General features: G+C 57.4%; 6 protein-coding genes across 12 annotated transcripts in view; 5 read left to right on the top strand and 1 right to left on the bottom strand.

The window, feature by feature from the left end:
• The window catches only part of SLC39A14 (solute carrier family 39 member 14), an 8,583-nt gene extending 991 nt beyond the window's left edge, over positions 1-7,592 (top strand). The window contains exons 1-10 of one of the 5 annotated variants that reach the window (XM_050325805.1): positions 1-262; positions 2,001-2,061; positions 2,249-2,518; positions 2,611-2,797; positions 3,428-3,597; positions 5,579-5,701; positions 5,787-5,972; positions 6,092-6,299; positions 6,950-7,134; positions 7,375-7,592. The exon at positions 1-262 is cut by the window's left edge and continues 334 nt beyond it. In XM_050325805.1, the coding sequence (XP_050181762.1) occupies positions 2,264-2,518; positions 2,611-2,797; positions 3,428-3,597; positions 5,579-5,701; positions 5,787-5,972; positions 6,092-6,299; positions 6,950-7,134; positions 7,375-7,521 (1,461 nt within the window). In that variant the 5' untranslated portion in view covers positions 1-262; positions 2,001-2,061; positions 2,249-2,263 and the 3' untranslated portion in view covers positions 7,522-7,592. Of the gene's footprint in view, positions 2,062-2,248; positions 2,519-2,610; positions 2,798-3,427; positions 3,598-4,905; positions 5,076-5,578; positions 5,702-5,786; positions 5,973-6,091; positions 6,304-6,949; positions 7,135-7,374 lie in introns of all 5 variants that reach the window. The other 4 variants (XM_050325804.1, XM_050325803.1, XM_050325802.1 and 1 more) reach the window with 4 other exon arrangements.
• Positions 7,593-11,667: 4,075 nt separating this feature from the next.
• Positions 11,668-40,344, top strand: PPP3CC (protein phosphatase 3 catalytic subunit gamma). Of its 3 annotated transcripts, none has more exons than XM_050325714.1 (14): positions 11,668-11,770; positions 25,900-26,097; positions 26,319-26,443; positions 29,256-29,367; positions 30,526-30,671; positions 30,836-30,975; positions 31,455-31,532; positions 31,614-31,708; positions 32,861-32,986; positions 33,953-34,030; positions 35,687-35,768; positions 35,894-35,991; positions 38,422-38,451; positions 39,906-40,344. In XM_050325714.1, the coding sequence occupies exons 1-14, from the start codon at positions 11,719-11,721 to the stop codon at positions 40,079-40,081; spliced, it is 1,536 nt and encodes a 511-aa protein (XP_050181671.1). In that variant the 5' UTR covers positions 11,668-11,718; the 3' UTR covers positions 40,082-40,344. The 3 variants fall into 3 exon arrangements, with proteins under 3 accessions (XP_050181671.1, XP_050181672.1, XP_050181673.1); XM_050325715.1 differs by lacking the exon at positions 38,422-38,451 and adding an exon at positions 34,754-34,780; XM_050325716.1 differs by lacking the exon at positions 38,422-38,451.
• Positions 40,345-44,490: 4,146 nt separating this feature from the next.
• SORBS3 (sorbin and SH3 domain containing 3) lies at positions 44,491-52,321 on the top strand. The gene is given in 21 exon segments (XM_050325712.1): positions 44,491-44,927; positions 45,805-45,914; positions 46,971-47,120; positions 47,226-47,313; positions 47,414-47,637; positions 47,711-47,774; positions 47,856-47,970; positions 48,046-48,130; positions 48,210-48,245; positions 48,352-48,438; positions 49,044-49,099; positions 50,118-50,242; positions 50,331-50,410; positions 50,498-50,544; positions 50,675-50,789; positions 50,875-51,000; positions 51,086-51,338; positions 51,341-51,489; positions 51,576-51,655; positions 51,741-51,847; positions 51,938-52,321. Coding segments are annotated over 21 exon segments (2,478 nt in total). The 5' UTR covers positions 44,491-44,608; the 3' UTR covers positions 52,000-52,321.
• A 215-nt stretch (positions 52,322-52,536) lies between these two features.
• Positions 52,537-58,740, top strand: PDLIM2 (PDZ and LIM domain 2). Its single transcript, XM_050325758.1, has 10 exons — positions 52,537-52,589; positions 54,031-54,137; positions 54,565-54,716; positions 55,093-55,162; positions 55,235-55,326; positions 55,422-55,467; positions 57,260-57,399; positions 57,696-57,838; positions 57,929-58,034; positions 58,304-58,740. The coding sequence occupies exons 2-10, from the start codon at positions 54,045-54,047 to the stop codon at positions 58,500-58,502; spliced, it is 1,041 nt and encodes a 346-aa protein (XP_050181715.1). The 5' UTR covers positions 52,537-52,589; positions 54,031-54,044; the 3' UTR covers positions 58,503-58,740.
• Positions 58,741-60,016: 1,276 nt separating this feature from the next.
• Positions 60,017-63,301, top strand: CUNH8orf58 (chromosome unknown C8orf58 homolog). The gene is made up of 5 exons (XM_050325845.1): positions 60,017-60,065; positions 61,929-62,575; positions 62,667-62,754; positions 62,863-62,960; positions 63,042-63,301. Exons 1-5 carry the CDS (start codon positions 60,017-60,019, stop codon positions 63,123-63,125), a joined length of 966 nt encoding a protein of 321 aa, XP_050181802.1. The 3' UTR covers positions 63,126-63,301.
• A 2,763-nt stretch (positions 63,302-66,064) lies between these two features.
• BIN3 (bridging integrator 3) lies at positions 66,065-102,732 on the bottom strand. Its single transcript, XM_050325850.1, has 9 exons — positions 102,663-102,732; positions 93,388-93,436; positions 86,990-87,030; positions 86,310-86,371; positions 82,463-82,599; positions 81,843-81,883; positions 73,511-73,652; positions 71,497-71,631; positions 66,065-66,820 (listed from the first exon to the last, which is right to left on the bottom strand). Exons 1-9 carry the CDS (start codon positions 102,668-102,670, stop codon positions 66,674-66,676), a joined length of 762 nt encoding a protein of 253 aa, XP_050181807.1. The 5' UTR covers positions 102,671-102,732; the 3' UTR covers positions 66,065-66,673.
• Positions 102,733-103,200: the final 468 nt, after the last annotated feature.

Genomic DNA, 103,200 nt, shown 5'->3' with positions numbered 1-103,200 from the left:
GTTCTTATTCCCGGCGTCACCTTCCCGCTGTTGGATCGATGATCGCTGGGAAGTGAAGCCCGGGGAGATGGGAAAGGACCGGCGTGGCCTCGGGAGCTCTTGTGCTGCCGTGGCATCGCTCCCGGGCACATCCCTCGCCGGGCATCCGTCCCTTCCCGTGGCAGCGGTTTGTCCCCGTGCCCCATCCCGCAGGGAGATAAAGTAGGTCAGGCGCTGGCTCCGGGCTCCGGGAGCGGATCCCGGCGGGAGGACGCCCTTGGAGGTAGCGGGCAGGAGGTTGGGGAAGCTCGGCGGGTGGGGTGCCGAGGGGCCGCGCTCCGGGGTGTTCGCTGCACGCCCCCTTGGATGCCCCGGGATGCGGGGATGGATGGATGGATGGATGGATGTGTCTGGCACCCTCCCGCCTTGCCCTGCGCTGCCCGTGGCTTTCGGGGGGTCGGAGCCCCTCGGGATGTCCCTCTTTGGGCCCCTCCGCAGGGGCGGCTCCTCCACCTCGTTTTTGCCCTAAAACGGAGCGAGCCCGTGCGGCTCCGGCCACTGCCCGGCGCTTCCTGCCTTTCCTTTGGCAGCTGGTGGGAGAGAAGTTGAGGTCCGGGTTTCCACCCTGGGTGTATCCGGCTCAGCCCGGCTTCGGGAGAAACCCCCGGGAGCGATTTTGGCACCCGGCGAGGGCTGCGTGCCTTGGCACGGGCCGGGACAAGGGGTGTGCGGCCCGGCGGGATGGCTCCGGGCGGGATCAGGGATATGGGGAGCGCTCGGCTGGCACGGGCAGGGAAGGGCATCCTGTGTCCCCCGTCCCGGGACGTGCGGCCACTGGGACAGACCTTTGGCACCGTGGGCTGTGTGCCAGCGCCTGTGGAGGTCACCGGCCACCAGGATGTCCCGTGTAGCCCAGGAGGACCTACCTGGATGGGTGGGTTGGGACAGGGAGGAAGAAGCAGAGGAAGGGTCTGGGTTCCCTTAGGAACTCCCCGCTCTGCACCAGCACCCCTCTGGATGAGCTCCCTTCCCACATTTTGGGAGGAGAAGGGTTAAGCCAAAACATCCAAGCTAAGCTGTGGCAGGAGGAGGCTAAAACCTCTCCACAACAAAGCTCACAAGGTGGTGGTAAGCTGGTAAAACCTGTGGGAATGTGGGAGCCTTCAGAGGGGGAACGGGGTCCTGGATGGGGAGCAGGGTCCTGGGTGGGGAGCGGGGTCCTCCCGTGCCCCTTTCCCTCGCAATCCTGGCCCCAGGTTATTTTTGGAACAATTGCTTGGCCGGGCTTCAAAAATGTCCTGGGCTCGTTTTTGGAGGAGACTGGAGCCTGCAAGCTGTCAGCACGGGCTGTGGGGTGTCCCAGGGAGATCCGGGAGCCCCCAGCAAGGGGAACCAGGAGGCAGCAGGTGCCTGGAGCCCTGCACTGGGATCAGGGTGGCTGTTGCGTTTACAGAGGCAGAGGACTGTTGTTCTCTCCTTGTCCTTGTGAATCCCGAGTTTGCCGCCCACCTCTCAGTGTAGTTTTCCCAGGAAGGCAGCCCAGGCCTTTCTCCAGCCTCTCGGGTGCCTCCCACAGTGGACGTGCAGGTCGTGCCTGGCTTCTCTTCCCCCCCACACCTCAATCTCCCTGAGCCCCTTCCTTTGCACCCCGGGTTTGTGCCACCCCACTTTTATTGATCCCCGGCGGGTATGAAAGGAGCAGAGAGGGCAAGGATTGACTCTGGGCAAACACTATAAAGGCACCTGCAGTTGGAGCCGGGGAAGGAGCCGGTTCATGGTAATTATCCGGGTTAAAATATAACCCCGTGAAAATTCCACCTCTGTCCTCTGGGCTCCCTCGTCCTCCAAGTGCCACCGTCCAGGTCCTGGAGGGATTTGTGTCCCATTCCTGGTGACACACTGGGGGGGACCCACGCGTGGCTGGGAGCTGGAGCGTGACTCCTCACCCCACGGAGAGCTGGATTTGAGGCTGGCAGAGGCACAAGCCCTGCCTGCTTCCCACCTCCCGCTGCTCTTCCCAGGGTCCCGAGGCGCTGCGGAGCTGGAGAACCCCCGGGAGCCGTGTCCTAGCAGCCCCCCACGGTGAGCAGGGGGTGACTCTGAGAAGTGGGTGGTCTTGTGTACAAGTCCTCCCCTCAGGATCTGGGTGCTCCCAGCACTGCGTCCCCTTTTCCCCGAGGAAGAAATCTGCCGTGTCCCGGCGGAGGAGCGGCGGTCGGAGCGCTGGGAGTGCCGAAGCCAACAGCAGTGTGTGTGTTTTCCCTCCCAGCATCCCAGAGGCACCATGATCCCCGGCATGGGCCCCCGGAGCTGCTGCCTGCTCCTGCTGCTCTGCCTCCTTCCCTGCCCGCGGGTCTGGGCGAGCAGGGACAGCCCGGGAGTCTCTGCAGCCTCCTTCCTGCAGGATCTGCTCCAGCGCTATGGAAAGAGCCAGACCTTGAGCCTGAAGCAGCTCAAGACCCTGTTGAACCGCCTGGATGTGGGAGTGGGACGTGCCAACGTCTCCCAGTCACCCCAGCAGCGCCTGAACCTCTCCCGGGTAAGGCCCCAAAACCTCTCTGCGTGCCCCAAAACCTCCCCGAGGAGCGGCGGGAATCTCAAGGCACGTTCCTGTTCCCTTCCCTTCCCCAGTGCTTCAGCTCCGTGGAGCTTTTTGCCATCCACAACCTGAGCGAGGACTCTGCCGTGGGGCACAGGGAGTTCAAGGAGTTCTGCCCCACCATCCTGCAGCAGCTGGAGTCGAGGGCGTGCGCCTCCGAAAACCTGGAAAATGAGGAAAATGAGCAGACAGAGGAGGGCAGACCCAGCTCTGCTGAAGGTAAGAGGGGAGCTGGAGGGGCACAGGCACTGCCCAGGCCTGGGCATGGAGCTCAGGAGCAATGAGGCACCCCAGGAGCTCCAGCACAGGTGGTTCCCGCTCCTGGGAATTCCTTGCCTACAGCAGGCGGGAATCCCCACGGGTTTTCCTTGCTGTGGATTGTGCCGTGGTGTGGTTTTGCCGGGATAACCTCTGTGCCTCCGGGATAGCTGGATGAGGAGGGGACCTTACCACGAGTCCCTGTGGGTGGGAGGGGGTGGCCTGGCACTTGGAGGGACCCGCTGGCCTCCAGCCACCGGTGGATGCTCAACCAGCTCCCGCGTATCCCGCTCCTGACGATGCCCAAGGTCTTGGATCAGCTGCCCTGAGCACAGCCCTGGCTTCTCCCACACTGGGGCTGGCTCGGGAAAACCTTTATCCAGTAACCCAATGGCTTCATTCCCACTTTCCCTGCACCAAAAAAAACCCCCCAACGGTTTTGTCGCAGCCGAAACATCCGGAGCACGGGGAGAGAGACCCTCCGGTGCCACGTGGCCCGGGAACAGACCCGGAGCCAGCCCTTTCCCACCTGCCCGGCTCTGAGAGCCTCGGTAATGTCTGGCCCCTCTGGTTTCTTCTCGTTCTCCGCAGTGTGGGGCTTTGGTTTTCTCAGTGTGTCCATGATTAACGTGGCCTCCCTGCTCGGAGTCCTCATCGTGCCGTGCTCCGCCAAGGCCTTTTTCCGCCGGGTCCTCACGTTTTTCATCGCGCTGTCCATCGGCACGCTGCTCTCTAACGCGCTCCTCCAGCTCATCCCAGAGGTGCGGTAGAACGTCCCTGCCCTCTCCTCTGGCTCGGGGGGGAACAGTTTCCCCCCGGGTGCCCTCTCTGCCTCCAAACCCCGCCGAATCCGACTGGTCCCCGAGGCTCAGGGCTTGTCTAGGGGCTCCGCAGGGCTTTTCTCGCCCCCTCTGAGCACCAGGAAACCCTCTGGAGTGGACAGGGAGGCTGTGTCCGCCGGCCCTGCTGGCTCTGAGGAGTGGGAATGGGCTGGGAGAAGCTCTTTGCTCCTGGAGTGGCCGGGAGTAGCTGCTGCTACATCTACTACATCCCTTGGAGGGATGTGCTCAGCCGTGCTGGAGGCAGCACTAGAGGAAGAGTACTGCGAAACACAGGAAATATCCATATAAAAGGAGGAAATATCCATATAAAAGCATGGAGAACAGCACCGGCTTCCTCTGGAATCAACCAAATTTTACAAGTCCTTTATTGCCTTTATTTTATTTTGCCTCCCCTCTCCCTGATTTCCCAGCCCGATGCTCCCACAAGGGTTCAGGCTTCCCCGAGGTTTCCTGGTGCTCTGATGGGACCAACAAGAAATACTGCAAATTAATTGTGTTGTAATTGCCCAGTTCTGGAGTTGAATAAATCCACAGGGATTTGGACACCTTTGGAACACTGTCCAAGTGGCTCCTAGGAGCACAAGTGGCTCCTGGATAGACTTATGAGCTGGATCCAAGCTCCTGCACATCCAGCCTTAAAATTCCACTGGGTTTTTTCCCCCTGGCATTGCCAGGGCAACAGTCACCTCGCCTGTCTTGGCAGTGGGATGTTTTTTCCAAGGCTCCCTTTTCAACTCCAGAACCGCAACTTTTATTCGCTGGACATAAAAAGCAAGCGCCTCTAATTCCTGATTTTTCCAGGAATTGGAATGCCGTGCGTACGCTCCAACCCCGCCAGCGCTTGGAGCCTCCCGGCGTGGCTCGGGATGGGGATGGAGCGTACGGGGCGCTCAGGAAAGCCAGGCGCTCCGCGGCTCGGGAATGGCTCGTGGAGCGGAGCCGGGGGCTGGCCGGGACACGGCCCGGCTGCCAGAACCCGGCTGCGAGAGCTGCTCGCTCCAAGAATCCAACCCTTCCCAAAGAGCCATTCCTGAGGCTGCCCAGCGCCGGGGCCGAGCCAAGCCAAGATGAACAACAATCACTAATGAATGTCCTCTTCTCTCCCCTCCCTCCCTCCTCTCTCTGTCCTGTCGGTGTGGATTCCTTCCCTCCCCGTGCCCGCGCTGATCTCCTCCCTCGCCTTTCCCGTTTTCCCCCCCCGGGGTGGGTTTGGCTCTCACGCCTCAGTCTGGGGTTACGGTTTCCTCTGCGTGTCCGTCATCTCCCTGTGCTCGCTGGTGGGAGCCAGCGTGGTGCCCTTCATGAAGAAGACCTTTTACAAGCGGCTGCTCCTCTACTTCATAGCTCTGGCGATTGGAACTCTCTACTCCAACGCCCTCTTCCAGCTCATTCCCGAGGTAGGGAGAGGACTGGGTGGGTCTGTGCTTTTCTGTCTCTCTCTGGCTCTGTCTCGGGGGCTGTTTCTCTCTCTCTGGCTGGAGAAGGGGAAGGCGGCGTCGGAGGGGAGCCCAGAGCGAGGTACGGAGGCTGGAAGCCCCTTGGAGCTGGAGTTTGGGAGGGAATCACTCCAGGCGGAGCCCAGTCTGCTTCAAGCAGAGAATCACTGTTCTATTGCCTTTTCTGGCCCTGAAGGCAGGTCCTGTGTGCAGTGTGGAGCCTGATTTTGGCATCCCTGCCCCAGGGCAGGTGCTGGATCCAATGCCTTGGGGCACAGCCAGCTTGGAGGAGGGAATGAGGGAGATTAAAGTTGCACAAAGGCATTTTTTGAGCTTGTTCCCAAAGCAGCTGCTTCTTAGAGAGGTCAGAAAGTTGTGCCACCCTCCCACCGGGGCGAAAGGCAGATGAAGGACCCTGACAGGGACTGTTCCTCATCCTCTCCCATGACCCCTCCTGCCTGCAGGCGTTTGGATTCAACCCTCAGGAAGATAATTATGTTTCCAAATCCGCCGTGGTGTTCGGGGGCTTCTACCTCTTCTTCTTCACGGAGAAGGTCCTGAAGATGCTCCTGAAGCAGAAGGACCAGGTGAGGCTGAGCAGGGGCTGGTGGGGCAGTGGGGGCAGCAGGAGTGTTGGGGTGTCTGCCACCCCTGAATCCCCTGATCCCGCAGCACCACCACGGGCACAGCCACTACGGCCCCGAGGCTCTGCCCTCCAAGAAGGACCAGGAGGAGGGGGTCACGGAGAAGCTGCAGAACGGGGACCTGGACCACATGATCCCGCACCTCACCAGCGAGCTGGAGTGCAAGCCCCCCTCTGGGGATGAGAAGGCTGTGGTGGGCTCCCTCTCTGTCCAGGTGAGAGCCCTGTGTGGATTTAACGGGCGTGGGGGTGGTTTTCCTGGCTGGAGGAGGGATCAGCAGCCCCCCCCCGGAGCGTTGGGGTGCTGAGCCCCCACATTGGGGTGCTGTGGCAGGACCTGCAGGCCTCCCAGAGCGTGTGCTACTGGCTGAAGGAGGTGAGGTATTCCGACATCGGGACGCTGGCCTGGATGATCACCCTCAGCGACGGCCTCCACAACTTCATCGACGGGCTGGCCATCGGCGCCTCCTTCACCGTCTCCGTCTTCCAAGGGATCAGCACCTCCGTGGCCATCCTGTGCGAGGAGTTCCCACACGAGCTGGGTGTGTGAGTCCCTCGCATCTGCCCCCCGCTGCTCTCCCAGCCCCGCTCTCCCTGGAGTCCGGCCCTTTTCCCTGGAGAGAAAGGCAGATTTCGGGGTGGGATAAACGGTGAGGGGAAGGCGAGGCTGTAAACGGCACTGAGTAATCGCTGCTCTAAAAATAACGAGGTAATATGATGTCTGAGATTTAAATTTAGATGGAGACATCTGAAGGCAGAAGAAAAAAAAAAAAAAAAACCCAACCCAAAACCCTCGACACCTCGTTGGTTTGGGAGGCGGGGGAGGCAGGTTTGGGTGGGGAGGTCCGAATTTAGGGGCAGTGGTGTGGTTAGTGGAGGGGGGAGGTGGTTTTGGGTGTGAATAGCTGAATTTAGGGACAGTGGTGTGGTTAGTGGACGGGAGAGGCAGGTTTGGGTGTGAAGGGCTGAATTTAGGGGCAGTGGGGGAGCCCACGCTTGAGCTGGCACAGGATGTGATTTTTGGGGGTGTCCTGTGCGGGGGGAGGAGTTGGACTCAACGATCCTTTGTGTGTCCCTGCCAGCTGAGGATGCTCCACGATTTATAACCCAAAGTTCAAACCAGTGCCTCAGTGCTGTCCCAATGCTGCCAAGAGCCCTTCCCTTCTCACCCTCCTGTCCTTTTCTCCCGCAGGGGACTTTGTCATCCTGCTGAATGCTGGCATGACCATCCGTCAGGCTCTCTTCTTCAACTTCATCTCCGCCTGCTGCTGCTACGTGGGCCTGGCCTTCGGCATCGTGGCCGGCAGCCACTTCTCCGCCAACTGGATCTTTGCTCTGGCTGGAGGGATGTTCCTGTACATAGCTCTGGCTGACATGGTAAATCCTGAGCCTGGGAGCATGCTTGGGATCTTCCAGGGCTTTTTTTCCTAGGAAAAGCTCAGCCTGGAGGGTGGCAGGGCGGGGGGTTTTGCTCCGTCCCCTCGGCACACGCTTTGCTGTCTCCGCTTTGCTTTGCCTGGCTGAGTGAAATCAGTGGAATGGTGGGTGCTTTCTCCTGGGAAGAACAGGGCCTTTCGTGTCGCTGAGCCTTTGCCCACGCCTGTTTTTCCCTCCCAGTTCCCCGAGATGAACGAGGTGAGCCGGGAGGACGAGCAGAACGGCAGCGCCCTCATCACCTTCGCCATCCAGAACGCAGGGCTGCTCACCGGCTTCACCATCATGGTGCTGCTCACCATGTACTCTGGCCAGATCCAGATTGGGTAGGACCAGCCCGAGCTGCAGCCCTGATCCATTTTTTTCCAATTTTTTTTTTTTCTGGGGGGGGAGGGAAGGGGGTTTTTCTTTGGGTTTTTTTTCTTTCCTTTTCCTGCTGCAAGCAAATGACGGTACCTGTGCGGGCACTGACGTCACACTACAGAGGAGACATCGCTTTCAAAGCTGTTCCACAGACTTTATTTGGGTTCAAGACTGAGGGGAGGCTGAATCCCCCTTTCCCATAGGACTGACCTGACCGGAGGATCGTTTTTCCCATGTCATATCCCTTGTCTCCTCGCCTCTCCCAGGAAGGATGGAGTGGGGAGGCAGGAGCTGCTTCAGCCGTGCTCAGAGCATTCCCATGGGATGTCACGTGGTCCTGACCCTTTTGGGGTGGGGACAGATGGGGACAGACCCTTCTTGGAGCGTTCCCATGGGATGTGACGCTGTCCTGACCCCTTTGGGGGGTGTATGATGGGGATAGACCCTTCTTGGAGCGTTCCCCATGAGCCATCCCTCGGAGCTGTGCTCTCCAGGCACTGCTGAGGATGAGGAGGCTCGTGATGTGACCACCACCCGACTGGGTTTGCTCCGTTCCTGCCCTGGGAAGAGCGGGGTGAAGAGGGTTGGGATTTTAAAGCACATTTTGGGTGTCCACGCTCGGAGCAGAGGACACCAGGCCAGGTTGGAGTGACACGTGGGCTGCTGGGGGAAGCCCGGCAGGATGTCCTGACCCACCCTGTGCTGCTGGAAAGAGGGGCAAATCCCAACTCCTCCTGGTGAGAAGGGGATGAGAGCAGAGCCCTGCCTGGCCGTGGGCTCTCAGCACAGGGGTCTCTCCTCAGGCTGTGTCCAAGCCCATGGGGACACCCGGGAACAGCCACCGGTTTTTAAACACTGCTGAGGTTCAGGGTGGGGCGGGGAGGGGGGTGTTTTTAAAACAAAATACCAGACTGTGAACCTCTTTAGGTTGTGCTTTTCCAGCCTTAGGGAGTAGCCAGAGAAGGGTGTTCCAGGCACTTCCCAGCTCTGCCCCCCCGGGCTGGCTTTCCCCAGATTCACTACGTGAATTACTAATTATCATATTGATAATGTTGCCCACCCCACCCGTGTTGCTTGAGGTCCCCTCGCACCCCCTTTCCTCCCCCAAACCTCGTCCTGTACCTGGTGTGAGCTTGTGGCTGTGTGGATAAGCAGGAGTGGATTCAGGGAGCTTCCCTTGGACTGGGATGGAGGAGCAGTGCAGGAGCTTTGGGAGTTGTTTGTGCTGAGGGTGGCTTGTCAGGGAGTGTCTTCCCTCCCTCCCTGCCTGTGCAAGGGGTGTGTGTGACCATCCTGCCACCTCGGTGTGGTCCTGGAGCCGAGGATCCCACACCTTCCCTCCCCACCCTGCGGAAAGCAAAGCCAAGGGTGCACCAGGGATTTTTCCTCAGCCTCTGGCACAGGCTCAGCACCTCCAGCAGCGTTGTACCCTGGGTGGATGGCTGTAATCCCTGAATTCCCTTCATTCCCAGCTGGATGATGTTCTTCCTAAGCTCCTAACTGTTGTCACTGAGTCTCTGGACTCTGGCATTTCCAATATCCTTATGGATTGTCACCTCTGCTCTCACTGGCTTTCCTAGGCTGGCCTTAGTCCCCTCAGCTCCCCAAGGCTGTTGGCTCCTGCACCCCAAAACCTAAATACCAACTTGTCAAGGAGCAGGGAGCCTTTTTTGGGAGCTCCCTCCACCCAGAGGTACCACACGGTGATTCCTTCAAGGAGAGGTGGGCTCTGCTTCACCTCTTGTGCTGTCTTGTTTTGGGGATTGTCACCTTAAGTCACTTTTCCCTGCGGGACAGAGCAGCCCGGCCTGCCCTGGCTCAGTCACCTGTGCAGCACCTCACACTCACTCCCTGTGCTGCTAATCCAGGAGGAAAGTGCCATTGGAAACTCCTTTTCCCTGCTTGAGGGAGCTGCAGCCGCAGCCGAGCGACTCGATGTGGAAAATCTTGAGTCCTTGGACCGGCACACGCGCCCTCTCCTCTCTCCCAGGGAAGCATTTGGAAAACACCAGGTGGCTGGAGGGTTTCTGTGGGGCACCGATGGAAAAGCGGGGGAGGAAAGGGGGGAATCGGGGTGTTTGTCCCCTGTGGGCTGTCCTGGGAGGTCCCTGAGAGCTGGGAAGTGGCAGGAGCGATGCTGGGATTCCTGGGAGCTGGTGCAGCCCCTCGGCACAAGGTGGGAATCATGAATCCGTCGTCTTCTCGTTTCCAGTTTAACCCTGGTTTTTTTTTTTTGAGAAATCTTCAACCCAAAAATTTGGGGTGTGGGAGTGAAAACCCCCTCCCCCTGAGAAATAAGGCTCCCCCTCCATTCCCATTCCCAGCTAGACAGGCTGGAACCTGCCAGCAGGGAAGGGATGGGGCAGGGAGGAGGATGAGGAGGGAAAACCCACCCAAATCGAGGCTCGTTAGGGATTTTGATCCGTGTTTCCCTTCCCGTGTCCAGTGGGAAGCTCCAGTTCCATCTCAGTATTTCGATAACTCAGGTGTTGTAGGAGAGAGCGCGTTGAAACAAAGAGCGTAACTTATGTCACGTGAATTGTACAGATATTTGTAAAATTCCATAAATAAAATATATTCTGTAATGATGGAGGGTCCCAAGCAGTGAAACCTCCCTGTGGGCAGAGCTGGAAGGGGGGGGGGGTGGTGGTGAAGGGGTGGGAGCGCTGCTGGCTCAGGGTTTTTCCAAGGGGAAGGGTTTGAGCCAGGCTGGGTGATGCAATCCCGGTTTTCCAGCTGGATTTCCATGGCTCGTGCAGTGCAGTGCAGCTGACAGAAGATGGCACTGACAACCCCCGGCCTGGCCGCGTGGCACGGCCTTTACGACTCCAAAAACCCCTTTTTTAATGATATTTTTTTTCTTTATTTATTTTAAGTGTATTTCCCAGCAGTGGTTTGGAGGAGGAGGAGGTGGTGTGGGATGCTGGATTCCTCTCCAGCTCACATGAAGGAGATGGATTTCCAAGCAGTGGTCATGTCCTTGCTTCCCCACCCTCCATTAGGGGAAAAAAAAAAAAATTAAAAAGCAGCAAACTTTGCTTTTCCCCTTCCCTTTTTTCACCTTTTTATACACAATCCCCCCCGAGCTGCCATGGGGGTCGTCAGGGAGTGTGTGGGGCTTTGGATGGGCTCTTTTTTTGCTGCAAAATCCTCACGTTTTGGTGAACGCCTGAAACTTCAGCTGCCTCAGCGAGGCCTGCTGGCTGGGATCTGGAATCCTGGGAGGGTTTGGGTCAGAAAGGATTGGAAAGATCATCCGGTTCCAGCCTCTGCCACAGGCAGGGACACCTTCCACTAGCCCAGGTTGCTCCAAGCCTCTTCCAACCTGGCCTTGGACACTCCCAGGGATGGGGCATCCTCTGGGAAATCCATTCCAGGGTCTCAGCACCCTCACAGGGAGGAATTCCTTCCATATATCCCATCTAACCGTGCCCTCCTTCAGTCCACAGAGAACTCGGTTGGTGACTGGAGTCCCAGCACTGCTGCCCGTGGAGGGGCACTAGATAACTTTAGGGACAATTTTAGTAGGTAATTTTTTTTTTTTTAATTTACTAGACGATTTAAAATAAAAATTTTTTTCTAGGTAATTTTACAAGAATTTTTTTTTTTAATTACTAGACGATTTTAAAAATTTTCTTTTTTTTACCAGAAAATTTTACGCATAACTTTACTAGATTTTTTTTAATTTTTTTTTTTTACACTAGATAAATTTTTTACTAGACCGTTTCACAGCCCCTCTTTTCACCCAAAAAGCGGTGCATGGTCCCGGCACTCCCAACCCCGACGGCGTGAGGGCGATGGGGGGGGAGAAGCCGCCATGTCGCCCCCCCTCCCTTTCCGTTGCTTGGCAACCACCCCCTTCCCCTCCAAGATGGCGGGCGGGGCGGGGCGGGCGCGGCGCCTGCGCTGGGCGGGCTGTGAGGGGACGGCGAGGAGGAGGAGGAGGAGGAGGAAGAGGGGGGCAGAGGGCGGAGGGCGGTGTGGTGGTGGTGGTGGCGGCGGCGGCGGCGGCGGCGGCGGCGGGCGGGATCGCAGCGCCGCGGAGCCGCCGCCGGGAGCACCCCCCGCGGCCCCCCGTGCGAGGGGAGCGGTGAGGGGGCACGGCGGTGGGGAGGAGGAGGAGGAGGAGGAGGAAGAGGAGGAGGGAGCGGTGCCACCGCCACCATGTCCGGGCGCGGCCACAACAAGCTGCCGACCACCGAGCGCATCGTCAAGGGTGAGGGGAGGAAGGGAGGGGAATGGAAGGGGGGGCGGCCAGGGCGCCCTCTGCCTGGGCGGGGGGTGTGGGGGAGATCTGGATCGTGGGGGGTCTTCAGGTTGGAAACCCCCTAGAAAAAAAAAAAATCGGGGGAGTGTGGTTTGGAGGGAAGGGAGGACGTCCCCAAGCTGGGGGAGCCCGGAAAAGGTGGGGGGGGAATGAGTGATTGGGGAGGGGGTGTCTGGTTTGGAAGGAGAAGGGGGTCACCAGGTTGGGGGAGAACCCCCTTTTCCCCCTCGTTCAAGCTGGGGGAGCCTGGATTTGGGGTGGTGGGCTGGTTTTAAAGGGGGTATCCCCAGGTTGGATGGGGAGTAAGCGTGGTTTTGGGGGGAGATCCTCCAGTTGGGGAGACCCCCCCAGATTAGGAGAGACACCCTCCTGGTTGGGGGAGCCTGGAGAAATGGGAGAAGGTATCTGTGGTTTGGGGCGGGGGGGTTGCTGGTTTGGGAGGGTGCCCCCAGGTTGGGGGAGCTTGGAGAGAGATGTGGGGAGAGGGGGGGGAGTGTGATTTGGGGAGCCCCCCGAGGTTGGGGGAGCCCGGACAATGAGAGGGGGATATACCTGGTTTGGAAGGGGGGGGGTGGGGTCCCAGGTTGGGGGAGCCCTGCGAAAAAAGGGAATCCTGGAATGGTGGGGAAGGGGTGCTCTGGTGGGTCACCCCCCTTCCGTGTGAGTCCTGAGTGGGGGGAACCTGGGGTAGGGGGGACCTGGAAAAGGTGGGGGGGATACCTGGTTTGGGGGAGACCCTGAGGCTGGGGGAGCCCAGAGAGGGGGGCAATGCTTGGAGCAGCGAGGGGGGGTCGTTCTGGTGGGTCACCCCCCTTGAGGGAGAGCCCTGAGTGTGGGGGTCAGGCTGGGGGGGACACACACGGAGGAGCCTGGGGTGTCTCTGGTTTTAGGGGGGCATCTCTGTTCTATGGGGGGCACTTGTACTGGGGGGAGGCATTTTTTGCCCCCCTTGGTCCAGGAGGATGCGACCCCCCCTCCTTCCATTCTCGGCTGCAGTGCGAGGAAGGGGGGGGTCCTGTGGACCCCCAGCCCTGTGCACACAGGTGACAAGGAGGGAAGGTGACATCAGGGGACATCCCTGTCTTAAGGGGAGGGGGGATCCCCATCCCAGGGAGGGTGGACTCCATCTCTCGCACCCACGAGGTCCGAGCCCCCCAGACTGGGGTGCTGAGCCCCCCTGCTCGGGGTGGGATGGGGGGGTGGAGAGCCCACCCTGTGCTCATCCCTCTTTCCTCCCCCAAATCCCCGCTCCCTGCTCGGATGCCCCGCGGGCGGTGCCAGCTGGCCCACTCTCCGGCCCCGTTATAGTAGGTACTATTTTGGAAAGAGCAGAAGACACCGAAGCAGTTAACGAGGAGAGAAATACGTTATGGGAGAAACTCCTGGATCGGGAGGAGGAGGAGGAGGAGGCTGGGGGGGGGATGCACATTTCGCTGCCCTAATTGATCCGGTGCCATCCATGTCCCCGGGAACATCCACTGGGTGCCTCAACTTTTGCCGAGAGGCTCCAAGTTACACAATCACCCCGTTATTAAACCCTCCCCCCCACTCCCTCCATGGCTCCAGTCATTCCAGGCTGCTGGAAGCAGCAGATTTCCCAGGAAGGGTTGTAATCCGCAGCCATGGAGGTGTCCCCACCACGCTGCCATCCCTGCCTCCCTTCCCCTCTGGATGTGCCCAGGCGATTTCTTTCCATATTTTTTTTTTTTTTTTTTCCTTTTTAGCCTGTCATGTGGCCGATCACATGTTTAATGTTAATAACCTCAAACCCAGGGAAAGGGGATCCGGGTGGCAGCCGGAGCGTGGAGGCCCCTCAGGCTCTGTGTAGCGGTGGGGGGGTGAAAAGGAAGCTCACAGGGGGTTTGGTTTTGTTGGATTTTTTTTTTTTTATTTTATTTTTCAGTGGGAATAATACCAGAGCACTCCTGGATTTTTTTGGGGGATCCAAGGTTGGGAAGGGGGGGTGTTCCCGTGGCCGTGGTGGTTTGTAGGTCTCCCGAGAGCGGCCGGTGCTGCCCGTAAATCTCCTGCTAAATCCCAGGCAGCTGCCTGTGTTTAGGTTGGCCTTGTTCGGGAAAGGTAATGTCAATGCAGCCATTATGATTCAGCTGAGTCGGCCGTATCCATGCGCTCTCCCTGCCTGCCAGGGCTTCCAGATCCCGGGAATCCCTGGCAGGGATCCTGCCTGCTTGGCAACACCCACCCCTCACCCCCCCCTCCCCTCCACTATCCATATGATCCCGCTAATTGTGGTCATTAATCCATATCCAAGCGGGGTGGAGGCTCATGGCCTGCTCGCTCTGTGCTCCAACACTCCAAAATCCACGTGAACTTCACATATTCCCCCCCACCCCCAGGGATAATTTCCCAACCAGGGAGGAATATCGGAATATCTCCTTCCGAGGGGCCAGGATTTATTGTTTGAAGGTGGTGACATTGTTCGTGGTTATTAATAATTAAAAAGGCTGAAGATAAAAGCTCGTTTTGTTCCGTGGAAAATGCCTGCAATTAAGTAGGATGTGGAATTTTAACTATGTTTAACCTATATATTTACATCTCCAGAGCCCTGCAGAAGCGTTAACTGTAATTAAGTTTTTCGGCAGGGGAAATGCAGCATTTCCAGTTTTAGGCTTAAACTTGTGCTGGGGAGAACTTCCTTATTAAAATCTCGAATTTTGGGGTAGGTCAGGAATTGCCTCTTTTAAAACAGGGAATTTTGGGATGTGCCAAGAGTTGCTTTTTTATTAAAAATCTGGAATTTTGGGGCAAGAACTGCTCTTTAGTAGCCCAGGAAACTGGTGGCTGATGGTAACGGAGACCATTAATGTCCAAACTTGGTGTTCTCTGGAGAGCACTTGGGGTGGTTCTGCTGGAAATCTGAGGGGATTAGGGGGTCTGGTTGTCTGTATTAGCCCAAAGTTAGGCCTGAATTAACTGCTGGATCCCCAGAATTAACTGGTGGATCCCACATCCTCTGAAATCCACATTATTCAGGCAGGGGGAATGATGCTTGGAGCTACTGATGCTGGAGCTCAGGACTGCAGGATGGGTGTTTTCCCTCTCTGTGCCCCTCCCAAACAAACCTGCAGGGATTTTGTTGCAGTTTTTGTTGCGTTTTGCTCGATTTTTGTGCATTTGGAGGGTTCCCCCTCCAGCAGATCGCACCTGCAAGGTGTGACATCCTCTGGGAAGCAGAGCTGTGTCCAGGAGGATCCTTCCCCCTGACCGTGCTGGAAGGTGACCCAACTCTCTCTCTGTGCAGTTGCATCCATGACAAATCCTTTAAAAACCCAGGATGCTGGGATTTAGACACCAGGCTGATCCAGGGCAAATAATCTCCTGGAATGTTTCTGATATTTGTGTTGTCGTTTCGTGTCTCGGGAGCACACGGTGCCGTTGGGAAGTGGGGAGCTGGGAGCAGCCGGGATCCAGTGCCCTGGTTTTGGCAGCTGTTGTGCGTGTTGGAAGTCAGACACATCCCTAATTCCCATCCTGTTCCATGGTGCCTGTGCTGTGACTTCTGAAGGGGTTCCTGCTTTTCTGAGATGGGGTGAAACTAAGGAATTGTGGTGTAAAGCTGGGACTGGTGCTGGAGCCAAAGGTGTCCTGGAAACAAGTGGATTTTCCAAGTCTGTGCTTGGCTGCCATTTCTTAAGGACTTTCAGACACCTTTCTACAGGTCTAGATGTTTGGGTTTTTTTTCCCACCTGGAAAACATTTAAAGTGTGTATGGGAATCTAAGAGGTGATGAGATGGTCTCTGATGATATATCAGTGTTTGGTTTGTGGTGGGAACCTCCTGGATGTGTTTCCATAGGGAGAGGGACTTTGGACAAGGGCCCGGAGTGACAGGCCAAGGGGGAATGGCTTCCCACTGTCAGAGGACAGGGTTAGATGGGATATTGGGAAGAAATTCCTCCCTGTGAGAGTGGTGAGGGGCGGGATGGAATTCCCAGAGAAGCTATGGCTGCCTCATCCCTGGAAGTGTCCAAGGCCAGGTTGGAACAACCTGGGCTAGTGGAAGGTGTCCCTGCCCATGGCACGGGGTGGCACTGGATCATTTAAGGTCCTTTCCCACCCAAACCATTCCATGATCCATGATTCCATGCTGTCCATGATCTATTCCCTCCCTAGCCAAGGTTTCTGGGAGCGTCAGTGCGCTGGGATCACACACATCCCATGGAAACCTCCTGCCACCTGCCCCTTTCTGGGTAAAATCACACCCCACGAGCTGCTCTCCTCTCTCCACGTTCCTTTGGAGCGTGGCAGAGGTGCTACTGGAGGCAGGGAGTCCAATCCCATAGGATTTGTTCCTTGAGGCTCTGGGGAGCCAAACCCCAGCGTGGAATCAATCGCTGCTGTCTCTGGGGAGTTCCCCCCCTCACGCTGCTGCCAAACCTGGAGGGTTCAGAGGCTCTTCTGCTGCCTGAAGATGCTTTTGGTCGATGAAAAATGTGCAACTTTCTTGTTTTTAATACAAACTACAACTCTGGGAACCCGGTTGGGTGGTTGGGCGTTGGATTTTCTCCAGGTTGGGAAGCGTAGGGATTTTTTACAACGTCAAAAGTAGCTTTTTAATTGCGTGCCGAGCGAGGGAAGGGTTAGAAGAAATCTCTTAATATAAAGGAAATTGTGGGGTTTGGAAAGGAAAAATGTAATACCATCACTGCTGTTGCTGGTTGTGCTCTGTAAGGCTCTAGTTGGCTTGGCTTGTTTAGTGTTGATGTTTTCTAACTGTTAAGGAATATTTGGAGGGGGGAAAGGAGCTGTGGAAGTGGCTAAAAATGGAGTAAAGGCCAAGGTGCACATGCCCAGACCTTGGGATGCCACAGGAAAGGTGTGAATGCCACCAGGGTCAAGATGCTGGGGGGAGATCCCTAAAAAGCAAGTTGTGTCATAATGCAGTAACTTGGCTGGACAGGGCTCAAGGAGGTCCTGGGAGAGACAGCCCTTAAAGCAGGAACCCCGTAGGATCCCACCAAATTACTTGGGAATCTGGTTTTGGGAGGCGGTTCTTGAAATGCCCCCAAAATGCTAAATAATTCTGATGTTATTATATGAATGGGAAAGATGCTTTGTTACCTGTGCATGGGATGAGCTGGGGAAAAAGGGGCTGTGCCAAGCCTGGCTGTTGCAGATTTGGGGCTGATTTTGCTGGATCATGTGGTGTTTCATCCAAGAAATGAATCCAAATGGAAATGTTCTGCAGAGGTCTTGGGATGACACAAACTGTTCCCCTCCAGTGTTTTCCTGGAGCCCTTGGCTGCCCCAAACAGAGCCAGAGTTGCCTCTTTTTGGGCTGAAGCTTCCAGGTTCTCTGCATCCTGTACAGGGATGCTCTGCTGTGCTAATAAATGTGCTAATTAACGTGCTAATTAACGGAAATGCCAAACCCAACACCAGCCTCAGGCACAAAACCCTGTTAGAAAACGGCAATAAGGTGCCAGGGCACGTGGATTGGGCTGGGATTTTATCCATTTCCTCTGGGAATAACACCAGCTGCTTCAGGTGGGTGCTGGAGAAGAGGGAAGGTCGTGTTCCTCTGGATTCCCCTCCGTTGGATGTTGTTTTTCAGGATATCAGGCTGGGAAAGGTTAATCCCATTTTCCCTGTTCGAGGCCGTGTCGGCGGCTTGATGGGGCCTCGTAGCAAAAGAACGAGCCTGGATTAATTAGGTACCCTGCCAGGGTGGTGTTTTTTATTTAATTAAAGGTGTCAGGGTGGAGGGGAAGGGTTTGGGGGCTGCTTTGGCTGCACAGGCAGGAGAAGGCAGGAGAAGGGAGGCTGTTCCTTAGGAAGTAGGGCAGGGTGCTGGCTTAAAATAGCTCCCAACGCCGGGCTTGTGCTGAAGGAGCTATTTAGGTAAATCCCGGGGTCTCGCTGGGGGCAGAGCCGCCTGCTAATCTAAAGATACTCCTTGGAGACCTATATTTGTCCGGGATCCTTCCCTGGCTGGTTTTCCAGGTGTTCCCTTGCGTGGTCCCGCTGCGGATGGGGTGGGGATGGCGGGTGTGTTTACGTGGTAATGGCTGGGATTGGGATGGAATTAGACATCATTAAGCAGCAGGAGTGAGGGAACGGGCTACGTAAAGGCATCAGCCTTATCCTATAATGCAGGACTTGGCTCCCAGTGCCTCCTGGAGGCCGGGATTGCCGTGCCAAAGGGAACACGTTCCGGTGACACTGGAGAGCCATGCTGGGATCGTCACAGAATTCCAGGTTTGGGTTGGCAGGGACCTTAAAATCATCTCCTTCCACTAAACCGGGTTGTTCCAAGCCCCATCCAACCTGGCCTTGGACGCTCCCAGGGATGGGGAATCCATGAATATACTGGGAAAACCCTTCAAGGCAAGGCAGGGAGGGATGGGGAGCATCTGTGGGATGGGTTGGACCAGAACTGAGGTGGAGGATGGATGGGTGCTCTAAAGCCACAGGAAAAAGGAATTTCAGTGCAGATTTGAAAGATTTTCCCGGAGGAGTATCCAGCTGTGCTCTGACTCCTCCAGCCTCCAAACCAAAACCATTCTGGGATTCCGGGATCTCCAACTGCTGAGCCTTAACAGGGTCTCGCTGTTCCCATGAGGAGCAGAGCTGGATGTGAGCGTGTGGAGCACCGGGAACTCCTCCAGCTGTGCCTCCCTGAGAGGGCTTGGGAGTGGGTTTGTCTCTCCAAAATTCCACTGTGTGAGCTTCAAGCAATTTCCCTGCTCCGAGCTGGGGGCGTCTGGTGAGAGTTTCCCAGGATCTCCCCTGTGTAAGACAAGCGGTTCAGGGTGGATTTCAGGAAAACAGGGAGGGCTGGTGTCAACCTAGATTGCTGCAGGAAACGTTCCCTTTTATCAGCTGCTGAGTGTAGCAAATGTGGTAAAATGGCTTCTCAGACAGAATGTTATCCCAAAGGTGATGTCTTGAATGAGGATCACAAAGGTTTCCCGAAGGAAGACTCTGGGATTTTGCTGGTTCAGCAGTAATGGGGCGGGGTGCTCCTGTCATCCTGCTCCATCCCTGGCACGTGCAGGTGTGGGAGAAGCTGCTCTGAGAGCAGTGCTTGAAGGGATTTATCCCTTTGTTTTTTTGGCTACTTTTTGGTTTGCAAGAGAATTGCTCTGGTTGATCTCCAGGGTGGCCACTGGGAAGGTTTTAATTCCTTTGCTTTTCCCTTTGGACTGCTGGCACCTCAGCGTTGGCCTGAGGTGATGTGTAAGGTCAGAGCTGGGAATAGGACCCTTGCAGGGAATGTTTCATCCAGTGTGGATCCAGCTCAGGGTGAAGCATTGAGGCCTGACATGGGAATAGAAAAGAAACCACCATCCTTCTTGTGTCATTTTGCACCCAAATTCCTGTTTCTCCACACTGGGACCATATTTACTTCTCCAGGGGCTCTGCCTCTTCCACCACAGCGGGAACGTTGCTGGGGGTTGCTTCGTTCCCGTTTCCCACGTGGATCAGCCCCTTCCCTACAGCATCACGCGGGGCGAGATCCCGGGAGGACACGATGTGCCTGAAACGGGATCCAGAAGTCCCCCGGGGATCCAGCACGAGGGGCAGGTTCACATTCCTGGGCAGGTGGGGGATCTGCCTTTTCCACGAGGCCCCCCGCTGTGCCTCTCCGTTAGGGATCTATTAGTGGCCGTGCTGGAACCTTGGGAAACAGGTGGTGCCTTTCCCTGCCCGCTGACATCCAGGAATCCCCTCCCGGCTCCTGTGGGCAGCTCGCTGTTTTTTAAAGGAGCTGCAGCTGTTTGCTGTAAACCTGCCCCCTTTTCCTGCTCCTTTTTTCCCCCCCTCAAGCTTTTCCTCAAGTCCTCAGTGACTCCTTGGAGTCCCTGGGAGTGACGAGAGGAAGATGCCGGCTTTGCTGTGGGTCCATGGATGACTATTTTCTGGGAATACATTTATTTTTAACTGATGGGAAGTCTGTAGAGCTTGATTGTCTCAGAGAGAGTTTTTCCAGGCTGGAATTGAGCGGTTTGGGGCCCTCCTTGACTGCCACTGGTGAGTTGGCCCTGGGGTGTGTCTGCAGCCCATGTCCCTGTGGGAGCACTGGGCTCTGCACAGATCGTCTCAATGACAATCCCAGGCAAATCCGCATCAGTGCCGGTCATTAGGAGGCAAATCTGAGCTGGAAACTTGCTGGACCTCGTAAGGAAGAGTGGCTTTAACACCTGCATTGCTCCTGGAAGGCTCAGTGCCCATCGAGAGCGTTTTGGAGGTGCTCTCTGATCCACAGGGAGCTTTGGCAGGAGCAGGACCAGCGGCGGGCCTGGATCCGGGTGGGTTTGGATTCCTCCCGGGGCAGGATCCATGGTGTGAGGAGCTGCTTTCCGTGGGCAAGGCTTCGTGGGCAGCTCCCTGGCTGGAGCTGGTGCCTGGTGTGCACTCACAGGCTTAAGTCGCCTCTGTTCTAATTAAATACTCCCGGTTTTAATCTCTCCTGGGCTCCTCCGGGAGCAGGGAGAGGGAGCAGAGTTCCAGCTCCACCTCGTGGGACCGTCACCGCCGGCCCTGGGCTTGCCAGCCCTGCCAAAGCTTGGCCACAGCTCTGCTGGTGAATCCTCTTTGGCAACGGCACCTCGTGTTTTCCTGGCCTGACAACGCTGTTCACTGTCCAAGTTGCCAGTTTAAGGATAATCACCTTCTATCCCGAAGTTTTTAGGGATCTGTGGAGCTGTAAAGTGCCAGAATTTATATCTCTTCCCTGTGAGGGTGGGGAGGCACTGGAATGGTTTTCCCAGAGAAGCTGTGGCTGCCCCATCTCTGGAAATGTCCAAGGCCAGGCTGGAGGAACCTGGGCTAGTGGAAGGTGTGGAAGAGGATGATTTTAAGGTCCCTTCCAAGCCAAACCGTTGTGTGATTCCATGATTCTGTGATACCTCCATCCAGGTTCATGGCTGGGCTTTGATTTCCGTGGTTTTTAAGCCTCTGGGCGTTGCACTCCGTGTTTCTGGGGGAGCCGTGAGCGTGGCCCGCTGGCACGCGCCGCGTTTGGATTTGCATTTCCATGCCCAGCGCTGTCAACTTGCTTTTTTTAGCCACAAATGCACCTGGCTCCTGCTCAGCCCGGGGCGTGCCAGGCTCTCCCGACGTGCCCTCAAACTCCTGGAACGACCAGGAGGAAGTTGTTGAGGTACAGACAGATTTGCTGCCCGGGAATGGGATGGCTGTGACTCTCCTCTTAGGAAAAAGAAAAAAAAAAATCATTCAGTTGATAGAATTCCAGCTACAATACAGATATTTTTAGGGTTATTGTGAGGAGATATTCTGGTTGGGCTACAAAGGGGAGTGTGGCTGCAGGTGAGGAGCAGAGCGAGCTCTGAACCAGTTGGACGCTGGGAGGTTGGATTCAGCTCCAGCAGCCGAGCTCTGACTAATTTTGGATAAAACTGGGACGTTGTGAACTGCATCTGTTGGAAGGAACTGCCATTCCATAGGAAGTCAGATAATCCCAAATCTTGTGGTCATCCTGCAGCACTTCCAGGGCTGAGAAATTGAACTCTGGTGGTTGTTTTCCCTCTATCTGTGAGTCTTTGGAGCTCCTGAAACTGGGGGGTTCCTTACTCAGAGCAGGAAAGGAAAATTGCTGCCCTTGGAAGGTTGGAATGTGAGGATTTGTGGGAAGACAGGCAGAAATGGCAATAATAATATAATAATAATTATAATAATAATTTCTGGCTTTTATATGAAAAAGGTGTTTGCTTGACTTGGTGGTTTCTCTGAGGTTTTAATGTTATTTTTACGTGAAGAAGGGAGGTGTTACTGATTTCCTCAGGTGAAGTGTTATTTTCTAGGAGGTGAAATGTCACTTCACTTTTTTCCCCACAGAACTTCTGTAGCTGGAAGGGGCAGTTGTGTGACAGGGCAGGCCCAGCCCTGAAAAATGACACAGATTATTTGTCAGGGCTCGGTCCAGGCTTGGAAAAATTCAGGATATCAGGCACACCACCTGGTTTTGCAGGTTCTCACATAAACTTGCCCTGAGGGAGAAACTTGTGGAAAGCAGGGTGGGGATTATTAAAGCAAAGACATTTTGTGTGAAATGATCAGAAATTTGTATTGTTTATCATTTCAAGGAAAATAAAGATCATTCCATGGAAAGGGTTGTGTTAAACATTGGAACTGCCCAGGGAGGTTTGGAGTCCCCACCCCTGGAGGTGCCCAGAGAAGGACAGCATGTGGCACTCAGTGCTCTGGGCTGGGGGACAAGGTGGGGATGGGGCACAGGGTGGACTGGATGATCCTGGAGGACTTTTCCAACCTGGGTGATTCCATAATTCTGTGATTTGAACATCAGGTTTGAAGGTGAGAAGCTGCCGAGGCCCAGCCTGTCCTTGCTTTTGCTCTGGATCCCGGATAGAGCAGCAGGAATCAGCGTGGCTGGATCCACCACCTGCCTGCAAGGCTTTATTTCCCCGTTAATGATTCCCAAAGCTCTGCACGATCCCCAAAAACCCGACTTTCTCCGAGCACAAACGGCGTTGCTGTGGCCTTTTCCTTGCTGAACTCCGCATCATTTCCCCCCGAGAGCCGGCTCGGTGTGAGCCCCGGCCTCGGCTTTGAGTGGATGAATGTAGGTTAGGTGTGAATGGGAATGAAATACCGGATAAAAATAACGTTGGGCTCTTTGGAAATTGGGAAAGAGGGGAAAAAAAACCCCAAAAGCCTGCCCTGCTGCTCGTGCTCTGCCCAGCTCAGCACAGGAGGAGGCAGCTTTTCCTCCCTTTCACAGGGGTTTGGATGACTTTTCCCAGCCCTGTCTGGCTTCCTTGGTGTCCATATCCCTGTTTTTGCCCCAAATGTGCTGTTTTCCCTCTCCAGAGTGCCTCTGGAACAGTAACAAGAAGGAACCAGGGAAAGGGTTTTGCATCCAGTGCCCTTGGGGTGACACCTGGATCTCCAGGGAAATCTCTCTGGAGTTTGCTACTGAGCATGTTTAATCCTGATTTTTTTGGGGGGGAGGCTCGAGGGGACACCTCCTGCTCCTCCCAGAGCCGGGGAGCAGCGTTTGGCCGTGACTGCCTCTCCAGGCAAAGAGCACTTGCTCCTTTTTCAGTAATGAATCCATCCCGTCCTCGCAGGGACTCCGGGATATATAAACAATCGGTGGTGGATCACTCTGTTTTCTCTTCCGTGGCACTGCCTCTGTCTGGAGATGGGGATCGGGCAGCCCTGATGGGAGTTGGATTTTTAAGCACATTTTAAGTACATTTTAAATACATTTTAAGGGCAGATGTAGGAAAAAAAGTGGAAAGCAGAATATTTTCCCTGCAGGAATATCATCGTCATTCACTGAGGGGCGAGCGATGCTCCGGGTTGGTACAGTCAGTGGTACAAAAGCAGCTGGTTTTTTTTTCCTCCCCCAAATTCTCCCATCCTTAACTGTCCACGTGCTTTCAGAACACTTCAAATCCCCACCTGCTCCTGGCCTGGCATTTCAAATCTGCCTTAATTTGGCAGCAAATGGAGTCTCTCGCACTGGAGTCTAACAAAGATCTCCCCGTCCTCTTAATTTTCCTGAAGTCCCTCGGGCACAGTTGACCTTTTAATTCATTGCACACCTCAGACTTCACTTGCACTTGTGCCTTTTTGTTTGTGGTTCTGTCAGGAGGCCAGGAATTGCCTTTTCCTGGGATGCCCTTGCAGAATTCCACGTCCCAGACCTACAGATCTCACTGTTTAAACAGGACTGGGTGCAACACAGTGTACAAAGGGAAGGTGGCACAGAGGTCACAGGGTTTAGTTCTGGGAATGCTGTGAGTGTTTTATCCGTCATTTCTGTTAATTATGAGGATGAGCTGACTCTGAACGTGCTGAGTCTGCTTGGGCACTCCATGAACGACCATGGCATTGCAGGGACAGGACAAGGGGGAATGGGTTCAAGCTGAGAGGGGAAGTTTAGATGGATATTGGGAAGGAATTCTTCCCTGTGAGGGTGGTGAGGGGTTGGGATGGAATTCCCAGACAAGCTGTGGCTGCCCCTGGATCCCTGGGAGTGTCCAAGGCCAGGTTGGAGCAACCTGGGCTAGTGGGAGATGTCCCTGCCGTGGCACTGGGTGGGCTTTAAGGTCCCTCCAACCCAGACCATTCCTTGATTCCATGACTTCTTTGTGAGATCAGGAGTTATTCCCCACTTTTCAGAACTGGGCAACCGGCTCAGGGAATGAGGAAGGATTTTTATAGCAGGAAGCCTAAAAAGCAGGACAGCAGGTGATGGGGAGTAATCCCTGTGGGATCCCAGAGCTTGGCTGGGATCATTTTGGTCCTGCCGTGACCAGGGGATGCTGGAAGGGCTGAGCAGTTACTGGTTATACTGGTTCTGGGGAGGAAGTGGACTCCCAGGATCTGAGCAGATCCCTGGGATAAGATGCCAATCACCCTATGGGTCGGGGCAGCTTCCAGCAGCCCGGCCACACTTAGGGGTGTTGCACAGGATTTCATTCCCGCTTTTTCCTCTTCCCCAAATATCCAGGCCTCCTTCCTGGAAGGAGGAGCTGTGCATGTGCATCCCAGGGCTGGTGCTGTTCCTCTGGCATCTCCAGAGCAGGATTGTCTCCCTGCAGCTTGGCTGGCAGACAGGCAGAGCAGAGGAGAAGCTGGTTCCTTCTTCTGCCCAGCTCCTTGTGGGAGTGCAGCCGTGCAAAGCCAAGGAGGGAACTTACATAAAAGTTCTTGGCTGCTCCGGTTGGCGCAGCCTCAGATTTTATCTTGCATAACTTTGCTCGCTGGGGCCACCAGGAAAAGGCAAAGCTGTGGTTCCAAAGCTTCCCGTGGCTCTCTGGGTGGTGGGATGGGCAGCACTGCTGCTGGAGTCACGTCCCATCCCCTCTGAGCTCTCTGACCCCGCTTCTGGGGGCTTTTTATTCTTAGGGTGGCTTCTGAGGTGGGGGCCGTGTTTGAGGGCCTGGGGTGATGGGGAGTATGGAGGGGAATGGTTCCTGTTTCTCCATTCACTTCCTCATTTGACCTCCATGTGCTCTCTCCCTCCCTTTGGAGATGCCAGGACAACCACACTGTTTGTACAACTACTTACAAATTATTTTCCAGCATCTGATGGCAGCGAGTCCCAAACCCTCCCTCACCCCAAACCCTGGACCCACATTTCCATGCAGCCTCTTTTACCCCTTCCACCTGATCCTATTTGTGCAGCTTCCCTACCCTCTCCTGCCATCCTTACACTGATCCAGAGGATGGAAATAGGTGAAATCCTGCAAAATCCACATCCAGAGGGGCCGTTTCTTCCTTTTGGAGCAGAGGCTGAGCAAAACCCCTCGTCCAGCCTGTGTTGGTTCAGGGAGGTCTTGCTTAACCCTCTTTAATTGGCAGCTCCCTGGGGAAGGCTCTGTGTGTGCTCTGGAGCGTTCCAGGCACGTGGGACACAGGAGCACAACTTCCAAAGGGACGGATGAAAGCGGGACCACCTTATTGCAGGCACCGGCTCCCCTTTCATTAGATCAGCTCTTGTTCTCCTCGCTCCTGCAGCTCCTGTGATTGGAAAATTGATGTTCAGCTCTGAAGAATCCCTTGTGCAGCCTCATCCTCCTTTTCCCTCGGGGTTTTCAGGGTAAATTGCTGCTGCATTTGCATTTAAAAGGGTGGCACCGCTGTTCCTCTCTGTGTTATTTGTCTAGCTCTGTCCTGTTAAATTCAACACGCTTTGGCATACCATGGAATTACTGAGGTTGGAAAAGACCTGTAAAAGCAACTCCTGCTTTTTTGGGGGGTCATATTGGTCCTCCTGCCTGAATTGGTGGTTCCTGGTTATCCTGTTTTTGCTGATATTTGCGTGAAACCTGTTTTAGTGCAACATTATGATTGTCCCCTTGGAATTAGGACGTGGCTCTGGAGCGGGTGCAGGCAGCATTTAGTCTGGGTTGTTAGCCAAGCTGAGGGGTGAATTCATAGCTCTGGCAGCTCAGCTCTTCTTCTTTCAGGATTTGGGGAGCATAATTTCGGTGGAAATGCAGTGTCTGCTCCGGGCTGGGAAGCAAAGCCTTCCTGCCGCAGACACTACCATTCCTCTCTCCCGAAAAAAAAAAAGACGTGTTGCTGACTTCCTTGCCTTCTCTTCCCTTCCCTTTCCAGCTGTCCCATTCCCCCCCACGCAGCGGCTCACTCTGAAGGAGGTGTTTGAGGATGGGAAGCCGAGGCTCGACGTCCTCAAGAGCCACTTGGTGAAGGAAGGGCGGCTGGAGGAGGACGCGGCGCTCAAGATCATCAACGACGGCGCCGCCATCCTGAGGCACGAGAAGACCATGATCGAGGTGGAGGCCCCTATCACAGGTCAGAGAGCCGAATAAGGGCCTCCTGGGATAACACCAGCAGGGCTGACACTGGTTTTTAACTGTGTTCCTTCCACCCAGAGGGGTTTTTTTAACTCTCAGAAGAGAGGGTTGTGCTGGCGGAGGTCGAGGCCGCCCCGCTTGGCTCCTTGTTGCTGTCGTGACCTTTCTTTTCTTGGTGTGTAATTCCGTCCCTCTTTTGTGCTGTTCTTTCTCCCCCAGTGTGTGGTGACATCCACGGGCAGTTTTTTGACCTGATGAAGCTGTTTGAAGTGGGAGGATCACCCAATAACACCCGCTACCTCTTCCTGGGAGACTACGTGGACAGAGGCTACTTCAGTATAGAGGTGACAAAGAAATTTGAGCTTGCTGCTAAAGGAACCAAAAGCGTTGAGCCTCAGTTAAAATACAGCTCAGGATCAGTTAAATACAGCTTGGAATCAGATAAATTCAGCTCAGAATTAGTTAAATACAACTCAGAATCAGCTCAAACAGCAAAATCAAACCTCCTGTGCTGGATTTACCCTCCAGTCGAGCTCTGCATGGGGGGGAAAATCCCGTTGGTGACTCCCAGTGTGATTTAGGGCAGGAAAGTGATGTCCCAGTGTGGGGACTGAGCACTGGATCCTCCCCCAGTGGCAGTGGTGGGGTTAATGGCTGAACTCTGCAGTCTGGAGTGGAGTTTTAATGTCACTTGGAGCTGTCACTCAGGGAAACAAGAGGGAGAGCTGATTGTGTGTTGCAGGGAACGGGATCCCACCAGGCAAGTGGGAAGCAAATGCTGAAAAACTCGCAGGATTCAGCTGAGCAGGGAGAAGATAAGTGTCACACGACTGAGCCTCTGCTTCCCCCTGAAAGAATCAGCCTTGGATTGGGGTCAGGACAAAGGGGGAATTGCTGGGGTTGTGTTGGGAGCTTTGCAGCCCTGGGAGTTGTTGGTGTGAAGGACAAAGGAATCAATGTGTCCCTATGGAGACCTGGGATGGGACAGGATGGGGACAGCTATTAGCAAATACCACAAATCCCAAGGGGCTGCAGCCCTCTGGATTCACAGAGGCGGTGGAGAAGGGGTGGAAATGGGAGTGTTTATCCCAGTTGGAAGCAATGCAACGAAAGGGCTTTTGGGGAAACAGGGGCGTGAAAGCAGGGCTGGAATTAGCAGAGGAGGTGGCTTCTCTTGGAAGAGGGAAGGTTGCAGGAATAGCTGAGCCGTTGGGTCTGCAGAGGAGTCGTTCCCAGTTAAATCCTGGGGAGGAACTCTGCTGGATGAGTGCAAGTGGCTCTTTGAAGGCTTCTGCAGAGGATTTAGGGAGAGCACTGTGCTGGAGCAGCCCCTGGCTCCCTTCCAAGCCTCGGGAGTTCTGACAGGCAGCCAAGGTGTGACGAGGAGCCCTTTCCGGGGAAGCGGGTCCGGATGCTGGGAAGGTGGGGTTGGGCTGCTGGGATTTGTGGTGGTGCTGGCAGGAGGAGCCCCACAGCCCCCCAGGGAGGAAAGGAAAGGACATCCAACTGCTCCTTTCAATGGCTCAGCTTGTGCCGGTTGGGATTGCACTGGGAGTGTATTTACCTGGAAAAGAGATTATATTCCAGCCCAGGATTCTTCAGACATGGTGATCCATCCCTTTTCACTTCAAAACCCTTCCAAATGTTCTTTTAAAATCCCTCTCCTGCAAGTTGCCAGCCTTCCATACATCCCAAATCCTCCCTTGTATCTCTGCTTTGCTTGGGTGCCAGGGCTGGTTCTTTCTCCAGTCGTTAGCAAGTCACTGGGTTCATTTATAGCAACTTCCAACTTCTCCTGCCAGCCCTGAGAAGTGACATTTAGCTTGCAAACACGGGAGGTTAAAGCTTTAAATCCCAGAATAATTATAAATGGGTTTGTTGGGAGCATTCCTCCTGGTAACAGATGCAATAAAACATGATTCTGCTACCGGTGTTGGCCCTGTTCGCTTGCAGAACTCAGAATTAATCAAGTTTTTAATGTGGGGTTGAATTCCAAGTGAGACACAGATGGTGCTTTACAGCTCCTTGGGTTTGGGGATCAGCTGGAGTGACTCATGCAGAGCTTACCTTGCAGGTTCAGTGCTTAAACACCATCGTGGCTAAGCTGTGTGTACTGGGAACCGACTGGAAACCGGTTTATTTGGGGTCTGGAGGTTGTTTCCAGCTGGTTCCTGGGGATCTGTGCCCCAGATCAGCAAGATCTGAGAGTGTCAAACTGCTCATAGACTTTGTGCTTGCCACCCCCAGGCATGTGCAGGTTCTGTACCATCTCAGCCTCCAGGGTAAGCTCTTATTAGAGGCTTTAATCCAGATCTTGGGGCTGCTGTCATTCTGGATTGTCCTTCCAGCGCTCCAGATCGTTGGATAACATTCCCTGTGTGCGATGCCAGCTGATTTCCCCCTCAGCCTGACAGTGCAGACAGAGCACACACAGGGAGGGTGAGCACTCCTGCTTTCCAGCCCCTTCCCTTAGGCTTTCTGGGAAGCTGCCCTGGAACATTCCTGGTCCAAACACCCCGTTTCAGTCTGACTTACAGGTGGTGCTGCTCAGCTGGGGCGTTGTGGAGAGCCCTTTTCAAAAGGCAGAAAGCTTTGCTAAGCTTGTTTTTTGGCTCAAATTTCCTGTTTTGAACTCGAGCTTCACGTGACTGTGGCGTAAGCAGAGAAACGAGGCGTGGAGTTGGGGCGGGGGAGGGAAAGTCAGTGGGGGGGGGATAAAGTTGAATTTTTCGACTGTTTAATGGACAAATGGCTGCCTGCTCCACTGCATCCCGGCGGAACATCTGGAGCAAACAGCTGGTTTAGCTTTGCTGCTCTTACAAGTGGGGCTTTGGAAAGGGGGAAAAAAAAAAACCAACAAACCTGCCCCCACCCAGCCCCCAGCTGGTTTGGGTGGACTAAAATCTCGTTTGTCATTTCTTGGAGTCGGCCCTAGTACAGAGAGAAATCCGGGTGGCTTTTCCCCCACTGCTGCATTTGGCCAAGATAAGATCCACTGCCCGGTATGGAGATGGGTTCCTCTCCAGGTTCCACTTTGGGTGTCTTCCCAGAAACGCTTCGGGAAGCCTCGGGCTGATTAGTCCCCTTGGAAAATGGTTTTTCTGACTTTTTTTTTTTTTTTTATTTCTGACCTCCTCCTCCTTCCCTGTCTTGCAGTGCGTGCTGTATTTATGGAGTTTAAAGATAAACCACCCCAAAACCTTGTTCCTCCTTCGAGGGAACCACGAGTGCAGGCACCTCACAGAATATTTCACCTTCAAGCAGGAATGTAAGTACCAGCAGTGTGAGGAGGATTTAAATACTTTTAAAAATATGTTTTCAAATATATTTATTTAAAAAAAAAAAAAAGATGTTGGAAAGGTGTGGGCCTTAATTTTTGTGCCTCTGAACACAAAAATTAATATCAGAGCTGTATATATAGTGACAAGATTAATCAGATTACTATCAGACTAATAATCAGATTAATATCAGATTAACACCAGATCAAATTAATGTCCAGAGCTGTCAAAACCTGTTGCCTGTTTTCCTGCTTGCACAGCTCTTCTCTTTCAGCCCCTGCTCTAAAACAATACCCCAAAAAACCCCAAATGTAGAAGTCTTACAGGGCAACAAGTGTGTGTCAATGTGGCCTTTTGGTTGCAAAGAAGGGAGCGTGGCTGGAAGAAAGGGGAACACATCTCCCCTGATGAGCCACTCACATCCTCCCCTCCCTGACTGCCAGGCCCAGCAGCATATAATCACTGCCAGAAGTCTTTCAGCTCCGGATTGTGCAGCTGGGATCGGTGGTTCCAGTTGGGAAAGAGGGAAGGGTTTGTTCCTCCCTGTTTGCACTTTGGGAGAATCGTTTACCTTTAGGATTGTTTTAGTTACCCCTTGGGCTCTGGGTGCTGTGGGATGGGGGAAGGCTCAGGGGGGATGAGGTGATAACTAGCGGCTGTTTGCTCAGGAATGAGCTGGAAAACACCTCTCAGCTCCCTGCTGGATCCCGGAGCCATCAGGCAGGGCAGGGGAGCTCCTGCAGCTGAGCTCGGTTCCAGCTAGGCCACAGGATTCCCTTTCCTTTCCCCTTCCTTTATCATGCTTAAAAACCCTGTTGGTGTCTGTGAAATAAGGATATTTCTGATGCTGGAGGAGCCAAACTGCTTGGGAAAGGCCGTGGCATCTCTGTTTTAATGTGTGGAAAAAAAATCATCTTCCCCAAAAATCACCTTCCCCTCTGCCTGGATGAGGCATCACTGGAGGTTGTCATCACTTGTACTCAAACAAACGTTTACTAAGCTGGCATTTTCACTAATCCACAGGTGCAAAGTTGGAGTTGTGGGCCACAAATGCAGAGTTTCCATCTCCCCTTAGGAGCTGGGCTCCTGGAATTCATTTCTCAGCACATCTGAGCTGATCACAGCTTGATGTGATTCCTGTTTCCCAGGTCGAATCAAGTACTCGGAGCGAGTGTACGATGCGTGCATGGATACCTTTGACTGTCTTCCTCTTGCTGCCCTCCTAAACCAGCAATTCCTGTGTGTCCACGGAGGACTGTCTCCAGAAATCACGTGTCTAGATGACATTAGGAAAGTAAGTCATCTCCGTGGGGCCTTCCCATCGCCTCCAGTTCCAGCCTGGGGTGGGATTAATGGCTTGAGTCCTGCACGGCATTCCAAAGGAATGGAGGGGGGTGTGTGTGTGTGTCCTGCCACAGCTCCCACCAGCAGCCTCCTGATGTTGTGTCCGTTTTCCAGTTAGACAGGTTTAAGGAGCCTCCAGCCTTTGGTCCAATGTGTGACCTGCTCTGGTCCGATCCCTCTGAGGATTATGGCAACGAGAAAACGCTGGAGCATTTTGCCCACAACACTGTGCGGGGCTGCTCCTATTTCTACAGGTAGGAAGGGGCTTTGGAGGGCACTTTGTCTGCCCTAAATCAGGCCACCCTGTGGTGGTGCTTTGCAGCATACCTGAAATACTCCTCTCTTGGCTCCGATGCACAAATTATTGTTTGGTTTTATCCTTCTGTAATGTTGAGCTCTCTTTGGGTAACTTACTTCATGAAATTGTGGTCTGAGGCAGCAGAGATGCTCCTTTGGCTGGCAGGCTGCCCCATGAGTGGCTTTCAGTACCAGGATCTCTGGGAAATTATCTTCTCCTGCCTAAAAAGCAGCATTTGTGCTGACGGACCACTTGTAGGGAGGGTTTGACACCAGGGGTCTGTTTAACAGAACCCTTTGCAAGTAATTTTGGAGTGATCTACTGGCATTTTTGGGGGTGCTGGACAGAAACCAGGTGGTCCCTGAAACCAAGACCACACATTCTCTGTGCTCTCCTTTGCCTCCTGCTGAGTTACCCTTGCTTTTTGTTTTCCAGTTATCCTGCAGTGTGTGAATTTTTGCAGAACAATAGTTTGTTATCCGTAATCCGAGCTCACGAAGCCCAGGATGCTGGGTGAGTGCTGCAGCCCTGGGAGGAGTGGGCAGGTTTGGGCTTTTCCTTGGCGAGGTTTTAACCACCTGCCCTGTTTTCCAGGTACCGAATGTACAGGAAGAGCCAGACAACGGGCTTTCCCTCGCTAATCACAATCTTCTCTGCACCAAATTACTTAGATGTCTATAACAACAAGGGTAAGGGGCTCTTGGGGGGTGTCAGGGAATCCCTCTCCCACTCTGCCCTCTCAAATCTCAGGTTGGAAAAACCCTCCAAGGCCATGGAGTCCAACCTGTGACTGATCTCCACCAGCCCAGAGCACTGAGTGCCATGGCCAGGCCTTCCTTGGGCACCTCCAGGGATGGGGACTCCACCACCTGGACAACCCCTTCCAATGCCTGACAGCCCTTTCCATGAAGAAATTCCTCCTGATGTCCAACCTGACCCTCCCCTGGCACAGCCTGAGGCCATTCCCTCTCCTCCTCTCCCTTGTTCCCTGGGAGCAGAGCCCGACCTCCCCCTGGCTCCCCCCTCCTGTCAAAGAGTTTTAGTGAGAAATTAAGTCCCCCTTGAGCCTCCTTTTCTCCAGGCTGAGCCCCTCCAGCCCCTTCCCCAGCTCCCTTCCCTTCCCTGGACACGCTCCAGCCCCTCAATGTCCTTCCTGAATGGAGGGGCCCAGAACTGGACACAGCCCTCGGGGGGCCTCCCCAGTGCCCAGCAGGGAGGGACAATCCCCGCCCTGCCGCTGCCACCACAGTGGTTTTGATATAAAAATACACTATTTTTGATACAAAACCCCTCTGCTCCGGTTGCATTCTTGGGCATGAAATGAAAGAGAGCTTTGTGTGCTGAACTGAAGTGGTTGGTTCCCTGACTTAATGTGTTACTGTGGTAATTAGCTGTCGAGTCATAGAGCCTGGAATAAAGCTCTCATTCCCAGCCACGGGACAACGGAGCCCTTTTGTGGGATGCTGCCATCCAAGAGAAGCTGATAGTGTAGGCAAGCTTTCCACTTCCACCCTGCCTCTTAAATCATGAGGGGATTTTCCTCAGCTCTGGGGTTTTTTTACCCTCCTTTTGGATCTTGGCTCTGTGTTTTGCATCTTTTTTATTCAGAAATTCTTCCCTGTGAGGGTGGTGAGGCCCTGGCACAGGTTGCCCAGAGAAGCTGTGGCTGCCCCATCCCTGGGAGTGTCCAAGGCCAGGTTGGAGCAACCTGGACTAGTGGAAGCTGTCCCTGCCCAGTGCAACAAGATGAATTTTAAGGTCCCTTCCAACCCAAACCATTCCAACTCCTGAATTCCCGGTGCCCACGGACACGTGTTCTCTTGTCATTTTTTCTCCCCCAGCTGCTGTACTGAAATATGAAAACAACGTCATGAACATCAGGCAGTTCAACTGTTCCCCTCACCCCTACTGGCTTCCAAACTTCATGGACGTCTTCACATGGTCTTTGCCTTTCGTAGGGGAAAAGGGTAAGAGAGATTTGGATTTCTGTTCCGAGTTCCCAGTGACTGGTCACAGTTCCCTGAACCTTAGAAATGTGTCCCATGTGTGATGGGAGAGTTTTGCAGCTCATTGATAGCAGGTAGCACTGGAAAACAGTTCAAATTCAAGGAAATCTTCGTATTCCTGGTTTAAATTCTTGGAAAAACCGTTGTTTATGCTTGTTTTAAAGACCTTTTAGGTTGCTTCCCTCTTGCTCTTTCTGCATTGTTGACGGGGCTGATCTTGGGTTGTATAGCCCCACCTCGGAATCTGGAGACATTTCTCTTCCTCTGGGTTTGCAACAGAGAAATTAAAAACTCCTGTTGGCTCGTGGCCCACCAAAAAGGAAACATTCACTTCAATCAGAGGCTTATTTTGTTCTGAAGGGGGGCGAGGCAGCTTAAAATATGCCCAAGACTCTGCCTCAGCTTTCCAGCAAGAGGATTTTTTTTGACATCTCCCGATGACTTTAAATTCCACCCCGGTGTTGTGTGTTTGGAGTGTGGCTTCAAGCTCTGAACTGCCAACTGCCAAAGGGGTTTTGTTTTTTTTTTTTGGACTTTGAGGCACCAAAGGTCTAATTTCTGCCCCTCTCGACCCTTCAAATACAGCATTCCCAGAGCCAGGTGGAGGTCGGGATGGGGAGGGGGGACCTTGGGCGAGCTCAGGCTGTTCTGCAGGAATGTTGGCACCTCAGTCCCCGCGTCTGGTTCATCTGTGCTGTGCTTGGACTGCATCCACCTCCTTGGCAGAAGACGGAGCGTGTGTCGTCTGCTCTGGTACCGCTGCGAGGTACCAGCAGCTGCGGCTAAAAGTGTCTTTTAGGCTCCCACTTCCAGGGGAATAAATGACCTTGAAAACCATTCCCTGGCGCAGCTCGTCCTCCAGGATCCCTCCGTGCTCCAGGGTGTGCCCCAGGCCTCTCTGACCCCCCCTGTCTGTGCCTCTTGCAGTCACCGAGATGCTCGTTAACATCCTCAACATCTGCTCCGACGACGAGCTGATTTCGGACGGGGATGAGACGTTGGAAGGTAAAATATCACTGTGGGGACCTGCTGACAGCGGGGAGGGAAGGTGGGGAAGGTGTTTGATGCCTGAGCAGCACTTGATTTATAGCTGGATGCCCAGCTCTCCAGTTCCTTTTTGGCCAAACCTTGTGCAGTTCTGGGTAGGAAACGTTTATTTTATTTTTTTTTTTTCTCGTTTGCTCTTCAGTCACAGAGAAATTAAATGACATTCACTGCGACAGACACTTCTTGCCAGCTACTCTGGGAATGGTTTCCTGCTCCTTACACAGGCTGCTGGTTATTTTTTTTTCCCCCAGTTCAAAATTTTCTGCACCAAAATATCCACCCAGTCTTCTCATCTGTTGCAGTGAGCTCCTGTGTAAAGCGGCTTCTCACGTCACCCCTCCCCAAAAACAGAATGCCGTTTTTGGCCTGGATTTTAAGCTGTGCATGAAAGGGACGGATCAGTGGCTGAGCTGACGTGCAGTTTGGAATTTGGGGGGCCTCAGGATGTCGTGGGGGGGGCAGTGAGAAGTGGGGGGCCCTGAGCTGCTTCGATCCCAGCTGGAGACTCTTAACCCGCTTCTCCCATTGCATTTCGTTTTTGCTTTTTTTGGTTTGTTTGGTGTTTTTTTTTTTTTTTTTTTGGTTTTTTGTTTTTTCTTTCCTCCTTCCCATGAAAATTAAATTTGTTTCTTCTATCTCTGTCTTCATCTACTTGTTTCTTGGTGTCTCCTCTCCCTGAAGATCACTACATTTCAAGCTATCCGAAAGGTACCCAGCTAGAATTTGCTACGAGCTTAATTTTCACTGCCTGTGCCACCAGATCCTTGAAGTGGATTTCCAGAGCTGACTAGTCGGGCAGGCTCTTCATCCCCTTTCAGTTTTAACATAAGCTCCATGTGTTTTTTAACCCTTCTGCGTTCCTCCAGGAGCCTGAGGAACGGGGTCACGTTTCTACCTGATTCTGAATGCAGCCACGTAGTGCATGGCTGAGCCATGGTGCATGTTAGACCTGGGTTTGGCTTTCCTGTCCTCATGTGTACTGGGCCATGTGAGGAATCTCAGCTGAGAGGAGATGGATTTGTGTCCCCCCCCCCACCCTGTTTTACCTGGATTTTTTGGTTTGGTTTCAGTTCCCTCCATGCTTTTTCTCTCCCGTCGGGCCCGTGGAGCGGGAGGGGAGTTCACCTCTCCCCCCTTTGTGTTTGTGTGGGGTCCGAGTGGAGCTGCCAGGCCCTGGCCAGCCCTTCCCTGTGCTCCTTGGATGCCAAAGCTGATGCTTGCGTGGCACAGCAGTGCCCATCAGCCGTCAGACCCCTCCGTGCTCTGCCTTGCAAAACTGTGTCTACATGGCTGAGTCATTTGTGTTACATCCTGTGTAGTGTGAGCCAACCTGGTGAGCTTCCAACAGAGACCTCCCCAGATCCGTGTCCCTCGGTGGTTCTACTCTCTCTAGAGCTCTCGAGTCCGTGTGCCATCTCGCTGGTGTTGCCCTTCTCACTGCCATCCTGATGCCATCCTGATGCCATCCTCCAGCACCGTTCTCTCTCTGGTGTAGCTGTGACTCTGTAAACCATGATTTCTTTTCCTGGAGTCAGGCAGGTGCTTCATACTGGCATTCCCTGGGATAGCAGGAAGCCTCCAACGTGCTGCTCTGTGCTCTTTTCTCTCCCTTAGGCGGGACAACAGTCCGTAAGGAGATCATCAGGAATAAGATCAGAGCCATTGGGAAGATGGCACGTGTGTTCTCAGTTCTTCGGTAAGGATGGGTTTAATCTGGGGGCTGGGTGACAGGGGAACGTCAGTCAGTCAGGAACCTCACAAAACGCCCGGTATGAGCATTGCACTGACCTCTCTGAGCTGTTGTGTCGCTGTTCCCTGCAGGGAGGAGAGTGAGAGCGTGCTGACCCTCAAAGGCCTGACCCCCACAGGTACCCTGCCCCTGGGAGTGCTCTCGGGGGGCAGGCAGACCCTCCAGACCGGTGAGTGTCCCTGATCCCCCCACCCTGCTCTGCTCCACCTGCCCCAAACCCCCCTGCCCAGCCCCCACAGGCAGCCTGGAGGGTGCCAGGGGACCCCAGGGATGGCTCAGGCCCACGGGGAGGAAGGATCCCGAGCCAGGAAGGAGCAGAGGTGTAGGTGGGGATGTGGAGAGATGCCAAGACAGTCCCTGTGTACCCTGGAGGAAGGGACGCCACAGCACCCTGCCCAAAGCATGTGCATTGCTTAACTGTATGTTTTGCAAGGACTTTTTTATCCTTTATTTCCCTCCTGATGCTGCATGGTGCACATCCTCTGCCTCACCTCGCTGCTGCTGCTGCTGTGTGACAGCCTCTGTGTGAATGTGACAGTGACACACCTTGTTTGTTCTTCGTTAACTCCCCCCACCTCCCCCAAAACCGCCCCTGGGAAATTAGGAATCCCAAACACAGGAAGGCTTAGCCAAAGGAATGAGATTCTTCCAGGCCTGGATGTTTTATATTAAGACTCCTCTCGGGTTTTGATCTGGTTTGGGAGGTTTCTTTCCGCTTTGCTGCCTTCCCTCAGCAGCTCCTTGTTGGTGGAGGGCTGGGAGCAGGATCCAATCCGTGGGCTTCCCACTCACAGGGCAGGGAGGGACGTTGGCTGATGGTCAGGGAATGAGCTGTCCCAGTAACGTGTCCCCAGAGGGAATCCTGTAATCTAGTGTTTTAATCCTTTCCTGCCATCCTTTGAACGCTGGCATGTCCCCAGCTTCCCTCTTCCCATGGGCACCGGGGATTTCCTGCAGCTCACACAGGGACGAGGCCAGGGCTGCCTGGATTAAATAGTGCACGAGTAGGAAACGTGTAAATACTGCTGCCTGCTCACAGGGAGGGTGCAGCATCACTCCCAAACTCATGCATTTCTCTGCCCACAGAGGAGGATGGATTTTTTTTTCCCCTTTTTCTTTTTTTTTTTTATAGAAACCATCGTGGTCCTGTCGCCCCAGTTCTGGGAACAGAGCCTGAGTGGGAAGGTGGCTGTTGCAGCAGCTTTGTCTCTGTAATCTTACAGCACAGGGTGATGCTGTGATGTTCTCCAGCCCCTTCCCCTCTCGGGGGGTTCTCTGAGGGGTACCACGGACCTTCCCCCTCCCCCCAAAATAGGCATCTCCCCAGGACAGAACAAACAAGCTGGGCCTTTGCTCTGCCTTACCCGCCCTGCCCACTGCCTCTTCCTACGGCTGCAGGCTCCCCCTGCTTCCCTCAGCACCTCCCTGCTTCTCCTGCCCTTCTCACCCCCAGTTCCCTCCTACCCCCTTCTCCCACCCCTTTTTCCCCGTCCTGCCCTCTCTCCCACCCCTCCCCATTCTGCACATCCCTTCGCACTCCCAGCAGCCTCCTGGTGAACTTATGGGAGCTCCATCCACCCATGAGGAGAAAAGGGGGCTGCCCCCTTTAGGGATGCCTCTGCACCCCAAAAAAGGAGAAACAGGGCTGCAGGTAGCAGTGGGGGGAGGCCCTTCCCTCCCAAGCCTCCCCCCAGCTTTCCACAGCACAGCTTAGCAAAATCAACGGAATGAAGTCACCAAATCCGGGGCAAAGCTGTTCAGCCACAGCTCCATCCTTCCCCCGTGGCCTCCCAAGGACCGTGTGGTCTTTGTAGTGGGGCCAAAGTGGTGTTTTGAGGCTGAAAACCAGAGAATCTGTTCTAGGGAAGGGCCTTCTCCTCCCAGATGTTGAGTCAGGGCCTGCCAGAACTTGGCCCGTTGCTGCAGCAGATTTAGGAGAGGGGACCTTGCTCAGCTCGGTGGTGCCTCGTTGCTTGGTAACACTTCCAGGAGGTGGAGCTGAAGCCAAACTGGGTTTGAAGCATCGGCCTTATTTTTTCCTATAACTCAAGGCATTGGGAGTGGAGCAGCCCAGTAACTGCTGCTAGTCCTTCCCTGGAAAACAGGCTGTCCCTCTGCTCCCAAACATCCTCACATCCCCCAGGATCGCTTCCCTCACACAGCCGTGGAGGCAGGGTGTGAATTCCACATAATTTACCTCCTGGAAGCAGCCAGAGCCCCTACCTGGGAGCAGGGGGGTGAGATCCATGGCTTAGCCCAAGGTTATCCCTCATTCTTTCCGTGCTCCCTGGGGCACGCAGCAGGAAACCCCCTCTCTCTGCTTCTCTCTTCTTCCATCGGATCAGCCTGTGTGGGGAGGAAGGGAGACTCCCCCTGCACCCCAAGGGAGTCCCCTTCCACCCTCCTCTCCACCTGCTGTCACCTCTCTCCTCCCTGTCGCCCGTGGTTTGGCAGCACCGGGGCTGGGGGAGCGTGGGCTCTGCGTCGCAGCCATGATGTCGGATCACTCACTGTCACTCTGTTTTGTTTTTTTTTTATTTTCTTTTTTTTTTTTTTCCCTGTCTTCATTTTTGCATGCCACTGTTCTTCTGTATTGCAGCCACAGTAGAAGCGGTAGAGGCACGGGAAGGTATGGCTAGAACCCGGCGAGAGACCCCAAACCATCTCCGTGTGTGCGTGCGCTGACCCTAAAGAGCTTTATCAGCCCTACAGAAGCTTTTTACTCTTGCATCACCAGAAGTGGGGGAAGGACGAGGCCCTACTGGGGAGCAAAAAAACCAAAACAAACCCTCAGTGGTTTGGTTCGAGGCTGTTTGAGCCTCAGTGAGGGTGTTGCTCAGTGAAACCCCTTTCTTTGGAGGGTCGCCAGGGCGGTTTTGTGCTCTGGTGGTTGGGGTCCTGCAATCTGATCTCCTGGGGGACTCCAGGCTGCCAGCATGGCCAAAATCCTTAGGAAACAGAGGATTTTGTGGTGCTGATGTAACCCCTGCCTTCTGTGCTGAGGTGGAGAGCAGGTTTCTCCCTGTGGAGTGTAGAAATGGCAGATCCCCGAGGATTTTTTCCTTGATTCTGAATGGGGGCCACACAGCTCTGTGGAGACTTTGCTTACCAAGGGAAGTTGTTTGTAATGCAGCCAAGTCCTTGGAAAAGATTTGGCACAGCCCCCTTTTTCCTTAAATTACGTGTAACACAAAGAAGTTTCACATTTGGTCCAGATCATCACGGACGTGCTCGGCCTCGCAGTGATGGAACAGGGACGTGAAAGCCCTCAGGGGGGGATCCATCCCTCCCAAAACTGCCCGTGTGTCTCCTGGTCATGCAAGAGCTCTGCCTTTGTGATCCAAGGATTAGCTGTTCCCTCTCCTGGTGTTGCAGTGTGTGGTTTGTGTTGGAGTTCAGAGCCTTGTGGTGGTGTCTTTGTTCTGTCGGTTTGGTTTGGCTTTTTTTTTATTTTTAGTGTCATTATTTTTTAGTGTCGTGTTGTTCAGCTTGGAACTTTTCCTGAGATTTCACTCTTTGGGGACAGCGAGCACTTGTCTGGTTCTTCAGGTTCCTGCTGCTGGATTAAAAAAGGGCAGGTGGGATGTTGGGAAGGAATTCTTCCCCGTGAGGGTGGGGAGGGGCTGGGATGGAATTCCCAGAGGAGCTGTGGCTGCCCCATCCCTGGGAGCGTCCAAGGCCAGGTTGGAGCAACCTGGGCTAGTGGAAGGTGCCCCTGCCTGTGGAACTGGATGATTTTAAGGTCCCTCCTGACCCAAACCACTCCATAATTCCATGGAAAAGAGAAGCTCTGAGGGAGCGGAGCGAGTCGTTGCAGTTGAATCCCAAACTTCACTGCTGTGATTCCCGCCCGCACCACCAGCAAATTCCAAACCCACCAAATCCCAAAACCACCACCCCCAACCCCCCAAAAACATCCCCGTGGATCCCAAATCCAGCCAGGCGCTGCATCCAGACGGGCGCTCTCTGTCCCGCTGACTGTCCCGTTCGTGTCTGCCGTGTTGCTCAGAGGGCTCCTCGCCGCGAATCCCCCCGGGCCGGCACTAACACCCCCCTCCCCTTCCTGCTCCCTTGTTCCCGCAGCCATCCGCGGGTTCTCCCCGCAGCACAAGATCCGCAGCTTCGAGGAGGCGCGGGGGCTGGACCGGATCAACGAGCGGATGCCGCCGCGCAAGGATTCGCTGCACTCGGACGGGCCCGTGAACTTGGTAACCTCGAACTCTGCGGACAAGAACGGCACGGGGAAGAAGTCCCAGTAACGCTGCGAGCGCCCGAACCTGCACCGCTAAAGGATCCAAAACTTAATGAATTTTATTTATTTATTATCGGGGGTGGGCTGGGGGCGAGGGGGGGTTGAAACCAACGTCACCCGGAGGCACGTCCATAAGTCCAGTTCGCATCCGTTCTGTAAAGGAAGGGCGACCATTTTTGTAATTATTATTTTTTTTTTTTTTTTAATTTATGTTCAATATATATAAAAGGAGTCCATCTTTTTTTTTTTTTTTTTTTTAAATTTAGAAACCAATCCAACTGCTAGTGCATCCCGGGAATGTTGTGCTGTCCGGCTGCCCTCCCCGAGAGGCCAAACCTCTGTGGAGGGGCGAGGGATTAAAAGAAACGAAAAAAAAATCAGTCAAACCAGGCAACTTGGGTCGTTGGCTTTGGGACGATTCGGAGCTGGCCTGAGCTTTGCAAAGCAGGTCCTTCCCTTCAGGACAGGGTTGGGTTGGTTTTTCCTTTTCACACCTGTTTTCTTCTCAGATTTTCCTGTTGTTTTCAAGTCCTTGCCTACCTGCAGCTGCTGCTTTAGCAACCGGTTCCCTGGAAGGCACGTTGTTGATCCATCCTTATTCCAAGGTGACAGCCAGGATTAGCTCTGAAGGACTCCAGGGTGTTAAAACCAATCATGGCACCTTTTCCTTCAGGAATTCAGCTTTATTCCGGTGGAATCCCAAACAAAAATTAGGGGAGGGCAGGTGGGGGAAGCGCTGCCCCTTGTTGCGGCTTGTTCCAACTCGGAGCAGCCACTTTGCTGCCCGTGCAGCAGAATTCCCTTGGGAATCGCTCTGATTCAGAGCAGAGGAATTATCTCTGCTGTCTGGTGATCTGTGGGAAAGCTGCCAGGCCTGAATTTTAAAGGAAAAGGGGGTGATTTATAACCTGGGGAATAGCAGACCCCCTGTTGTCCCACTATCACATGCTGCTGAGCCCATGGCACATTGCCTGTTCCCGGCTCTGGAATGGGTCCCTGTGGTCAGTTTGGGGTGGGGCACCCTCAGTGTCACCTCCCTGTCCCCCCAGGGTGTGTTTTGGGGGGGTCTTCCACTCACTGTGGTTGACTTGGGGCATCACCCACTGTTAGCCAGTGGCTATTCCTCTGACTCCAAAGGAGCCATGGGCACCTCAGCCTTTTCCCAGCAGCTGGAAAAGAATTTGGGATAAGGGATTTTGTGAGATTCTCGTCAGCCGTGTCTGTTGCCCGGAGCCAAGGAAGCAAACCCCTGGCCAGCTTTCCCTTCTTTCCCACCTTTTCCCATGCTCGAGCCTCTCCCAAGGGACCTTTGCCAACACTTTCTCTGGATCTTGCTGTCTCCCCTTTGTGATTCCAACGCCAGAGGAAAACAGCAACTTTGCAGGAAGCTTTCAGGCTGTCTTAGGATCACGCCTCCCTTAATTCCACAGCGGCTCCTTAGGATTCTGTGAGCGAACCACTGGGTTTCCACAAGTCACATGCCTCCACTTTTCCCTCTTTTTCCCCCCGCCCTGTTTTTTTTTACGCCCACCGCTTTGCAAAAAGTGCGAGAGAGGTGTTTGGAGCGAGCTTCCCTCCCCCCCCCCAACCCCGTCCGAGGCCTGGGGCCAAATTGCCTTTGTCTGTGAGTATTCTTTGTTCTTTAAGGGCCTCCTTTGATCGCCGTGAGCCCCGTGTGTGGTATCCGAGAGCACGGACCGTGCCCGGTGCTGCCCGTGCATGTTCGGGCGTGTTGTGCTGACCCAGGCTGGGATCTCACCCAAGCAGCAGGTTTTAGTCGGGAGATTTTTGGGATGGGAGCCGCGGGACCGCGGGCCTGGCACCTCCTCCCTGCACAGGGAAGGGGAAACCAGCAGGGCCCGATGGCGGAGGGGGGGTTTGCTTTGCTGGCAGTTTGTCCCCCAACCCTCTTCTCCTGCTCTGGCATCACCAGTTCCCCCTCCCCAAAATCCCTGTGGACCCTGTGCTTTGTGGATTGGGGGATCCAGAGCCACCCCTCCATCCCTGGGGCTTGTGGGGCTGCAGCTTCCCAGTGTCCTGGCCCCGCAGAAGGTGGCCAAGGGCTGGATGTTCCCCTCCCTGTCCCAGGAGCCGTGTGGCAGCTGGCACAATGTGAATGCCACACTTCCAGGTCCCGTCTTCCCTTTAAACCAGTTCCTGAGGGGGTGAGGAGCAGCGATGGGGCTCTGGGTGCTAATTACCCCCTCAGTTGATGACCCCTGTCCGTGCTGGCATCCCGATGGGAACGCAGAGCTTTCCTTGCCCCTGCACCGAGATCCTCCCTCCCCTCTTTTGGGGAAGAGCGTGATGACAACCTCGGAGCAGAATTCCCTGCCCTGAATCCCCCATCATGGCAAACCAAAAAACAACCCCCTAAATTCCCCTTTTCCTCCTCCCTTTCCAACCCTTAGCCTAGCCCTTCAGAGCTGTGCACGTCCCAAGACCCCTCATTTCAGAGCTCCCACCTGTCCCTTCCCCTCCCCGGCTGCCACCTGGAGCTTGGACAACCGGGATTCTGGGAAGCCCACCGGCCTTGGGGGAGCCCCCAATCCAGGGAAGCCCCCACGTCCCCACAGCCTGGGTTTTTTTGCATGTTCTAGCAAGGTGCATGTCCAAGGAGGGGAGTCGGCAACGGGGCGGGTGGTGGGTTGAGTTCAGGCTTAATTTTACTTTTGGGATTGGGAGAACCTCTCTGGCTGCCTCGGGCACAGATTCCCACCTGGCCAGGTGAGCTGGGCTGGGATGCAGATCCCACCAACCTCGGCCAGGGAGGACCTGAAGCCCCACAGGGGGTGCAGTGATGGTGATTTTGGGGTTCTCGCTGCTGAAGGATCATGCGCCCGTTGCCTGGAGACTGCCTCCTTTTTAATTTCTATTTTTATTTCTTGCTTTTATTTTATTTTATTTTTTTTTTAGTTCTGTTTAAAGGAGAAAAAAAATGGTGAAAATGTTATTTATTGGCAGAAATTATTTAATATAATTTTTTTTTTTTTGTGAAACAAGGAATGAATTTGTTAGAACTGTCTCGATGTAAATCGGAGTCATCTTTAAGGAGGAAAAAAAAAAGAAAAAAAAAGATAAAAATTGACACAGTCACTGGGCTCCACTGTGGGTTTTTTTTGGGGGGGGGGGGGGTTTCTCCTGGGGGGTGCTGAGCACCCCGTGGGTGCTTCCAGGAGGAAGCATTTGGGGGCTTTTCCAGCCTCTGCGGGGTTGGGGCAGTGCCCAGACGGCGTCTCCCAGCCTCTGGCACGTCGGCATACGCGGAGTGGCGGCTCCAGGGTGGGTTTGGAGAGCTCTCAGCTCCAGCTCCTCGTCCTTCCCTGGGTAAATAACCCTCCTGCCACTGCCAGGAGGAAGAGGAGGGCATGTGCCAGCTCTTGTTTCACACCAGGCTCCTTCCTCCTCGCTTTGGGGAGGTGCTCCCTCCACACCCAGGGATTTCAGGGAGCAGCCCTGGGCTCTGGGATCCATCCGGATGGGTCAGGGCTCCCACACCGGGCTGGCCCCTGCCTGGGCATCCCCATCGTGTGCCCAGGGCAGGAGGTGGCTCCTGGGGCCATCCCAGCTCCCTCCCTGGCTGGGAAGCTGATGTGGCTCCCGGCTGTGGCTGCCACACGTGGGATCCATCCCTCTCCCACGATAATCAGGACCAGCTGTGGAGGACTCCAGTGCATCACACCAACCACCACAGCTCGTTTTCCCGGCGGGAATTCAGCCTCGAGCCCGGCTCGCCACGTGCTCCCAATTCCCCACCTGTTCTCCTGACGGCATTCCCGCTCCCCAGCCTCCGGATGCATCCAGGGCGTGACCGGGAGAGGATGCTCCGGCTCTCCCACCCTTTTCCTGGGTGTTCCCACCGAACCTGGGGGGCCCACCGGCACCCTGCCCCACACCCGGCATCGCCCCCAGACCGCGGGCTCGGCACCGGGGGGGGCTCCGGCCGCCGCCCAGCCCATCCCTGAGCACGGGGAGCATCCCCGGGAGCATCCCCCGGGCCGGCCGAGCGCTCCCGGCTGGCATCGCCGCGCTGAGCAAACAGGAAACACTCGCCCTTTGTTAATCCCGGCCCGGGCCGCGCGTTAAATATTTATCTGCGAGCGGAGGCTGGTGCTGGAGCCGCGGGGAGGGAGGGACCGAGGCAGCGCCGGCGCTGGAGGCTCCTCGCCGGGCACGGGGACGAGGAGGTGAGCCGGGGCTCGGACGGGGGTGGTGGGCACCCCAGGGTGGGCTGCGGCGGCCGGGGGGCCGCTCCCATCGCCAGCGGGTGCTGTGACCTCCGGAGATGTCACTTGATGGGGCTGGAGGGGACCTGGAGGTGACGTGGGGGGGGATGGTGACCCCCTCGGCAGCAGCGATGGGCTCTGGGATCCCCTCGCGGGGTTTAACCCTCCCCGTGGGTGCCCCTGGCTTCGCCCCAGCCCTGCTGCCCTCCCTGCCCTTGTCACCCCGAGTTTTTCCAGCGGGATCAGCCCCTGTCCCCAACCTGCGTCCTCCCCGCGGTGTCCCCAGCTGGCACCAGGGAGCTGCCCCGATGCCATGGCATTGCGGTGGGAGCTGTGCCCCCCAGGGCTGTGGCGGTGGGGAGGACATTCACCCCTGTCCCGTGTCCCCTGTGTCCCTGCTGTCCCCCGTGTCCCCTGGGAGCAGCATCGCAGCCAGGCAAGGCTCCTGCCATCGTCCCCCTCACTCCCAGCGGCAGGGGACGGGTGGTTTGGTGGGGACCGAGGGGTGGCAGCGAAGCCACCATCCCCCCGGGAGCTCACGTGGGACCTCACGGGACAGAGGAAGGGCCGGGGCGGCCCCATTTCGGGGGTGTCAGCAGTTCTGGGGGAGCAGGAAGTGGCCAGAGGGTGAGTGGTGGGTGCGGGCGCCGCCGGAGGGGGTGAGTGGGGTGTGGGACACCCACAGAGCAGGGCACGGGGGTGTTACACGGGGCTCCCCAGATTCCTCAGGGGTGGAGGAACACCCGTGGGAAAAGCGGAGGCAGTGGGCATGGGGGTTCTGTTCCCACCATATCCCCCATCCCGGGGACTGGGGGAAGCCACAGGAGCACAGACCCCACTCCTCACCTCTGTCCTGACCTCCAGCCAGCACTTCCCTCCCCGTCCTCTCCCAAAACTCCCCCCCAGATCTCAGAGGGTGACTGGGGATACAGGGCACCCACAGAGCAGGGCATGGGAGTGCTACATGGGGGTCCCCAGTGCCCAGAGCCATCTGGAGGGGATGGTCACCCAGGGGGTGACAATGGGGATGGGGGCTCTGCTCTCACTGGGGGGCTTTGAGGGGGGGCCACGGGAGCACATAAATCTCAGTCCTGACCTCCACCCAGCACCTCCCTCCCCGTCCTCTCCCAGAAATCCCCCCCAGTTCCCGTCTCCCTCTCGGCGGGGGGCTGGCGGCGCCGGGCTCGCCCCCGTTTCGTAAGCGGGGGGCCGGGTGTTCGGGAACGCGTGCGCGGGGCGTGGGATGAGTTCAGCCTCCTGGCTCCGTTCCCTGGATCCCATCCCTGGAAATGTCACTGGAAACTCTGAATGGGCCGGCCCCGCTCGGGGGGGACGGAGCAGCGAACCCCAGGGGGGGCCGGGGCACACGGGGACCCAGCGCCGGGGAGGACGGTGGCTCCTGACCCACCCGGGGGATGCTCTCGGGGGGATTTCTCCCTGCCAGCCCCTCGCGATGCGCTGAGCAACCCCTCCCCTCCTCACCCCACTCCTTCTCCCGGCAAAGTCCGTGCCGTGGATTTCTCTTCCCTGCCGCTCGCAGCTCCGTCCCGCTCGCCCCAGGGCTCCCCAAAACCCCGGCGCTCCCCGGGGGTCCCCGCCGGCACCACCCAGGAGGTAAGAGCTGGCAGGGGGGGCCGGCGAGGAGGGGGTGCCCGGAGGGGACCCCCGGGGACAGGTTTTGGGGCAGGATGGGGACGAGCCCCGTGTGGGTGCTGCGCTGGGAACGGGGTGGAGGTTGTTGGGGTGCCCTGGGGGGGGGTGGAAGTCTGCACCCCACTTTCTGTCCCCTGGGGCACATCATTCCCAGCACCTCAGTTTCCCCCCCTCCCGGGGTGGGTGATTAACATGAATTATACCCTTGGGGCTGCGAGGACACCGGCGGTGTGGGGAGCAAGGACCTGAGGGGTCCCCAGCCCGATTTGGGGGTCCCACACGCACAGGGCACCGTGATGGGTTGGCACCCCTCCCCTCGGCAGCCCCCCAGGCTGTTTGAGGGGGGTCTGGCCGTGATGGGCACCTGTGAGCGCTGGGGGATGACTCACATGGGGACGAGGCAGGACACAGGTGTCCCCTTCCCGTCCCGTCCCGGGGCTGCGCTCGCCCCTGGAGCCATCCCGGTGCCGGGAGCCGCTCCGGGGGTCCCGGCCCCCCCAGCCGGCCCCCACACCGTGGTGAGTCACGGCGCTGCCCTCCCGGCGGGCGGTGCCGGGGCCCGGCCGCGCGTTCCCGACGCCTCGTCCCTCTCGGTCCCCTCTCCCTCCCTGTTTGCGCTGCAGGGCGGGGGAAATATTTCTGCCCTGTCGTGTTTGCCGGCCCTGGCAGCTCTCCCGGGCGGGCGACGCTGCTGCCGCCACGTGCCCGGGCGGGAGGGCACCGCGCCGGGATGCCAAGGTGATGGGAACACGGCACAGCCATCGCCCCGACCCGCTCCGGGCGTGTTCTCCACGAAGAGAAAGCGGGGCCGGATCCATCCCTGCAGAGCCGGGGTGGGGACAGGGGTGGAGGGCGGGTTGGGGGGGTCTGGATCCGCATGGAGAACACGTTGGGAAGCCCTGCCAGGGCTGGTTCCAACCGGGAACTGCTGCTTCCCACGGCACTGTGAAACTCCCAGAGCTGGGGACGGTGCCACCGCTGTTGTCACCCTACTGAGCAAAAACACTTTCCCCACAGGACACAGGCAGCCCTGGGGCACCACCCCAGCACCCCCTGGCCATGGCAGGTCGGCTCCCGCCCTCGGACCCCGACCAGGCTCTGGGTGTCCAGGACGTCCCCTCCTTCCACCCGCCCCTGCAGATGCCCCCCCAGCACACGCTGACACGGGTGAGTGGGGCTGGGGGTTGCTGCATGCGGGGCATTTTGGGGGGGCTGCACCCCCTCCTTCCCTCCCTTCAACCCCCCCCACCCCAGCCCCTCCTTGTGCCGCAGGTGCCCATCATCCGCCACCGCGGCTCCAACACCCTCAACTTCCACTTCCACGACCCGGAGCCCACGAGCTCAGAACCCAAGAGCTCAGGTAGGGCCCTGAGCGCTCCTGGGGACACCCCCAAGGCCTCCCACACCCGAGGGATGCCCCTGAGTGATGTCCCCCTGAGCAATGCCCACCTTGTCCCCAGTGAATGAGTGGTACCAGACCTGGCCAGCCAAGGAGGCGAAAGCCCCCAACACCCCAGCGCCTGCCGGCCCCACACCCATCCCCAGGGCTACCCCCACCCGCCCGTGCCCCCCGGGCTGGTCGGCCACCTGGACCAAGGACAGCAAGCGGCGGGAGCGGCGCTGGGTGAAGTACGACGGCATCGGGCCCGTGGACGAGACGGGCATGCCCATCGCCTCCCGCTCAGTGAGTTGGGGTGCAGGGCTGGGCTACCACCCCCTGCCCTGTCCCCTCACCAACCCACAACGTGTCCCCGCAGAGCGTTGACAGCCCCCGGGACTGGTACCGCAGCATGTTCCGGCAGATCCACCGCAAGCTGCCAGGTGAGCCCGGGTGGGCAGGCGCGGCATGGCCTGGCATGGCCTGGCATGGCCTGGCACCCTGCTCACCTCCTGCGTCCCCAGAGCCCGACTGGGACACCCACCCCTGCCCCGCCACGGCGCCCCCGTCGCCCCCCAAACCGCGCAGGAGGGGCTCGGCACCGGCTGAGCCCCCCGGGATGCCCAATGGGATGGGCTGGTGAGTGTGGCACAGGGAGGGGGGTACCTGCAGGGTGGGGGGCTGCGAGGGCTGAGCCCCTCCACCTCCCCTCAGGACACGCTGGGGTGACCCCGGTGCCATCGCGGAGCCCGGCAGCATCTTCGACTACGAGCCGGGGAAATTCTCGCCGCTGGAGCAGGTAGGGAGGTCCTGGCAGGGAGGGATTTTGGTGGGCACCATGGTGGGCACTCACCTAACTGGCCCCTTGCCCTTTCCAGCCCCCGGCAGCGGCACGGCAGGCTCAGTCCATCGAGGTAAGGTGGTGGTGGCGGGCAGGGGGCTGGGGGTGGCCACAGGGATATCCTGGTGACCATGGGCAGTGCCAGCCTGGACCGCCACAGCCCCACCCTGCCCACGCAGGTGCTGCTGGAGCAGGAGCTGGAGCAGCTCAGCGAGGAGCTGGACAAGGACATGAGGAACATGGAGACACGCCGGACCCCCTGCCAGGTACCTCCTGTCAGCTGCTCCTTGTTCCCCCCCTGCAGGGCTGATGGGGGGTGTGTGCATCCAGCTGTGGGCACATCCAGCTGTGGGCACATCCAGCTGTGGGCACATCCAACTGTGGGCACAGCCCCTGTGCAAGGCTGGAGCATGCACGTGGTGGGACGCAGGGCTGGGTGTGCACATCTGGACGCCTGCATGGTTGGGCGAGTGCACAGCCGCATTCCTGCACATCTGGATGCATGCACGGGGTGTGTATGGCTGGATCCGTGCACATCTGGATGCACGCGTGGCTGGGCCCACCCCTGCACGACTGCATGAGTGCACAGCTGGGTGTGGGTATGGCTGGGTGCCTGCACCTCTGGATGAAGGCACGCACATCTGGATGCATGCACGACTCGGTGCCCTCTGTGCCCGGCTCCGTGCACATCTGGGCCCACGGGCTGCTCCTTGGCGGCCCTGAACCGCGGCCGTGGGGCTCTAGGACCCAGCCCGTCCGTCTGTCCGGCGGTTATTGGCGCAGCCGGGCTGGACTCCTTCGCTTCCCGCCGAGACTCGGCCTCCTGGATGATTAATTTTTCTCTCCCACCCCCTCCCGCTCCTCCCGGCAGAGCCCGGCGGCTGCTCCCACCGCTCGCTCCCCTGCTCCGGCCTCCCCGGCTGCTCGGTGAGTTCCGCGGCTGCTCCCGCGCCCCGGACCCCCAAATCCCACTGCCCGCACCCCGCTGGAGGTGGGGGGCAGGACCCCGCTCCGGGGGTGGCAAGCGGGCTGTCCCTCCAGCGTCGCGGCGGGGCGGGAGCTTCCAGACATCCCCCCCTTGGGATTCCTGTGGATTCCCCACAGACCCCCCGTGGCAGCGCGGGCCCCCTCGTCCCCCCCACACCCCGGCACGGGTGGGGGCCCCGGCGCCGGGCCGGCTGCCCGGTGGGTGGGACGGGGCCGGAGCGGGGCTGACCCTTTCCCCCGTCCCCGGGACGCCGTGTCCCGGCGCTTGGCTCCGTCCCAGGGGAGGTGACAGCGGCTGGGTTCCCACCGCCGTGTCCCCACGGGCACAGGGAGGGGACAGCCGTGCCATCAGGTGCCGTGGCACCCTCGGGTGGGGTCGGTACCCTGAGATGTGCCGGGGCATCCCGGGGGCGTCCCCACGGACATGTCTCTGCCCTGGCAGCAGGAGGAAAACAAACAAACAGCAGCTCCGCTTCTTGTAGGACCTGCTGTAACCCCCAGGGGCGCACAGGGGGGATGCCTGCCTGCTCGCCAACCCCTCCTCTGGCCTGGGGGGGCATCTGGGACTCTTTAAGTGCCCCCCGCAGCGGGTTATCCATTAGCCAGGCCGCCCTCCCCGGCACTCGCCTGCTCCGCGCTTCCTGCTCGGCACCAGCAGGGACGTGCCGCTGGCTCTGCCGGAAAACTTTGGACCTGTCCCGCTTGGCTGCCTCTGGGATGGGATCCTGGAGGGATGCACCCAGGACAGCCCAGTGTCCTGGTCCTGGGAGACCCCAGAGTCCTGGTACTGGGGTACCCAGGGGTTCTGGTCCGTGGAGCTCAGGGATCCTGGGGTACCCTGGCACCCTGGTCCATGCAACCCAGGGGTCCTGCCCCCGCCAAGGCCAGCAGGGTTGGGGCAGGGAGGGTTCTTGGCAGCAGGGATGGATGTGAGCCCTGAGCCACTGTGACCCCACAGGAGCCCCCTGTCACCCCCCCGGCTGCAGAGCCCCCCCGTCACCCAGCGCTCCCCTGCCAGCCCCCGCATGGAGCGGGGTGTCCTGGGGCTGGCCAGCAACCCGAGCCGTGCAGCCCCTGGCAGAGGTGAGCCCCTCTGAGCCCCCCCAGACCCTCCCTGAGCTGTGGGGCACCCCATGCCCCCACCATCTGGTGACATCCCTGCTCTTTGCAGACACCCTCAGGCCAGGGACCCTCCCCAGCCTGCCTGACATGGGAGATCCCACTGAGACCGTCAGGAGGGAGGAGAAGAAGGTGAGGCTGGGATAGGCCCATCCCCTGTGGGGTTTGGGATGGCTGGGATGGGGGCATGTCCCTTTAACTGCTCCTCTCCGTCCCTAGATGAAAGCTGCTCGCCTCAAGTTCAACTTCCAAGCTGAGTCTCCCAAGTAAGCTCCAGTGATGCTGGGGGTCACACCTGGGGTCCCCCCCAAACCACAGGACATGGGGTGGCCCTGCCAGCTGGGCTGGGGATGGGGTCAGTGCCCCCCAGACAGGTGTGAGCACTGTCCCCTGCAGGGAGCTGACGCTGCAGAAGGGGGACATCGTCTACATCCACAAGGAGGTGGACAGGAACTGGCTGGAGGGCGAGCACCACGGCCGTGTGGGCATCTTCCCCTCCAACTACGTGGAGGTGAGCCGAGGGTGGGGGGAAGAGGGGGCAGCAGCGGGGCTGGGGGCGCCTGGCACTGCCCCCCTCACCCCTGTGTCCCACCCAGATCCTGCCCCCCACGGAGGTGCCCAAGCCCATCAAGGCGCCCACCATCCAGGTGCTGGAGCACGGCGAGGCGCTGGCGCTCTACAACTTCCGAGGGGAGCTGCATGTGGAGCTCTCCTTCCGCAAGGTGCCCGCTGTGCCTCCCCCCGTGCTGCTCCTGGGCCGTTTCTGAGCCATCCCACGCTGACCCAACCCTCTCCTCCCCGCGGCAGGGCGAGCGGATCTGCCTGGTGCGGCGGGTGGATGAGAACTGGTACGAGGGGCGGATCTCGGGCACCAGCCGCCAGGGCATCTTCCCCACCACCTACGTCCAGGTGCTGAAGGAGCCGCGGGTCAAGGCCACCGCCGAGGACATCCCTGCCTCACCCAGCCCCACCATGTCCCCATCCCTGCAGCGCTCGCCCGCTCCCCGCGCCCCCCAGAACCCCACCGGCTCCCCCTGGGCGGCAGAGCGGCGTCCTGGGGTCCCGGGGGGCACCTCGGCGTCGCTTTCCCCCCCTCCCCAAAGCTGCCCCACGCTGGCACCCCCAGCCCCTCGCTGGCCTCTGCCAGCCCCCCCCAGCCTGCGGCCGCCCACCCCCAGAATCCCCGGCGTCCAGCCTGGGCCCCCGAGCAGGTGAGTGCTCCCCTGCCCTGGCATCGTGCCCCCCGCCCTGGGTGATGCCCCGAACGCTGCACCCCACCCTCTCTCTCCCTCCACAGCGTGCCACCCCGGGGGCACCCACCGGCGCCCGCCCCGAGCCCGCCCCATCCTACAACGGCTCCGAAATCCGGTGGACCCCGTAAGTAGGGGCAGGAGCGTCCCCCTCCGTGCCGTGTCCCCACCCCGTGTCTGGGGGTGGGCTCTGGCCACGCTGTGTCTCGCAGGTACCGGGCGCTCTACCAGTACCGGCCCCAGAACGCCGACGAGCTGGAGCTGCTGGAGGGGGACCGCGTGGACGTCATGCAGCAGTGCGACGACGGCTGGTTCGTGGGTGCGTGCCCACCGGGATGGGGGGCCGGGACGGGGACAAGGCGCCGCCGCGACCCCTCACCGCCTCCCCGTGCCTTTTTTTCCCCCGCAGGCGTGTCCAGGAGGACGCAGAAATTCGGCACTTTCCCCGGGAATTACGTGGCGCCGGTGTGACCCGCGGGGACGCGCGGGGTGGGGCTGCCCCGCCTCGGCCGCGCCGTGTCCCCTCCACGGGGGATGAAGTGCCTCCAGCTCCCTCCCGCCCCTATGGGGCTGCCTCTAACAGGGACAAATCCCCCCCCGGCGCGGGGGGTCTCCCCCACCCCAGTGCCTTAACACGCCCCCTCCTCACCGCTGCCCGGTGCCCGCCGCCCCGGGGGTCGCCCCGGGGGTCCGCCGGTGCCGGGCCTGACCATGACGGCCGCGACCCGGGCTGTGGGTCCGCGTCCGGGAGTCGCCTTTGCTTCTTGTCCGTCATTAAAGCTCAGCTCAGCCCGAGTCCGGGGTTGCCGGGGATTCGGGGGGGGAGGCGGCGGGGCGGAGGGTCCCGCAGGACGCCGCGTGGGGCCGCGGGGATCCCCCCACGCCCACGGGCGGTGCCGGGGCGGGACCAGCCGCCGCCGTGCTCCCCGTCGGGGTGGGGGGGCCGTGCCCGCAGCCCGCCCCGGCCCGGCCCGGCCCGGCTCCTCCCGGAGGAGGCGGTGCCGTCCCGGGGCCGCGCTTGGCTCCGCAGCCCCGCGGGGCCGCCCGGCTCGGCCGCCCCGGTGAGTGCGGGGGGTACCGGCGGTGTGGGGGGGGCACGGGGGTTTTGGGGGGCACCGCGGGGTGCGGGGGAACCGGGGAGCGCCGGCGGCCGCTTTCGGGGGTGCCCCTCCGGCGGGGGTCCCGGGGGTGCTGCTCCGGCGGGCAGGGGAGGGGGGGTTGCGGGCAGCCTGTCCCCCCACATCCCCAGGTGTCCGCGTGCCCCAAATCCCCATGTCCTCACGTCCCAGTGTCCCCATAGCCCAAATCCCCACGTCCCTGTGTCCCCATGTCCCCAAAGCCCCACGTCCCCGCGCCTCCTCTGGCATCGCCCGTCCCCGGCGCTCGCCCCGCGGGTGCCAGGCGGCACCGCCAGGCGCCGGGGGCACAAAGACATCGCTGTGCGGCGGGGACAGCGCCGGGAGGGAGCGGGGACACAGGTGGGGTGCGGGGGACCGAGAGGGGAGCAGGGGATGGAGAAGGGGCGCAGGACACGAAGGAGGGGTGCAGGGGCTGGAGAAGAGGTACAGGACCCCTTTGGGGGTCTGGGGTTGGTGCCCAACAGGGTGTGGGGGTCCCCAGGCCGGCAGCCCTCACTGCCCAGGGATGCTGAGCGTGGCCGGGCATGGGGAGGGGGTTTAGGGTTTGGGGTTTCCTCCCGGCACTGGAAGCCCAGCCCAGGAAATTCTTCCGGGCAGCCTCTCAAGCCCCTCTTTGTGCGCTTGGGATTTTTAACATGCCTTCCCGGCGGCTGCGGACGAGGTGCCCGGTTCCGGATGGGATGCCCAGTTCCAGACAGGGTATCCAGCTCTCCCCGAGGCTCGGCCAGGCTGTGGCGGGATGGGATGGGATACGGTGTGGATTTAGGGGATGGGGCTGCCCATTCCCACCCATCCCATCGAAGCCAGGGGCTGCTGCTCTCCCCGGAGTGCCATGGGACACCCCCGGGGTGGGAAACTCAGCACCATTTACTGCTCTGGATTTGCTGCAGGATGAAGGGCTTGGGGTGGTGGCCCTTGCTGGGTGCCAGCCCCCGCCGTGGTGAGCAGCAGGATCACCACATCCTGCCCTGCAAACCCCACTGGCTTGGCCCTGCCGTGCTGCGGCGTTGGCCTTGCTGCCAAGGCGTCACCGATTCCCCGCCTGGCTCCAGCCCCTGGGAATGACCTTGGCTGTCTCAGCTGGGCCCGGGACCCCCGTGCTCCGTGGGGGAGGAAGCCACCAGCCTTGTGGCAGCCAGAGGAAGCGGTGGTGGCTGCTGACACCCCGCGGGGACGTGGGTCCCCTCCCCGGAAGGAAAGCGCTGCCGGTTTCCATCACCCCCTGCTCAGTTTCCATCACCCCCTGCTCGGGGTGCAGCTGGGACAGGGAGGCCCCCGTCGGGTGGGCTGTGGGTGGGAGGAGGGTGTCCCATCTGCCTGGGTGCCTGGGATCCCTGACACCACCACCCTGCTGCCTGCCCAGAGCCACCCTCTGCCATGCCGGTGACGGTGACCCTGCCCGGCCCGGCCCCGTGGGGCTTCCGCATCTCCGGGGGACGAGATTTCGGGAAGCCCGTCACTGTCTCCAAGGTAGGACCACCCCACAAACACACACACACACCCCACGTGCCCCCCAGGCCAGGGGAGGCCGCCGGGCGGGCGCCGTGCTGGGCTGCTCCGGGGAGAGGATCCTGTTTGCTTGTCCTTGGGGGATCCTGCTCCGTGGGAACGGCCCTCGGCGGGCGACGGCGGCGCGGGGGCCCCGTGCCACCCCCGGGCTGGGCAGGGCCGTGCCAAGTTTCCGGGTGTTGTTGCCAGGGCCGTGGTCCCACCCTGGCAGGGGGGCTGCTGCCGTCCTCTGTCAAGGCCGTGGGGATTCCGGAGGGTGGGATTCGGGGATGGATGCGGGCCTTGGCGCCAGGGCTGTGTGTGGGGGGTGCTGCACTACTCCCCTCAGGGGTGTGTGGGGGAGAAAGGGCTCACTGGGGCTGTCCCCACACCCCTCTTCTCCATGGAGGTGACGGAGCACGGGAAGGCGGCCGCAGGCGACCTCCAGGCAGGGGATGTCATCGTCACCATCAACGGGGAGAGCACGGCCGAGATGCTCCACGTGGAGGCCCAGAACAAGATCAAGCAGAGCCCTGGGCAGCTCCGGCTGGAGGTGGAGAGGTGGGTGCTGGGGGAATGGGTGGGCAGCCCCGAGCCCTGGAGCTGGGGCTGTGTCCCAGGGGTGTCCCCACGTGGGTTGGGGTCCCCAGCCAGGTGTGTGCTGGCTGTTTTTCCCCTCGGGTGACTCCTGGGGCTGTGCCATCATCCCCCTGCCGGCAGCCTGGCCCGGCTCTCTAATTAAGGAGTCAGGTGCTAACAAGGCCAGGCAGCTGTTCCCTGGCTGACTGGTCCCAGTTGGGGGCCCAGTTGGTGCCTGTCCCCACCTCCTGTGAGGGGCTGAGGGCAGCGGTCATGCCGTGCTGTGCCGTGCCACATGCAGGGGCTGAGCGCTCCTGGGGCACCTTCCAGACCCTCCCTGCTCTCCCTTGGTCCCCAGGTCCCCGGTGCCTCCCCCCAGCCACACCAACGGGGACACCTCACTGGAGAGGTTGGCCACACGTGTCCAGGTGAGCCCCAGCACGCCCTGGCCCCCCACCCAGGGCTGGTGGCAGCTGCTGGTGTCACCCTCCCCTCCCCAGGACACGCTGCGGACGCGGGATGAGAGCCAGGGTGCCTCGAGAGCCCCCGACCCCAGCCTGGCATCCCCCATCCAGCTGCCCCACAGTGCCAGGTAAGGCTGGACCCAGCTGTGTGTGGGGCTGGGGGGTGGGCAGGGGGCTGGGGAGGGCCAGGGACCCCCCTGATGGCTCCGTTCTGTCCCCACAGCTCACAAGCCCTGGAGGAGGAGTTCACCTGTCCCAGCCTCTGCCAGGTGTGTGGGGAGCTGGGCGGGCTGCAGGGGGGCAGGCAGAGGTGCTTGGGGGGCATCTGTGAACCGTCAGCTTTTGTAACACTAAACCTGCCCCCTTTTCAGCCCCAAACCACCTCCCTCTGAGCCCCCAGACTGCCCTCTTTGCACACCCAAGCCATGCCCTTTGAGCCTTGAAATCATCACCCTTTGACCCCAAAACCACTCCCCTTCGCAAACCCAAGCCATGCCCTTTGAGCCCTGAAATCATCGCCCTTTGAGCCCCAAAACCACTCCCCCTGGCAAACCCAAGGCACCCTGCTTTGAACCCCCAAACCACTGCCCTTTGAGCCCCCAAACCACTCCACTTTTGAGCCCCAAACCATCCCCCTTAGTGAACCCAAACCATCCCCCTTCGCGAGCACAAACCATCCCACGTTTGAGCCCCCAAACCACCCCCCTTTGCAGCCCCCTGGCCACATCACTGCCCAGCCCTGCTCTCCCTCAGGGACAGCCGGTGCCCCTCCCCTCTGGTGCCCCTTCCCCTCTGGTGCCCCCTCCCCGCCGCCCTGGCAGCACCCCCAGACCCGCGGGCACCGGCGCCTGCCCAGGGATGTTTTGCTCCTCTTGGCAGCGGCGCCAGCCTGGGGAGGCCAAACCAGTTTGGGGAGGCCCAGCCCCACTCCCGCCAGCCCGGGGCACTGGGGTGTTGGCTGGGCAGGGACCCACGGCCCGGCACACCCCCAGCCCGGTGGGATGCCCCGGGAACAGGGTCGGGATGCCCGGGGATGGGGTTGGATGTCTCCTCCTCCACCCCCCGGATCAGCCCCAGGATACCCTTGGCTGCCCCGTCCATCCCCGCGGGCAGCCGCTGGCTCCGGGCTTGGCGTCTCCCTCCCCTCCTCCCTCCCCTGCTTTCTCTTTTTCTTGTTTTCCAAGCCCAAATTGGGAAGCGCCGTGGTCCCGGAGCGCGGCCCTTCCCGCCTGCCTTTGGCCGTGGCCCCGGCCACCCCTTGGCTGCTCCGGCCGCCCTCTCCCTCCTTCCTCCTGCTCCCTCCTTCCTCCCCAGCTCCAGCTTTGCCTTGGCCCCGGAGGGTCCCTCCCTGTCCCTGAGTGTCCCTCCCTGTCCCTGAGTGTCCCTCCCTGACCCTGAGTGCCCCTCGCTGCCCAGAGCCCCCCACCACGGTGCCATGAAGAGCCCAAGGGGGAGCCGAGGGGAAGGGCTGCCCATGGATCCCACTCTTCCCACCATCCCGGGGTGGGTTGGCGCTGGATCCCGGCGGGGACGAGGCCAAGGCACCCGGCTCCTCCCGCGCCTAATTTTAGCTCGTCCCTCGTCTCCTCGTGACCCCACAGAACCCCGGGGCTGCCCCCCTCCCTCTCCATGAATCCAGGCAGGGCGTCCCTGTCCCCGTCCCGGGGTCTCCCTGGGGTTCCCGTCTGCGTGGCGGCCGCTCCCGGGAACATCAGCTTCCACTTATCCAGGGCTCCTCTTTCCTGCCTGGCCGGGGCCGCTAAGCAGGAGCAGATGGTGGGGAAGGGCCGGGCGCAGGCGCAGGGGTTATGGGGTGGGGGTGCTGACCCCAGCCAGGCTTGAGGAGGAGATGCAGCTGCCCCACGGAGCATCCCTGCATCCCTCCAGAGACAAAGGCTCAAGGAAAGCCCCTCTGGGCCTGGTCCGAGTGCCCTCGGGGTCCCCAGGGGGAGAGGGAGGGTCTGTGGGCACCCTGCCAGGCTGCCCAGGCCGTTCTGGGGGCCACCCCAGCCCGACCCTCTGTGCCCCCCAGGACACCCATCCTCTCTTTCCCCCTGCCAGGAGCGAGGAATCCTGACCCGCCAGAACAGCTGCCAGGGATCCATCCTGCCTCCCCCGCCCTGCCCACCTTCACCAGGGCTTGGAGCCCCCCAAAACCACGGGGAGCATCACTATTCCCTCTCTCTCAACACCTGCAACAGGTACGGGGCGGGGTTGGGAGGGAGGGGGACGTGGCACAGGGAAGCCCCCAGCTCTGTGCCCCGCCATGGCATGCTGGTTTGGCACCCATGGGTGCCGAGGGAGCCCGTGGAAAGGGTTAACTCACCTGCGAGGCAGGTGGGGCCGAGGCAGGGCCGGGCAGGCCGGGGCAGCTCCCCGGGGAGGAGGGAGCAGGTGACAGGCGTCTTGTGGGGGGGGCAGAGGGTGGATCCCGGAATTTGGGTGCTGTCAACCTCCCCCCACCGAAACATCTCTCCCTCGGCGTGCCGTCCCACAGCCAGGGCTCGGAGCCGGCCATGAGGCGCTTGGAGGAGGACTCCGAGGTCTACAAGATGCTGCAGGAGAACCGGGAGCTGCGGGCGGCCCCGCGGCAATCCAGCACCTTCCGCCTGCTCCAGGAGGCGCTGGAGGATGAAGGAGGTGATGGGGGGCACTGGGAGAGGCTGGGGGTCCGCCAGGGGGGTCAGCAGGACGCTGATGGCCCCGTTTCCTTCCCCCTTCCCCCCTTAGGTGGTCCCACAGCCCCCTTCCCCAGCCGGCTCTCGTCCGGCGCCCGCAGAGCCGTGGCCGGGGTGCAGAAGCTGCACGTCTGCGAGAAGTGCGGGAGCAGCATCGCGTGAGTGGGGCTGGGGGGCACCCTGGCGGCGGGGGCCGTGCCTGCCACCCCCTCCTGGCAAAGCCAAAAACGGGGGCTGGGCGGGCCCCTCGGGGTGGGGGCAGGATCTGTCCCTGTTACTGCTCCAAGCAGGGAAACAAACGGGGGCTGACCCTGGGATGGGAGTGGGGAACTCGACCCTGCCACCACTTCGGGGCCACAGTGGGGTGGGAGGGGACCCCGGGGACACGGAGGGTGCTCTGCTGACGCCCCCTCCCGGTGTCCCCCAGCACGCAGGCGGTGCGGATCCAGGAGGGGCGGTACCGGCACCCGTCCTGCTACAGCTGCGCCGACTGCGGCCTCAACCTCAAGATGAGGGGCCACTTCTGGGTGGGCGACGAGCTGTTCTGCGAGAAACACGCCCGCCTGCGCTACCAGGGCCCCCCCGGGGTGCCCGTGTCACCCCCACCCGTGTCCCCCCACTCCTGAGCCACAGGCACGGTGTGATGGGGAATCACCACCTGCATCCCCCACAGCGTGTCCTGGGGTCAGCCCCCTGCACCCACCAGCCCCACTGGGGTAGGGGGTGTTGTGGGAGGGGGGGCTGAGGGCACCACCAGGCTTGGCGTGGCCGGGATTTTTGGGGAGGGATGCAACAGCAGCCACCCACCTTCACCCATGTGTAGGTCTGTGTGAGGAGCTGGGTTAGGTCTCAGCCTGGGCTGCAGCAGTGGGGGACACAGGAGGGACACTGGGGGGGGTCACAGGGATGCTTGAGCACTTGGGTACCAGAGAGGGGCTGGCACCGCTTGTACACTGACTGCAACAAGGTATTAAACCAGATTATATATAAATATAATATATATTTGCTCCACTCCCGTGTCTGCTCTGTGCTGGGGCCCAAGGGTGGGGGCAAGGTGGGGACCCCAGACCCCCCCAGCCCTCCTGCCTGCACCCAGGATGGGGGTCCAGGGCTGGGCAAAGCTCCGTGGCACATCCCGGGCTCTGCAGTGACATCCCAGCTGACCTTGTGGTGCTCCCGGGAAGGTCAGGGCTCCCCGCGGGGCTGGATGTCCCCTCCCTGCTGCCGGCGTCCCTGGGAGGTGTCGGGGTTTATTGGGGGCTGTTGGCCGAGCCCTTTGTCCTGCAGGGGCCCAGGTGGGCTCTTATCTCTGCTCCCCACCCTCCGTGCCTGTTTGCACGGAGATGGGCTTTGCTGTTATCTGGGATTCGCCCTGATCAGCGAAGGGAGGGAACCAGCTCCTTCCCCTGCACTGGGGACAGCCAGGAGCCCCCTCCCCTCTTTCCTGGGGGTCTCACTGGGGTCTGTCTGGGGTGCACCACAGCCCCTCGTGTGCCTCCAGGCCCGTCCAGGGAGCTCTCATCCTGGAATTCCCGACTGAACATCCCAGAGCAGCCCTGGCTGCCCCATCCCTGGGAGTGTCCAAGGCTGGGTTGGAGCAACCTGGTGGAGTGGGAGTTGTCCCTGCCCGTGGCACTGGGTGGTCTGTACGGTCGATTCCCACCCAAACCATTCATTCTCTGGTTCTGTATGACCCCCAGGGAGGGAGGAGGAGGATGATGGTCCTGCCCCTCTCCCGCCCTCGGTATGAGGTGGAAAAAAAAAAGAAAAAGATGAATAAACGCCTCGAGCCCTCCTAGGGTAGCACAGGTGGGGCTGGGGGCAAAGGGGCTGCCAGGGCAGGGGGCGGCTCCCCCACCCCCGGCCCGCCCCGGGACTGTGCCGCCCCCCAAGCCCTGCCCCATAAAACGGCGGAAGACGAGCCCGCTGCTCCCTGCCCTGCTCCCGGTTTCCATTTCCCCTCTGCCCCGTTCCCAGTGCTCCGTGCTCGGCTCCCAGGGTCCCCCCCGCTTCCTCATTCCCGGTTTTTCTCTGCCCGGTTCCCGGTACTCCCTGTCCGGCTCCAGGATTTTGGTTCCCCTCCCTCAGCCCGTTCCCAGCTGCCCGTACCCCATTCCCAGTCTCTCCCGGTTCCCGGGGGATGCTGCGCCGGCGCGGAGCCTTCAGCGTGGAGCCGCTCCACGACCGCGGTGAGTCGGTGGTCCCTGGCGCTATGGGGGACCCCCCTGCTGCTGGGGGGGTGTCCTGGTGTCTCCATCCTGTGAAGTTCCTGCTGGAAGGGATCCTCAGGGATCCCTGGTTTGGATCCCTGGTGCTGGAGAGGGACCCTGGGGGTCCCTGGCACCCCCCAGTTTGTGCTCTCTGTGCTGAAGGGGGTCCCTGGACCCCTGGTTTCCACCCCCCTCCCTGCTGGGAGGGGCCCGGGGTACTGGCTGTGCTGGGAATTCAGGTTTTCCTTTCCCATGTTGAGGCTGATGGGTCTGTTTGAGCACCCGGAGCCCACTGAGTGGTGCAGGGGTCCCCAAAACCCAGGGGCCCATCTCCATGTGCCCCCTAACTCTACCTGTGCTGGGACCACCCCCAACTCCCCCCCCACTCCAGCAGCAACAGCCAGAAGGTACCGGGGATGGAAAGACATGGGGGGGGATCCAGGATCCAGCTGAGCTGGAGCTGCCAACCCAGGAGGAGCCGATGGGGATCCCCCCACATCCCTTCTCACCCTGCCTGTGCCCCCCACCCCGCTGGGGCTCCGGTGACACCCTCGTGGGGTCCGGCAGCCTGCGGGAACGCGGCGTGTGGGAGCCGGGATGTTGGCAGCCACCAAGCTGGGGTGGAGGGGCTGCCCCCCCGGATTCCTGGGATTCAATCCTGCTGGGGTGGACCCGGGATTGCTGGGATTCAATCCTGCTGAAGGGCCGGATTGTCCCAGCGCCGGCCGCGGCCTCTCCAGCCCACAGGGGGTGCACGGTGAGTGGCGCGGCTGCGGGAATTTTTGGGGGGGCACTGGGACCCCTGCTCGGCGAACTCAGCCCGAACCGGAGCTCCTGAGTGAGCTCCTTGGGATTTGATGGGATTCCCCGGCTCCTGGCTGCCTGCCGGTGCCCAGACAGCGCGGCTGGGGTGGGAAGGCAGCCCTTAACCACCGGCCCAGCCTGTATCGCCGATCCCAAGCCCTGCGAGGAACCAGTTGGGAACCAGTCCTGTAATGAGGTGCCTCTGGATACAGGGCCCGTCTCCGGCTGGGCTGGCTATAAAAGGGAGCGCCGGGACGCGCGCCCGGCACTCGGCCCCGGCTCCCGGCCATGTGGGGGGGCTCCCGCGCCGTCTGGAAGAGGAGGTTCAGCTGCTGTGAGTGTGTTTTGGGGGAGGAAGGGGGGGAGGGGGGTGTGCCAGATCCCAACGGGGCTTCCCGGGAGGGTGGGCAACTCCCAGGAGGTGCCAAAGCTTCGCTCCCACCTCCCTGAGGCCTTTGAGGTGGCCTGGCTGGGAAGGGAGGGGGGGGAAAGGAATGGGGAGATCCCCCCCCCCATCCTTGATGCGCCGTGATCCCACCTGGAGCTGTGGGGTGGCGGGGGCTCATCCCGGCTGGTGATGTCCCCCCCCCTGCTCCCTGTGGGGAGAAGTGTGAGGAGCTGGTGGTCCCTGGAGCCATCAGGTGTCCGGGATCCCACCCTGCCTCCTGGATTGTTGGCACCGGGCTAGAGTGGGATACAGGGAGAGCAGCCAGGGTGGGGTGGGGGGTTCGTGTGTGCCCCCCACTCCCCCAGCAGCTCAGCAGCGTGGCTTGGGAGGAGGAGGAGGAGGAGGATGGAGGAGGCCAGGGCCGTGCTTTTGGGAAGCAGCAACTTGTCGTAGGAACATCCCTGGCTGTGGGGACCCTCTGGAGAGGGGTCTCTCGGATGTGGGAGGGGCTGTAACCCCTCTGTGGCAGCAGGGAGAGCAGCCTGGAGGGGTGGTGGTGAGGGGGCTGGGAGGGCGGTGGGCTCATGTGTGAGGGGTGGGCACCCTGTTCTGCTCCTGAGACCCTCCCTTTCCTCTCCCTCGCCCCGCAGATGGTCCCTGGGAGACAGCCGAGAGCTGCATCGTGCGCACCTCGGCCAGCGTCTACCGCCGGCTGCAGGAGAGCCCGCGGCAGCCCCCGCGGGGCATGAGCACCCGGGGACCCCCCCCGCGGCCCCCCAGCAGCCCCCCGGCCGGCGGGAGACTCCTCAAGTCCGAGTCGGAGGACTCCGGGGTGGAGATGGCCAGCAACGAGCACTCGCCCTCCACCCCGCTGGGCTCCGAGAGCAGCTTCTCCCTCGACGGCTTCGCGGCCGAGAAGCCCCCACGGGAGGGGCCGGGCTCGCAGCCCCCCCGGACACCCCGGAGCCGCTCTGCCAGCAGGAAGCTGCTGCAGGCAGCGCAGCGGAGCAGGAGGCAGCGGTGCCCGCGACAGCTCAGCCGGCGCAGCTCCAGCACAGCCGACCTGGCGGAGCCTCCACGGGAGCCCGAGGAGCCCGAGGGAGCGGCGGCCCCCGCGGCTGGAGGGGCTGGGTCGCCCGGCAGCCCCCGAGACCCCCGGGCTGTGCCCGAGGGGCAGGGTCTGCGGTACCTGGAGCACGTCTGCCAGATGCTGGAGCGCCTGGCGCGGCTGCAGCAGGACAACAGGATCCTCCGGCAGCAGGCGGCCGGTGCCCAGCGCACCCGCCCGGGCACCCTGGTGAGGGCCGGGAGGAGGTGGGATGCATGGATTGTGGGTGCGGGTTGGGGGGCCTCAGCTCACACCCTGCCTCTCCTCTGACCGCCCACAGCCCACCCGGGAACCCCCGAGGCAGAATTCGGCTGCGTGGAGGGATGAGGGGTTCCGTCCGCGCTCTTGCTCAGACAGCCAGGCCCCAGGTGAGAGGGGTGGGATGCAGGAATGGTCGGGATCAGGCGCCAGGTGAGCAGGGTGGGGTGTGGGATGGCAGGACCCCAGGCCTTGACAGCTCTGTTTCCCCCGTGCAGCCCCCGAGCCGTGCCGGAGGATGTGGGGGCACTCTGCCAGCTCCCCCAGCCTGCTGGACCCCTCCGAGAGCGGGGCGGGTGCCGCGGCCCCGGACAAGGTACGGCCGGGGGGTGTCGGGGGCGGCGGGCGGGGTCCCGCGGGGTCCCCCCGTGCTGACTCCCCCTCCCTGTCCCGGCAGGACGGGCGCTCGCACTGGGGCCGGGTGAAGGTGCTGCTCACCCGCCTCACCCGCCGCTCGCTGCGGGGCGGCCGGTGCAGGTAGGGCGGCGGAGGGGGGTCCCGCTCCCACCGGTGCACCTGATGGAGGGACCGCGCTGTGCTGTTGCGTCACACCCCGCCCTATGACGTCACGCTCGCCCGGGGCCGGTCCCCGGCGCCCCCCCCGTCCCTCCACTTCACCCTTTTTTGTTTTCCGGTCTCCCCTAATAAAGTCTTTTGGCTGGCAAAGAGGTGAGGTGCTGTCGCGCGTGACGTCACTCCCCCCTCAACCCGGCGTGACGTCACGCGAGGGTGCGTCACGGCCGCATCACTTCCGACGGCTTCTCCCGCCCCTTTTGTCCGACCGGGTCCGTTCCCACGGGCCGTTCCAGCTCCTGCCGTCCCCCCACCACATCGAGCCCCCTCCCTCCGAACCCCCTCCCCGGTTCCCTTCCCGACCCTCCTCCCAGCTCAGCCCCGGTGCTGGGCCGGCTCCGGCGGGGAATTCTCGCTGCTTCGGGGTCGGGGTAAAGCTTGCCCCCCTCTCAGACCTCCCCCTCGAATCCCCTGCTCCCCGCAAGCTGCCGGTGGGGATGATGCTCCCGGGCTCATCGCGGGTGGGGAGGAAGGAGCGGGTCCCCCTCGGGGTGGTCCCCAGCCCGCGGGGGTGTTTTGGGGATGGGTGAGGAGGGGGTCGGGCCGGGGCCGATGTTGTTTTGGCGCTGCTGGAGCCCCTCATCGTGTCGACGGGTCGGGTCTGGCAGGAGAGGAAGACGCAGGTGGTCTCCGAGAAGGTATCCCGTTATCCCTCCCCTTTTCCCCCCCATCTCCCTTTCCTGGTGTTTTCCTACCGTCACTTGGGCTTCTTCCTTCCCAGCGGCGAATCCCGCAGCCTCTCCAGAGCTCCCCCCGGCACCGCTCCCACCCGCACACCCCCGGGGGCACCCTCGGAGCTCCAATCTCCTCCATCCCACCGCTCCTTCCCGGGAAACGTGAGTGCTCATCCATCCTCGCGGCAGGGGATGGATCCGGGTGTGCGGAGTCCCTGGCAGTGCTCCCCCTGGCTGATCCCAAGGATGCTGAGGCTGGTCCAGGTGATGCCAGTTCTCCTTTCAGGACCCAAGTGAGGAGGAGGAGGGAGGTCTGAGCCTTTCCCTCCCACCCCGGGATCACCCAGGACACAGGAAAGCTCCTGAGCACCTGACCAAGGAATATCAAGGTGTGGACGCTGGTGTGTGCCGGTGCTGGCAGTTAATTCACCCAGTTTTGGGGGGAAAACCCTTGGGATTGGTGCTGCTGGACTGGTGGTGGGATGGCATCTGCTCAACCTCTCCCTGTCCCCTGGGGTCTTGTCCCTGAGGGGGTCAGGGGGGCTTCGGGGAGGAAGGGGGACAGTTGGGATGCTGGAACACAACTGGGCTCGCTGCGAGCAACTCCTGGGGAGGAAAGAGGGTGTCCCTATCCTGACCCTGTCCCTGCAGCCACTCCCAGGGATCACCCTGGAGCAGTGCATCCCTCCCCTCTGCTCCCAGAGGTCCGGGAGCTGCTGCACCTCCCTGAGTGTCTCAGCCGAGGCTGAGAACATTCCACACCGTAGAGTTAATTTTTCCCTTCCTGCCAGCTCTCCCTATTAACGCCGGGATCTTGTGGGTGGCGCAAAACCCGCTAATTATCCACTTTTTACTATAAAAGATGGATTTCTCCTCCCCAGCCAGCGCGGAGACGACGCAGCCAGAATCCCTGGGAACGCTCGGGTTAAGTTTCCATGGGTGAGATCCCTCTCCTGAGGGCTGGAGGAGCAGCAGCTGGGATGCTCTGGATGAAGTGGGATGATGGGGGAGGTCTGGCTGCCCTGCAGAGGGTGACACAGTGACACAGACAACGCCACCAGGTGGGGTTGAATCCAGTGAGGAATCAACACTGCCAGGCCATGGAGAGGCTGCCACGGATCTTTTGCCTGCTGGGGAGCCATCCCAAGGTCTGCAGGGCTCAGATCCCACCGGGAGAACGTGCCCCTTTGCTCAGATCCCCAGGGGAGAACGTGCCCCTGCTCGTGCGTGGCAGTTAAATATATATAAATATATATATATTCTATATATTTAGCATCCCTGCTCTGGGTAACCGTGGCAACGGGGTTTATTTTGCTTAAACCTGGCCCGGCATGTGATGCAGTCGGGAAGGAACAGCCGAGGGGAGAGGCAGGGATGAAGTTCTCCGTGCTGGGAGCTGGGGAGGCGCCTTGGCATGGGATGTGGCATGGGATGCTCTTGGGGGGGAAGTCTCTCTGTCCCTACAAACAGCCCCACCATTCCCATGGCCTGCCAGGGCTCTGTCCCATTCCCTTCGCTCCAGCTGGGAATGGGAAGTTTTGGGTTTAGGGGCGGGGGTCCAACTCCCTGTTTTGCGCTGTTTTCCCAGGACAGCCCCCTGACCGCTATTCTCCGCCTTGTGCAGGGTCTGCTTTGCCAAATCCGGGTACTGGTGGGAAGAGGGGGTGGTTTTCCTGATGTCTGGAGCTGCGTGCCCTCATCTGGAGGAGTGGGAAGCCTCGGGCAGAGAAGGGACCTCTTACCTCCACCAGAAACCCACCAGAGCGGGTTTGTCCCAACCCAGGACGTGGCAGGCTCCCTGCAGCGCCTGCAAAAGCACCAGATCGGGCCCTAAATTCCCTGTATTTTCCTGGAGAACTGCGCTCCTCGTGCTTTGCTGACGCCGTTTCCTTTCCGCGCCTCCTCGTTGTGGAGGAGGGGGATGTTTAATCCCCTTTTTTCCCCTTCCCAGTCCTTCCAGCCCCCCTGTACCTTCCCTGGGTGCCACCCCCCGGCAGTGGCGGGCGGGGGACAGCAGAGGGCGACAATGGCCCGGCGGTGGCCACGGGCCCCGACAGCGACACGGGCCCGGCCGGCGCTGCGCTCCCAAAAACTTTATTGGAGAAGAGCCCCCGTGCCCTCCCCCGGACACCGAGCAGGGGCTGCACCCCCCTCTTCTCCTCCCCTCCCTCCCACCCCTCTAGTTTTCCTTGGATTTTCTCCTGGCTGGGTTGTTTCCTCCATGGATCTCTCTGCCCCCTCCCTGGGCACCCCCAGCTCGCGGGGTGGGCACCCTTGGATCCTCCCCGGCTGTGGGGCAGAGGCACTTGGTGCCACTCCCGTGCAAAGAGAGAGGGATGCTCGGCACGGCAATCATCACCCTTTCCCTCAAAAAAAAAAAAAAAGGGATTTCAGTGATTTTTTTTTTACCCTCCCCTGGGGGGGCCACTGGGCTCCTAAGGCACAAAATGAAGGGGCACGAGGAGGGGGGTGTCTCATCCTCCTGGAGTGGGCCTGGACTGTGGTGGTGCCTGGAAAAGGCCAGCAGCCCTCCGCGCATTCCCATCTTCACCTGCATGGGACACCCCTCTTCCCTGCTCCACCACACCCCCCAATTTAAGGCAAAACCCTGGGGGGGGAGGCAAAACCAATCCAGACGCTGGCAGGGGGTGGCCCCCACTGTGCCCCCCACCCCTCGTCGGGGCAGGAGGGAACCACGGGGCAAAGGGAGCAGTTCCAGCGCCCACAAATCCACCCCTGGGCTGGGAGTTGGGGTTGATTGGGGGTCATCCCCACCCTCCCCTCAGTCATCAGCCACGATGGAGAGCGCCCGGAGCTCGCTCAGCTTGGCGTCGTTCTCCCTCTCCCGCTGCTCATCGCTCAGCCCGGGCCGGTCGATCTGCGCCGTCAGGTCCCCAAAAATCTTGTGCATCTCCGTGTAATACACAACCTGTTGGAAAAGCGGGATTGGGGAAGGGGAGGGCTGGAGGGGGTCCCCTTCCCTCCCCCCACCTCCCCTCCCCTTTCCCGCGGGTGCCCTCGGCAGCCCCTCTCCGGAGCGTTTGTGTCTAAAATAGCTCCCTCCCATGTGGCGATGCCACCCCCTTGGATTATTACAACTCAACACGTTTTAATAACACGCTGCCCTTCTCCCCGCTCGCTTCCCATCTGGGAGCGGCGCGTGCGGGGCTGCCACCGGGGCACCCCCCGCCCTCCTTTTGTGTCCCCTCGTTTTGTCACACCCCGGGCCGTGTCACCCACCCGGCCCGCCCCGCCAGGGATGCTCGGGGCGAGGTGGGCACGGTGGGAGTCGCGCCCGGCAGGGCCGTGCCCCGCCGTGGAGCACCGGGAGGACGAGGAGGAGGAGGAGGAGGGGTGTTTTAATAACGTGCTAATTAGCACCGCCAATTATCTCCCGGCAGCGAGCAGCGCTTCCCCGGAGCGGGAGCCGGTGGGTCAAGCGCAGGCAGATGGCAGCGGGTTGGCTGCTTGGGAGCGGGGCTCCGGGAGAAGGGGGGCACACAGCCCTGCCTGCGGGACCCCCGGCGCTGCGGGACGCCAGCCCTGTCTGTGGGATCCCCCTCCCCCGGCACTGCAGGACTCCTGCTGCTGTGGGACCCCCTGGGCGCCACAGGACCCCTGGCACTGCAGGGGATGTGGGATCCTGTCCCGGGCATCCCCCCCATGACCGTCAGGGAGGGACGGGGAGCGTTGCCCCCGTTTCCCAGAGGGGCACAAGCGCAGCCCCAGCATCTCCAGCAGCACCAGTGCGGAGACACTCACGGTCTCCATGGAGACCAGCTCCCCTAATCCTGCTCCCAACGATGCTGCTTTTGGGCAGGCCCAAGGTGGGGATGTTGGGGTCCCACAGGCCGGGACTGGCTGCCTGCACCCCCCTTCCCTGGGTGGGTCCGTGCCGGGGGGTCCGGGGGCCGCTCCGGGGCTCCCCACGCAGCGGGATCCGGGTGAGTCACAGCCACGCTCATTTACACGGTGACTAACGAACCCCGCGCAGGGCTGAGCTGGCAGGAGCCCCCCAAAATCCCTGCACAACCCCCCCCAACCCGCGGCCCCACAGTCAGACGACCTCAAAAAGCCCCTCACAAGCAAAGAGATGCCGAAAACACCCGTCGCCACCCAGAGCCCTCAGCAGTGCCACAGGGGAGCATGGATCTGGGCTGGAGGGGTGCCAAGCGGGGTGCCAGAGCTCTGGAGCAGCCCCCCGTGTCCCTTGTGCCCAGCCTGGAGTCAGCTGGGCCCCCTTCAGTCACATATGGCCAAGTGGCACTGCCAATTCCGGCATGGAAAAGGCTCCTGCACGTTGGGATGGATCTCGCCAGGGTGGCAGATGCTGCTCCCCAGGATTGACCCCAGGATTTCCACCCCCAGGACTGAGCCCATATCAAGATTAACCCCCAGGATTGTCCCCCCACCAAGACTGGCCCTGAGACTGCCTCCAGGATTTCCCCTGGGATTGGCCCCGGGATCATCCCCCCAGGGCTTCCCTGCCAGAATTTTCCCCACAATTGCTCCCAGGATTGCCCCTAGGATTGTCCCCCAGCATCCACATGGGCTGAAGGGAAGGGGTGCACCCCAGACTCGTGACAGTGACGGGAAGGACCCCCGGGGCTCTGAGGGTAGCTCCCCCTGCCCTACCTGCTCCCGCCAGCCCAGTACTTTTCCAGCTATGGATACCATATGCTCTGTCCCCAGCCCATCAAATCCCATCTCCAACTCGCCTTTGAGCCCGAGCCAGCGGCCCCGAGTCCACCTGTCTTGAACTAATTCTGTTTGGGGACACGGTGTTCCGCGGATTTTCTATAGATCCCGCTCACAACGGCCCGGCTGGGAATGGTCGGGTGTGTTTGGGTCAGCCCTACCCAAAACAAACCCAGGGTCACTGCCAGGGCTGGGCTTCCCTATCCTACAGCAACCCCCCAGCCTGCCAGCCCCGTCTTTCCCCCCTGTTTCCTTAAAAACCAAAGGAATATCACATTTTCTCGCTGGAAAACAAAGCACGAAGCGGGAAGGAAGTTTGTTCACGCCTCGCCCCAGCTCCGAAATCTCCCCCCTTTCATCTCCATGTGGCCACTTCAAAGCCCCCAGCCAGGGAAACATTTGCCTCCCTTGGCTTGGCCCGGGCACGTGGGTGGAGGGAAGAATTTTGGAGTTGAATGTTACAGCCCTGCGAGCTCGGGACATGTCCCGGCGTCAGGAGACACCCGGCACCGGGAACGCGGCCAGGCTGTGCCATGGGAACTCACCCGCCCGGAGAGGAGGCTCTGGAGGGTCTCCTTGGGTCAGGGCCCATGGAGCTGGTTTGGAGCAGGGTCCTTTGCCACGGCATGGAGAGGCAGCTGGTGCCTCCCCAGCCCTTCCTGGTGTCACCGTCACACACTCGTCTCACTTTAACCCTCCAATTTCTCCAGGGCCAAAAAAATAGGGAAAACTGTGTGGGTTTGACCCAGGGACAAGCAGCCCCAAAGTCATGGCCCACCAGCACGGTGCCAGCTGATCCCAGCCTCCCCCCATCCATCCCTTTCCTTCAGGGATGCACCTCCAGCCCCATCCCAACCATCGCTCCTAGAAAGGTACCCAGAGAAGAGGATGAAAATAGAAATTCCGTCGAGGAACACAACCCCCCCAAGAGGTGCTAAATCAGCTCAAGGAGGCTTGGAGGGAGAGAAACCTGGGATGAGCGGGGCTGGCTGGCAGATATTCCCATGGGGAATGGGGATGCTCCCGGCATCCCCCCGGCAGCCCCCTGGGATGGCCTTCCCAGCCAGTTGCCTGCAGGTGAGCAGCTCCTCAGGTGAGTCAGGACTCTGGGTGCTATTCCTGGCTCGCCACTGACTCATTACCTCGGGCAAGTCATTCCCCTTCTCCTTAATATTTAAGTCCCTTCGATGGGAAAAACTCTTCCCAGAGCTCCTAAGAGGGGACACAGGGCCTGAGCCCAGCCTTGGCACAAACATTCCGAGCTCTTCCCCCCCGGCATTCCCTCCCTGGGGGTGGAAGGGTGCAGCCAGTGCTGGGGGAGAGGGATGCAGCTCCCATGGAGGCTGGCAGGGAGGGAGGGATGGGAGCTGCATCCATCTGGGACCGGCTCTAGTCCAGCCTACAGGGGATGCATCAGCTTTGTTATGACGCTGCCTTTTTTGGGCATTAAAAACGGGATTTCACTCCACTCCCCTAAGAAACTCCTCACCTGAAGACGAAGCAGGGCAGGCGGCTGGGAGAGAAAACAGAGGATTCCCGAAGGAAGAAGAGGGATATGAATGGAGAGTGTTACAGACAGCCCCAGCAAGGACATCCTGCTGCTCCCTGCTCGCATCCCTGGGTGCTCCGAGCACATCCATCCCAACGTGCCCCTGCCCCAAACTCCCCGGGAACCAGGACACAAACGGAATGAGGGACATCGTGGCCAAAGCCAGAGGGGCAGAGCTGCTCTCTGAGGAAACTCATGGATGGCAAACACCTGGAGATGGCAGAGAACGTTCGGGTTTTCCAGGTCTCATCCGCGCGATCCGGAGAGGGTCTGCAGGGGGAGAGGGCCAGCGAGACCCCGCGGTGGCTCTGGGAATTGTGGTGATTCTGGCTGTGCCGGGCTGGAGCAGGGAGCCCCCGGGGCCCATCGCTGAGGGAACAGCAGGAACAGCATCCCCAGCACCCACCCTGCGGCGCAGGGAGCATCGGCACCATCTGGTAGGTGAATCAGCCTGCAGACAACTCGCTGGCAGCTCCGCGCAGAGGCCCCCCCCGGAGTCGGGAGGTGAGATGGAACACGTGCTCCCAGCACCTCCCTGCAGCCCCCCCGCCGGGCACCTGTGTCCCTGCAGCAGCTCTCTGCCCAAAAATACCACCGGGAAACGCCCACGGCGGGAGCAGCGCAAGGTTTCGTCCCCCCACCCCGGCACGGGATCGCCCCGTGACCCAGGGCATGGCGTGCCAGAGGTTCAAAGCTTGATTAGATCCCAACCCTGTCCCTCTCCAGCCTGAGGGAAAGGGTGAAGGGAGAAGGAAGGAGGAGGAGGAGCAGCAGCAAGTCCCTGAAGGAGGCTGGAGGATGGAAGTGAAAGCTGTGGGTTATTTAGGCCACCTCTAAACTGCAAATCCTTGGTGTGGAGATGTCCCAGGAGCCTTCTCTCTGCTCACCAGAAGCCACAAGAGACCCTTAAGATGAGCCCTGAGCATCTCATCACCTCCAACAAGATCCAACCCAGAGCTCAGGACTCCAAATCCAAGCAGATGACATGCCCAGGTGGATAAAGCCATCAAATCCCAGTGGATTATGTATAGCCAGGGCTGGAACTGCGGGACAGGGCATGACCCATGTACCAGGAGTGTCCCAGATCCAGACAAATTTCCCCTGAGCTATTCTTTTCTATCCAGCATTGCACCACTTCTGCCAGGCCAAGGTCCATCTTAACTCCCCCAGCCATCCCACTGCTCCCCGTGCCCTCCCACCGGGGTGCTGGAATTCCTGGAGGAACGGAATTCCAGTGGAGGACTGCTGCAAGAGAGCACCTTGCTCCCAGTGGAATCCCCACCCAGGTGCTCTGCAGGAGGATTCCCACCACAGGATTCCCACCTGGCAGTGCCCAGCAGGCAGGACCAGCCTCTCACCTGTGCCCGGACCAGCGACTCGAAGCTGGGTTTGAAGTAATCGATGCGGCTGCTGTAAAACTTGGGCATTTCCTCCAGGAGCTGCTTGTTTTTGGCCTCAAAGTCCTCCTTCACCGGGCGCAGCTCCTCCCGGGCCTGGGGGAGGAGAGCAGAGGCTGGGAGTCAGACACCTGGGAAGATGCTCTTCCTTTGGGAATGCCTTCAAAGAGGCTACCCCGGGACAGCGGAACGCTCTGCTTTGACCTGGGGACAAGCAGCGGGAGCCTGGTGGGACCCATGGGATCATCCAGTGGAGCCTGGTGGGACCAAGTGACCAGTTAATGGAATAACAGAACATGCTGGGACTCAGGTGACCACGTAATGGGGACTGGTGGGACTCAGGTGACCAGTTAATGGAACCTGGTGGGATCAAGTGACCATCCAATGGAGCCAGGTGGGAACCAAGCTCTGACCCTGCAAAGCCACGGGACAGCCAGAGAGGGTCTGAGCCAGCTGGTCGTCCCTCCTTTGGAAAAAAACACGGACAAAAACCAGCCCCAAAGCCCAGTCAGGCTGCAGAACGTCCCTGGCCATGTCCATGTCCCCTCTCCCTGCAATTCCCAGGACCATCTCCCCAGGATCCTGCCCCCAACCACCCCTTTCGCCCGTGACCTTCAGCCCGGCGCGTCCAACTGGCTCCTTTAAACAGAAGCGTGGGGAGAAAGGGAAATGTCTCAGGGATGGTGTGGAAAAGGGCAGGAGGGGGTGGGCTGTGAAATATTAGACTGGTTCAAGTCTGCCACTTAATCCCGGTGCCATTCCAGCGGGAGGGGGGTGCAGGGGATCCGAGCCCGGCCACGGCGCCGGCCCCGCTCCCGGGGACAGGGACAGAATGCCAGGGGGATGGCATGGACAGAGCTCCAGGCTGGCAGAGCCTCAAACCATCCCAGTCCCAGAGGAAGATTCATGGCTCACCACGGAGCGTTGAACCTCCAGGGATGGAGCTCACAGAGGGCAGAAAACCTGGAGTAAATAACTGATTAAACCTGCAGGTCCATAATTAAACACCTGGATGAGACGAGGCCATTTCCCATCAAATCTGGGCCTCTTGGATACCCTGGGTTTGGGATTGCTTAAGGCTCCCCTCCCACAGGTGTTTAAGCTCGTGCAGCGTTTAGTTAAGTTTTATTTTTCTTGGGGGGTTAGATCAGAAGTTCATTAAGGGGGAAAAAATACATTAAATAACTAAAACCTTCTTAATCACCAGGACAAAAGCATTCCCGTTTTTCCAGCCCCGGCTTTAGTCGCCGAGGCTGAGCAAAATAAGCTGCTTACTGTTAAATCAGAGGTGTCTTTTGTTCAGGCTGTTCTTTAACACAAAACTTCATTCTTTTTTTTTAGGGGGGAAACTCATCAGAAAAACACATTTTCTCTGACGCTGGGAATCAATTGTTCCTCTGAGGATCAAGCCACGTGCTGTGGGAGCCACAGATATGGTGGAGAAATCTTGGGGAAGATTTAATTAAAAAAAAAAACTAAAAAAAACCCCAACCAAACCCTAATTGTGATTCTGCTAAAATTTGGGAGAGAGAGAGAGAGAGAGACAGAGAGAGAGAAAAAATCTGGCGCAACTTCCCGTTAACCGATTACCGCGATTTTCCACGACGAATTTTCGGAGCAGGTGGGAAACATAAAGCTGGGGAATGCTCTGATCTGATCTGTCCCTTTTCCCACCCAGCTGCTCCCTCGGACGGGGAGGTCTGGGGAAACCCTCCCCCACCTCCCTGTGCATCTACCCTGAGCATCCCCAGCTCCCGGAGCTTTGATCCCGTTCTGTGTTGGAAAATGTTCCCTTTTTTCTCAGGAAAGTGGCTCCTTCCCTTCGCCGAGCGCTTTGAAATCTGCCTTATGGAACTGGGATTTTTTTTTTCCCCACCCATAAAAGGCACCCTCCCAAAACGTTCACGTGGCCAAGTGGCCAAGAGAAAAGCTCTTCCCAAGTTTTCCTGGGAATGCCAGGGGAGTATCTCGGTACCTGGTGCAGCTTGGCCAGGACAGGGCCGGTCCTTTCCTTCTCCTCGTATTTCTCCACCTTGGATTGCAGGCGTTTGTAGTCCTGGAGTGTCTGTTCCCGCCTCTTCACGGCCATGTTCAGGCTGGGGAACACGCTGCTGAACCTGGAAAAAGGATGGGAAAGGGCTTGGGATGGGGTATTTCGGATGGATGCAGCGCCCGAGGCGCCCTGGGCCAGGTTCCCTGGCAGGGGGTTGGAATGAGAGGAGTTTTTCCCACCCAGACCATTCCAGGGCTCTGTGAGGATCACAGAATATACTGAATTAATGTGCTATTTCCACCAACCCCCTTTGGAAAGGCAATGTGCAGGCAGAGAAGCTGAATTAAAAGTCCCTGAAAAAATAAATATGAAGTGCAGCAATTTTGGGGTTTTTTTTGGCATTCTTCTCTTTTATCATTAATTTTTGCCTTTTTTTTTTTTTTTTTAATTTGCCTTTTTTGGCAATTTTTTTTATCTTTTTTTTTTTAATTTTTGAGAGGGCAAATTTTTTTTGCTATTCTGGGCAATTTTGGGGTTGCAAACCCGGGTCTGACCCCCTCCCCAGAAGGATTAACAGCATCCAACAATTAAGCCAGGCCACGGGAAGATTCCTATTATTAAAATGTGTTACAAATCGAGGAAACAACGAACATCTGACAGGGGAGACGAGAGAGAACATTTTGGAATGTGACAGAAAAGGGAAAAGCAGGAACTGGAGCTTTGCTCTTGTCTCCCAAATTCCAGTAAATCAAATTACACCAGTGGGAAGCAGGGCTGGGCTGTGGGTTCGTATCAAAGGGGTGATGCTCCCTCTGGAGATATTAATTTAATATTCATAATTTATAGGGTGGTTTGGGGGGGGGAGTCAAAGATGGGATTGGCGGTGAAAAATGTATCTGAACAGCCTGGTGATGGATTCCAGTTCCAAGAGGGAACAAACAGCTTTTCCACATCTTTAAAAGGGAAAAGAAAAATATATATATATATATATATATATATACACATATATACACACAAATATAAAGTGACTGGGGGGCACATTAGCAAAAAGAAAAGACACAAATATCCCTTGATGAGTGTAATTTGCTTTAGATGTGACCTAAATCCAGGGTTCAACTGAAACCACGGGTGTTCCCAGCCACTCCATCCCCTATTAAAATCCCATTTTCCGCCACTGCGCTCACTCCCGAGGGGGCTGATGTGCTGGACTGGTGGGTGCCCAGGGAAAAACTCTTATCCCTGAGCAAAGGGCGAATGCCAGGAGCGAGGGAGAAGTGGGAATATTTGCATTTGTGTGGAGCATCCCTCGCTGAGATGCTGGAGAGGGACGTGATCCTCCAATCCCGGCCGGTCCCTGCACAACACCCCTCTCCGAGGCTCTCATGCCTGGCACAGAACAAATATATACAAATATATATTTATCCCATGATATTCTCCCTCTGACCGACGCTATTGCGACAGATTGGGGCTGTGGCACGAGGAACAACCTGGAAAAGTCATCAGGGAGCTTTTCCAGCTGCCCAGGGCGGATCAGATGCTCTGCCCTGACATTGCTTTTTATGGGCACCGTCCCACACGGTCCCATTATATTTAAATGGGTGACAGGTCCTGGGCTTCCAGGCATGGCCTCACCAGCTCCTGGGCTGCTAAAATATCTCCTACCTCTTTATAAAAAGTCCAAAAAAATACACCAGGAGAGGTGGTTAGGGGAATAGGGATAGGAGGGAAGGAGGGCACGGAGGATGGGAAGGGGTGGTTGAGAGGTCTCACAAAAAAACTGGTTTGGTTTCATAGAATCATGGAATGGTTTGGGTTGGAAGGGAGCTGAGCTGCTCCTCCACAGTGAGAATCCAGGCATGGGAATGGCAGAGGAGATGGCCTGAGGCTGGGAAACCCTCCCTTCTCTGCTGTGCAGCAAGGTGGTCACCATCCAGGACGCCCTGGATGTGGCCGTCGCCTCCCGCCCATCCACCAGCTCTTGGAAAACACTTACAGAGACGCCTCTCAAAACCACTGAGCCTTCTGCTGGCACCTAAGCCCAACCTTTCCCTGGCATGTCCACGGTGGTCCTGCATTAGCAGGAGCCACGAGACACCAGAGAACCCACACGCACCCACTTCCACCCCCAAACCCGCTCTGCAGCGAGTGAGGACGCGGAAAGACGAGCAGCGACGTGGTTTCCGCTCACTTTGAAGTCAAATCTGGTTTTTAAAGAGGAGAAAAGGCTCGATTTTGATTTTTTTTGTGGTTTTTTTTCCTTTTTTTTGTTCCCCTTTTTCATTCCAGGCATCGACTCGGAGCAATTTCGCAGCCCGTGATGGAAGGACGCTGCGCTCCGGCAGTGCTTTATAAAATATCTACAGGGCTGGATCTGAAGAGGCTGTAACTGTGTAGGCACAGCAACTACTGTCTCACAAGGACTTTTAATGCATAGATTATACGCTGCATTTCAGAGGGAAGGGGGGGGCTCAGCTGCCTGGATCTGCAGCCGTGCCCAGCTCTGAGAGTCCTGAGTTCCTGGGAATCATCGAATCGTGGAATGGTTTGGGTTGGAAGGGACTTGAAATCATCTTGTTCCAGCCCCTGCCATGGGCAGGGACACCTTCCACCATCCCAGGTTGCTCCAACCTGGCCTTGGGCACTTACAGGGATGGGGCAGCCACAGATTCTCTGGGAATTCCATCCCAGCTCCTCACCACCCTCACAGGGAAGGATTTCCTCCTAATATCTAATTTAAATCTCATCTTTCCTAGTTTAAACCCATTCCCTGTTGTGCCAGTGTGGTGATCCTTCACCTCCAGCGCCAGCACGAAGGGTTGGGTCAGTTGTGGCAGCCAAGGTGCCACCAAGCTGTCCCCGTGCCAGCCAAGCCTTTCCTGTGCCCACCAAGCTCTCCCCGTGCCAGCCAAGCCACTTGGTTTAATTTTCACGCAGGATTAGCTCAGCTCAAGCAGGGGAAGATGCTCCTTGCTTGGACTGCTGTGGATTGAGGCAAAGCTGCCTCCAGCTCTTGAAGGAATGACTCCATCTGAATCCTGGCAGCTCTGAAATCCCCTGGGCTTCACAGGCAAGGGGCTTCTTGCCCGTGCTGATGTCCTGCCCAGGTTTTTTATCTCCCTGTGTGGACAGAAATACGATCCCAAGTGGAGTGCTGGGGGGGTAAACGCCTGTGCAGGGTGACAGGCTGATACGGGGCTCGCGCCAGTGCCAAGTTATTCCTGCGGCTTCATAACTTCACACGCCGGCCCAGTGCCTTCCCAACCATCCCATGCATGTTATTTCCAACTGCTGCCGGTGCAAAGCCTGGCACAAAGGCGCCTGCAGAGCTCCTGCCATCCCCAGGCACATCCAAAGCCCTCCAAGAGCAACCCCACGGGGATCAAAGATGCTCTCCAAAGCCTCCGGGCTGAGGAGTGTGGTTGGACAAGGACCAACCCCAGTGCCACGGGAGGGGAGAAACACCCAAGCAGCACCAGCCCCTCTGGAAATGGAGTCTGAACAACTAAACCATGTCCCCAAGTGCCACATCCACGTTTTTTGAACACTTCCAGGGATGGGGACTCCATCCCTGCCCTGGGTAGCCTGTTCCAACGACCCTTTCCATGAAAAAAAAATCCTAATATCTAACCTTATCAATAATGCCAGCACCATCCTCCTCCCTGTGCTCTTCCCAGCCCCTGCTTCCATAGGGAATGAGGGGGTCTGATGGCCATAAACAGCCCCAAATCCCCACCACCGCCCTCTGCTACTCGAGTTCTAATTTGTTTTAACACAAAACAAAAATCAAAGCTGACTCGAATCAAATTTGGTGGGAAGGGTGGTGAAGTGAAGGTAAAACAGCAGCACGGGGGTATTAAGAGCCCCAGCCACGAAAGCAGCTTGTGGAATAAGCTGCTGTTGTTCCCTGTCACTTTTTAGGGAAGGCTGCTGAGAGGGGATTACAGCCCAGGCGGCTTAAGAGGAGCAGGTGAGGGGAGATACGCAGGGATAATGAAAAGAAAATACAAATTACTATCTCCCTGCTGCTGTGGAGGGGGGGAGAGGGGGAACCTGCCGGTGAACTCCTCACGGGATGACAGGTTATCCTTGGGAAAACATCTAAATCACCCCGTTCTGTGAATTATAAATCACGTTGCCACCTCATCTCCACATCGGCCTCCCTTCGGCTCCCCGTAATTAAAGGGTGGGGTTGGAGAGACGCTGCCACAGGAGATAAAAGTGCCCCCCAGGATTCCTGGCACAGCTGGATCTGTTTGTTTGTCACCCCAGCTGACAAGTCTGGGGCTTGAGAATTGAAAACTTCTCCCGGTCTCTCCGCTGGGAAGGCCAAGGATGGGGATGGTGGGGATGCTGGAGGAGCGGGAACATCCCGTCACCTCCCCACCCGCACAGCTCTTCTCCTCGCCCTCTCCATCCCAAATCCTCACCCCACAGCTTCCTCCAGCCCCCATTTTTAGAGCCAGCAATGGGAAAGAGGTGCTAGGGCTTTGGCACAGGGAAAAAAATTATGGTTAAACCTTTATTTTTCCCCATTTTCAAGTGTCTCAAACGCTCCTGCTGGCAGCCCGTGAGCTGGACTAGGCTGGCACACAGGTGGCTCTTCCCTTTGGCATTATTTTAGGGATGATGGTTTGGATAATGAAAGCAAAAGGGGTTGGTGTTGGACAGGGGAAAAGAAAAGGAATAACGGGAGCTGGGGAGCATCAGATGCAAAAGAAAGTGAAGCTGGGAGAGGCACCGGGACGGCTCAGGGGATTCCTGCCATTCCTCAGCCAGTGCCCACACGTCCCGTCCACCCACCAGGAAGGGGGAAATTAAAACCAGCCCTTCCGAGGGGAGGGAGAAGGGCCAGGCCGGAGGGGGCCGGGCCAGGGGAGCGGCACAGAGGGGGATTAGGCGGCGCAGGGGCCATGTGGCTGCTCTGGCCTCCAAATCCTCATTAGGGGCTCGTTAAGGACATGAAAGCGGCTTTTCCTGCTTCCGGTCCCGGCACCCCTGGAGCTGCTCGTGGCCCGTGATCGGCTTCGGCCTCGCTGGCAGGAAAGGCACTTTGTGGGGTTTAGGGAATGGTGGGGTGATGGGATGAAGGGGGTGATCCCCTCCCCAGGGTCGCTCTCGAGACACGCAGCTCTCACTGAATTTTACACATCAATCTGCTGCTGGATCCCACCTCTGGGATGTCCCACGGGGCTGACACACACCCCTGCATGGTGGCACCCCGGTGGCAGCACCCTCTGAGTCACCCCTGCCGAAGCCAGGGTGACCAGGACATTCCCATGGCCAAAGCCCTCCAGTTTTGGGAGCAGGACCACATACCAACCAAAGGGATGAACACTGTGCCAGGGCGACCAGGACACTCCCATGACTAAACTCTCTCCAGTTCCAGAAGCAGGAGAATGTTCCAAAGGGAGGACACTGCGCTGGGGTGACCATGACATCCCCGTGGCCAAAACCCCTCCGATTTTGGGAGCAGGACCATGTTCCCATCATTTTCAGGAGCAGGATCACACTCCAAGGGGGTGATGCCGTGCCAGGGTGACCACGACATTCCCATGGCTAAAGCCTCTCTGGTTTTGGGAGCTGGACATCACTCCAAGAGGATTGTGGAGTGACCACGGCATCCCCATGGCCAAACCCCTCCAGCTCTGGCAGCAGGTCCATGCTTGGAGCCCAGGGAATGGCACCAGGTGAGCACCACACCCCCTTACTCAGACAGAGGCTGTTAAATCGAGACCCTGAGGCCCTGAAAATCATCTTTGAACGTGAAAGGCCCTAAATCCCACGGATCTCCGAACCACCTGGCTTGTTTAAGCCGCTTCCTCCCTTAAATACGGACGCACAACATGCAACACCACCAATCCCTGCCCCTGCCCTGGCTGCTCACCCTGAGCCAGAGTGAACAACTGGGAGAGGGAAGGGAGAAAAAACAGCTGCTTTTCTCCCCCTTTGCCCCAAAATCCACTGATCTGGTGTGAAACTACACAGGCATCTCCCGAAGAGGAGCCGATCCCTCCCGACCCTGCCCAGCTCCCTGCCCAACCCACCCGCTGAAATATGCAATATTCTCACTGGGGCTTTGCTCCTTCCCCGAAAATAAATGAGTAATTCCCAGCCAAGGGGCTCAAAAAGCCAAATTATGAATAACCCTCCGTCCCCAGAAGGAGAAGGATTTAAACAATACGAGCCTCCACCTCCCCCCCCCTCCCTCCCCTCTCTAAATCTACTACTGCTTTTTTCCAACATGGTTTAACAAATTCCCCAATATTTGCCTGCAAACTCCAATCCCTGGACAACTGAATGGAGATTTTACAGCCCATGTGCCTCTGATTACAATATATTACCACTAATGATAATTGTCTGGATTAAACTTATCTGTTTCTTTGGCTAATAAACTATAAAAGACCACCAGTGAAGATGTAATAAAGTGCAGCTGTTGGAGCATAAAACAAAAAAAAAAAAAAAAAAAAAAAAGCCTTTTTTTCTAGGTCAAAGCAAATTTGGGAGAGGCTCGGGAGAGCTGCCTCGGTGAGGGGAAGGAATACCTAACTGGAAATGAGAAGGAGCTCCTCAAGGCAGCTTTCATTAATCTGGGACTTTTATCCCAGAAATGTCGCCGGGGTTTATTTGCCAGCAGGACAAGGGGAGGTGCAAACTCTGCACTTCTCTCCTGCATCTCATTAGCCTCAAAATGGACCCTTGGGCTCCTCAGAAATGTTCCTGGCCGGGGATGCACCTACAAAGGGAGGAGGAGGGAAGGAAAGGACGGGTTTTTTTGGGCTCAGTGTGGAGGTGCAGCTTCCCCAGCACGAAACATAAGCTGGTTGAGGGCACCCAGCGATGGTTTGCAGGTGCCAAAGGGCAGGAAAGGGGAGTGGAAGAAGGAATATCATATTCTAGGCCAATGGAAATTTTAGGAAGTTGGGGAGAATTGCCAAGCCTGGAGAGCAGCCAGGAGGTTGGAGAAAACACCCTTATGTTTAACTTAAGGGTTGGAGAGATAATTGATGATCCCGTGTCTTGGGATCATGGAACGGTTTGGGTTGGGAGGGATCTTAAGGATCATCCAGTTCCAACCCCCTGCCATGGGCAGGGACACCTTCCACTAGACCAGGTTGCTCCAAGTCCCCTCCAATCTAGCTAGCCTTGGACAATCCAGGGGCATCCTCTGGAAAATCCATTCTAGCCCCTCCCCACCCTCAGAGGGAGGAATTTCTCCCCAGTGTCCCATCTAACCCTGCCCTCTGGCAGTGGGAAGCCATTCCCTGTGTCCTGTCCCTCCATCCCTTGTCCCCAGTCCTTCTCCAGCTTTCCTGGAGCCCCTTTAGGCCCTGGAAGGGGCTCTCAGGTCTCCCTGGATTCTTCTCTTCTCCAGGTGAACCCCCCCAGCCTGGTTCCAGAGCAGAGGGGCTCCAGCCCTTGGAGCATCTCCACAGCCATGGACACATGGAAATTGGCTTTATTCTCCTCAGTTAACCACCCCAGGTTTTAAAACACAAGGAAGGTTTGCAGGGAAAGGGATTGTCTTTCATTTCATCAACTAACACAAGCTGGGCAAAAAAAAAAACACATAGTATTTCAGAAACACAAGTTCTTCCAATTTTAACAGAATGCTGGAAGAAGAAGTTAATGTATCTTTCATGAGGACAATCTAGATAATAAGCAACACAATTCCACAGCAAAAGGCTGGGATTTTTTTTCCTTTTTCTTTCCTTCTTTCTTCCTTTTTTTCCCCCCCCTTAAATAAGCAAGAATTTCTGGTCGTGGAAAGACGATCGAGGTAAAACTTGAGTCACCAAACATCCCCCAGACAGGAACACGCTGTAACCTCAGGTGCTAAGTGATCCAGGAGATTTTACTTTCAGATTTGGGTAGAAACAACAAGCTAAGGGGGAAAAAAAAACAAACCCAAAAAACAAAAACCCAAAACCACAACAGCCCTCCGCGTGTCAAACCTAAACTAAAATTGTTATTCAGCAATTTGCAACACTTACTGTCATATTACGGTAATTTCATTTTATTTTTGCTCCCTTTGCTCTGTTCCTGTAACAAAACAGCAAATCTCAGGATTTCAGAGGGTACTGGGGAGAGAACCGAAGTGATCCTCAAAGGTTTGGGGGGGTACAACCTGTGACCCTGGGAAAGGTGGGAATTTTGCAAACCAGGGTGACAAAACCTGCGGGGTTTGGGGGCTGGGCAGTGGGGAGGAAGGGTTGATTTCCAGCCTGGCAGCACCTCTCCCCTGTGATCCACATCCCTAAAGCACAGGATTATGACAACCCCCCTATGTGGCTCACGAAATGATGCTGGTACTTACTTTTTCAGAGGCTCTATGACTGTCTTTTGGATCTGATTCACCTGTAGGAAGCAAAAGTGGATGGTTGGAAACGCCAGTTAGCAGAAGGAGGGGCTTGCACAGAGCCCACCACGGGGTGGTTTGGGATTTGGGGAACAGCTCTTAAACCAAAAAGAGGTAGATTTGCCCCTTGTGCTCAGGGAGAGCAGAAACCCCCAGTACAACCAGCCAGGAGGATGAGATTAGAGAGAAACTTGTGTGGGAAAAGCCTTGGGATGATGATAAAAAGGGAAGGAGGATCTGCCTGGAAGGGCGAGATACAAGGGATGGAGGGACAGGACACAGGGAATGGCTTCCCACTGCCAGAGGGCAGGGATAGATGGGACACTGGGAAGAAATTCCTCCCTGGGAGGGTGGGGAGGGGCTGGGATGGAATCCCCAGAGGAGCTGTGGCTGCCCCATCCCTGGAAGTGCCCAAGGCCAGCTTGGAGCAACCTGGGCTGGTGGGAGGTGTCCCTGCCTGTGGCAGGGGGGGTGGAAGAACTGGATGAGCTTTAAGATTCCTTCCAAGCCAAGGCACTGCGGGATTCCACACCAGCAGCACACCCTGCTCTCCCCTTCCTCAGCCACAGCCAGCTCACCTTCTCCTGGTTGAAGGAGTCCATCCTCTTCATGGCCGTGTCGAAGGCCGTGACCATCTCCAGGAACCCCGGCTCCTGCTCGCACAGCGGGTTGGACAGCAGGTCCGAGGAGATTTTCACGGCAGACTTGGACATGGCTGTGGGAGCAGGGAGAAGAAAGCAGAGAGGGTCATGCCTCCCTCTGCCAGGGCTGGCACAAGCACCTGCACGGGGCAGCAGGGCAAAAATCAGGCGCCTCAGCCGCCCAGGAGGGGGTTTAGCACAACCTTCCAGGGAGACACTCGCTGGTGGCTGAGGGAAAAGAGAGGAAAAGCCACCAATTCATTCATGTAAACACCCAGAGAACTGTTTTTATATAAGTTGAGTCTGAGCCACTCCGATGCACGGCTTGTGACGCTGCCAGAAATAATCCCAGGCTAACAAAAGCACTGTTCTCTTGGAAAAAAAAAAAAAAAAAAAACAACAAACCCTAGATGGGGGCTTTTATACATCTTTTCTCGACAGACTATTAAGTGTCACTCTCAGCCTCACTACAGCTCTTCCACAATGAGAAAAATCACAGTCCATTAAGTCTTTCAAATGGTTTTACAAAAAAATAAAAAAAATATGTATTTGAAGTGGATTTAGTGGGAAAGGACCAGACTGACAGGGCTGGAAGATGGGGTTTCTCTTTCCCTCTCCAGCAGCAATGACACAAGTTTAGCATTTTCCCCAGTAAGCCTAAATTTTGTGCCCGTGGGGAACAAGCCAGAGGGCAATGCAAAGTCCCTTCAGACCCTGGGAGTGCCACCAAGAAGTCCAGAAACACCAGGCCACGCTCTGATGGGCTTCAGCTCCTGTCTCACTGAGCTTGTTTCCCATCAGACACATCCCCCTTTTTCCAAACACTTGGGTCTTCAAAGGGAAAATTCAATCCCTGCGACAGAACCACTACAAAAGAACAAGAAATTAGCTAAGGTACAGAATGGGAAAAAAAAATAAAAAAGATGAATAAAAAAGGAAAAGCATCACTATAAACAGGGTTTAAAAAAAAAAAAAAAAAAGCACCATGGGTACTAAAAAAAAAAAAAAAAAAACCAAAATAAAATAAAATGTTCTTTTTCCTCGGTGCTGGAAGTTATTCCAGTTTGAGATCAGAAAGCCAGATGCTTGAGCCGTGCTACGGAGGAGCTTTGGAAAGGCTCCTACTGTACTCCCTCAGATATTCAAAGTTAAAGCCATCTCGAATAATGGGGCTTAAGATCATAAATCAAGGGGTTAAACGCTGTGATTTAAAGGTTACACACAATTATACAGAGAGCTCAGAAGCTGCAGAGCCGGGGAGCTCAATGCAGAACGAGCCTCTGACTACGGAATAACAAAGCTACCGTATCCATCTATTATCCAAACGTTAGGGCTTTAGGCATTTTAAACCTTTAAACAGATGGGATATAATCCATATGTGTGACCACATCTGAGGAGGGATTTGTGCCAGAACGGGACGGAGTTGAAGAACGGCACAACTCGGGAAAAATTAAGTTTCCCTTCGCAGGAGAGGACTGCAAGTGAACTGCAGGGTGGGGAGAGGCTGGGAGGTCGGGAATTGGGGGGGGGAGTTGGGAATGTTCAAGGGGAATTTGGGTCAGGAATTTCCTCTGCGTCACTGGCCTCACCTGCACGGCGCTGAAAAGGCACTGAGGGGGGCTCTGAGGGCAGAGGAGAGGAGAGGGAAGAAAGGAAAGAGGGGAGGGGGAGAAGGGACCAGGTGTCCCTCAGGGTCGCCTTCAGGAGGGTCTGCATTGCTCTTTGCTCATAAAGCATGTGAGATGCAGCTCCAGCCAAAGGAATTTAGGATTTTAGAGTCCACTGCTTGTTTGCATCGTGATAAAAGTAAAGGAGAAGACTGAGAGCAGACCTGAGCCACTGGGATTCAGTGGGTTACCTGCACCTCATCCCAATGGAGACCTTTTATCTCCAGTTAAAGAACATCCTCCTGCTCCCTAAGATCCTGCTTTCTTTGGAAAGAGGGTGGGGAAAGGGGTGAGTGATCTTTAGCCACGGGACAGGGAGTGCTGCTGATATCCCATTCCCCGTTCCAGCCACGCTGCTGCAGCTGGAAGAGCCTCAAAGAGATATTTCTGTGCAGACAGAGGAACTGGCCTTGTTCTGGGATGAGTTTTTTGGGAACAAGGTGGAGACCTGAGCCATCAGGTCCAGTTTGCCAGGGAGTGTTTGCAGGCAGTGAACAACCAACCCCCTCAGCACAGAGGGACAAGGACAGGAGGACACAACACCGTGGATAAACCACCATTCCTGTCAGAGATGGGGGCTGGATGATGGCTGAGCAAGCACAGTGATGTCCTCTGGGGAATGGGCACTGCCAGGTGAGGAGAGCAATCCTCAGGGACCCATCTGATCCACCTCCTTTCCCCTCAGCCATCCCTCACCAGACTGTGCTCGACATCTTCCCCTACTCTCATGATTTCATGCCTTTAAATGAGAAATCAGATCTTCCTGGATCTGGCCAAGGCTCATTTGTGACTCTGCCATGTAGCAGAACGGAAAAAGAAAGTCCTCCCACAGCTCCTCTGGGACTTGAAATGCTCCATATAAACAACGCCCACTGCAAGGGAGGGGAGGGGAATCCTTAACAAGGAAAAACTTACCAAGGATCCCTGACAATGACCAGAGTCCTCGGAAAGGGCAGCTTTCACCCTGGCAAAGAGTCCTGGTAGTGCCTGCTTCTGGTGCCTTTCCCACCACTCTCCCTGTGCCGGGAAAGGGTGGGAGAGCACGGCAAGCGCCCGGATCCGTGTTTGTGTCTGGCATATCCAGGCACACACAAACACACAGGTGAGTCTGGATCATGGGAAGCCCCGAATCTGCCAGCTGGTGGGGCTCCTTCCCACTCCCTGTGCCCTGCTGTGACCCCAATCCCGCGGGATGAGTGTTGGCCCGGCCCAGCCCACCCCTGTTTGAGCTGGTGCATCAGCCTTGGCTCTGGAGCTGTGGGGGCCCGGCACAAACAGGGACTGCTCCAAAACACACGCTGAGGAAAACCATCTGTGTGTTTAAAGCAGCTCCTTGCTGCAGGTTCCTGCCCCTGCTCTGTTCAATAACTGATGCCCAACAAATCCAGCTCCCAGTTCCCCCCCCGGCGGATCTGCGTCCGTGTGGTGTGGGAATGCTGGTTTCCCACTGGAGGAGCTCTGGAGGGAGCAGGGAGGTGCTGTGAGGTGGGACAGGACACCTGAAAGGGCACATGTCACCCCAAACACGCAGCTGTGGCGGGTGCAGGCAGAGCTGAGCTGTTTATGGCTTCCTGCATCGCCCACTGCCACGAGGAGAAGCCAAAGGAAGCAGCCAGGGAATCAGGAGGGTTATTCCCGAATGAGAGCTGCCAGGTCAGCAGTTCCTACGGGAAACACGGACAGCCTGTGCTCTGCAGGCCCCCCAAAGCCTTGTCCCACCCTCCTGGGGTGCTCAGTGCCCTTCAGTGCAGCAGGTGATTTATGCCCTGCTGGCACAGGAGGCTCAGCTGGAGCTGCCCCTGCCTGGCTGATGCGAGAACTGGAATAGTGACGCCCATTTTTCGCTCGCAGAAACTGAGGCAGGGAAAACAAAGGGATTTGTCCAAGGCCACGGAGCTCAGGAGACAGGGACCAAGCCTGGAACACACTCTGTGTTCCCTGGGCTGAGCTGCTGCTCGCAGCCCTCTCGCAGATGGCCTTGTAACTAAGCAAACTGAGTGGGACTGAGCTCGGGATTTGTTTTCCAGGCTTGTCACACATTACTCATGTGATCTTGAGAAAGTCACTTCATCTCTTTGTGGCCAAGTTCACAGTCTATGTATCCTACAGTCACTTACCCAAGTCTGCATCTGTGCTTTTCTTCATATCCTTCTGAAGTTTTTTGGTCTGATCTTCCAATCTGAAAGATGGGAGAAGAAGGCAAAGTCGGAATCTTGGAAAGAAAGAAACCCAAGTGTATCATACACGCAACAAATCATTTACGGGCTGAATATGCTGGCTTCTGGTGGGAGTTAAAAATATCCAGGCAAGGCTCTACGAAGTTCAGTGCAGCTCAACCCTTTTGGGTTGTTTTCAGATGGTTTTTTAACCTTTTCAAGTTGGTGATCTCTTATTCATAGTTCACATATTTTCTTAAAGTCCTCACACAGCACAAATGGCAAAGCCAAATGCTTCCAGATGATCCCTGCGAGCTCCTGTGACACAGCCAGGATGGCAAAGCCACTCCTGATCCTCAGAGATGTTGGGCTGTTCAGGGAGCCCACATTTTCTGGGAATTTCACGCTCTTTTTCGGAGCTGCCATAATCTGCAAACCTCAACCCCACTGCAAACACTTCTTAGGACACCTTCCAACACTCAGCCACCAGAGAAACTCTGAAGAATTAGAAATTATAGGGCAGTGAGCGATCTGCTCCCTGGGAAGAGCATAACTGGCTAAAATTCCCTGGGAAGAGGCAGTAAGAGGACAGGAGAGAAGCATGTGGCCAGTCCTGTCTGACCAGTGTGGTTGATACTCACTGCTGCAGCTTCCCATATTCCCTTTCAAAGTCTCTCTCCACCTGTGGAAAGAAGAGATGGAAATCAGCTCCAAGGGACTGCAGGGGAGCCCGGAGTGGCAAAGCTTTGCAGGGAAACCTGTCCCTGGGAAGTGCCAACCTGAACCCTGGGAAGCACAGGCTGCAGCTGTAACGGGTTATTGCTCCGAAAGGAAATGCAACCTTGGGGTTTTTCGACTCCAGACTCCCATGAAACCCTTCAGCTGGAACAACGATCCAAGTGGACTGTGACACCTCAAAAAGGGAGTGGAAAACCTGTGCTGGGAGCTCAGGCACAGCCTTCTCCCGATGCTCCCTCAATGACTGCTCCCTCCTACTTGCTATCTGGCAGCAGATCTCCAGCGATGGGAGATATTTTAGGGAACTTTCTTTCCATGCTGACTGTTTTAACACACTCGAAACATTCATTCCACACCTCGTCAACCAAAGAAGCAAATGGATTTCAATTGACCAGCCAAGAGTAAATACATGCGCGTTTGTTGTCATGGGACCAGCACCGGGTTCACTTGTGTTGTCAAGCTCCTGTGCTATTAAGGAAGTGTGGAGTGCTGGAGGCAGCCAGGACTAGAAGGATCCAAAGGTTTGTTCCAATTCCTCATGCTGTCCTCGGGATTTCAATCCCAGGCTCGACGCGACACCCGAGCGCTTAACGGGGATGTTGTCGAGCGAAATTAAAAGATCCGAATTTTAAGATGGGAGCTCAGAAATCCTCCTTTTCTAAGTCTTTTTTTGAGGGGGGTGGGGCTGCACTGGAGCTCCCCCAGCCTGGTGTGAAGGCAGGCAGCGACCAGCCACGTCCCAGCCCCATCCCAGTGGCCAGCTGTCCGCACCATCAGCTCCCACCATCCGGGGGATGCGAGCTGGCTCTCCCTGTGTGCTGAAATAAAAAAAAAAAAAATAGAAAAGAAAAAAAACCCACAAACCCCCCACGGAGCTCCAGCTCCCTTTCTGCGCTGCTAAAATTGGTCGCTGGAGAACGGGAACGGAGCAGTGTGGGGGCAGCTCACACGACTTCGTGCCTGGTGTTCGCAGAGCCGCAGAAATCCGCGGCAGCTGGTGCCGGGAGGTCAGGTAACCGGCACGGGGGAAAGCTCACCCTCCATCCCCATGGCTGTTCCGGCTGCTGAAATAACCAGGGGAGGGCTGCACTCTATTTATAAAGCCCTAGGTGTGAATTGTTTTGGTTGCAAACCAGAGAGGGTGGGGCGCGACTCAGAAATATGCCCTGTGAAGGCTCGGTGGTGTCGTTCCCTTGGCGTGGAGCTCCAGCCTTCCCCACGTTCTGCAGGATCTTCCTGGTGTCTGCTTGGCAACCAGCTCCTCCAAAACCTGGAGGGTTTGGTTATGAAACTGAACTACCTGCAAACACTCGGGGTATCTGTCCCCTTTTGCTGTCAGATTCCCTCGTTTCTGTGCAAGAAGCTGAATGGATATGGAGCACTTCCAGTGCCTAAAGGGGCTCCAGGAGAGCTGGAGAACTTTAAGATCCCTCCCAACCCCAACCATTCTAGGATTCTAGGATTCATTCCACAAAGGCAAAACCTCCCCATAGGTGCTGTGAACTCCCAAACCTGCCAAGCTCCCCCAAACCCCCCCCACCCCAGTGAGCTTTCCACACGGGATTGAGGTGACTCCCCACAGAGACACTTCAGCTGCCTGGCCTGACTCACATCCCCAGCCCATCTCTCCACAGACAGCTGCCCATGGATTGCTCTTATTTTTCACGCCCACAGGCAGCAACTGGCTCCCAGTCATCACAGTCTGGGAGCTCATGGAGCCTCCCAGACATCGCCACTCCCGCCGGCACCACGGGAGCCCAGATATCCCACAAAACCAGCCAGGAGCTGAGCGCTCTGGAGAGGGAAAACCTTCTGCCACGTGCTCCCACCGTGCAGATCCCCAGGTAGGTGAGGCCAAGCTGAGAACATCTCACAGAGCACCCAGTAATTCCCGCTCCCAGTAGCTGTCAATGGCCACACGCAGCCGGGGCCGTGGAGAGAATTGTCACGTTAAAGAGTAACGAGAACAAGAAGTACAGGCAAGAAAATTACAATATCCTGAAGGGAAGTTTCCGTGATATTAAAATAATCCCACTTCTCCGCAGCCTCTCTCTCTGAGAGAACTCAAAAAATCAAACCGTGTTTCTGCATCGAATCTTTTTCTTTTTTTTTTTCCTTTTTCTTCCAGGCACAGGGGCTGGGAAATGTAAAAAAACTGCTCGACTCGGGGGTTTTTATTTAAATCTACATAAAGAACGACGAGCTCTTGGAAGCTCTGAGATGAAACAACGTCCTTCTTCACCCAGTTATTTTTTTTTGTCTGTTTGCAAACACTGGGCCTCCCACCTGCGATAACATCCCTCCTGCTTTAAGGGCAGGATCGTAATCACCACCACGGTTACACGGCAATGAACCAAGACCAAAGCCAGTACTACAAAGGGATGGAAATAAGGGACTGTGATGAACCTTCCTATTCCCCAGAGGTTTATTTTTTCTCCTGGAGGAGGAGGATGAGCTGATTTCTACATGTTCCTGTGGTCTCAGCCTCTTTCGTGGGTCTTGGGTAGAAGAGGAGAGCGTGTGTTTCTTCTTCCCTCCCCTCCAAAAAAAAAAAAAAAAAAAAAAAAAAACTCATATAATTAGAACAGAAATTCTGTTATAACCTGGAATTTCTGCTGAGCTTTTGCCATCCCATCAAGCTGGAGGTTCAAGGTTAAGCCACGTGGGTGAATATTCACCCTGCAGAGCCCTGAGCCAGAGCAACGCTGCACAGTTCAGGTGGATCTGGGATGTCATGGACTTCACCCAGCAAGCTCTCCAAATCCCCAATCAGAAAGAAAGCTTTCCAGAAAGGTGGTAGAGGGGAAAAAAAGATGCACCTCCCAAACGCAGAGACCAGTTTGGTCCCACCAAAAATTGAAGTGAAAACGAATAAAATGGTTCGACCGAATAAATGAAAACGAATAAATGGTCACTTGATCTCACCCCCCACCATTTCTGTGACATTTACTCCGTTGTTTCGGGATTTCCAGCTCACTGGTGGAGCCCAGTGGAAAGGCACTGAGGGCCAGCAGCTGCAGTGGAATCCTCCTGCTCATGGAGCTCCTCTGTCCCACACCCCTGGGGAAGGCAGAGCTGCCGGGATGAGTCAAGGAAGGGAGTTTTGGCAGCTCAGGTCCCACTCCCTGCCAAGCTGACTCAGCCCAGGTTGGCCAGAGGGGAGGAGGAGGGAGAGTGGTCTGAGTCAGCCCAGGAGGGAGCAGGGATGAGGGAAGCAGGGAGGGGAGAAGGGATCAAACCCGGGTGATGTGAGGGGATGCGCTCCGGGTCACCCCATCCCAAGAACCGGCTGACTCCTGCAGGGAGAGGCATAGCCAGCTCTGCTCCCCTGCTCCCTGCCTGCTTGGATAACCCCAGCCCTGGTGAAGAGCAGGGAACAACCCTGGGGTGACATGGGTGAACTTCAGCGAGCTGGATCTGCGGGAGAGCTGGGGAAGACAAGAACAGTTCTGATTCCGTAACCTCTGCTCCGAGCGGAGCTGTCCCGAGGGATGGGAGAGCATCTCAGAACGATAAACGTTGTGCAGAGAGAGATGTAATTCCAGCAGGTTTAACTCCTATCACTGGGCATTAGTTTAATTGGGCTGTGGGGCTGTGTCCTGTGCTGCTCTGCTGACAGCAGGTCCTCGCTGCATTAGATCCTCCCACCCGGCTCCCGGCAAGCCCGGTGACAGCTGCTCTTTTCAGGGAAGAGGAGGGGAGAGATTATGCTGTCTGGAATTGGATTTGCCCAGGTTAAGGTGGAAACAAAGCAGAGGCACGTCTGGGGAGTGGGAGATCACCTCGGTTCACCAGCTGATATTTTCCACGGGTGTTTCCTGCTCCCTGAAGAGCTAAACTGTGGTTGACACCGTGCCCTTCTCCAAGGGATGAGAGGCGAGTGGGCACGGGGAGTCATGACTAATTCCTCGGCAGCCCAGGCAAATTGCTTTTCAGGACTAATGTCGGCCTGGATTTGACACCAGCCCCAGCATCGCTTCATCAGGACAACAGAACAGCCTCTCTGCAAAGCCACCCCCCTCTCCTGACTCCAGTCTCAGGCCTCGTGGAGAGCCAGAGAAGTCAGATCCTGACAAATGCCTTTTTTTTTTTTAGCTTCCCCCCCACGAGCCTCTTTTGTGGTCCAGTCCCTGTGAGTGGGAGATCCTCTACCCACAACCACTTCCCTTCTGATGGGCTTGGGATGCAGCCCTGGAGATGCCACACCTTCCCACTTCCTGCAGCGGGCTCCAGAGCCCAACATCTGGAATATCACAGACCTTGGCTGCTACTGCTGCTCCCAGAAGCCTGCACAGATGGAGCATCTCAGCCCGCAACCGGGAGGTAAATTTGGGGGCCTGCAGCTCGCCGGAGCTACAAAGCAACCCCATCCCTTCCACACCACGACACGGAACGCCTGATCCCAGGGGGATATCAGTGGTTTCCTGCCATTTGTTCTGCTTTGAAGAGCTGCACTTTGCACTTGGTGTGAAGTTCCAAGGCTTTGGGCTTCCTGTTTTCTGCTTTCCACGTATGTGCTGCCTGGAGAGTATCATCATCATCATCATCATCATCATCATCACACAGCAAGTGGAAGCCATTTAAAGATTGGTTTCCAACTTGGGAGTCCTTGACACAAAATCTTGTTCCTGGGAAGCTGAGGAAGGAAGGAAGGAAAAGGAAAAGGCCTGGGAACACTCTTGCTGCTGAACAAACCTCTGCCTGCCAGATATTCTGAGCTGTTCTATTTAATACACACACATATATATATAAGCAAAGCCTGCCAACTGCTTCAGAACAGCACATTCCAGCAGCTCTGGGGAAGGGAAGATCTCAAAAGGTGCCACTGTTCATCTGCAGGGAGCTCAAGCTTGGGAAGGGCTGATTTTAGGGGAGACAAACCTCTCGCAGCAGCGAATGCAGGAGGTGGTGAGGAAAACCAGCAAGAAAAAATGATACAGTCAGCTGGGATGTGAGAATGGGCAGGATGGGGACGTCCAGGAAAGCTGGTCAAGACACTCAGAGCTGCAGAGCAGTTGTGTCTTGCACCAGCCTGGAAGGACACTGGTGTTGGGAAGAGGGTGAGAGGCAAAATGCGACGGAGCAAGGAAAAGTGAGGGCTGCTGGTGTGAACTGGGAGGGGTGTGAACACCTGAGGCTGCCTCACCTGAGGGAGCACAGCCAGCCAGTGGATCGCCAACCCCCTGGAAAAGGGCAGCTGAAGGAGGTAGAAACCAGAAAGCACCGAGGAATTTTATCAGACCTCGTCTTGTCGCCTGCCTGGCTGAAATTCTGTACTGACAGTTTGGAGCTGTTACAGCAAATTGCAGTTCCACGGCAGCAGACAACCACCAAATCCTTCAGAATAAAACATGACAATCAAGCCTTAAAGGGAGTGGTGGGATTAGCCCTCTGCCTCCAGGGAAAAATGTCATGTCCCAAGGAGAAACTGCCCCCCAAGCAGGAGTGCCCACGCATCCTGCAGAATTAGCCGTGCTGAGCATCCTGGGGAGGAAGGATCAGGGATGTTAGTCTGGTTCAAGGGATTAGCTCACCAGTGCTGCTGGAGAGACAAGGTCCTGCCAGGGCCCTGATTTTAAGACCAGGTGTGCAGGTGACTTTGCAGGGGCAGCTCCTGGGAGGTTCCACAGCTTTTTTTTCTTCTTTTTTTTTTTTTCTTTTTTTCTGGCACGGGACAAATTGCAAAGCCAAGCTGCTTAAGGAGGGAAAATACCACAGGCAGCTGCAAGCAGCAGCAGCACTTGGGGTAGGAGCCTCAAATCCACGGGAATACAAAATGCTTTTTTAATTTGCTTTTAAAGCAAATGCTGTGCAGCACAAATTAATTCACGCCCGAGCACTAAAGCATCTCAGCTTATAAGCCTTTCTTTGGAAACAGTTATATTCAGCGATCTGAACCACTCCTCCTCCTCCATCTGCTCCGAAAGGATGAACAAACAAGCCCATTGCTGGGAGAAGGAAGGAAGGAAGGAAGGAAGCAAACCCGTTCAGCCATCTCCGAGGGAAAAACTGTGCCAGCCCAAAGAGCTCTTTCCCCACCCACCCTCCCCACACACCCTCCCAAAAAAATAATTTAAAAAAAAATATATATATAATTTAAACAGATCCCAAACCAAAACACTCTCCCTGGATGGGGCTGCTCCTCGCACGAGGAGCCGAGCGCTGGTCACACGCGGCAACAGGTTCTGCTGCTCCAGCTCCCTCCCACACGCCGCAAAATGGGACGAGTCAAAGTGCCGGCTTGACTCATCAGCCACATGATCCAAGGCTGGAGCTAAAAAGAGGGAACTGGTTTACTCACTGTCTTGGGTACAATCTGTTTCTTGGGCTGCCCGATCTTGAACGGGATCCTGGAAAAGAGAGGAGAGGGGAATGAGCGAGCGGCGACGCCCGGCCCCGAGGGGTTTGGGGGGAGCAGGGATTGTGTCCCCCGGTGCTTTGTGGACAGTGTGGACCCCCTGGAGAGGGGAAGGGTGGAAGAGGAGCCTGAGGGGAGACCCCACAGCATTCCACAACGAGGGGCAGCTCCAATCTCTGCTCCCTGTGAGCAGGGACAGCACCCAGGAAACGGCTGGAGCTGTGTCAGGGCAGGCTCAGGTTGGATCTCAGGGAAAGGTTCTTCCCTCAGAGGGTGGTTGGGCTCTGAACAGGCTCCCCAGGGTTTGGTCACAGCCCCCCAAATCTGCCAGAGCTCCAGGAGTGTTTTGGACAATGCTCTTAGCACGTGGTGGGATTGTTGGGGTGTCTGTGCAGAGTCAGTAGTTGTGGACTCTGATCCCTGTGGTTCCTTCCAACTCGGGATATTCCATGATTCTATGATTCCCCAAGAGCCACTGTCATCCCTAAGGTCAGCACCTCCAGCCCAGCACCTTCCCCACCCTCCTACCATCCCAAATAAACGCAAGGATGCTCCACAAACAGCTGAAGAACACCCTCTGCTTAAAAACAAACCTAATGGGGAGGATGAAGTAATAACAAAAACCCCAAACAAACCCTGTAAATATTTAGAAAGTGGATATTAAAAAAAGTAACAACCTGGGCTGTCTGGAGCTGCGAGCTGCTTCAAAGGATTCCTCTGCTCCAGCAGCTGGAGGAGCAGCTCACCTGCCAGCACAGCCTTCATTCTTAAAATCCTTAATTCCCAGGAAAATCTGGGTTACCTGAATGGTTTTCTCGAAGGTGAAGAGTACTCTAAATAAATTACACAACATATGTAAGGGTGGCTGGGTCAGCTGGGTACAGCCACGCTGCCAGCCTGAAAATAATTGGATTTCTTTCACGTAGCAGCACAATGAAAATCCAGGAATTCCACTGCTGTTTTTGGTGTATTTAATTAAGTTAAAGAGGTGCTGCTTGGTTAAAGCATCTCAGCCAAAATCTCTCAATATTTCTGCGCTGTGGTGGTTTAACTAAACAGAAAAATCAGGGCTCATGATGGAACGTTTCTTAGTGAAATCTAAGTATTTTTTTCCCAGAGATGCCTCACCTAGAGCTCAGTATCATCCCATCCCATCCCATCCCATCCCAAATCCATGTCAAGTGTTTCCCAGGAAGGTGCCCGAGTCACCTCTTGGACCAGTCCAAATTCTCACACTGCTACCCAAGGTTTGACCTAAAAAAACACGGATTTGGGGACTCTGGCTTGGCCTCTGCTCCTGCTGCCTCCCAGTTTGGCTTTTCCCACTGCTGGTTCCCAAACCAGCTCCACTTCCAAGTGCCCCCACGCCAGCACTGCTCTAACATTGCTCCATCCAGCAATGGGACCCCCAGACGACATTTTTACCACTGTAACCTGCTCTGAGCAATGGGGGAAAACGTCTGTGATGGAGCAACGTACCACCTGCATGGATGGGCAAAAAAAACCCCAGGATTATCCAACGCCCTTCCCGCCTTCCCTGCTGTTTTCAAACCACCAGCTTAATTACCCACCGGGAATAATCCAAGGGTTGCAACCCCTGTGCCCCTTCCTGAGCGGCTCCGGAGCCAACCTGAGTCACCGAGGTTTAAATTTAAATTTTTTCTGGAAGAACTTCCTGTTTATGGTTCTCTCGGTCGGGCTGATATAATTTCGGGTTTAACCCTTTCCCGCTCCCGCGGCAGCTGAATCACGCTCCTCTCGTAAACAAACACCCCTCTGGTGTATAATTTCCCTGTCAATAACTGGGGGGTGTGGTGCCTTACAGGAAGAAAACAAAAAAAAATAGATGGATTTTTTCTTTTTTTTTTCTTTTTCCCTCTCTCTCTCCTTTTGTGTTTTCTTTCCTCCCTGGGTCAAATATAAACTCAAATGAGGCACCGTCCAGGTGCCGTCACTCGACGTTTTTGGAAGTGATGGCATCCACTTGTCTTGGTGGAAGGAGTAAAAAAAAAAAATGGTGTTTTCTTTAACCAGGGGAGTGTTATCCCAGTTAAAACCAGTTTGCCATGCTGGCTGCTCGCTCTCCAGCTGGAGCCAGGCTGGTTCTTACCGGGGAAAGGACAATTAAAAAGGTGATTAAACAGCACTACCTGTGCACAAACTGCCCCTCCACCTTGTCTGGGGGATTCAGAGAGCAATCCAGACTGTCACTGTCCACTGAAAAACTGGGTTAAGTGCAGGGAATTCTGATGATAAGAGGGATGTGGGACAGGGAAAGCTGTGAATCAGCATCAGTTGGGTATTACAGAGCTGGGAGCACAGGCAGGGAAAGCAGCAGGAGCACAGGGTGGTTCCATCCCATCCCATTCCCTGTCTCTGTAGCATCACAGAGGAGAGTGAACCCCCCAGAATCCCAGCTAGTTTCTCCCAGAAGCAAAGGGAAGTCACTGGAGCGCTGCAAATCCACTGTGCAGCACTAAATACCCCTGTGAGTGTCGTGATGCCACTTGGTAATTATGTCTGTCTCAGTAAACTCTCTGTAAAAAATAACCCTGTGCGAGTCAGGTCTACTCCCTAGTTATTGGGGGGGTGTTTTTTTGTTCTATTTTACAATTTCAGATAATTTTCCTGGTTTCTGAATCTCTGCCTCTTAATATGGTTCTGTGGGGGGTAAAAAAAAAAAAAAAAAAAGATGAACAAGCAGGAAAGGCAGCAGTGAGGGAGGAAAAAAAAAAAAGCAAACCATGAGAGGTATGGATTGTACTGGAGGTTTTAAAACCCAATTATTTCACCCCACAAAAAAAAAAAAAAAGCCAAGTTCTGGTCTATAAACACCGAAAGAAAACCCAGAATCTGCGCTGCTTTTTTCCCCCTTTTTTTTTTTTTTTTTGATCTCTCGTTTCTGCTGAGCGAGAGAAAGCTGGGGTTGTGTTTGGGGTGTGAAATCCCTTGAAATCCCGTTCCTGAAGAGCGCGAGCGCTGAGTCACAGCCGGAGCCTTCCCACCCCCCCCCTCCGTGTGTCCCCCCTCCCCAACCACCACCACCACCACACCCCAGCACTGCGGGGCCAGGGGAGCATCCCGGCCCCTCCATCCCCCCCCTCCCCAGCAGGTCACCGGGAGTTTGGGAAGGCGGTGGGGGTTCAGCCGGGAGGGAGGAGGAGGAAGGCACTGCAGGGAGGGGGTGGGAAGAGCTTCAAGTAGGGAAAAAGAAGTGTGGGTGGAGAGAATCCTGCGAGCTCGACTCGGGGATGCTCAGGAACCCCAGGGAGGGGAAGGTGGGAGAAGCTGTGGCTGATTTTCTCTGAAGTTTCCCCAGCAATATCATATATTTACTTGGCTTTTCCATGTGCAAACCCAGGGCCACACACACCAAAGGAGCTTAATTCCCCTCTGGATGCACAGGAGAGTTGGGAACAAACCTCCCAGGCAGTGGGGGGGATACGGCTCAATGAGGTCCATGGGGAGCTGAAAACATGGAGCTCCCCCTCCCACTCCCCGCCAGTCCCCTGGAACGGAGGCACGTAGGAATTGCCAGCAGGAATCAGACCCAATCCTTGCTAATTTAGGGAGGAGATGGTCCTTTGGCTGGGCTGGACTGAGCAGGACATCAAATCCTGGCATCGCTCCTGGCTCCGGACGGAGCTCGGAGTGTGCCCGTGGGATAAATCACCGCTGGATGCGATCCTTTTCCCTGGCTCCTTCCATCTGAACGCGGCTTTGCCACCCCTCAGCAGGCCCCAGAAGACCCTCTGCAGATAAACAAGGGATAAAAACCAAGTATTTTCACCCACAGCCCATAAAATGCTGCCCCTGGGGATGCTGAGCTGCCAAGCAGGGGCTGGGGAAGGAAGGAAGGAGGATAGAGGGAAAAGCAGGAGCAGGAAAAACTGAGGCCAGGGTAGTTTGGAGGTTAATTAATTAGGGAAAAGTGGCACTGAGTCCCTGAATTCAATATTTTTGCCCCAGGTGGCATTGGCTGGGGGCCCACAGGAGTCGGTGTGGTATGAACTGGTGGCCACAACTGGTTTTTATCGGCACCACCACCTAAATCCATGTTCTGTGGGAAGTGCCCGCTTCCCGTGGAAAGTTTCAGGGCTTTTTTTTTTTTTTTTTTTTTTCCTTTTTTTTCCTTCCTCTCATCGAAACCCCAAGCGCCAGCACAGGCTGGATCCCCGCCAGAGCTTCTCACTCCTTGAATTTCCACCAAAAACCTCAATTCCTTCACCGGAAAGAAACCTCTCTCTGCCTGCAGGCAGGAGGACAACACTCAGCCTGTGAAGGTGACCCCGACCCACCAGGGTTGGTTTTCCCAAGGATTTTGCCATGTGGCGTGATGAGGGATCCTACAAAACTATCAGTTTTTTACCCAATCCCACATGAGGCCAAAAACTGACCCGAAGCTGCCCCAGAAACTGCCCCTGTGATGGGTGGGGCCCTCCCCTTTTTCCAGGCTCCCGATCCGGGAGCGGATTCAGCTCAAGGTGGAACTGCATCCAGGAAACCTTCCCCTTCACAGGGACCAGCTGCTGCCCAGGAGAGATCAAAGTGTTCCTGCAAACATCAACAGGAAGGTGGGGAGCACACGAGGAAGGATGTGAGCCTTCACTTTCTCACTCTGTTATCGACTGAACTCAATTCAGCTTCTCCTCCCCGTGCCGTGCCCTCTGCGCTCAGGTAAAGCATCCCCACGAGGTGCAGGTGTCAGGAAAGGACTTTTCCACGATATGGGAAGGCCAGGAAGTTCAAGGGTGGCTGGGACCTCCATGAGTAGTTGCTGGAGCAGGAGTGGTTCAGTGTTCCTGAGACTGATCCCTGACCTGGACAGGACCCAAAGAGAGGGAACACAGCAAAGGCTTCCAGGGAAACCAACCCTGGAAACCTGGACACAGTTCTCACCCCTAAAAACAGTACCTGGACCAGAGTTCGCATCCCTTGGGCTCCCTAAAAACCCCTAAAAGTGCAAATCCACGGCCACGAGGGCTGTTCTGGAACAGGCCCTTGGCACAGTGGGGGGATCCCAGCCCGGCCCAGGTGAGCCGGGCTCAGAGGCAGGCTCAGGTTAGGCATTAATCCCCAGCATCCATCCGGATGCCTCGCTGTGCTCCGCGGTGTCCATGGAAACTGCAGGCACCGTCCCACCCCGCTCCCCCTCGCAGGGAACTCATGGCAACCGCTCCAAACACAGCGCGGAGGCAAAAAAAAAAAAAGAAAAAAAAGGGAAAAAAACCGATTCCAACGGATCACAAACAGCTTCTGTCGAGGGAGACTCTGCGCCAAAATCCCAGTTTGGGTGTTCTCCTCGGCGCGGGCGAGAGGGGAGGTCACGGGGTGGGGGTGCTGGGATGCGATCCCTCGGGAATAAACGGGAATAAACGCTCCCCCCACCTCCCAAGCAAGGTGTGCGATCCCACCTGGATTCCAACCCCACCCCTGAAAACTCCAGGCGCTGAGCCACGAACGGGTGTCGGGGGCAGCGGGGGAAGGAGGCGAAAAAGAGGTGTAAAAAGAAGGCGCAAGCAGTGATTTATCCGCCTTTTAGGTCAGGCCGGGGAAGGGAGGGACCTTCCCGAAGTTCGGCGGCTCCTGGGGGGAGCGGATCCCTCTGCGAGCGCGGTGTCAGCGCTTCGAGCTGAATCAAAAAAAAAAATAATGTCAGAACCGGCTCTCCCACCCGTTCCGAGAGGAGCACGAGGAGGGAGGGATAAAAAAAAAAATTAAAAAAAAAAAATATATAACGATATTTTACTCACCCATCAAAAGAAAATTACTCACGCCAGGCGCGTGGGCGAGCAGAATTCTGCAGGGCTGTTTTAGGCCCCGACTGCGCTACAAAAATACCCGTTTTAAGCACGGCTGTGAAACACACGGTTGTGGCTCAACTGGAGCACGGTTAGGGCGGGTGGGGGGAGGCTCTGGACAGAACAGGTGGAAAGATTAATAGTTAAGGAATAGCCGAGGCTCTTCCCGGCTGCTCCACCCGGTTTCGCCGGGATAAAAGCTCTGGGATGCGCGGAGATCCCCGCACGGGCGCTGAGGGAGCAGGGAGGTGTTTGGGAGCCGTGCACGCCTCGCTCACTGCTTTGGTATCCACTTGCTTCATCCGGGCTAATTTTATCCCGTGCCCATCCCCAAATCCCGGTATCAGTGAAACCTTGGAGGGAAGGAGGGGGGAGCTCCGGAGAAACATCAATATTGGTTGGGTGGGAAGGAACCAGCGCCTCGGGGCTGTGTCTGCATCGCACCTGCCCGATGTGGCCACGGCTCCAGAGCACGGAAAACACAGGGAATAACCAACAAACCTACTTTTAGGCGACGCCCCAGCTACGCCGCCGCCTCCTCTTCCCTTTGCCACACAGAGGCAGGCGGCTCCTCCTCGCCTCCATCCCTAAATATCCCAGAAAACACTCACACTCGCCCCGGGTCGGGTCTGGGGAGTTCAGCATTGTGTGACCACCCTGCCTCCCCAGCTCCCCAGTCCACCCAGAGAGCTGCCTGCCAGGAGGCATATGGTCCCCACAGCCCTGCCCCGAGCCCCAGGAGCGCACGTGCTTCACACTCCTCGCTCCCCAGCGACGTTTGCTTCCCAGATTTTCTGCTCCCAGTAAATACCAGCTGTTGCAGTGGTGCCGGGAGCTCGAGCTGGCACGTTGCTGAGAGCCCCCTTTCCCCCCTCCTCCCTCTGTGAGATCACCTGGGGGAGTGGGAAACCAGAGCAGGGGATATTTGGGAGCCTGGTTACGAGCTGAAACCACGCTTGGTTTTATGTGGTTTCGCAAAGCTTGAAAAAAAATCCTTTATACAGTTAAAACTGAGGCACTCGGGGCAATAAGGGCAATGATACAGTAGAAATCAACACTCTATTCCCTTTATTTTTGTAGGAGTGATGGCCAAGGTAATCACTGGAGTGTTTTCCTCCCTCTCCTCCAAATGTACGGGAGGAAGAGGGAGATGAAGATGCTTCAGGAGATCCCGATCCTAAAGCCTAAAGGAAGCCACGGAGCTCTGCTGGGATTTGGAAAACCTCTCGTCTGTCCATGCAAGGCTGTTTCCCAAAACAAGGCTTCTCCTGCTCTAAATAAAGCTTAGCCTAGAAAGACAGCACTGCCTTGTTGCCTGGGCACAGGAGTTGGGAATCTGGGGGTTTGATCCAGCCTCTGTCACCAGCAGGTCACTCTGAGCACTTTTCCTGGGTTGGTACAAGGGTCACTCCCGTGTTCCTGGGAGTGCTCCTGGCAGTGTTCCCCGCATTCCCGGTCCTGATGCAGCACAGAGAGCTCACAGGGAGTGAAGGAAGGCACGAGATTAACCCCACACGACACGACAAGGCATCCACCCGCCAACAGCCCGTAAATTTCTAGGGATCTCCTTCACAAAAAAAAATTAAGGACACCAGTGCCCAGGAGCTAAACTGGAGGCAGAGTTACGTGCAGGACAGGGCTGAGGATGAAGCTCCATCCTCTTCCTCGGCTGCAGCAGCCAACCCCTGGAGAAAGGGGGTTTAATCCAAGCTGCCCTGGGCCTGGTGGTGCCCGACACCAGGGAGACGCACGTGCCAGTTGAGCTAACGCTGCCTCCCAAATCATCCCGGGGCTGGAACAAGCTCCCCCGCTCCGCAGGGACCTCCCTGTGACATTTCAGGAGCAGGGGGCACGACCCTGGCATGTGTCAGCGCCGCCAGCACGAGCGTAACCCCCGTACGGACGTCACGCCGTGCCCTGAACTCCGGCTCCCCCGTGAATGCCCCGATTCATCCCGGCAGGGCAGCTCCAGGAATCACCAGCGGGGAAGGAGTGGACGCTCCGGAGGCCGCACTGAGGGCGATTGTGTGGCTGGCACAGCCCCGGGACCCCGCGGGGTGCGAGCCCCTCGTGCGTCAGCGGAGCCGCCGCGCTCCGGGCGCTGACGCGGCCGGAGGAGAAAGAGCGGGCTCAGAATTCCCGGAGTCCCCAGTTCCCCCCTCGCCCGGCAGCGACCTCAGAACGAGGCAAAAAAAACCACCCCCATCTCCCAGCAGAAGCCACGGCCAGGGCCACACGTGTGTTGTGGTGACGTGTGGCAGTCCCCAGGCGAGGTCCCCGCGAGCGGCCGGACATTGGGAAGCGTCTGGCACTGTTCCCAAACGATCCCACACCTGAAGGAATTGTTTATCCCTCACATTCTGGGCTCTGCAGCCCCTCCTGGAGCAGGAGGGCGCAGCAGGTCTCTCTCTCTCTTCCAGAGAAGTGTCCATTCCCACACAGCTCCCGAGGGCAGGCTGGGAAGAGGCGGCTCCGAGACCCCCCCGTAGCCAACGCTGCTGCTGTTCTGGGATGAGCAAAGCACAGCAAAAGCGATCCCAGGACATAAATCCTGAGTTTTTTTAGCAGAACCCTGTGTGCACATCACTGTGTTACCCCAGCAGGTTCCCAAACCACAGCTTCCAACCCGAAAAAAAACCCTCCACTCCCAGCCATGGCAAAACTCGACCTTCCAAGGCCTTCCTTTAAACTTAATCCGTCCCATCCCGGGGCACGGGGGGAAACGGCTTTTCCTCCTTTTTTGGAAAGGAAAAAAAGCTTTCCTTTCCCTGGTGTGGAGGGAGGGTTTGCTGCAATTCCCAGTGTTATTCCCAGTGTTCCCGGTCCCCTGTCCCAGTTACTTCCTGTGTCTTTTTCCGGCTGTTATTTCCGGGTGTTCCCCGGGGGGTCCCTCTCCCGGTATTCCCAGTGTTATTCCCATTGTTACTCCTGATGCCATTCCCGGTTATTCCCGGTGTTATTCCCGGTGTTATTCCAGGGGGTCCCATTGTTACTCCTGATGCCATTCCTGGTTATTCCCGGTGTTATTCCCGGGGGTCCCTGTCCCGGTTATTCCCAGGGGTCCCATTGTTACTCCTGATGCCATTCTCGGTTATTCCCGGTGTTATTCCAGGGGTCCCTGTCCCGGTTATTCCCGGTGTTATTCCCGGTGTTATTCCCGGGGGACCCTGTCCCGGTTGTTCCCGGTGTTATTCCCGAGGGTCCCTGTCCCGGTTGTTCCCGGTGTTATTCCCGGTGTTATTCCCGGGGGTCCCTGTCCCGGTTGTTCCCGGTGCAATTCCCTGTGTTCCCGGTCCCTGCCCCGGTTATTCCCGGTGTTCCCTGACCCGGTCACCCCCGCGGGTGCCTGTCCCGGTTATTCCCGGCTGTTCCCGGCGTTATTCCCGGTGTTATTCCCGGTTTTTCCCCCGCACTCACCAGCTCATGTTCCCCCGCCGCTCCCGGAAGCGCCGCCACCTTCGGCCCCGCCCCTTCCGGGAGCGCCTTTGAACTCGCCGCGCGCCGCCGTGACGTCACGGGGCTGGATGCGTGACGTCACCGGCACAGCGCGCGTGACGTCACGGGCGGGTGTGACGCAATCCCAGGGATTGTCTGGGATCATCCCGGGGCTGGGAGAGGGGAAGGGACGGCCTGGGATCATCCCGGGGGTGGGTGACGGGACAGGGATTGTCTGGGATCATCCCTGGGTTAGGAGAGGGCGTGGGGGGCATCCAGGATGCCCCCAAAACCCCAAAAAAGGGGGGGAGGACATGAGCATGGGGTGCCCGGGATCACCATGGGGGTGGGCGAGGGGGAAGAGATTGCCTGGGAGCATCCCCAGGTAGGACAGTGGAACTTGGGAGTGGATGCCCTGGGACCATCCTGTGGTGGGCAAGGGGGAGGAATTGCCTGGGATCACCCCTGGGGTGGGCGAGGGCACGAAAACGGGGTGCCCAGGAGCATCCCTGGGGTGGTT

This window comes from Myiozetetes cayanensis, unplaced genomic scaffold (genome assembly GCF_022539395.1).
Source record: "Myiozetetes cayanensis isolate MyiCay16 unplaced genomic scaffold, myiCay2020 scf30, whole genome shotgun sequence".
NCBI classification, from domain to species: Eukaryota; Metazoa; Chordata; class Aves; order Passeriformes; family Tyrannidae; genus Myiozetetes; species Myiozetetes cayanensis.
The sequence above is the reverse complement of the archived record's forward strand: the minus strand, read 5'-3'. Positions and strand labels throughout refer to the sequence as shown.

Coding starts and splice junctions, on each gene's coding strand:
- PDLIM2 (XM_050325758.1), top strand. CDS start 54,045: ATGCCGGTGACGGTGACCCTGCCCGGCCCGGCCCCGTGGGGCTTCCGC. Junction 54,717..55,092: donor CTCCGGCTGGAGGTGGAGAG/GTGGGTGCTGGG, acceptor CTTGGTCCCCAG/GTCCCCGGTGCCTCCCCCCA. Junction 58,035..58,303: donor AAGTGCGGGAGCAGCATCGC/GTGAGTGGGGCT, acceptor GGTGTCCCCCAG/CACGCAGGCGGTGCGGATCC.
- PPP3CC (XM_050325714.1), top strand. CDS start 11,719: ATGTCCGGGCGCGGCCACAACAAGCTGCCGACCACCGAGCGCATCGTC. Junction 30,672..30,835: donor GTCTAGATGACATTAGGAAA/GTAAGTCATCTC, acceptor TCCGTTTTCCAG/TTAGACAGGTTTAAGGAGCC. Junction 31,709..32,860: donor AGATGTCTATAACAACAAGG/GTAAGGGGCTCT, acceptor TTTCTCCCCCAG/CTGCTGTACTGAAATATGAA.
- CUNH8orf58 (XM_050325845.1), top strand. CDS start 60,017: ATGCTGCGCCGGCGCGGAGCCTTCAGCGTGGAGCCGCTCCACGACCGC. Junction 62,576..62,666: donor GCACCCGCCCGGGCACCCTG/GTGAGGGCCGGG, acceptor GACCGCCCACAG/CCCACCCGGGAACCCCCGAG. Junction 62,961..63,041: donor GTGCCGCGGCCCCGGACAAG/GTACGGCCGGGG, acceptor CTGTCCCGGCAG/GACGGGCGCTCGCACTGGGG.
- BIN3 (XM_050325850.1), bottom strand. Junction 82,600..86,309: donor AAGCACAGATGCAGACTTGG/GTAAGTGACTGT, acceptor CTGCTCCCACAG/CCATGTCCAAGTCTGCCGTG. Junction 73,653..81,842: donor GTCATAGAGCCTCTGAAAAA/GTAAGTACCAGC, acceptor TCCTTTTTCCAG/GTTCAGCAGCGTGTTCCCCA.